The sequence below is a fragment of the Lathyrus oleraceus genome, chromosome 6 (genome assembly GCF_024323335.1).
Source record: "Lathyrus oleraceus cultivar Zhongwan6 chromosome 6, CAAS_Psat_ZW6_1.0, whole genome shotgun sequence".
NCBI lineage: Eukaryota > Viridiplantae > Streptophyta > Magnoliopsida > Fabales > Fabaceae > Lathyrus > Lathyrus oleraceus.
This window is the reverse complement of record NC_066584.1, coordinates 520425539-520569717: the sequence shown is the minus strand read 5'-3', so window position 1 is coordinate 520569717 and position 144179 is coordinate 520425539.

Sequence of the window (144179 nt, the reverse complement as noted above, 5' to 3'; positions counted from 1 at the left end):
TGAATACAATCAAACAATAAGCAAAGATTTCAGTTTTACATTTTTCTGCACATACGTTGACAAGTTTGATGCATAGTTAGAATGCCATACGACCATAAACATCCAAAGAGAGATATCATATATATATATATGAACAACATCATTATGAGGTATAACTATTTTAATCATGAGACTTTGCAGAGAGAGAAAGAGAGGAACAGTATCACCTCAATGCCGGAGTGACTTAGTGAACGGTAGACTTGTGCTTACAACAACATAGATTTGTTAGAAGTACAAGATTAAAGTCTTATATGGAATAAGGTAAAACAGCAGATTATAGTGTCCGTTCCGAAATATCGAGAATGCCAAGTTCTCGGCGGATATGAAAGAAAGGTTAAGTGGCTAGCGGCTTTGTGAAAATGTCCGCTAGTTGATTTTCAGTATTGACATGTTCAAACACAATGTCACCTTTCTCTACATGATCCCGAAGAAAGTGGTGTCGAATTTCGATATGTTTGGTGCGGGAATGTAGCACAGGATTCTTGGTTAGGTTAATGGCACTTGTATTGTCACAAAAAATGGGAATCCATTCAAGTTTGAGGTTAAAATCCAATAGTTGTTGCTTAATCCATAGGATTTGGGCACAACAACTACCGGCGGCAACGTATTCCGCTTCGGCGGTTGATAACGCAACAGAAACCTGTTTCTTGCTATGCCAACTGACCAAAGAGTTTGAAAATAAGTGACAAGTGCCACTGATGCTCTTCCTATCCGATTTGCAACCGGCAAAGTCGGAATCGGAAAAACCTACCAATGAACAATCATTACCTTTGGAATACCATAGTCCATACTTCGGAGTACCGGATAGGTATCGAAGTATTCGTTTGACGGCTTTTAAATGGGATTCCTTGGGACATGATTGATATCTTGCGCACATGCATACGCTAAACATAATATCGGGACGAGAAGCAGTAAGATAAAGGAGTGAACCAATCATACCTCTATACCGTTTTACATCTACTTCCTTACCGTCTTCATCTTTGTTCAAGTTTGTACACGTAGGAATGGGGGTGTCTATGGCCTTAGCTTTTGCCATGTCAAATCTCTTGATAAGGTCCAAGCAGTACTTTGTCTGGCTCACGAAAGTTCCTTCTTTGAGCTGTTTGATTTGCAGACCGAGAAAGTATGTGAGCTCCCCCATCATACTCATCTCGAATTCACCCTGCATAAGGTCAGAAAACTCTCTCACAAGATTCATGTTAGTAGATCCAAATATGATATCATCTACATAAATTTGCACTAATATCAAGTGCTTTCCTTGACGTTTAATGAAGAGGGTTGTGTCAACCTTTCCTCTTGAGTAACCTTGATCGAGTAGAAATTTGCTTAGTCGCTCATACCAAGCTCTAGAAGCTTGTTTGAGGCCATACAAAGCCCTTTTTAGTTTATAAACATGATCAGGATACTCATGAGATTCGAAACCCGGAGGTTGTGCGACATAAACCTCTTCATTTATGTGACCGTTAAGGAACGCACTCTTGACATCCATTTGGAATAGCTTAAAATCTTTCGCACAAGCGAAAGCAAGGAGAAGGCGTATAGCCTCGAGTCGGGCAACCGGCGCATAAGTTTCCTCATAGTCGATGCCTTCCTCTTGGTTATACCCTTGCGCGATTAAACGCGCCTTATTACGGGTTATTACCCCGTTTTCGTCCAGCTTGTTCCTAAACACCCATCGGGTGCCGATTACTCGATGATCTCGCGGAGGAGGGACAAGGTCCCAAACCTCATTTCTGGTGAACTGATTAAGTTCCTCCTGCATTGATAAAAACCAGTGTTCATCGAGTAGGGCTTCTTTAGGGTTTTTAGGTTCCATCTGCGAAACGAAAGCGAAGTGATAACAGAAATTACTTAGCTTAGATCGAGTTGTTACACCCTTTGAGATATCTCCGAGAATGTTGTCGATTGGATGGTCTTTGGAAGACTTCCAAGCTTGACGGAGATCATCGTTTGAATGCGGATGAACTACCTCGGTTTCCTCATGTTGTACATCTTTGTCCTCCTCAATTTTGACTAAGTCGGGTTGATCAATCCCCGGCTCACAACCTTTGAGTATGTCTTCAGTAGATGTACCTGCACCATGAAAAACACTACCCTTTCCGACGTTTCTCGGATTGGATTCATCAAAAGTAACATGTACAGACTCTTCTACAGTAAGTAATCGTTTGTTGTATATTCTATATGCTTTGCTAGATTGAGAGTATCCGAGGAAGATACCTTCGTCGGCCTTGGAATCGAATTTCCCTAAGTTTTCCTTTCCATTGTTCAATACAAAACATTTGCAACCAAAGACATGTAAGTGAGAAACATTTGGCTTTCGCCCTTTTAAAAGTTCATACGGTGTTTTGTTTAGAATGGGGCGAATGAGCACCCTATTCAGAATGTAACAAGCCGTACTAATGGCGTCAGCCCAAAAATATTTCGGTAAGCCACTTTCATTGATCATTGTTCTTCCCAATTCTTCCAAAATTCGATTTTTACGCTCCACAACCCCATTTTGTTGAGGAGTACGTGGAGCGGAGTAGTTATGATCAATACCATGGTTACCGCAATATTCTTCAAATAAGTGATTTTCAAACTCACCTCCATGACCGCTTCTAATTGCAACAATGTTTGTATTTAGTTTATTTTGGGAAAGCTTAGCAAATCGTTCAAAGGCGGCGAATGTGTCACTCTTACTTACTAAGAAAATAGTCCAACAAAATCGAGAAAAGTCGTCCACTATTACCAAACCGTAATAGTTTCCTCCTAGACTTTTAATCCTAGATGGCCCAAATAAATCCATATGGAGAAGCTCGAGAGGTCTCGTTGTTGAAACGATATTTTTGGATTTAAATGAGATCCTCGTTTGCTTCCCCTTTTGACAAGCATCACAAAGGTGATCCTTGGTGAACTTAATTTTGGGGAGACCTAGGACTAGATCTTTTGAGACTACTTTGTTGAGTAAGTCAAAGTTAACATGTGCTAAACTCCTATGCCATAACCATGAATCTTCACTCATTGTTACGAGGCATTTGTCACTTGTTAACGATACTTCATTTAAGTCAAGCATATAGACATTGTTCACACGAAGACCATTAAACATACTCTTCTTATCATCATTATGTACAATTTTGCAACAATCTTTTGAAAACGATACATTGTATCGTTTGTCACATAATTGACTGATGCTAAGTAGATTGTGTTTAAGACCTTCGACAAGCAACACATCAGAAATAGTAGTAGAGGAGGGATTACCTACACTACCTTTACCAAGTATTGCTCCACGGTTGTTATCACCATAAGTTACATATCCCTTCTTCTTAGCCACAAAGTCAATGAAGAGAGATATGTCACCTGACATGTGCCTTGAGCATCCACTGTCGAGAAACCATCTTCTCTCGGTAGTCTCGAGGCATTGTACCTGTGACAAGATAATTAACAAGAGAAGGTACCCAATTGCTTATTGGGTCCTGAGTGGTGAGGAACAAAATGGTTGCATTTGGGCATCCATTGATAAATGCCTTTAGGAACTAAAAACCTCTTAAATCTACATTAGGCAATGGAATGACCTTTCTTGCAACAATAGAGACAAGAGAAAGTTGCATTTGGATTGCTTTTGCTATCTTCATCTTTTATAACATATTTATATTTTTGATATGGATTAACCATACTTTTTCGAAAATTTGATTTGTCGATAGCAAAAGTAATCTTGGGCTCAAGAGCCTTGTCGAGTTTGGCTTTTAGGTTTCTTACTTCACTTTGCCAAATGTAACAAGTATCACACCCAACGTTCATCATTCTACTTTTAAGGTCCTCATAACTTGTTTTTGTGCTTTCCACTATAGAAGCCTTAAGTGCCTCAAGTTTCCTTTCGGATTCTTGAATTTTTTGTTCTAAATGAGAAAAAAGTTTCTTATTTGAGGCAAGCCTTTTAAAGGCCTCTTTCGCTTCACAGTGTAAAGTTTCAAAAACAGTTTGCAATTCATGATGAGACATACTAGAGGATTTTTCATATTTAGCATGTCGTACCTGTTTCTTTTTGTTCTTTTGATGAGCAGAGAGACATAGATTTGCATTTTCATCTTCATCACTAGAGCTTTCATCATCGGAGGAGTCGCTATCGCTTTCCCAAGCTATGTATGCTCTCCTTGGCTTTGATGGTTTCTTGTGTGATTTGTATGAATCTTTTTCTTTTGTCTTTTTGTTCATCGGACAGTCCGGTTTATAGTGACCGGGCTTTCCACACTTATAGCACGACCCTCTAGTTGTTTTTCCTTTTGAGTCATCATTTTTAGAGAACCTAGATTGCTTCCGGAAGTTTACCAAGTTCTTCTCGGAATGTTGGATGCCGTTCTTTCTCACGTAACGGTTGTAGCGTTTGACGAACAGCCCCATATCTTCACTCTTGTCCTCTTCTTCTTCGTCACTCGATGAATAATCACTTTGCTCTTTCGCTTGAGACTTTGAGGAGGAAGTCTTTAGAGCTATTGATTTCTTTTCACTCACCTTTGCTTTGTCTTTCTTGTCTTTCTTTTCGTGTTGTTCCAGGCTTAAGAGAACTTGTTCGTGCTCTTGTAGTTTACCGAACAATGTTGTCAAGTCCAATGTGGTAAGATCATTTGCCTCTTTTATGGCGGTCACTTTCGGCTGCCATTCCCTGTTAAGACATCTTAAGATCTTATTAGTAGCAGTATCATTGGAAACAGGCCTACCAAGTGAATGTAATCGATTGATGAGATGAGTGAATCTCTTTTGCATGTCGGTAATGGTTTCCCCTTGCTCCATGAAAAAGAGATCAAACTCTTGTGTTAGTGTATTGATTCTAGCCAATTTAACATCATTTGTCCCCTCATGGGCAATTTGTAGTGAATCCCACATGGCCTTAGCAGTAGGACAATGGGATACACGATAGTATTCATCTACACCTAATGAGGAGATAAGGATGTTTTTGGCTTTCCAATCATAATTGTATTTCTTTTCATCATCATCGGTCCATTGTGCTTCGGGCTTAGGCACAACTTCGTTGTTCTCATTGGTCATGGTTATTTGAATTGGACCATTGAGAATAACATTCCATATTTTTCTATCTATGGAATTTATGTGCACCCGCATACAGTCTTTCCAATAACTATAATTTTCACCATTGAAAACAGGAGCTTTATTGTAAGCCCCTTTAGGTTCGTTAGCCATTTTCTATCAACGTTGTATTTTGAAGCACGGAGTGAACCGGAGCTCCTGATACCACTTGTTAGACTATGGCACGGATCTAGAAAGGGGGGGGGGGTTGAATAGATCCCAATTAAAAACTTGAGTCGGCGCTACCAATTTGAAGGAAATTGGTTTTGAAAATTTGTTTTAAATGCGGAAGCGGCCGAGGAAAAATTTTAGTCTAAAACGAACCGTTATTGGAAAACCGGATATGCGTTAAGCTAATGGATTTGAGATAAAATGAAATACTAATTACTACACAATTTGCACACTCAATTGATATATTTCACTAACTAGCAAGCCTAGTTCCAATGATCCAAAATACCAGATAAAACTGAATGTAAACTTAAGACAACTTTGGCTTATGCAAATTTACAAACACTTGGTGTGCATACACTCCAAGAGATATTTGAGTTGAGTAAGTAATTCAAATTTATCTAGTACAATACACTATTGTACTTTGTATTCAAACAACAGTTTTAATCTCTTACTCAACTTATATCAACGTTTGGTAAAATTGCTTAAACTAAAATCACTTAATTTTTAAGCTGAAAAACAGATTATGCAGAAAATTAAAGAAGACGCAGATTTGATGAGGCAGTTCCCCCGCCGTCCTCGCTTCGGGGTACGTCTGCCCTCAATTCTAAAAATAGAATTGAGATGATTAATTAGATATCACCTGTGAAATTTAATCGTTTATACAAGGATTGCAAAGCATGTAAACAACAGAACTTCCAATGTGTTGAATGATGCTTCCTATCCTTGCTCCTTGATTCAAGATGAATCAAGACCTTCGATCGTTAATGCTAGACCTTCGATTCCAGCCCCTTTGTTGAAGAATCTTCCGTTCTTCAAACCCTCGGCCCGGCTGATCTCAAACACAACGAGTCGAACCCGAATCCTTCACTTCAATGTCACCGAATCCGCTACTAGACTGATGAAGACTTCCTCTTCTCAATCACCTTCGCTCGGCTGAATATTGAAGAACGATTCGTCCAAAAACCCCCAAACACAAACCCGTATTGGAGGACAAAACCCTAACGGTTTTATTCAAGAAAGAACCTGCCACAAGCTTCAACCCGAACTGGATTCTTCGATCACAGCTTCGAACCTTATCACCTTTAATCGATCACGAACCACATCAAAAATGATTGTGTGTAGTTGATGTGTTGTGAAACGTTGAAGATGAAAATGATGAATCTTGGACACCTTTTTCACTCTTTCTTGTTTCCTTGAACACTTGAACTCAAATTAGCAAATGTTAGTTGATACAAGTGTTTTGACTTGTATATATAGTAACTGACAAAACCAATCAAACATAACAGAATTTCAAACAGTGGAAATAACTCAGAAAACTGAGTTTACGCGCGAGCGGTCGACCATAGGTCGGCGTGTGCTGAGCCGTGAGCTTTGAGCTGACCCTTATGGTCGACTCAAAGCTTCCATGAGCTGACCTGTGGTTGACTCAAAGCATCATGCGCTGACCCGTGAGCTTTGAGCTGACCCTTATGGTCGACTCAAAGGTTCCATGAGCTGACCTGTGGTTGACTCAAAGCATCATGCGCTGACCCGAGGCTTATGCGCTGACCCTTGCGGTCGACTCAAAGCCTGCAAACCTGCAAAAATTCGTATTTTGTGATTTTCATGCATTTTGTCATGATCACACTTTGTCCACATATGTTTTTAAGAATTATAACAGATTTAGATAAGCATAGGAAAGGATATGATAGGTGATGTGTTGCATTTGTTTGTAGACATGCATGGTGGTCATTTGTCATCATCGAAACTTGCGATCGTATGTTGTCTGACACTTTGCCCTTACACTAACCAGAGACAAGGGAGATAACAAGCTACTAGGGAGACTACGACTCGAGCCTAGAAGTTGTCATGCATACGATCCCTATGTTGAGGTCTCTATACTAACTTGCACAGGAAGCAAGCTAGCCTAAACAACACAATAAAGCAAACACAAGCACAAGAGAGCAAGCACACACACTATATGCAAACAATTGGCTCATACAAGGCTAGGCTGTAGAAACAAGCCAACTGGAATGGGGTGTTTTTAGCTCTTAACCCTAACATTGAGAGTTAGGGTGAAGCAGATGAAATGGGAAGTGAGGGTAAGACCTCACAGCTCTTATCCCTGGCCTGGGAGAGCTTCAATCAAATATAAAGTGTGGGAGTTCAGAATGAAGGAACTCTTCTCCATAAGTGACTGACACAACAAGATCTTGGGTTCTTATTCACAATGCATCAACACATGGTGTGTGAGCAAAGTGAATGACACAACTGAATAGCAGGGGATGGATTGCACATCCCTTTTATCTGCCAATTGCCTCTTAAGAGGTCTTTACCTGCTTGGCACAAAATTAAACAAACACAAGCATTGCCTCTTAAGGAGGGCTTCAGACAAGTGCCTGCCAACATAACATGACAGGTCTTCCAGACTACATGAAGATCAAGAGATTATACCTCAGTGGTATGCAAACCACAAGCAAGCAAAGCAAAGTTCAAATGAACTTAAAGCAACTTAGGTACCTGTGGAAACATCTAAACCAATCAGTACAAAATCCAGACAAACAATTAACAGTCAATATCAAACATACAGACAAATCATCATCAGACACCCATGGTGCAAGACATAAGGAAAACACAAGTGAATTGTCCTCAAAGCCTACAAAACAAGAAAATGTTAGCCAACAACAACAAATGATCAGGCTCAAATGAAGGAGCAACATCAATCAGGGAGAAGCATACTTGAACCTGAAATTCACAACTAAAATGTGAGTAACAAACCACTAGGTCAAAGCCTAGGGTCAAAAGTGGATCCAAAATCCAAAATCATCATGCAAGTTCATGTAATAAGCAAGAGAAGTCAATGACCAATTCAAGGCACACATTTGAACATTAAGAATGAAAATCCTCAATCAAAACAGAAATGATTCAAATAATTCTGGAAACATTCATGAGCAATCAACATATCCAAAACATCCATCACACAAAAAATCAGAAGCATTAGAGGTTATTTGGCATGGAAATCAAATTGCACAATCAAGACAATCAAATGTGTGACACAAATTATCACACCATGCAAGCACAAGCATAAAACAGAATTGGTACATGATAAAAATACCAAACCAAGCCTAAAACATCCATCAATATATCTAGAATCATCATGTAATATTTCAAGTCCATTAGGTTAAAAACAAGCATTTCATGATAGAAAGAGCAAGGCAATGTCACAAATGCACCTATGAGCAATCAACCTAGAGCAAATAAAATTCCAGCCAGGCACAACTTTCAAATTCATGATCATTAAAAACTAGACATTCTAAGGAACATTTTGCAAAAAATTGGAGATAAATTGATGCATTTTTCAATTTGATATGGATTTTACAATTTGGAGAAAAAATAAAAAGACAAATGGAGCATGGCATGGCAATTAGGAGGGAACTAGGCTAAAATAATGAAACATTTGAAATAGTGGCCTCACTGGGATTCGAACCCTGGCCAAATTCAAATGAAACGCGCGCGCCAAGCCAAATGACCGCGTTTCACTAAAACCCTAAGCCTGCGCAAATTTGGACGGTTCAAACCGACGCTATTTGCAAAGAACCGACGCGATTTTTTCAGAAATTATCGTTATGCATGCATCTTCATCTTCTTCATGATGAAGATGATGAATGTTCATCCTCAAATTTCCAGAAAATCCAAAAACGTCCAGAAATCCACAAAAAGCATATCATTCAAATCCTTATTCCATGTACATCATAGATTCACTAACAATTCATTCTAAAACATCATAACAAGTGAGAATCGATCATGAACATTTTTGGATACAAAACTTCAAATGCACATAACTCAGTCAATAATGCTCCATTTCACTTGATTTTTCTTCCAGAATTCTCAGTAAACAAAGATCTACACGATTATGTTCATGGATTGAAGAATTATGAAGGTCGAAAATCACACCTCTTGAAGAGCAGAATCTTGTTTTGCACGTTCCAAGGCTCCAAACGTTCTAGATCAACTCCATAATACTTGTGGAGATGTTTGATGAAGAATTGGAAGCTTAAACACGTGTGAATCCAACTGAATTTGAAAACTCCATTGATGCATTCAAGCTTGAGCATGCACGAAATTGAGCAGAAATCCACAAGATGCACGTTCAATCTTACTTAAAAACACTCCATGATCATGAATTAACCAAGAGAAATGAGGTTTATGTGAAGAATTTGGAAAATCTTTTTGAGAGAAAATTTTGAAAAATTTCAAGATCTAGATCTGAAAATGTGTGTTATCAATGAAACAGTTGTGATTAAGCTTATATATGTCCTCTTAATCATTCTGAAATTAAGCTTAAACCAAAACTAAATGAGATTAAGGGATTACAAGGTGCATGCACAAATTTGCATTTTCACCTCATGCATGAGATGCACACGTGAACAGTGCCCTTCCCTTGATTATTTTCACTCAAAATCACATTTCAAACACAATGGCAATGGTAGAAAGTCCATACAATGCACCATTTTTAAATTTCCACTTTTCCCTCCAAAATTGACTTGGATATGCAAATGCTCATGTGTTGGAAATTCATGCAATATGATGGTTGATTTGGAAACCTCATGACATGAGAAGAACAATGCAAAAAGAACCTCCAAATTTGGAGTTTTGGTTCAAAAGATATGGCCATTTGAAGTTTCAAGCATACTTTGCAATGATTTGATCATAACTCCTTAACCATTCATTAGAAATTCATGATCTTGGACTTTTTGGAAATGGGAGAGAAAGATATTCAACTTTCATGTTGGACAAAATTTTATTTGAAGCTTTTTTGAGGTGGGAAAGTCAAGTTGAAGTTGGCCCAAAAACTTGCCATTTTTGGACACTTGAAATTACAGGTCACTTTCCATTTTGGGAAACTTTTGATCTGGCTTCAAAATCTTCAATGTAGACACTTGACATGATAAATTAACCTTTTTGGGACATGAATGAGGTGTTGAAAATCATCTCTCCACCTCCTAGCCCTCAGTTGACTTGCAGTTGACTGGTTTGGGCCTCGGATGACTTGTACATGCACTGATGAGTTTTGAGCTTCAAACCTTTGGTCAAGTTGCTTCAAAATAAACCTTGGATCATGTAAGCTCATTGGAACCACCATATGGCCTTGATCTCATGGGAATGCCCTTGCTCTCTTGCACAGATAGATTCTCTTGATCAGTCTTGACTGATGAAATGCAACATGCTATGCAATGCTAATGACCTAAAAATGAAATGGTTGTACAAATGGGAGGTGTAAATTTGAGGTGCTACAGGAGGGATGAGAGAAAGAATGTACAAATTTTATTATTTTTGTGTTTGGATGGATAACCATTGCCTACGTACCTTTATAGGATCAAAACCTCGTAGTTCGGCTAAAAGATTTCCAAAACATGGGTGAATTGATTTTAAAACAAAAGCCCTAAGGTCTTTCGTTATCCACGGGAGAAAACTCAACCTATACAACCACAAGTCCACCATGTGAGAAAAGCTTCAACTTGCTAGTGAGGGACCATGCCCTATAATAAGCAAGGAAGTCTTACAATTTAATCACTAAGGACAAAAGGTGAGATTCACATCAACCACTAAGATAACTAAGATCTATGGCTAATGTGTGAAAACTTGATTAAAGAATGGACAAAGCCACAAAACAATTGAATGAGTGGAATTAGTCAATTAGGATTATTCACAAAAAGAAGTCAAAGTATGATTAGAATTCAATTCATAAGAAATGTTATGAAAGTGAAGTTTTAAAAATCAAAGGCTTAATGAAGGTGAGAAAAACTAGAAAGGGGGGGTTTGAATTGTTTTGGAAAATAAACGCTTTTTCAAATAAAAACCACACAAGGATTTTATACTGGTTCGCTTATAACACAAAGCTACTCCAGTCCACCCGGCCAAGGTGATTTCGCCTTCAACAAGGACTTAATCCACTAATCTTGAAAGATAGTTTACAACCAACGTCTAAGAGAAAGATCTCTTAGTCCTCTCAAGTATACAGACTGCGCAGAGTCACTTGAGGAAATAAAACAATAAATAAAAAGACAATGTAATCTAGAGTGCTTCTGGGATAAGCAAGTATTACAACAGTAAGATCACGAATGTTTCACGTACTAAGCAAAAGCTTCGTGAAAGATTGAGAGAGTGTAAAATGTTTATGTGCGTTGGTGTTTGTCTCAATGTTGTATGTTGTCCTTTATATAGGGGTGAACGGAAGGTTGAAATTGATGGCAGATGATTTGTCTTGAATAGGAATTAATGCCATAACTTCTGTTGTTTCTTGCCAAAACAACTTTGTCTTCCCTGAATAACTTCTTTCCATTAATAATTTCTTTCCATTTGAGATAGAAGTTGTCGTTACTTTTTTTATAAGGAATTCCAATGTCAGAGTCTGCGTGGCTCTGGGAATCTTGGAATCTTCAGATGACGCTGAGAGCTTCTGGAATGATATACCGTTGTTCAGAGTCAGAACTTCTAGAGTGCATTTCTTCTTTTGATAATTCTGATATTCTGCTGTTTTGCTCAGAGTTAGAACTTCTTGAGCGTGTTTCTACTTCAGATGCTTCTGATCTTCTGGAATTTGTATCTGATATGATTCTGTATCTGATGACGCAATCAGATTTGTTTTCTTTTTGTTTAGAGTCCTGCACACTTAGAAACTTTTCGTTAGAGTGCCATTTTTGGTTTCATCCTTTGTTATCATCAAAATCTTGGAATCTGTTGTAGAACAATTTTTGTTCTTACAATCTCCCCCTTTTTGATGATGACAAAACAAACTCAATTAGCAGATGAAACATAAGAAAAATTAGATCAGATAGAAGTGAGCTCCCCCTGAGATAGGCTAGGGAGTTCAGAAGTTCTTACCAGAGCTTCCAAGAAATGAATTTTCTCGATTCCTTCTGCAATTTCTTAAGTCCAAAGTTAGATGAATTTATTTTAAAAAGTATGTTGCAGAGTGCTTAAGGATTTAGGCAATTTTTCATCAGAGCTATATTTGATTTCTCCCCCTTTTTGTCAGAATCAAAAAGACTTAAAAAAAATAATCAAGAAAAATCATTATCTTCAGATAAAAAGGCAACAGAGACAATGGCAAGAAAAACAAACAAACAAACAAAACAGAAACAAGGAAAACAAGGCAACAAGCAAAAGATCCTAGGTGCCTAAGGGTTGGGAGGAGGAGGCATCCTCTGAAGCAGTTGAGCCAGCATGTTCTGAATGTTGTCGTTGACGGTGTCCTGTTTGTCCATTCTGGCTCTGAGTTCCTTCTGGTCTTTCTGAAGTTCTTCAAGAGTCTTGAGAACCATAGGAATGACAGAAGAGGACTCCCCCTGAGTCAGAGCATTCTGTGCTTCAGCAGCGGCCTTCGCTTCAGCTTCAGCAGCAGCTTGTGCTTCAGCTTCAGCAGCAGCAGCAACATCGGCCAGAGCTTTGGCTTCAGCTTCCCTTGCCCTTTGGATTTCTGCTTGTCTGGCTCTCTCTTCTTCTTGTCTTCTTGCTTCTTCTTCAGCTTCTCTGGCAAGTCTCTCCTGTAGTCTTGCCTCAGCATCTCTGATGAAGTCGTTTCTGACTTGCTCAGAGATGTGCTTCAGTTTGAAAGCCTCAGAGGTCATCCAGCCAATGACTCTGTTCCAGTGTGTCCTTACAAAGTCAGGATCATCACTGATGCCAGAGTTAATGGTCAGAGACTTGACCTTTTGTACTGAAGCCCCTGCGAACAGCATTATGGCTTCCTCTAGGGTAGGCAGGGAATTATCAGGTTCAGAGGTTTGAGGTGGAGAGGTTGGAGGGCTTAGGTTTAACGTTAGAGGTTCAGGTTCAGCGGAAGTGTTTTGAGGGGTGATGGCAGAGGGTTGAGCTTCAGAAGGGTTGTTGGTTGTTTGTTCTGGAGGTGGTGAAGTAACTTCAGGTTCAGGTGGGGGTTGTTGTGGTTGTTGTGAGTTTTGGTTTAGAGAATAAAGGTGGGCAAGAGTGGGAGAAGCGGGGTCAGAGGGTTCTGGGTCAGAGGAGAGGATTAGGTAAGGGGGTGATTCTGGGGCTGAGGAAGAGGAAGTGGTTTGATTCATTTCTTCAGCTTCAGATATAGGTAGGGATGTATGGGCGAGATTAAATTTGGGTAGAGGTTGTGAGGTTCTGGTTGTAGCAGGTGGGGTTTCAGAGGAGGTGTATATAGGTGTTGGGAGAGGAGTAGAGGAAGCCACGGGAGGTTCAGAGGGAATAGAGGGAGCAGACTTACCAGAAGTTACTTGCAGAGGCGCTGGAGATCTTGTTTCAGAAGTTTCTCCTAGCCTTGCTTTCTTTGCTTTTGAAGACTTCTTTTCAGAGGGACCTCTTTTGAACTTGACGAAGTCTGATTCTGAATCTAGCATATCATCTAGTCTGAAGTCAGAGATGTCTACTCCTTCATCCTTCAGACGCTGGAGATAATGAAGGATTGCTTCTCTGGGTTCATTCTTGTAGAACCTTGCGAGACCATGTGACAGCTTCCTCTGATCTTTCAAGGCGTCCCAAGAGGTATCCAGCGTGGGTTTGACTTGAATCTTCTTCAGAATTCCCATGCTCTTCAGATTTCTGGAGTTCAGAGGCCTTCCAGTATCTATCGCCAGATCTTCCATAAGTTTGTTCTTCTCCAGATGATCTACAAGCCCATTTTCGATCAGAACATCAAACAAAAGTCTTCCCAGAGGGATGTAGGTTCTCGGTTTCATGTTGTTTCTGGTCTCCCGTACAGAGTCTCTGAGATACTTGAAGAGTAGTGCTGGGAGGCAGAGCTTCAAACCCTTGTGAATGCAATACAGAATACACTTCTGATCTGTATTGATGTAGTCAGAGGAGTTTGATGCTGGGCGGTGATGAATGGTTCCCAGAATGATCTTGAGCCATACCCTGAGGTTCTGATGAAGTTCTTTGTTCTTTGATGGATTGCCTTTAGTGTTGAGTTTGAAGATGGTGGGATTGATTTCCTGAGCAATGCACCTTGACCTAGGGTTGATGTCGTAGATCCTTCTTCCTCCAGCTTTCTCCATGTTCAGTAAAGAAGCAATTGACTTTTTAGTAATCACTATCTTGACCCCCAACACATACGAGACGATGAAATGGTCATCAGCGTCAGCAAATCTCCAGAATTCCTTGATGAGATTTGGGTAAACAGGGCCATAGAGCCGTTGGAAGTAGTTTTCCCAACCTTGTTGACGGAGTTCTTCAGTTAGATCTACTCCTTTTCTCTTCATGTTGTTGAAGTCTACCAGTGATTCACATAAAACATCTAGTCCCTCAAAGGGAGTTTCCAGGTTGATATGAGGCTCACGATCAAGAACATGGGGTTCCTTGTACACTGGAGTAATGGTTACGCCTGTAACTGTTGGAGTGGGAATGCTTGTGCTTTGGGTTGTGGTGCTGGATTCCATTTGTTGAGAATAGTTGAAAACTGATTGTTGTTGAGCATCCATTGTTGATGAAGATGAGTTGAAGATGAATTGCTTGCGGAAATGCTTCAGAGAATAGGTTTGAGAGTGAGTGAGAGTGAAAAGTGTGTGAAGTGTGAGAGGAGTGTTTAAATACCCTAAACAAAAACACATGCAAAACGACACACAAAACAACGTTAGCACAAAAACCAAGTTAGCACGCTTAGGGGAGAAATGATTAAGGCTCATTAATGAATGTCTAATCCCAACAATATGCACACTGCTCGAGGAGATCTCAAATGTCTGCCCTTTGAATTTCTTCTGGACAGCTGTCTAGAAGTTCCAAGGTTAGACGCAATTCACTCCACGTGTTTGCTTTATCTGATCTTCAGGAATACCAAACGAATGGTTCCTGGAGATTTCTAACTCAGATATCTTCTTAACTTGGTAGAAGTATCAGAGTCAGAGGCAGAAGCTCATTTGTTTATGTCAGAGTCTCATTTTACATCTTCAGAGGCACAATTCATTCAGGGCAATTTTGAATGTTCAGATTTTCTAAGATAAAAAAAATATATCTTCAGCTAAAGGCTTAGTAAAGATATCTGCCCATTGATGATCTGTATCAATGAACTTCAATGTGACTATCCCTTTCTGAACATAGTCTCTGATAAAATGATGTTTTATTTCAATGTGCTTAGCTCTGGAGTGTAAAATGGGATTCTTACTTAGACAAATGGAAGCAGTATTATCACAGAAGATAGGAATGTTACTCTCGAAGATTTGCAGATCTTCTAACTGATTCTTCATCCAGAACATCTGAGTTGTGCACAGTGATGCTGAGATGTATTCTGCTTCTGCAGTTGATAGAGCAATACTTGACTGTCTTTTGCTGGCTCAGGATATCAGATTATTTCCTAGGAGCTGACAATTTCCAGATGTGCTTTTTCGTTCCAATCTATCTCCTGCATAATCTGCATCACAGTAACCCGAAAGTCTATACTCTGATGTTTTCTCATACATCAGGCCCAGGTTAGGAGTTCCTTTCAGATATTTGAGAATTCTCTTAACTGCTGTTAAGTGAGTTTCTCTAGGATCTGATTGGAATCTAGCACAAAGACAGACACTAAAGAGAATATCAGGTCGAGTAGCAGTCAGATAGAGAAGAGAGCCTATCATACCCCGATAGAACTTCTGACAAACCTTTTTACTGACTTCTTCCTTTTCAAGAATGCATGTTGGATGCATGGGAGTCTTTGCAGAGTTGCATTCAGCCATGTCAAATTTTTTCAGAACGTCTTTTATATATTTGCTTTGATGGACGTACGTGACTTCTGAAGTTTGGTTAATTTGAATTCCCAGAAAGAACTTTAGTTCTTGCATTAAGCTCATTTCAAATTCTGCCTACATTAACTCAGAAAATTCTTGACAAACAGAGGCGTTAGCAGAACCAAAAATAATATCATCAACGTATATCTGGCATATCATGAGATCATTGTTCAGGTTCTTACAGAAGAGTGTGGAGTCAACTTTCCCTCTGATAAAATTGTGTTCCAGAAGAAAGTTACTTAAGCGTTCATACCAAGCTCTGGGAGCTTGTTTGAGTCCATATAAAGATTTTTTAAGTTTAAAAACGTGTTCTGGGAAATTTGGATTTTCAAAACCTGGAGGTTGGTTGACATACACTTCTTCTGATATATAACCATTAAGGAATGCGCTCTTGACATCCATTTGATATAACTTAATAGAATGGTTAATAGCAAAAGATACAAGAAGACGAATAGATTCTAACCTTGCGACTGGAGCAAAGGTTTCATTATAGTCAATACCTTCTTGTTGACTGTAACCTTGAGCTACCAGTCGAGCTTTGTTTCTGACGACTTCTCCTTTCTCATTCAGCTTGTTTCTGAATACCCATCTTGTTCCAATGACGTGAGTGCCTCTGGGCTTAGGAACAAGATCCCAGACATCATTCTTTGTGAATTGATCTAGTTCTTCTTGCATGGCTGACACCCAGTCGTTATCTTGAAGTGCTTCATCACAGGACGTAGGTTCGATCAGAGACACTAGTCCTAGAGGAGTTTCTTCAGAGGTCCTGAAGGTTGATCTGGTTCTGACTGGTTCGTCCTTGTTGCCCAGAATCAATTCTTCAGATATGTTGATACGACTTTTAGCTTTCTTTGGGATTACTGGGGAGTTAGTTTCTGAGTGGCAGTTGCTTCTGGAGCTTTATCAGATCCTGCAAGAGTGATTTCTAAATCTGCAAAATTTTCAACTAGCTTTGACTTTTCAGAGTCAAGCTTATCATCAAATCTGACATGAATTGATTCTTCCACAATTTTGGTTTCTGTGTTGTATACTCTGTAGCCTTTAGAGCGTTCTGAGTATCCTAACATAATACCTTTCTGTGCTTTGGAATCAAACTTGTTCAGATGTTCTTTAGTGTTTAAAATAAAGCAAGAACATCCAAATGGATGGAAATATGAAATGTTTGGTTTCCTTCCTTTACACAGTTCATAGGGAGTCTTATCCAGAATAGGTCTTATGGAGATTCTATTCTGAATGTAACACGCTGTATTTACAGCTTCGGCCCAAAAGTGCTTTGCCACATTTGTTTCGTTGATCATAGTTCTGGCCATCTCTTGGAGTGTCCTATTCTTCCTCTCTACAACTCCATTTTGTTGTGGAGTTCTAGGGCAGGAGAAATCATGGGATATTCCATTAGAGTCGAATAATTCCTCAAAGGATTTATTTTCGAATTCCCCACCATGATCACTTCTGACTCTGATAATCTTAGAGTCAAATTCTTTTTGCACTTTGGAGCAGAAACTAGTGAATACAGAGTGAGACTCACTCTTGTGTTTTAGGAATTTCACCCATGTCCAGCGACTGTAATCATCAACAATGACTATTCCATACTTCTTTTCATTGACTGATGCTGTTTTCACAGGACCAAATAAGTCAATGTGGAGAAGTTCTAGAGGCTTAGAGGTAGAAACAACATTTTTCTTTTTAAAAGATGTTTTTGAAAATTTTCCTTTCTGACATGCTTCACACAGAGCATCTGAAGAAAACTTCAGTTTAGGTAGGCCTCTGACTAACTCGAGTTTATTTAGCTGAGAAAGTTTCCTCATGCTAATGTGGCCCAAGCGTCTATGCCATACCCATTGCTCTTCGTGAACCGACATCAGACATTTAACATTTTGTTCTTTTAAATCAGAAAGATTAATTTTATAAATGTTGTTTTTCCTCTTGCCTGTGAATAGGACAGAACCATTGTTTTGATTTATGGCTTTACATGTTTTTTGATTAAAGATTACATCATAACCGTTGTCACTTAATTGACTTATGGATAACAAATTATGCATTAATCCTTCTACATAAAGGACATCAGATATAGAGGGAAGAGTACCATTACCAATAGTTCCGGAGCCTCTGATCCTTCCTTTCTCATCTCCTCCGAAGCCTACGAATCCAGCGTCTTTAAGTTCCAGGCTTTGGAACATAGACTTTCTTCCCGTCATGTGTCGCGAGCAACCAGAGTCCAGGTACCATGATTCGTGTTTGAACTTTGCCGCATAGGATATCTGCAACATAAACAATCTTATCTTTTGGTACCCAGAGTCTCTTGGGTCCTTTCTGATTAGTTTTCCCAGAGTTTCTTATAACTTTGGGTTTTCTAGCATTTTCAAATTTTTGTTCTTGTGTGTGTGTATAGTGATATGAAAATGGAGATTTAAGTTGGTCACTAGTAGAAGTTTTATCTTCCTTAGGATCATACCCAATTCCCTTTTTATTGTTCTGACTGACTCCATAAATCATGGATGCCATAACACTCCTTTCTATCCCATTTTTCAGAAATTCTTGAAAGGCTTCTTCGTATTTATAAATTATTGTATTTGAAGTTTGTGGCGCTTGAGACAACGCTTCTTCCAATTCTAAACGTTTTTTATTTGCTCCATCTCTTTGTAATGTTAAAGATCTGATTTCATCTTCTAGTTTTAGAATTGTCATCTCAAGTTTGCCACATTCTTCAAATGTTTCTTCGAGACAGCCTTTTATATTTTTAAACTTTCGTTTTAATTTCTGATACGAGCTAAGAGTTTCTGACAAGCATGATTCTAGATCAGATCGAGAGAGTTCAGAAAATACCTCTTCAGATTCTTCATCTGAACTGTTCCTGGATGTGGTAGCCATGAATGCCACATTGGCCTGTTCATCAGAGTCAGATTCTGATGAGTCAGATTCGCTGTCATCCCAGGTAGCCATTAATCCTTTCTTTGTTCTGAAGGTATTTTTCTTGAAGCTTTCTTTTCTGGGATTGTCTTTCTTTAGCTTGGGGCATTCATTCCTGTAGTGACCTGTTTCTTTACATTCATAACAAGTAATATCTTTGTTAGCTTTACCATTTGAGGTTGATTCTGATCGATCCCCTCTGGGTCTTGGTCTTCTGAAGTTGTTGTTCCTCTTTTTCCATAGTTGTTTAACTCTTCTAATCAGGAGGGACAATTCTTCTTCATCATCAGAATCTTCCGGTTCAGAGTCATCAGCATCTTCTGTTTCGGCCTGGAATGCTTTGGTTCTGTCAGATTTGCGTCTTTCAGATTTGGACTTTAATGCTACAGACTTGTTCTTCTTCTGAGGTTCATCTTCCTCTAGTTCTATCTCATGGCTTCTGAGGGAACTGACCAGCTCTTCAAGGTTGATGTTGTTCAGATCTTTAGACAGCTTCAGAGCAGTGACCATAGGTCTCCACTTCTTTGGCAAGCTTCTGACTATCTTTTTGACGTGGTCTGCAGTTGTGTACCCTTTGTCTAGCACTTTGAGACCTGCAACAAGAGTTTGGAATCTAGAGAACATTACCTCTATGGCTTCGTCATCTTCCATTTTGAAAGCTTCATATTTCTGGATAAGCGCCAAAGCCTTTGTCTCTTTCACTTGAGAGTTTCCTTCATGAGTCATCCTTAGAGAGTCAAGTATTTCTTTGGCTGTTTCTCTGTTGGTGATCTTTTCATACTCGTTGTAAGATATAGCATTAAGGAGTATGGTTCTGGCCTTGTGATGATTTTTGAAAACACGCTTCTGATCATCAGACATCTTGCTTCTGGGAATTTCAACTCCATCCTCTGTGACAGGAGGTTTGTATCCATCTGTGACAATGTCCCAGAGATCAGCATCATAGCCTAGAAAGAAGCTTTCGATCCTATCTTTCCAGTAGTCAAATTTTTCTCCATCAAAGACAGGAGGCTTAGCATTGTAACTATCTCTTTCATTTGTGTGGGCCATGGTTTTTTCTCGTTCTGGATCTCTCTACACTGTTAAGTGTTTGATTAGAAAATCAATAACAGAGCCGAAGCTCTGATACCAATTGAAGGTGAGAAAAACAAGAAAGGGGGGTTTGAATTATTTTGGAAAATAAACGAAGATCCACCTCTGTCGGGGATAAGGTCTGATTGGTTTCGAACACATGAATGCATATGTTTGAATTTTTCTATGGCGTAATGCTCCATATCGAATGGAAATGCTACGCATTTGGAGGATGCAATGATCACTATATGCAGAATGCAAATGATAAAAAACTCTAGCTGGGGAGCCAACTGAACATATACTCCAACTCTGTGGGGAGACTCTGCTTGAAGAATACTCTGCGGAGAAAGCACCGACTTCTCACTCATGCTGGAGAAATAGAACCGCTGCTGGGGAAAGGATAGACTCCGCTGGGGACATCCTTCACAGGACCCAATCCACTCGGGGACTCCGCTTGGGGAAACAAACAGTACAACTCCGCTGGGGGAAATCAACAGGCAACTCGCCGGGGAGAGTTATCAATCCACAGGTAGGATAAACCTTGTTGGAGATAAATTTCACTGACCCGCTCCACTCGGGGAACTCGCTGAGGAAAATTATCAACACACATCTCTGCTCGGGAGATCTGCTAGGGAAAAACTTCACAATCCTGACGGGAACAGGCACGCCAAACCCTACTGAGGGAAGGCCCACACCACTCTGCTGAGGAGAACATAACTCCAGTGGGGAAAACAACTCTGTTGGGGAAAATAACATACCAGACCGTGCTGGAGATAGACATCCACAACCCTGTTGAGGATAACGTTCATGACCACGCTGGGGATAATAGTACTTCAAACCAGACTGTTGGGGAATACACCCCACTGACACCTTGGCTGGGGGACGCGGCAACCTTCAAGCTTACTGAGGAGACACCGATCTCGAATCAGCTAGGGAAATAATACTTTCAGACCCACTGGGGATATACGGCTTCTTGGACACGGCACACCTGTCGATTCGTCGAACATTGGCGTTCATCATCCATCCACAGTGTCGACTTTCCACTTTTGAGACTTCCCAGACTCGTCTGGACTTTTCTGATTCATCACCTTGTACTCCCGACTCCTCCGTACTCCACGAATATCGAACTCCTGGGATTCATACAAACTTTCCAATCATCAGACTTTGAAGAGTCTTCTTGATTAACTTTCCAGGATCGCCGTCGTAATCCTTCACCGTCCTTCCACTATTCTTCTATCCTTTGCCCCTGGTCGGGCTCTGCAGGGATCTCTTTTTTCAAAAGGTTTCATACAAACTGCCAGTGAATGAAGATATCTAACAGCACCTGCACAAGAGATCGTTAGATAAAAGCGTGCCCCAGGCGTGCCCCATATTTCAACACCTAGGTCACTCAAACTTCCGAATAAGATTTCCAGATTTCAATCTTATAAGCATGCATCGGAAGGGACCTCTATGTTTCAAAAATGCACATATTCTTATCAAAATAAACGGATGTTTTCGTAATCAAAGCGGTAATGAAGACAAAAACAATTTTTTTTTTGAATGAACACGCATTTATTGACTGAAAAAAACTGGCTCAGAACCGAGCAACATATAGGAAGCAAACCCTGGAAAGAGGTGATTGCACACAAAAGGAAAAAAGTCTATCCTAATGGCAATGTGAAACCATGATCTCATCGGGTTCCAACTCGATTACACCTCATATGTCCTCAAGACTTTCCTCACTTTCGGCCTTCTGAACAAGACGCTTCCGATCGGTCTCTGTCGGAGATTATCCAAGTCATCCAAAGCACTAACAATCATGCTGGACGTAGTTGTTCGTTTCATTCCCTCTTTTGCCTGGACCGCCCTTTCGGGTTTCAATCCACCGGGATACCCTTTTTTGCCCAAGTCGCCCTCGAGGGGTCTTCGACTTGCCGGGTGTACAGTTTTTTCTTCTTTATCCCTAACTTTTGCCCGAACCTTTTCTCCTTTTTTCTTGGTTCGCCGGGATGCCCTTTTTTGCCTGGACTATTTTATTCTTTCCGTCCAGCGTGTCTCTTTTTCACGAAGTATCTTTTAACTGCGTCCGCATTCACAGGGAATGGAAAATCCTCGTCATCCGTGATCGTCAACAACAAGGCTCTGTCAGAGGAAACCTTCTTGACCACGAATGGACATTCATAACTGTTTTTCCCATTTGCCCCACGATCGTCTTGAGGAGGAAGGATCCTTTTCAACACCGCATCTCTCACGTGGTATGCACGAGGTCGCACTCTTCGGTCAACGACCCGCTCCGTTCACTGGGTACAACTGCCCCATGACAAGTAACTGCCAGCCTCTTTTCCTCAGTCAGGCCTAGACCTCAGTAGGTAATATCATTTCCAGCCCATACTGAATGAGAAAGGCGTTTCCCCAGTCGATGCACGCATCGCGGTTCGGTGCCCGGGATACCAACTTTGCACTCAGCCACCATCATTGGTGCATTCAAAGGTTATCCGGGAAACACTAACTCATTCACCTTAACCTCCCCATCAGACATCAGAATCCGTTCGGATTCAAGGTCAGGCCCCTCCTCCGGGATCGGTTACTCTCAATCTTTTGATTTGAGCACCTCGAGATGTCCTCATCAGGGAACTCAAACTCCCTTGGTACGGGTTGCTGGGCGAGATAATCAGACATTACACTTCCTCTTACTGCTTTTCGGGAGGTACTTTGAATATCGTGTTCCATCAACATCATTTTGCCCTCTCGCAACCCGTCCGGTCAATGCTAGCTTCTCAAGCACATACTTGATCGGATCCATCTCGGACGTCCACAAAGTGGTATGAACCAGCATGCTGTCTCAGTCGGCGAGCAGCCTATGCCAAAGTACATCAAGTTTTCTCGAGCAATGAGTGTATTGTTTCACAGTCGATAAACTTTTTGCTAAGGTAAATTGCATGCTCTTTTCGACAAGACTTGTCATACTGCCCCAGTACACACCTCATAGACCCCTTGAGAGCTGTCAAGTACCAGATTAACAGTTGTCCGATCCACAAGAGGCATCAGAATCAGAGGTTCCTGCAACTTATTCTTTTTTTTTTCAAATGCCCCTTGGCAATCATTATTCTACCTGACCGTTTGATCTCTTTCTTTTTTTTTGTTTGTTTTCGGTTCAGGCGTTTCTTGTATTGTTTTTTCTTTTTCTTTTTTTCCTTTTCTTCCTTTTTTTTTACCAGGATCGACCTCGATTCCTCTTATCCGTTCACAATAAGCCTCGGCAGCTTACCGGACCGCACCCCACAAGTGCACTGCTTTGGACTCAACCTCGGTTTGAGTTGTCTCAACTGGTCAAACAACTTGACCACGTCCACCGGATGCCCCTCTCCTATTTGGGACTTTGCCATCATGTCATCAACATGGCCTTTTGATTCCACGGTGAATCATATCATGAAACAAAGTCACTCTTGACCTGTGGTACGTGGCACCGGCCTTTTTGAGACTGAATGGCAACACCTTATAACAATAAGGTGCCCTCTGGTGTGATGGTCATTCTTTACTTCATATCATCTGGCAACAATTTAATTTGACTTTGGCCAAGAAAGCCATCCATGAAGGTAAACACCGAGAACTGAGCAACCAATACATCAATGTGAAGTACCGGGAATTCATCTTTCGAACTAGCTCTATTCACGTCTCGATGGTCCACACACATCCTCATTTTATCATCCTTTCTCGGCGCCAGCCGCTTCTCTGGAGGATAGTCCTCTCTTAATGGTAGCTTGTGCCCCACAACATTGGCATTCCACCCTGGTGTATCTTGATACAGACAGGCGAAGATAGCAACACTTTTCCAACAGGGCTACCATTCTGCTATCGACTCACCTCAGACCTCGGCGGTGCCTGGAATAACAATCTTGACTCGCTCCTCGTGCGGTTGAATCACCTTCTCCTCTTGTTTCAACAACCTGGCTAATCCCAACAGATCACAATCTTCTTCGCCTTCTTCTTAAGCACGATAGATCGGATTGTCGAAGTCATACGGAGGTGTAACCGAATTGTTATCAATAAGATCAAGAGGGTGATCACTTTTAGGGTCGGAACCAAATGAATCAAAAGGAAAGAGAATGAAAAAACATTGCCATTTTTATTTTTAAACTGCAAAAAAGTGGAAAACAGGGAACACCGCTTTTAATTACAAAAACATCCATTTATTACTGATGCAAAATGTTGCAAAATGAAACACATGAGGTGGCCCTTACAATGGACCAGTACGTTTCGGGCAAAACGTATGGCTTTCATGCAAACATCATTGAAACACAGAAATACTACACTTCGGGATGAGTGACAGCGATGCTTTTGGAGGCTTTCCAGTTGCCTGGTGTAGCACCTCAAATTTGAACCTATCATTGTACATACATTCTCATATTAGGTCATAGCATAACATGGTCCACTGCATAGCATTGCATTGTCCTTTTTGCCTCGAGTGCAAGATCATCAGGAGAATTAGGTCAAATTGATCAGGAGATCAGTCAATCAAGCAAGCAAGCACAATTTCTAAGGAGCCAAGGCCCTAGGGTTGGTCCAACATGTTCACATGACTTGGGGATCCATTTGAAGTGTTTTGGTCAAGGATTGGATGCTCAGAAGTCATCAGTCAATGCACAGTCAGTCAGAAACCCTAAAAAGTTAAACTTGGTCAACTGTGATTGATTTTATGGTTTTGATGTTGGGATTTGGTTTGAGAGAGCTTATTCATGTCCAAATAGGCCTCATATATCATGACAAACATCATCATTGAAGAATTTGAAGCCAAACCAGAAATTTCCAAAAATAGAAACTGGACCTGTAATTTTAACTACCAAAAATGGAAACTTCTTGATCCCAAACTTACATCATGATACAAGCTTCAAATGAATTTTTTCCCAACATGAAAGTTGAAGATCTTGTTCTCCCATTTCCAAAAAGTCCAAGAACTCTCAATTCCCATGTATGGTTGGCAAGATATGATCAATTCATTTTCAAAAATTCTTGAACTTCAAAAGGCCATATCTCTCAAACCATTTGGCCAAATTTGGTGAGGTTTTTTCCAACAAGTCACATTTGACCTCCTCTTTCCAAAAATGTAACCCTCATGCACCAAAACCTCATGGATCAAAATGGCATTTTTTAACTTGCTTGATTTATTTTCAAGTGAGGTGAAAAAGTGAAGTTTCAAATTAATCATTTCCAGCCACTTTGGCCTTGCAAATATGTTCTGAAATGTTGGTTAAGACTTGTTGCAAGCCCAATTTTCGTGCTATAACCATTACACCTCACCATGTGAACCAAAGTGGTCATTTAGCAAAACTTACAATTAAGTTAATTGGTGTTTAGCTCTCACTTATGCAATTTAAAACAGAAGATATAAACTCATTTTTCTGTCATTTGGAAACCCTAGCAGCCTCCTAACATCACAGAAAACCTCACTCTCTCAAATTCTCATCTCCTTCCATTTTCAAAAAAATCTGTCAACAAACTTCAAGAACTCAACTTTGCCTTGCTTGATACAACATTTGCTCACCATCTTGAGCTCATTTCAACCATCACACATCAACTGGAAAGCTTGTTTCCACGACTGTTTCTTCAAAGCTCCATCAATGGCAGTTTGAGATTGGTGCCATTCCAAGCTTCTTTGAGCCAAACCCTTTGCATCATTCATCATTTGGAGGTCCATAGAGTGACTGTTTCAGCAAGACCAAGCCAAATCCTCACTGTTTCACTCATTTCTTCAAAATCAAGTAAGATTTCGAATAGCACCATTTGACAAATCTTAATATGTTTTAGAGAGGCCTTTGCATGCTGATTTCATTGGTAGTCTTGTTTTTAAAAATGGTTGAGTATGCTTGAAGATTTGTTGATTTGAAAGTTGATGTTCATTGATGTTTTCACACGATGCTTCCTTAATAGTTTGATTTAGTGAAAATGGATGGTGGATTTGTAATGCTGAATGTTTGCTGATCATTTTGGTATACCCAATTGCAATTTCTGGAAAAATTTCGTTTGAATCGATTTTGGGATGAAGATGTTGTTCACTGTACACGATAAACCCTAGGATGTTCATGCCTTGCCCAGATTTTTGTCCTATTCACGTTGCATGGCCCTGTAGTCCCATAACAGCCAATCAAAACATTTCCTCTCAGCGCCCAAAACGCAGCGTATAGATTAGTGGCATGGGTAATTACAAGTTTGCCATCCAGCGTGCCCCATGACATATTAAATAATGTTGTTTTTCATTTTAATTTCATTTTTGATCATCATCTTGTAAAAATCATAACTCCATCATGTTTAATCCAATTTGAATGGGATTTTTTGTATTTGATTCATCATGATCTCTATTATTTTGTCATATTTTTTCCAGATTTTTTGGATGGTTGGTTTTTATTTGGCATTAGGGTTTGTGACATGTATGAATATTTTGTACCTTTTACCAAAACCTTTGTGAAATAGTGACACTTTATCTTATGGCCTTGAAAATTTTTGTGCACAAACTAGACACACCCATGGTGATTTTAGTATAAAGTTTATGAATTTCTCATTTCTGGTCATTGAGTTATTTTTTTTTTTGAAGCAGGGTGTGACAATTTGTGTCACACCATTGATGTGCAACTTGTTGATTTTCATAGCCATGCCTATTGACCTCAAAATGGATTGATTTTTTGCATGATTGAGCTTGAGTATGTCTAGTTTACATATGATATTTTGTGGATTTGTTTATGGCATTTTCCAATTGATTGAGATTTTTGTCCCCTGTTTGGTCCTATGTTGACTTTTTGTGACACTTGCTCCCATTTGTTTTGTGAAATGCTCATACTTTATTAGATGGACATGAAATTTGGTATGTGATTACTAGACATCTTAATCTTTGACATGGTTTTAGTCCCATTCATTTATCATATGCCATCCCTGATTTATGATTTTTTCAAGTTGATGCATGTTTGGTTGACTTCTTTGAGCATGTTCAAAATTGCCTTGCCTTTCTGATTTTTATTGGCTGCCTTCCACTTGTCCAAATGAGATGAAATTTGACATGCTTACCATGCTTCAGGTTGTGATTGATCATGATTTATTTGGTGATTTTGGAAATGTTTGAGATTGCTTTTGATTCAAGTCTTGCTGTTGACTTCTATGAGCTTCTGTTTGCTATACTTTGACCTAAATTGTTCATGAAATGGTGATGATGATTGATATGAATGTGAACCCAATTGGTATTGTGTCTTGATTGTTTGAACATGATTTTGGATACTTGACCTTTGCTGTTTTGATCTTTTCATCCCATTTTGACCCTAGGCTTGCCCTAGTGGTCCTGTTACTCACCTTTGAGCTCATGTTTTCAGGTTGACCAACAAATGACCAATGAGACCAATTCTTTTTGATTGAACTTGCTTGAATATCATTGATTAACTTGTTTGTTTTGTAGGTGGCTTGGCTCACATGCCTTAAGCCTTGTGCCTTGCACATTCACTTGCTTATGATTAACTGTTGATGTTTGTTTCCTTTTGCTTTGTTTTGAAGTTGCATACTAATATCTGCTTGACTATTTCAGGTGCTTTTAGTTGCTCAGTTCCTTGTGAACTTTTGCTTTTCTTTGCTTATTAAGCAATTTGCATTGAGGTATACTTCTGATCTTCATGTAGTCTGGAAGACCTGACCTGTTACTTGGCCAGGCAACTGTCTGAAGTCCTCCTTAAGAGGCAATGTTTGTGTATGTTTACAATTTGTCCCTGTACATATTCAAAGACCTCCTAAGTGAAGAGGCAATTGGCAGAACCCAAGGGATAAGAAATCTATCCCCTGCTAGTCTGTGTGTCACTCACATTGCTCACACTACCTGTGTTGATGCATAGTGAGTAAAAACCCAAGATCTATAGAGTCTAACTTGTGGAGAGAGTTCCCCCATTCTGAACTCCCACACCTTCTGATATTCAAATGCTCTCCCTGACCAGGGATAAGAGCAATGAGGCACACCCCTCATCTCCTTTCATATGCTTCACCTTAGTCTCTCAATGGCAAGGTTAAGAGCAACATTTACCCAGTTCCAGAGGTTTGTTTGTTGAGGTTGATATGACCCCTCGACTAAAACCTAGCCTTGTTTGAGCCCCTTGCTTGTGTATAGTGTGTGCTACCTGTGATTGTATGTTTGTTTGACTTGCTTCCTGTGCAAGTTAGGGTTAGTTTAGACTTGCTTCCTGTGCAAGTTAGGTTTTGCTTGGCTTGCTTCCTGTGCAAGTTAAGTGTGTGTGTGGCTTGCTTCCTGTGCAAGTCATGTTTAGGATAGGCTGGCTCCATGTGCCAGTTAGCTAGAAACCTTAACTTAGGGTTGATTTTGCATGACAACATCTAGGCTCGAGTCGTAGTCTCCCTAGTGTTGTGTCTCCCTCTGTTATCTGGTTAGGCTAGTCCTTTTTCCCTGCGTAGGGGAACTACATCGCTCTGATCTTCATACCAGATGAAGTATGTAGGCAGGAGATTGAGCTGATCTCTCCGGACGCCTTTTTTCTTTTTCAACCCTTTGTGTCTTAACCACCCTTGTGTGTGTTCTGGTTGGAGTCCGACATAAGCCCAGCGATTGGCAGTTGGTTTCCTGTGTGTGTTTTCTGGTTCGGATGCTGATGTAAGTCCAGTGATTGGCATTCGGGCTCCACGTTTGCCTTTGCCTGTGTTTGTTTGTGTGCGTGTCAGCCGAGCTACGAATGCTCTGATTCTCCTTCGTCCAAGGAGATACGTATGCATAGGATGCGATATCCTAGCGAGCATGTGTCGTCTCCCCAGTCCGAACTACTTCGACTCTGATGTCTATGCCTGATAGACTAAGTAGGCCCAGGATGCGATACCCTGCCGAGTCAGTTTCTTGTCTGTTTTCTTGTGTCTCTTTCAGCCAGTGTGTGTGTGTTTGAGCAGCGTTTTAGCAACCATTTTTTCCTTTCTATTGTGCGTGGATCCCGTCGAGTACGACGGATGCGTAGGGGTGCTAATACCTTCCCTTCGCATAACCGACTCCCGATCCCATTCTCTTTGGTCGTGAGACCATGTTCTTTCCTAGGTTTACTCTGAGCGTTTCCTTTCCCTCTTTTGGGATAAATAACGCACGGTGGCGGCTCTGTTGTTCTTCGTTTCCCGCCGGTTTTTCGCGTAATGCGACAGCTGGCGACTCTGCTGGGGATTAAGAGAAGTTGACCTGTGCTGGTCCATCTTCCCTGAGCGAGTCTCTCCTAGCGCTCTCTAGGTTAGGGTTTTGGTTGCTTTGTGCTGTGTTTATCTGTTGCATTCATTATTTACTGTTGCATTCATTGTCTATTGTTTGCATTTATGTTTGTAATTATGTTTGCATTCATTCATTATTCATCTGCCTGGCTGGTTGTCTGTTTTCCTTTGTGGGGGTGGGAGTCAGTTGAGGTAAAAGGTCCAATACCCAGACCATGAGTGAAATCTAGGATGATTAGGAATAGAGTGATTCATGGGAAGCGGGTGGTATTGCGCCACTTAGCGGATCATTGATATCACGAGCAGTTCAGACCCTGGTGGGGTATCGTCGTTACATACTTCGGGTGTGTATATGATGGTATTCTGCGAAAGGTTATTTATGTTGCGTTTCTCTCGACCTTACCCTGGCCTAGACTACACCCGTGAGTGGGGAAGGGTTGATCATTACAGGTACCTGTTGGTGACTTATGGTTCTGTTGGTGACTCTCAGTTCCGACAACAGTATGTTCAGTTGACCTTAAGTTGGATTTGGGTTCTGATTCTGACTGAAGCTTCGACCTAGTGATCAGGATTGCACAACCAGCCAGTCCAGTCTGCATCATTTGCATCATAGCATATTTATTTTTCAAAAGATACGCAATCAAAAAAAAAAAAAAAAAAAAAAAAAAAAAAAAAAACTAATCTCTGCATGCATATCATTTCTCAGGTACATTCCAGAGCTTGGTTCACTGATAGAGATGGCAACAGTCCCAGAGCCGAAGCGGAAGACCTGTTCCTACAGCTTTCATCGTGAGCCATTGACTGCACTGATTGAGTTGGGTAGCCTTGTGACTGATGATCGTCTGAAGAGTTTTGCTGGGCAGTATGGGGATCTCCTGACAGTATTGAAGACAGTAGTTGATCCGGTGCCTCTGCAGACACTTCTTCAGTTCTACGATCCGGAGCTTAGATGTTTCACATTTCAAGATTACCAGTTGGCACCTACTCTCGAGGAGTATTCTATTCTGACGAGCATCCTGATTCAGCGTCAGATTCCTTTTTTGGACGTCCCAAAAGAGGTGGACTTCAGAATTATTGCCAGAGCTCTCTGGTTGAGTGTCAAGGAAGTTTGTGATAATTGGAAGCCCAGTGGGGAAGTTGTGGGTCTACCATTGAAGTTTCTGTTGAGGGTTGCTAGAGATGAAGCAGAGAAGGGGAATTGGGAAGTTTTTCACGCACAGCTAGCTGCCATGATCTATGGGGTCGTCCTATTCCCAAGCATGCCTAATTTCATCGACCATGCTGCCATCACTATATTCATTGGAGGGAATCCGGTCCCCACCCTGTTAGCTGACACTTACTATGCTATTCACAGTAGGCATGGTAAGGGTGGAGCCATTAGGTGCTGTCTACCTCTCCTGTTCAGATGGTTTATGTCACTTCTGCCCGTCAGTGGACCCTTTGTGGATACCCAGAGCACTCTTAAGTGGACTCAAAGGGTCATGTCGCTCACCTCCTACGACATCAGATGGCAGTCATATCGGATGGACGTACGGAATGTTATCATGAGTTGTGGAGAGTTCCGGAACGTGCCACTCGTGGGGACCAAGGGCTGTATAAACTATAATCCAGTTCTTTCTCTTCGTCAGTTAGGGTTTGTTATGAGTAGAAGACCACTCGAAGCTGAGATAGCTGAGAGTGTGTGTTTTGAGAAGAAAGATGACCCAACTAGATTGGAGCAGATAGGGAGAGCCTGGAAGTCTGTGGGAGTAAGAGATGGATCCGTCTTAGGGAATAAGTTTGCCATTGCAATGCCCGATTACATCGATTGGGTAAAGAAGAGAGTGGAAACTTTGTTGCTACCCTACGATAGGATGGAGCCGTTGCAAGAGCAACCACCTTTGGTTCTTGCTGATAGTGTGCCTGCTGAGCACTATAAGCAAGCTCTGATGGAAAGTCGCCGTTTGAGGGAGAAGGAGCAGGACACCCAGATGGAGTTGTATAAAGCTAAAGCTGATAGGTTGCACTTGGCCCATCAACTCAGGGAAATGCAAGGAGAAGATGCTAGCAGAGCAAGGGGTAAGAAGAGATCATATGAGGAGATGGAATCCATGTTGGATGCAGAGCATAGGGAGTGTTTGAGACTACAGAGAGCAGAAACCAACTATCAAAAGAAGATCAGAGACCTAGAGAAGCAACTTAAAGACAAAGACATTCAGTTGAAGAAAGAGGTTGATTTGAGACAGACATCAGAGGATTATCTTGGAGGAGAAGTCTTGGAGCTTAGAAGACAGTTGAAGGAGAAGATCACCCCTCTACCAGAATGTTCAGAATGCACACTATTGATAGACCAGTGCCATTACCTGAAGACCCTATTTCCGGAAGATCGTTTATCTTAGCTTGTGTCTTTGATGTATTTGTTGAGAATCACCTCCAGACTTGTTGGATGGGATTCATTTGCTTGTACTCCGTCTTGTGGATCTTTTGTTGAGAATCACCTCCAGGCTTGTTGGATGGGATTCATTTCTTTGTACTTTGTTTATTCGAATATTCTGTTGACTTGGTTGTATGATCTTTACACCCTTATTTATAGATAAGGTTGTCAGTATTTCCCTGTTGCACTCATTTTCCCTGTATCCTTTTGTTCTCTTGTTGCTGCAGGTTACCATCTTTTGAGGATGGATCAGGCTCTTTGAATGCCTGAGAAATGAGCATATCATGTGCATCATACACATCATTAACATCATACTCATATCATTTGCATAACAGGTGTTCTTGTGCCGACTTCTCACTTTGGTTCCTGTGTCCAGGCAGGATAGCTGATCAGAGATCGCACCGCTACTCAACGCGACTCAACCATCAACGCAATATGGATCAAGTACAAGCTGAGTTAGCTGAGATGAGGGCTAACATGGCCCAGTTCATTCACATGATGCAAGGGGTTGCGCAAGGACAAGAAGAACTCCGAGCTCTAGTTCAGAGGCAAGAAGCTGTAATTCCACCGCCCAACCAGCCTCTGCAAGAAGGAAACCCAGTTCCTGACACTCCTGCTGCTGCTATTCCCGTCAACAACTATGCTGAAGGTGAAGAGTTGAGGGGTATTCGAGTTAACGGTCAACCAATTGCTCCAGATGCTGCTAATGCCAGAGTCATCCATGCTCCGGCCCGTAACAGAATTCCGATTGTTGACAGACAAGAGGATATGTTTACCTTACTCAGTGAAGACGAAGATATTTTGGGCAGAAATGATGCGAGAGATCGTAAAGTTGAGGCCCTTGCTGAGAAGATCCGGGCTATGGAATGTCAAAACTCCCTCGGTTTTGATGTTACAAACATGGGATTAGTTGAAGGACTGAGAATCCTGCACAAATTCAAGGCGCCGACATTCGACAAATACAATGGTACCTCCTGCCCTCGCACCCATGTGCAGGCATACTACAGAAAGATATCCGCATACACTGATGATGAGAAGATGTGGATGTACTTTTTCCAAGACAGCCTATCTGGGGCGTCTTTGGATTGGTATATGGAGTTGAAGCGGGATTCAATCAGATGCTGGAGGGATTTGGGTGAAGCGTTCCTCAGACAGTACAAGCATAATATGGACATGGCTCCGACCCGGACACAGCTGCAGAGTCTGTGTCAGAAAAACAATGAGAGCTTTAAAGAGTACGCCCAGAGATGGCGCGAGCTTGCTGCGAGAGTTCAACCCCCTATGCTGGAAAGGGAGTTGACCGACATGTTTATCAGCACTCTTCAAGGTGTGTATATGGACCGGATGGGAAGCTGCCCATTCGGAAGTTTTTCTGATGTCGTCATCTGTGGCGAGAGAACCGAAAGTCTGATCAAGGCCGGTAGGATTCATGATACGGGTTCTTCTTCGTCATCGAAGAAACCCTTCTCTGGGGCACCTCGCCGTAGAGAAGGAGAGACCAATGCTGTAAAACACAGAGGGGATGTGTACAGAGGGAATGTAAACAGAAATCAGTATCGTCCGGTAGCTGCAGTGACTATTCCTGCACCTCAGCCTCGTCAACAACAACAACCGAGGGTTCAACAACAACAACAACAACAACAACAGCAATGTCCTTATCAGCCAAGACAAAGGTTGTAGGCTGATAGAAGGTTTGACCCGCTGCCAATGACATACGCCGAATTATTACCCGAACTACTCCGGTTAGGGTTTGTTGAATTGCGTACCATGGCTACTCCAACAGTATTGCCTCCTGGTTATGATGCGAACGTCCGATGTGACTTTCATTCTGGGGCACCAGGCCACCATACTGAGAGATGCCGGGCTCTCCAGCACAAGGTACAAGATTTGATCGATGCCAAGGCGATCAACTTTGCTCCTGTACCCAACGTAGTAAACAATCCTATGCCTCAACATGGTGGGCATAGGGTAAACAATATTGAAGGAGGAGAAGCTGAAGATCTAGTTGTTGATGTCAAGGATGTTCAGACTTCTTTATCAGTTGTAAAGGACCGTCTGTTGAAGGGGGGTGTTTACCCGGGTTGTGACGAAGGATGTTTGGGCTGTGCTGAAGCTGCTAATGGTTGTGACCAGTTGAAGACTGGTGTTCAAAAGCTGATTGATGAAGGCTGTCTCCAGTTCAGTAGGGCTGTCAAAGACAATGGGTTGGTATCTACTGTCACCATATACTTCAAGCCGTCTGAAGGACGAGGACGAGGGGTTGTTGGTACATCAGCAGCAAGCAGTGCTCCAGTTACCATCCCTGCTCCGGTAACCATCAGTGCTCCGACTACTATCGTGGCGTCTGGCAGAAGACCAGTTGAGAATAGTAGGGTTGTTCCTTGGAGGTATGACAATGCCTATCGAAGCAATCGGAGGGCTGACAATCAGATAAGGCCAGAAGTTCAAGCGCCTGTGACTATTAGTGCACCGGTTAGAACTCCTGTGGTTACAAGTCCTGTGGTGGACAATGTCGGTGGACCAGGAGGTTTTACCCGAAGTGGACGATTGTTTGCTCCTCAGCCGTTGAGAGATGCTAATGCTGAGGCATCTGCTAGGGCTAAGGGTAAACAAGCTGTGGTTGACGAGGAACCGACTTAGAAGGAGGCTGAGGGTTCTTTTGAAAAGGACGTCGAGGAATCTATGAAGATAATCAAAAAGAGTGACTACAAGATAGTAGATCAGCTCAATCAAACTCCGTCTAAAATTTCAATACTCTCTTTGCTGTTGTGCTCTGAAGCACATCGTGATGCCTTGCTGAAGATGTTAAACATGGCATACGTACCGCAAGAGATCTCAGTCAACCAGCTGGAGGGTGTGCTAGCCAACGTGAGCACCAGGCATGGTGTAGGTTTCACCGACCTAGACTTGACGCCTGAGGGTCGTAATCATAACAAAGCCTTGCACATCACTTTGGAGTGCAAAGGTGTTGTTCTGTCTCACGTGCTGGTAGACACCGGGTCGTCCCTGAATGTCCTGCCGAAGCAGATCTTAAAGAAGATTGATGTTGAGGGAGTTGTGCTCACTCCCAATGACCTCATTGTGCGCGCATTTGACGGATCCAAACGGTCTGTGTTTGGTGAAGTTACCTTGCCGGTGAAGATAGGTCCGGAAGTTTTTGATGTAATCTTCTATGTTATGGACATTCAGCCCGCCTATAGCTGTTTGTTGGGGCGTCCATGGATACACGCCTCTGGGGAAGTCTCGTCGACTCTCCACCAAAAGCTCAAATATGTCTGGAACGGTCAGATTGTGACCGTGTGTGGCGAAGAAGAGATTCTGGTGAGTCACCTATCCTCATTCAAGTATGTCGAGGTAGATGGCGAGATCCATGAAACACTGTGCCAGGCATTTGAGACCGTGGCTTTGGAGAAAGTGGCCTATGCTGAGCAGAGGAAGCCAGGCGCTTCGATTGCATCCTATAAGCAGGCCAAGGAGGTGGTTGACTCCGGCAAAGCTGAGGGCTGGGGCAAGATGGTTGACTTGCCGATCAAGGAAGACAAATTCGGTATCGGTTATGAGCCTCTCCAAGCAGAGCAGAGTATGGGTCCGAGCACCTTTACCAGCGTTGGGCTGATGAACCATGGAGATGTCTTTGCTACTGATGGTGAAGACTGTGACAATGACTGCAATGTAGATGTCTGGGTCCGCCCGTGTGCACCAGGGGAGTCTATCAATAATTGGACAGCTGAAGAAGTGGTCCAAGTTACTCTCCTGACAGAGTAATTTTCCTTTGTTTTTTCATTTTTGCATGAAAACCCTACGTTCTGCCCAAGACGTAGTGGTTCATTGTAGGGCCTCATCATGTTTAAATGATTATCATAAATAAAGGACGTTTTGCAATCAAATTTTGAGATCTTTGTCTTTCTATTTTTGGTTTTTCACTTTTTCAAAACAATAAAAATGGCAATGTTTTTGTTTTTTGTGACTTTATTGAAATCTTTTTCTAAAAGCAAAACATTAAACATGCAGAAGTGATATTTCGGCATCCACTGTGAACGACTCTGTTATGGCTCCATATGATTTTGATAATCCCATCTACCAAGCTGAAGAGGAGAGTGAGGAAGACTGTGAACTCCCCGCAGAATTGGTCAGACTGCTGAAGCAAGAGGAAAGGGTCATCCAACCTCATCAGGAGGAGTTGGAGATCGTTAATCTGGGTACTGAGGACGCCAGAAAAGAAATCAAGATTGGGGCTGCTTTAGAAGACTCTGTCAAGAGGAGGCTAATAGAGATGCTAAGAGAATACGTGGAAATATTCGCCTGGACATATCAAGACATGCCTGGGCTGGATACAGACATTGTGGTGCATCGGTTACCTCTTAGAGAAGAGTGTCCATCGGTCAAGCAGAAGCTTCGCAGAACAAGTCCTGATATGGCTGTCAAGATCAAGGAAGAGGTTCAGAAGCAGTGGGATGCAGGTTTTCTGGCTGTTACCAGTTATCCACCGTGGGTGGCCAACATTGTTCCTGTGCCGAAGAAGGATGGCAAAGTCAGAATGTGTGTCGACTACCGGGATTTGAACAGAGCAAGTCCGAAAGATGATTTCCCATTACCTCACATCGATGTATTGGTGGATAATACGGCTCAATCCTCGGTATTCTCTTTTATGGATGGTTTCTCAGGCTATAATCAGATCAAGATGGCGCCAGAGGACATGGAAAAGACGACATTCATTACACCTTGGGGCATGTTCTGCTACAAAGTGATGCCATTTGGGCTGAAGAATGCCGGTGCTACCTATCAGAGGGCAATGACGACTCTCTTTCATGACATGATGCACAAAGAAATCGAAGTGTACGTGGATGATATGATTGCAAAGTCGCAGACAGAAGAGGAGCACTTGGTAAATCTGCAGAAGTTGTTTGACAGGTTGGTCAAGTTCAAACTGAGGTTGAATCCGAACAAGTGTACGTTTGGGGTGAGATCAGGGAAGCTGTTAGGCTTTATTGTCGGTGAGAAAGGGATTGAGGTTGATCCAGCAAAAGTCAGAGCTATTCAAGAGATGCCTGAACCGAAAACGGAAAAGCAAGTCCGTGGGTTTTTAGGGAGGTTGAACTACATTGCAAGGTTCATATCTCATCTAACTGCCACATGTGAACCAATTTTCAAGCTACTCAGAAAAAATCAGGCGATCAAATGGAATGATGATTGTCAGAAAGCTTTTGACAAGATCAAAGAGTATTTACAGAACCCTCCAATCCTGATTCCTCCAGTTCCAGGGAGACCACTGATAATGTACCTATCAGTTACCGAGACTTCAATGGGGTGTGTATTGGGACAGCATGACGAGTCTGGTCGAAAAGAGCATGCCATATACTACCTAAGCAAAAAGTTTACCGACTGTGAAACAAGATATTCACTGCTCGAGAAAACTTGCTGTGCTTTGGCCTGGGCTGCTCGCCGACTAAGACAGTATATGTTGAACCATACTACTCTGTTGATTTCTAAGATGAATCCAGTAAAGTACATCTTTGAGAAGCCAGCTCTCACCGGACGTGTTGCCCGATGGCAGATGATCTTAACAGAATATGACATTCAGTACACGTCACAGAAGGCCATCAAGGGTAGTATTCTGTCAGACTATCTCGCTGAGCAACCGATCGATGACTATCAGCCTATGATGTTTGAATTCCCTGATGAAGACATCATGTATCTGAAGATGAAAGATTGTGAAGAGCCACCTGTCGAGGAAGGACCGGATCCTGATGACAAGTGGACACTGATGTTTGATGGGGCTGTGAATATGAATGGTAACGGTGTTGGTGCACTGTTGATCAATCCCAAAGGTGCTCACATACCTTTCTCTGCCAGATTGACTTTTGACGTCACCAACAATGAAGTTGAGCATGAGGCTTGTATCATGGGGATAGAAGAAGCCATTGATCTGAGGATCAAAACACTTGACATTTTTGGAGATTCTGCTCTAGTGATCAATCAGGTCAATGGAGATTGGAATACAAACCAGCCGCATTTGATTCCGTATAGAGATTACATCAGAAGAATACTGACGTTCTTCAAGAAGGTGAAGTTGTATCATGTCCCCCGGGATGAGAATCAAATGGCTGATGCTTTGGCTACTCTATCCTCTATGATAAAGGTTCATTGGTGGAATCATGTGCCACATGTTGCTGTGAATCGACTCGAGAGGCCTGCGTACGTGTTTGCAGCCGAGTCTGTTGTCGCGATTGATGAAAAACCGTGGTACTATGATATCAAGAACTTCCTCAAGACTCAAGAGTATCCTGAGGGTGCGTCAAAGAATGATAAGAAGACCCTGAGAAGGCTAGCTGGAAGCTTTTACTTGAATCAGGATGATGTGCTATACAAGAGAAACTTTGACATGGTCTTGCTCAGATGCGTGGATAGACACGAAGCAGACATGTTAATGCAAGAAGTGCACGAGGGTTCGTTTGGTACCCACGCTGGTGGTCATGCAATGTCGAAGAAATTGCTGAGAGCCGGATATTACTGGATGACTATGGAATCCGATTGCTTCAAATATGCTCGGAAGTGCCATAAATGTCAGATCTATGCTGATAAGGTGCATGTACCACCAAGCCCGTTGAATGTCATGAACTCACCTTGGCCGTTTGCCATGTGGGGCATCGACATGATTGGGAAGATAGAGCCTACTGCTTCAAATGGACATCGCTTCATCTTGGTTGCGATTGATTACTTCACCAAATGGGTAGAAGCAGCTTCCTTTGCCAACGTTACCAAACAAGTGGTTGCCCGGTTCATCAAGAAAGAAATCATCTGTCGTTATGGAGTCCTTGAGAGAATCATCACCGACAATGGTTCAAATCTCAACAACAAGATGATGAAAGAACTATGCAGAGATTCAAGATTGAACATCACAATTCTTCTCCTTACAGACCGAAGATGAATGGTGCTGTAGAGGGAGCAAACAAGAATATCAAGAAGATTGTGCAGAAGATGGTCGTTACGTACAAGGATTGGCATGAGATGTTGCCTTTTGCTTTGCATGGGTACCGTACCTCTGTACGTACGTCGACCGGGGCAACCCCCTACTCCCTTGTGTATGGTATGGAAGCGGTCCTACCAGTTGAAGTGGAGATCCCTTCTCTGAGAGTATTATTGGATGTCAAATTGGACGAAGCCGAGTGGATTCGTACAAGGTTTAATGAGTTAAGCCTTATCGAAGAGAGACGTTTGGCAGCTGTTTGCCATGGGCAGTTATATCAGAGAAGGATGAAGTGAGCCTTTGATCAGAAAGTGCGTCCTCGGACATTTCAAATTGGTGACCTAGTTTTGAAGAGGATCCTTCCTCCCGGAACAGATAACAGGGGCAAGTGGACCCCTAATTACGAAGGTCCATATGTTGTGAAGAAGGTCTTCTCCGGTGGAGCCTTGGTGCTTACAACAATGGATGGTGAAGATTTTCCTTCCCCTGTTAACTCAGATGTAGTCAAAAAATACTTCGCATAAATTGACCCGCTGGACAAAAAGAATAAAAGAGTCCAGGCAAAAATGGGCATCCCGGCGAACCAAAAAACAGAAAGAAAAGGTTCGGGCAAAAATTAGGGATAAAATGAAAAAATTGTACACCCGGTAAGTCGAAAACCCGCAAGGGCGGCTTAGGCAAAAATGGGTATCCCGGTGGATTGAAAACCCGAAAGGGCGATCCAGCCAAAAAGAGGGATTAAAGCGAAGACTACAGTCTGAGTTATCTGTACTTCATCATGCTTTGTCAGTTGCCATCTCGAAAGATGTGATCGGTTCAGTCAGTTTTCTCAGAAAGCAAGGAGTTGGGAGGAAACTGATGATCTATGAGTTATAACAGAGTTGGGAAACAGTGGATGCCGTGTTCACATTGCCATTAGGATAGTTTATTTTCCTTTTATGCGCAATTACCTCTTCCTAGGAATTGCTTCCCAATGTATTTGCCTTTTCAGGCACATTTTCAATCAATAAAAGTCGTTATTCAGATAAATTGCTCTCCCGTTTTTACTTTTACTGTTTTGTTTGCAAAAACGTCCGAATTTTTGATAAACATTGCATCTAAAAACATGAAGGCTAAACAATAACGTGCAGAAAGATTAAAACATTTGAAAATCATTTTGAATGTTGAGGACACTTGAGCGTATCTTGTCCACGTATCCCCTGGGGGGCATCTGTTATTCCGTTTTACAGGTCATCACCTGTGAGCATTCTCCAGCAGTCATTTCCCAGAACGAAGCCATTCTCCTAGCTATGGATTGGTTAAGTCTTCCCCAGCGAAGCAATCATTTCTCCAGCAGAGTTCATCCCACCAGTGGATTGGACGAGTTTCCATAACAGGTCGATACCTGCATCCCCAGCTGAGTTGTTTCTACTTGTGGATTATGTGGGTCGTCCCCGGCGGAATAACGGTTATTCCCCAAAGCAGAGTTTATCGTATCTGAGGTCTGTATGAGACTTATCCCCAGAGATTTGCCTGGTTTATCTTCCCCAGCGGAGCAGTTATTTCCCCAAGCGGAGTTCTTGTGAATTGATTGGGATATCCCCAGCAATTTATTCTTGTCTTTAGCAAGTTGTTTGCTTACTCCCCAGCGAGTTGCCTTGTCTTCCCCTAGCGGATTTGTTTCGTTACTCCCCGGAAGTTGCCTGGATTTCCCCCAGCGGAATTGTTTTGAAGATTTCTCAGCACAGTCGTCCTGTGTACTCCCCGGCGGAGTTCTCATCATTTTGCATTACATATAGTGATCATTGCATCCTCAAACTGCGTAGCATTTCCATTCCGTATGGAGCACTGCGCCATAGAAAAATTCAAACATATGCATTCATGTGTTCGAAACCCCCCATCAGGCAGTTTTCCCGGCAGAGGCGGATCATCTTTATTCAACATAAGCACAGCACGTCTGCTACAGATGCTTCGACAGCATTCAGAATTGATATCCCCACAGAAGTTTATTTCCTCACCCGATGGTGACAGAAAGTTTGTTTCTCCCCCAGTGAGACCCCCAGCAAGTGATCAGCCTTGCTTTGACATATCTCAGATGTCCGTTCTTGTAATACCAGTAAGTATCATGTTAACACCCGCGTGTGTTCCATCTTTTTGGTGTCGGTAAACACCATTGTTTCGGTGTCGGTAAACATCGAGTCTCACCCAGTCATCGGTAAATGTCTGGTCATTTTTTGGTGTCGGTAAACACCATTGTTTCGGTGTCGGTAAACATCGAGTCTCACCCAGTCATCGGTAAATGTCTGGTCATTTTTTGATGTCGGTAAACATCATCTTTCGATGTCGGTAAACATCGAGTCTTTCCCTCAGTCATCGGTAAATGCCTGATAATTCCCCAGCTAGAAATCCCCAGTAGAGTCATCTGTAAATGTCCTATCTGGTTTCCGATTGCGAATATTTGTTTTTCTCTTCCCAGTAAATTTCTCCCCAGTCATCGGTAAATGTCTGGTCATTTTTTGGACGTCGGTAAACATCATCTTTCGATGTCGGTAAACATCGAGTCTCATCCCAGTCATCAGTAAATGTCTGGTCATGCTTTGTTTTCTTGTTAATAAAATCAAGACCCCCAGAAGTCGTCGGTAAACGTCTTGTCTGATTCTACCACAAAGATTTTTGTTCCTCTCCAAGCAAAGATGCCATCGGTAAATGGCCCAGTTTTCTTCGATATCGGTAAATATCGAATTCCCAGTTGCAGCAGCCATCGGTAAATGGCCTTGATATCGGTAAATATCAAGTTTGCTTTGAAGCCACCATCGGTAAATGGTCTTGCTTCCTTTCTACATCAAATTATTTCCCAGCAACCATCGGTAAATGGTCTTGCTGAAGTTGATATCGGTAAATATCAAGTTCCCAGTTTTTAATCATCGGTAAATGGTTTCGCTTTTCAGAAGTTTGTTTTCCCAGCAGCCATCGGTAAATGGTCTCGCTGAAGTTGATATCGGTAAATATCAAGTTTCCAGTTTCCAACCATCGGTAAATGGTTTTGCTTTTCTGAAGTTGTCATGCAGTTGTCATCGGTAAATGACGTGGTTCTTTTTGTATCATATCCAGTTGGTGCAAATTTCTACGGTTCTTTGGTATTCAATCCCTGTTTACCCTGAAAGTCTGACAGCCATTGCTATCATCCGTTCGGGTTCCCAGCTGATTGAATAGGGGCAGCTGTAGCACCTCAAATTTGCACCTATCATTGTACATACATTCTAATATTAGGTCATAGCATAACATGGTCCACTGCATAGCATTGCATTGTCCTTTTTGCCTCGAGTGCAAGATCATCAAGAGAATTAGGTCAAACTGATCAGGAGATCAGTCAATCAAGCAAGCAAGCACAATTTCTAAGGAGCCAAGGCCCTAGGGTTGGTCCAACATGTTCACATGACTTGGGGATCCATTTGAAGTGTTTTGGTCAAGGATTGGATGCTCAGAAGTCATCAGTCAATGCACAGTTAGTCAGAAACCCTAAAAAGTCAAACTTGGTCAACTGTGATTGATTTTATGGTTTTGATGTTGGGATTTGGTTTGAGAGAGCTTATTCATGTCCAAATAGGCCTCATATATCATGACAAACATCATCATTGAAGAATTTGAAGCCAAACCAGAAATTTCCAAAAATAGAAACTGGACCTGTAATTTTAACTGCCAAAAATGGAAACTTCTTGATCCCAAACTTACATCATGATAAAAGCTTCAAATGAATTTTTGCCCAACATGAAAGTTGAAGATCTTGTTCTCCCATTTCCAAAAGGTCCAAGAACTCTCAATTCCCATGTATGGTTGGCAAGATATGATCAATTCATTTTCAAAATTTCTTGAACTTCAAAAGGCCATATCTCTCAAACCATTTGGCCAAATTTGGTGAGGTTTTTTCCAACAAGTCACATTTGAACTCCTCTTTCCAAAAATGTAACCCTCATGCACCAAAACCTCATGGATCAAAATGGCATTTTTTAACTTGCTTGATTTATTTTCAAGTGAGGTGAAAAAGTGAAGTTTCAAATTAATCATTTCCAACCACTTTGGCCTTGCAAATATGTTCTGAAATGTTGGTTAAGACTTGTTGCAAGCCCAATTTTCGTGCTATAACCATTACACCTCACCATGTGAACCAAAGTGGTCATTTAGCAAAACTTACAATTAAGTTAATTGGTGTTTAGCTCTCACTTATGCAATTTAAAACAGAAGATATAAACTCATTTTTCTGTCATTTGGAAACCCTAGCAGCCTCCTAACATCACAGAAAACCTCACTCTCTCAAATTCTCATCTCCTTCCATTTTCAAAAAAATCTGTCAACAAACTTCAAGAACTCAACTTTGCCTTGCTTGATACAACATTTGCTCACCATCTTGAGCTCATTTCAACCATCACACATCAACTGGAAAGCTTGTTTCCGCGACTGTTTCTTCAAAGCTCCATCAATGGCAGTTTGAGATTGGTGCCATTCCAAGCTTCTTTGAGCCAAACCCTTTGCATCATTCATCATTTGGAGGTCCATAGAGTGACTGTTTCAGCAAGACCAAGCCAAATCCTCACTGTTTCACTCATTTCTTCAAAATCAAGTAAGATTTCGAATAGCACCATTTGACAAATCTTAATATGTTTTAGAGAGGCCTTTGCATGCTGATTTCATTGGAAGTCTTGTTTTTAAAAATGGTTGAGTATGCTTGAAGATTTGTTGATTTGAAAGTTGATGTTCATTGATGTTTTCACACGATGCTTCCTTAATAGTTTGATTTAGTGAAAATGGATGGTGGATTTGTAATGCTGAATGTTTGCTGATCATTTTGGTATACCCAATTGCAATTTCTGGAAAAATTTCGTTTGAATCGATTTTGGGATGAAGATGTTGTTCACTGTACACGATAAACCCTAGGATGTTCATGCCTTGCCCAGATTTTTGTCCTATTCACGTTGCATGGCCCTGTAGTCCCATAACAGCCAATCAAAACATTTCCTCTCAGCGCCCAAAACGCAGCGTATAGATTAGTGGCATGGGTAATTACAAGTTTGCCATTCAGCGTGCCCCATGACATATTAAATAATGTTGTTTTTCATTTTAATTTCATTTTTGATCATCATCTTGTAAAAATCATAACTCCATCATGTTTAATCCAATTTGAATGGGATTTTTTGCATTTGATTCATCATGATCTCTATTATTTTGTCATATTTTTTCCAGATTTTTTGGATGGTTGGTTTTTATTTGGCATTAGGGTTTGTGACATGTATGAATATTTTGTACCTTTTACCAAAACCTTTGTGAAATAGTGACACTTTATCCTATGGCCTTGAAAATTTTTGTGCACAAACTAGACACATCCATGGTGATTTTGGTATAAAGTTTATGAATTTCTCATTTCTGGTCATTGAGTTATTTTTTTTTTTGAAGCAGGGTGTGACAATTTGTGTCACACCATTGATGTGCAACTTGTTGATTTTCATAGCCATGCCTATTAACCTCAAAATGGATTGATTTTTTGCATGATTGAGCTTGAGTATGTCTAGTTTACATATGATTTTTTGTGGATTTGTTTATGGCATTTTCCAATTGATTGAGATTTTTGTCCCCTGTTTGGTCCTATGTTGACTTTTTGTGACACTTGCTCCCATTTGTTTTGTGAAATGCTCATACTTTATTAGATGGACATGAAATTTGGTATGTGATTACTAGACATCTTAATCTTTGACATGGTTTTAGTCCCATTCATTTATCATATGCCATCCCTGATTTATGATTTTTTCAAGTTGATGCATGTTTGGTTGACTTCTTTGAGCATGTTCAAAATTGCCTTGCCTTTCTGATTTTTATTGGCTGCCTTCCACTTGTCCAAATGAGATGAAATTTGACATGCTTACCATGCTTCAGGTTGTGATTGATCATGATTTATTTGGTGATTTTTGGAAATGTTTGAGATTGCTTTTGATTCAAGTCTTGCTGTTGACTTCTATGAGCTTCTGTTTGCTATACTTTGACCTAAATTGTTCATGAAATGGTGATGATGATTGATATGAATGTGAACCCAATTGGTATTGTGTCTTGATTGTTTGAACATGATTTTGGATACTTGACCTTTGCTGTTTTGATCTTTTCATCCCATTTTGACCCTAGGCTTGCCCTAGTGGTCCTGTTACTCACCTTTGAGCTCATGTTTTCAGGTTGACCAACAAATGACCAATGAGACCAATTCTTTTTGATTGAACTTGCTTGAATATCATTGATTAACTTGTTTGTTTTGTAGGTGGCTTGGCTCACATGCCTTAAGCCTTGTGCCTTGCACATTCACTTGCTTATGATTAACTGTTGATGTATGTTTCCTTTTGCTTTGTTTTGAAGTTGCATACTAATATCTGCTTGACTATTTCAGGTGCTTTTAGTTGCTCAGTTCCTTGTGAACTTTTGCTTTGCTTTGCTTATTAAGCAATTTGCATTGAGGTATACTTCTGATCTTCATGTAGTCTGGAAGACCTGGCCTGTTACTTGGCCAGGCAACTGTCTGAAGTCCTCCTTAAGAGGCAATGTTTGTGTATGTTTACAATTTGTCCCTGTACATATTCAAAGACCTCCTAAGTGAAGAGGCAATTGGCAGAACCCAAGGGATAAGCAATCTATCCCCTGCTAGTCTGTGTGTCACTCACATTGCTCACACTACCTGTGTTGATGCATAGTGAGTAAAAACCCAAGATCTATAGAGTCTAACTTGTGGAGAGAGTTCCCCCATTCTGAACTCCCACACCTTCTGATATTCAAATGCTCTCCCTGACCAGGGATAAGAGCAATGAGGCACACCCCTCATCTCCTTTCATCTGCTTCACCTTAGTCTCTCAATGGCAAGGTTAAGAGCAACATTTACCCAGTTCCAGAGGTTTGTTTGTTGAGGTTGATATGACCCCTCGACTAAAACCTAGCCTTGTTTGAGCCCCTTGCTTGTGTATAGTGTGTGCTACCTGTGATTGTATGTTTGTTTGACTTGCTTCCTGTGTAAGTTAGGGTTAGTTTAGACTTGCTTCCTGTGCAAGTTAGGTTTTGCTTGGCTTGCTTCCTATGCAAGTTAAGTGTGTGTGTGGCTTGCTTCCTGTGCAAGTCATGTTTAGGATAGGCTGGCTCCATGTGCCAGTTAGCTAGAAACCTTAACTTAGGGTTGATTTTGCATGACAACATCTAGGCTCGAGTCGTAGTCTCCCTAGTGTTGTGTCTCCCTCTGTTATCTGGTTAGGCTAGTCCTTTTTCCCTGCGTAGGGGAACTACATCGCCCTGATCTTCATACCAGATGAAGTATGTAGGCAGGAGATTGAGCTGATCTCTCTGGGCGCCTTTTTTCTTTTTCAACCCTTTGTGTCTTAACCACCCTTGTGTGTGTTCTGGTTGGAGTCCGACATAAGCCCAGCGATTGGCAGTTGGTTTCCTGTGTGTGTTTTCTGGTTCGGATGTTGATGTAAGTCCAGTGATTGGCATTTGGGCTCCACGTTTGCCTTTGCCTGTGTTTGTTTGTGTGCGTGTCAGCCGAGCTACGAATGCTCTGATTCTCCTTCGTCCAAGGAGATACGTATGCATAGGATGCGATATCCTAGCGAGCATGTGTCGTCTCCCCAGTCCGAACTACTTCGACTCTGATGTCTATGCCTGATAGACTAAGTAGGCCCAGGATGCGATACCCTGCCGAGTCAGTTTCTTGTCTGTTTTCTTGTGTCTCTTTCTGCCAGTGTGTGTGTGTTTGAGCAGCGTTTTAGCAACCATTTTTTCCTTTCTATTGTGCGTGGATCCCGTCGAGTACGACGGATGCGTAGGGGTGCTAATACCTTCCCTTCGCATAACCGACTCCCGATCCCATTCTCTTTGGTCGCGAGACCATGTTCTTTCCTAGGTTTACTCTGAGCGTTTCCTTTCCCTCTTTTGGGATAAATAACGCACGGTGGCGGCTCTGTTGTTCTTCGTTTCCCGCCGGTTTTTCGCGTAATGCGACACCTGGTACGCACGACTTTATCCACAACTCGAGCTCGCGGTCACAGTCGATCTCTTCACTCACTGAACAAGCATGATCAGGATCCAACATTCCTGCACTGACAAAGGTGTACGGTGGACGACGTCCTCTGTTTGGCCTAGATGACTCTTGATCCGGCTGATACCCGACCCCAAACATGTCTGCCTTTATCACTATGTCAATGATCCTGCCCCAGCCTTGGGCCTCTTGGTTCTTCACCACCTCTAGGGCTTGTTTATAAGAAGAAATGGACAGCTTCTTCTCTTTCTCAACAACAATGGCATTCTCTACCTTGACGGTTTCAACTGCTCGGCTTAGTGTTTCAAGTTTTTCACTGTCCATTTCCACTTCCTTCATCCTCTGGGTCGTATCCCCCTTCAATACACACCCCTCTGTGGCGACGGCCGCGCAACAATTATCAACACTAGGGAAAGCTCCATTCTTCATCAGAGGTTTTGGGACCACAGACATTGGAACCTTTAACTGATCCTCCTCAGTCACCCCCATTCCTCTCTTGTCCTTTTTCACCATCTTCACTTTCATAGGACCCTTCCTGGGTACGGGGTTGACCTCGCCATCCATTATCTGTGCCAAGCTGATGGTCTTGGAATCCACCATATCTTGGACAACATGCTTGAAAGCTTTACAACCCTCAATACTGTGTCCGGGTGCCCCAGAATGGAAATCGCATTTAGCATTCTCATCATAGTTTGGAGGCCTCCACTGTCGTTCCACGGGAATCAATATCCTTGGCCGGACTAACCCCAGATCCCTCAACCTTCTGAACAGAAGAGTATAAGTCACAGGTGGCTCCTCAAACTGACGATCCTCCTTCTTCTTCTTCACCTGGCCCTTAGCTTTCGGTGCTTTTTGTTGAGGTGACGGTTGTTGCTGTTGAGCAGGTGGATTACCAACAGGAGTGCTTACAGCGGTAGCATAAGGGTGATAACGATCCTTACCGCGTTCTTTCTTTGTCTCCACACCTCCTGATTCAACTTCCTTTTTAAACGGACCGCTGCCAGAGGGTTTCTTTGTTACTGTGCTAGAGGGATTTGCTACTTCGGATGACGGATCCTTTCCCTAAACTTTCTCCTTGATCATCCAGCCTTCAATCCTTTCCAATATCTCAGCCATGGCTTTCTGTCCCAAGGCAAGCCCTTGCACAACACTGAACAACTCCCTCATCATCTCTTTCAATTCACGAACGTCGGTGTTGGGAGGATCCATCAGCTTGGATTAGTTGAGTCTGACTGGATGCCTGAACGGAAGAGCTATGCGCACTGGTTGGATACTGAAACCTACAAAACAGCAAATGGGTTAGTATGACTCACGCATGCAATGTCTATCCGTACCAGGAATATTCTGTCCTTTGATTCTAGCGTCACAGGGACAGATAATTTTTCATCAATAACATTCTGACATCTGGATGTCTCTCAACCAGAATCTCAATCAAAAATGGACCCTGAGTACGGATAGACATGGGTTTAATGCAGATGGATGCAAAATGGGATGATGCCAATGCATGAATGCAGGTCACTGTGCCACCAAGTCATCTGAAGACCAATTAACTCTCTTAACCAGTCACAGTCATCTGAGGGACCAAGTCACCATAAATCCGACTTGGGAGGTTCCGAAATAAACGGAACCGGAGATTACATCACTATCATCGCAGGAACATCCACTGAACCGACGACAACAGATCCTCTAAACGAGTACTCTCAAATTCAACCCGGGGATCCGAAATAAACGGAACCTGCTGACAGATATCACAGACAGAATTCCGGCGTGACAGAAGTAAGTACCCACAAGTTCATCTGAACCAAAGTCACCATCAGTACTCAGAGTCACCAACAAGTCACCAACAAGTCAGCAACAGTACCTGTAATAATGATCATTCCCTCCCCACTCACGGGTGTCATCTAGGCCAGGGTAAGGTCGAGAGAAACGCAGGATAAACAACCCTTTCAAGAATATCATCCTGTGCACACCCGATGTATGCACCGATAATACCCCATCAGAGTCTGAACTGCTCGTGATGTCAATGTTCCGCTAAGTGGCGCATACCACCCGCTTCCCATGAATCACTTTATTCCTAGGTTTCCTAGATTTCACTCATAGCCTGGGTATTGGGCCTTTTACCTCGAGCAACTCCCATCCCCAACAGAGACAAACACAACACAGCCAACAGATGAACATGAATGAATGCAAACATAAGTGCAAACAATAAATGCAAACAATAAACACATGAATGCAATAAATAAAAGCAGCAAACAGCAACCAAAACCCTAACCTAGAGCACGCTACGAGAGACTCGCTTAGGGAAGATGGACCAGCAAGAGGTCAACTTCTCTAGACAATCCCCAGCAGAGTCGCCAGCTGTCGCATTACGCGAAAAACCGGCGGGAAAACAAAACAACAGAGCCGCCACCGTGCGTTATTTATCCCAAAAGAGGGAAAGGAAACGCTCGAAGTAAACCTGGAAAAGACATGGTCTCGCGACCAAAGAGAATGGGATCGGGAGTCGGTTATGCGAAGGGAAGGTATTAGCACCCCTACGCATCCGTCGTACTCGACGGGATCCACGCACAAAAGGAAGGAAAATGGTTGCAAAAACTGCTCACAAACACACACATTGGCTGAAAGAGACACAGGAAAACAAAAGAAACTAACTCGGCAGGAGATCGCGTCCTGGGCCTACGTAGTCTATCAGGCATATACATCAGAGTCGACGTAGTTCGGACAGGGGAAAACGTGCTCGCTAGGATGTCGCGTCCTATGCATATGTATCTTCTCGGACTAAAGAAGAATCAGAGCACTCGTAGCTCGGCTAACGCACGCCAAACAAAACAACACAGGAAACCGACTGCCAATCGCTGGACTTACGTCAGACTCCACACAAAACAGGCAAACATGGAAACCGAATGCCAATCGATGGACTTACATCAAACTCCGAACCAAACACACACACACTAGAAACTAAATGCCAATCGCTGGACTAACATCGGACTCCAAGCACACAACAATAGGATACGGAATGCCAATCGCTGGTCTTACATCCATCTCCTAACACACACAAGAGACAAAAGCAAAAAGGGCGCCCGGAGAGATCAGCTCATCTCCTGCCTACGTACCTCATCTGGTATGAGGATCAGGGCGACGTAGTTCCCCTACGCAGGGAAAAAGGACTAGCCTAACCAGATAACAAAGGGAGACACAACTAGGGAGACTACGACTCGAGCCTAGATGTTATCATGCATATCATCCCTAAGTTAAGGTTTCTAGCTAACTTGCACAGGGAGCAAGCTATCCTAATCAGCACAGGCAAAGCAAACAATCACAAATAGCACACACTATATACACACAAAGTGGGCTCACACAAGGGTTAGGCTGCAAAAGCAAGCCAATTGTATCAGGGTGATGTTAGCTCTTAACCCTAACATTGAGAGTTAGGGTGAAGCAGATGAAATGGGAAGTGAAGATAAGACTTCATAGCTCTTATCCCTGGCCTGGGAGAGCTTAAGACAAAAGGAAGTGTGGGTTCAGAAAGTGGGAACCCTTCTACACTTATGACATTGACTCAACATAGATCTTGGGTTAATATCCACAATGCATCAACACAAGGTGTGTGAGCAAAGGGATGACTCAACTAAATAGCAGGAGATGGATTGCACATCTCTTGTATCTGCCAATTGCCTTATCGAAGGTCTTTTCCTGCTTGGGGACAAAGATAAACAAACACAAGCATTGCCTCTTAAGGAGGACTTCAGACAGGTGCCTGACCAAATAACAGGCCAGGTCTTCCAGACTACATGAAGTTAGAGACATTATACCTCGATGCTCAAGCTAGCAAGCAAAGTAAAAGCAAGTTCACAATGAACTATGGCAACTAAGGTACCTGAAAACAATCCAACATAATCAGTACACAACTTAAACAAAAGTCAAACAGACAATTACAAGTCCACATTCAACTGTACATAAACAGACAGACAAGCATCAATGCACCAAGGTGCAAGTCACAAGGCCTAGGCTTAAATCTCAAAACCTACAAAATAAACTCAAGATTAGTCATCAACAAGCAATGGATCAACTCCAAATGAGTGAACCTCATCAAGCATGGCAATTGTGCTTTTTAACCTGAAACAAAACTCAAATGTGAGAGGCTAACCACTAGGACAAAGCCTAGGGTCAAAGAGGGAGCAATAAACCAAAACAGAACATGAAAATTGGCATGAATCAAGCTTAATCAAACAAGAACAACATCCAAGTAGTCTCATATTCATATCATCAACCAATTTCATTTCACAAAGCATTTAGTGCAAAGCATGCAATTTGAAGCTCATAGAACCAAACAGAATGAATCAATCCACATTCACTCAAACACATTTCAATAAATCTCAAGAAAACTCATGGCTAAACAGCATTCATAACATGATCATCATACCAAAATTCAAGTCATTTGGATAAGTGGAAGCATGTCAAATAAATTCCCTAAGGCAAGGAAAGTCAAAACAAGCTCAATGAGGGCACAAAACCATACATCAACTTCACACAAGCACAAAACAGAATCTACACATGATAAATGCATCCAATCAAAGCCATGGCAAACTTTAAAGTGTCTAAGACACATGTGCAAAATTTCAGGTTCATCCAATAAACATCAAGAATTTCACAAATCATATAAGATCATGACTCACAAAAAGTCCACAATTGGTCAAACAGAGAAGAAATTCTCAAACAAATTGGAAATACACTCAAAAATTCTGTAAAAATTCACAAGCAATCCTAACACACTGTAATAACATCATGCAAAAAATCAGATCATTCGTCATTCAATAGGCATGGTAAAGGAATTCCACAAGTCAAGCAAGCAGTGGTGTGACACAAATTGTCACACCTATATTCAACAGAGCATATCTCATCAACCAGAAATGATAAAATCACAAACTCAATGCCAAAATGTCGATTAGGATCTCTAGTTTACACATGTAAATTTTCAGCTTCATTGGATTAAGCATCACCATTTCACAACCAAACTAGCAAGCAAGGTGCAAGAAAACACATGTAAACATAAACCCTAGGCAATTTTAAAATCCAACCGAGCACAAATCTTGGAAAAATACTCAAAAAATAGTAGATATCTTGATGAACACAATGGAAAAAATCTCATCTCATTTGGACAAATATTTTTGGAGTTATGAATTTTTTAATGTGGAGAAAAAATAAAAAATGATGTGAAATGGCATGGTGAACATGGAAGCATAAGGTGAAAAAAAATGCAAAGCCAATTTGAAAATGCTTGGAGCCGGAATCGAACCACTGCGCAATTTAAATTGAGCGCTCACTTAATGAAACACGCCGTTTCATTAAGTGATGTGGCGTGCTGTGATTGGTACATGGGAGACAAACAACAAAATACATGCAAACACGGCTCATGAAAGATCAAACGCGATCTGGAGAACTAAAACCCTAGTGTTCATCGCGTGTTCATCCTGTTCTTCATCATCATGATCCAAACCTCACAGAAATTCATCATACATATACCATTTGATTCATCTTTCATCACTCATCAACAATACAACATTAATTTGACCTAACTCTAACTGTATCAAACGAATCAAGCACAACAAGTTTCACTCATCAGAATTCAAATCAACATAACTCTCTCAAAACTCAATGAAAATCCACGATCTAAAGTTCAGAATGATCAGTAATGAAAGATCTACAAGATGCACATAATTATTCCAAGAATTAGAGCATTCGAATTTTTACCTCAATGATGATGCAGAGCTGGAATCGTGCTTCTCAAGTCCTCAAATGCGAAAACAGATGTTCTATGTTGCTTGGAGAGGTGAATGGATGCAATAAAGTAGCTCAGCAATGCTTGATTCTTCTTGAAACCTCAACTGCCATGCAAGTGCACAAGCTCCAACAGTCACGATTCTTGCAGAATTCTCAATGATCTTGCTTCCACAATCTTCAACAGTGCATGGAGATGATGAACAATTCAAGAAACCAACAAAAGAGATGAAGAATTCGATGGAAAAGTTGAGAGAAAATTTGAGAGCAAAAGTTTAGATCTGAAATTCTGGAGTTGTTGTTAATGAATTCTGTTAGGATTATCATTATATACCCTATGCTAATGATGCTGATTAAACATGTTTAGCCAAAAATCCAAGGATTAGTGAAATGAGCATGTTTATCCAAATTGCCAAAATCACCCTTATGCTCATATGCCAATGGAACAGTGCGAATTTGGCTTGGAAATGCATTGCAAAATCTGTTTTGATGCATATGAAATTGGTTTGAAGTGAAAATAATGCATATTTTTCAAATGGATATTTTCCCTCCAAAAATTCAAATTAATTCAAGTGAAAAATGAAATATTTTTGTGATGAGATTTGATGAAAGGTGATGCATGATTATGATAGTGCACATCAAGAGAAAATTGCTCCAAAAAGAACCACTCCAATTGGCCTTTTGGTTCAAAAGTTATGCCTTGTTGAAGTTCAAATTTCTTTGACAATGATTTGATCATAATTTGACAACCACACATGAGAAATGGATGTTCTTGGACTTTTTGGAAAGGTGAGAACAAGATATTCAACTCTCATGTTGGACAAAATTTCATTTGAAGCTTTCTTGGACATGTAATCTTGAGGAGAAAACCTTTCCATTTTTGGCAGTTTGAAATTACAGGTCACTTACTATTTTTGGAAACTTTTCATCTGACCTCAAATTCTTCAATATTGATCTTTGAAATGTCAAATGAAACTTGTATGGACATGAATGAGGCCTCTCTAACCATCTCCCACCTTCAAATCCATGGTTTCATGCACAGTTGACCACAGTTGACTTTCTAGGGTTTCAGATGCATTGTGCAATGACTGTTGAGCTTTGATCATCCAATCTTTGGCCAAACCACTTCAAAATGATCCCTAGGTCATATGAACTTGATGAACCAATCATAGGTCTTTGCTTCAATAGGAATTGCACTTGCTTGCTTGCACCACTGGATCTCCTGACCAGTTGACTGATGACTTGCACTTGGGCAAATGGACAATGCAATGCTATGCAGTGGACAATGTGATGTTAATGAACTAAGCATGAAAATGTATGTACAAAATAGGAGGTGCAAATTTGAGGTGCTACAACTGTGTTTGTTTACTTTTGTGCCATGTACTTCAAGTCCTCCTAAGTGAAGAGGCAATTGGCAGATAGAAGGGGCTAGTAGCCAGTCCCTTGCTACTCAGTTGAGTCTTTCATCTTGCTCGCACCACGTGTTGATGCATTTTGAATAAACATCCAAGATATTGTATATAGAGTCGGTCAAATGGAGTAGAGTCCCACATTCTGGACTCCCACGTTTTCATTGATTGAAGCTCACCCAGGTCGGGTTAAGAGCTATGAAGTCTTACCCTCATTACCTTTTCATCTGCTCACCCTGACGGTCAATATCAGTGGTTAAGAGCCCTCAGATACCCCTTCCAGTTGGCTTGTTTGTCGAGGTTGATATGACCCCTTGACTAAAGCCCAACCTTGTATGAGCCACTTGTTTGCATATAGCGTGTGATACTTGTTTTCCTGTGATTGCTTATTTGCCGTTTAGGCTAGCTTGCTTCCTGTGCGAGTTAGGTGTTGATTAGAGACCTCAACATAGGGATCGTTTGCATGACAACTTCTAGGCTCGAGTCGTAGTCTCCCTAGTAGTCTGTTATCTCCCTAGTCTCTGGTTAGGATAGAAGTTTTTTCCCTGTTAAGGGGAACTACGTCGCCCTGATCCTCATACCAGATGAGGTACGTAGGCAGGAGATGAGCTGATCTCTCTGGGCGCCCTTTTTCTTTTTCAACCCTCTTGTGTGTGTTTGTTTGTTTGGAGTCTGACATAAGTCCAGCGATTGGCAGTCGGTTTCCTGTGTGTGTTTGTTCGTTTGGAGTCTGACGTAAGTCCAGCGATTGGCAGTCGGTTTCCTGTTTGTTTGTTTGTCTGGAGTTGGATGTAAGACCAGCGATTGGTAGTCCGTTTCCTGTCGTGTGTTTGCTTTGACGTCTCAGCGTCTTCGTTTAGCATTTTGTTTGGCGTGCGTTAGCCGAGCTACGAGTGCTCTGATTCTTTCTCTGGTTAGAGAAGATACGTATGCATAGGATGCGATATCCTAGCGAGCACGTTTCCCCTTTCCCCGAACTACGTCGACTCTGATGTTTGTGTCTGACAAACTACGTAGGCCCAGGATGCGACATCCTGCCGAGTCCCTTTCTTCCGTCTTTCATCCGTGTTTTATTCCAGTGTGTGTCCAGTGTTTGAGCAGTTATTTAGCAACCTTTCTTCTATTCTTTCTGAGCGTGGATCCCGTCGAGTACGACGGATGCGTAGGGGTGCTAATACCTTCCCTTCGCATAACCGAATCCCGATCCTATCAATCTCTGGTCGTAAGACCATTTCCTTTCCAGGTTTATTTTGAGCGTTTCCTTTCCCTCCTTTGGGATAAATAACACACGGTGGCGGCTCTGTGTCTTTTCCCGCCGGTTTTTCGCGTAATGCGACAGGTCACCTTTGGTCAATTTTGACTAAAAAGGGGGAGAAGTGTTGATGTGGAAGCAGTTAAAGTTGTGGAGCTGTGAGGAGATGTACGTAGCTGGACAGATGGACAACTATTATTGAAGGAGATGTGTTTGTTGTAAAACAGAATGATGTTCTGTTTACAGATGTCAAAGGGGATGTCTGATGTGGTGCACAGGTGTTGATGTTGAAGCAGATGTCAGAATGTTGTTCTGACTGTTACAGGTGTTGTGGTTACAGGTGTTGTTATTTTCATGGAAGATGTTTGTTGTGTGCACAGATTTAGGGGGAGAAGGAGTACCCTAGTGCATTTATGTGTCTTACTAGTTGCATCCATAACTAGTAATTCTGTTTGTGTTGCACAAATTTAGGGGGAGGAGAAGTACCCTTGTGCATGTGTTGCTTTTGCTGCTATTTAAACTGTTGTTTAACTGCTGATAGTTTTCTTGTGAACAAAAAGGACAAATATATGTTTTAGCCAAAATTTTCCAAAGGGGGAGTTTGTTGGTTCTAAGTGTTGGCAACAATTTTTGTAAAACAAAGAGTGTTCACAAGATGTTATGTTTGATGTCTTAACATAAGATATCCTTTGTACCTGCTGGAGTTCAAGAACATGATCATGCATGATTGTTTCAGAATGTCATACACAATGTCATGGCTACTGATAATGTGTACTTGCTGGAGTTGAAATGGAAAACATAATTATGCAGGATTGTATAAGGATGTCATACACGATGTCATGACATCTGATGTGTTGTACCTGCTGAAAACTATAAAAGGAATTATGGAATTATGCAGGATTGTTCCAGGATGTCAGACCCGATGTCATGACATCCTGTACACAGAACATTCAGTATGAATGTCTGGTGTTATGTGATTGCGCAATTAATGGCAATCTATGTATGATTGAAGATCTGATTTGCAGGCGCATTCAATCATGGATTATAACCTGATTTACTTATTTTCCAAGGAGATCTAACCAGCTGTTATGAAAAGATTTAATTGGAAAATAGATTTAGGGTTTTCAAGATGTCCAAGCCCAACTGAAAGCTTCTATAAAAAGGGACTTAGAAAACCTGTTTTACAACACAACCAATACTGAGCGAAATATAGAGAGAGAGCTAGGGTTTGTGTCTTGTTTAGTCGTGAGACTTGTAAGCCATTCAAGTCATCTTTTGATGATTGAATTGGTCTGATTTGTGGTTGTAATTTGTCACTCTAAAGCTGTTAAGCAAGAGTGTGTGTCTACTTGATCAAAGCTATGAAGCAAGATCAAGTGTGTGTCTACTTGATCAAAGTTGTGAAGCAAGATCAAGTGTGTGTCTTCTGGATTATAATTGTGAAGTAAAATCAAGAGTGTGTTATTGAAAAGTGTTTTCTTTTCTCAAGGGATTGTTGTTTAAGATCACAGGTGTGATTGTAGGGAAGTGAGTGGGTTCTCATATCTAAGAGTGCTTAGGTATAAATTGCACGGGTAGAGATTAGGTGAGAAAGACTGTAACTTGTTGAAGTGTACGGAGAGTCTTTGAACTGATTCTATTTTAGTGAATTTCCTTCCTGGCTTGGTAGCCCCCAGACGTAGGTGAGTTGCACCGAACTGGGTTAACAATTGCTTGTGTCATTTGCTTTACCATTTTGTATCTTTATCCTGTTTGTGTTACTCAGATATTAGTGTCGTGACATTACCTTCGACATCTCATATCTGATACCAGAATTTTAATTCTAATAGAGGTCAACATTGGTTTGCTTCTAGTAACAAAAGTATCCTTCAAGTGTTGAGCTTGGTTACTGGCGTAATTGTCTCTTGATAATGTACACCATAAGACTGAGTGTAACCTTCTAGTCGGGATTGTAAGACCCCAATTTTGTCCCTAAGATCCCTCATGTTATCTCATCATCTGCATTGGCTTTGAGATCACACTTTGGTATCCTCCTCACCCCTCATTTATTGGGTTTGAATTGGGATAAATCACCAAGCAATTTTGATTGTATCATACTTTATTTTTCATTGTTTACTAACCAAAATACCAAAAATATATCTATGTGTACCTTTGTAGGTGTGTGTCCATATGTGCCCCCACCAAGTTCACAACTAGGGTTTGAGACCATCAATGTAAGAGATCAATAAAGGAAAGGTTCAAATGGATATAATAATCATATATGGATCTACATGTTCTTCATTTGCCAATTTGATCAATAATTCCTCAAAAGTTTGAAGCTTGTTTACCTTGGAAACCCTAATTCATCTAGGTATCTTGTGTGACTTCCTCAACAAGTTTTTTACATCAATTGATCAAAGATATTATAGGATACATCATTATACATCATCTCAAGAATATATGATTCTCCATGAGCCCCAAAGAGCAAATTAACTTCAAGTTTGCAAGTTGGTTCAAAGAGGTTGACCAGAGAAAGTCAACTAGTCAAAATTGGGGTTCTCTAGACCCTATCTCCTACCATTTTTATCATATGAAAATAATTCCAAGAGAAAATTTACTCTTTATGAAATTCCAAACAACTTTCATGTTTTCATAAAGATCTAATTTGTCTTGGAAAGTCATTTTTTATGGTGAACGATTATAGATCATTTTATTTATGCCCTAGTTATAAGGTCAACTTCCATGAATCATAACTAGCTCAATTTTTGTGATATGAAGGTCATCCAATTTTTGGTGCCTTCTCAACCATTTGATCTTGGTCAAATGTTTTAATCTTGGCCTTCGCTTCTGATTACCAAGCGTGTACACGCGTTGACTGTGGTGCATGATGGAGCGCGTGCTTGTGGCCTTCAGATATGTCACCTCAATTAATGAGGGAGGTCTGATGACCCTTGTTTTTTCTAATTTCTTTTTATTTTCTAATTTTTCTTTTAATCCAATTATTTTAATTAATTGATATTAAATTCGTTCTTAATCCAAAAATATGGGACTTTCACCAAAAATCTTTAAATATTTTCCTCTTCCACATTTTGAATTAAAATCATTTTTTGGATTAATTTTGATATTTTTGTGAATTAATTGATTTTTGACTTATTTTAAAATATTTTAAAATAATTCTGACTTTCCAAAAATTGTGAAATTTTTTGTCTAAGGTCCTTTGACCTTTTTTTACCTAGGATAAATCCCTTACCCGTTTATTTGGTATTTTGAAGGGATTTGAGGTTTTGTCCATTTAAAAATGCATTTTAATTCATTTTAAAATTGATTTTTAACTGTTTAATTGTTTAAAAATATTGTTGAGACATTGAATTTATCTTGTGATGTTTGACTTTCTATTTGGCCTTGGTCATGGTTGATTTGACTTTTGTTTGACCAATACTATTGGATTTAGGGGGTTGATGAAATGTAAATTTCATCCCCCAAAATGAATGGATAGTATTGATCACATTAAATTCCTCCTATGATCAATTTGGGTTTCTATCTCCCTTTCCCTCTTCATCTTCATCCCTATTCTTCCCAACTCATCCATTGACCAATGAAATATCAAATATCAATAGTTAGTTGATTCATCAATGACCTTGTGTCAGATGAATCAACATGAGTCTGATTGAGATAGGTCCCTCCCACTTTATTTTTGTGTGTGGTATGTTTTAGGAGTATGGTTCTTTATACCATCTCTCTAACATTCATTAACACTTATATTTTTATTGCCCGACCTCAGATAGTTGTGACTTCTACATAAGTCCAATTACGATTGCTTAACATAGAGCTAAAGTTGTCCCAAAAGGCATATCATTCTTGAAGGTGAGATTATAAGTCTCCCATTCTTAAAGGCATTGTGTGAAAACTTGACCTTTTTTCCATTCATCAGAGCTAGTGGCATACTTATTGATTTAACCAAGTTGGAGCTTGATCGGTCACCATTTTCACTATATTTTCGTTGCTTATCAGACAAGAAACCAAGGATTTTAAGACATCGTGTACGCATTATGGTACCTTTAAAGTTAATTTTCATTCTCGTAAGTTATTTAAGCAATTTTATCAATTGTTAGTTTTATTTTATATTCTCGTGATTTTATGCGTAGGATGTCTGCCTTTTTGTCCAACAGGTCCAGGTGGAAGAACCGAGGAACTTGGAGCGAGACAGTGGGGAATTCTGGCAAGCAAAGGAATGGAAAAACCCCGGTACAAGAGGCCTGACACGGCCACCCGTGACAACTGATACGGCCCATGTCAGGCCTTATCCTCAACCGTGTTAAGCCCCCATGGGCATGTCAAGTGGAGCAGTGAGCTGATGCGGCCACCCGTGTCAACTGACACGGCCCGTGTCAGCCCAAGCCCAAAACTTTTCATCGGGCTTTTGATCATCGGTCTTGCATAGAGATTTTTGGACATGTCAACCTGTTGCTTGGAATTTTCACTATATAAGAGAACCTTCTACCAAAGAAAAGATCATCTTGGAACAAGGTGAACACAGTATTGTCAAACAAGCAAGGATTATAGAGATTAAGGAATTCGGAGTTCGGAAGGTTTTCATGAGCGAAAGCGATTGAAGATCCACATCATCCAATTACTTGCAATGGGTATTTTTTATCTTGAATTGGTTTTAAATAATATGAGTAGCTAAACCCGCTATTGCTATGGGGTATCCCTGATTTAGAATTGTAATGACTATGAGTTTACGATTGCATTTATAATGTTATTCTTACGGTAACCTTTTGATGTATTTAATGTTTTCTCTTTCGGACCAATCGAGATTATTTTATGGTTATCAATTAGGCCGGACCGCCTTTGGTAAGGTTTTCATAAAGGTTACTCTGCAGTAGATATCACCTAGGACTAGGGATATCCTGTATGAATCAGAGCATTTTTTATATAATAAAGCTTAACTTCACCCTAATTGCCTATGGACATAGAAATTAGGGTAGATTGATTAAAGGTTTTCTCACCAAGGACTTGGGAGAAAATACCCATGAGAACTGGTAGTAATTGATATTTGTTGATGTAGTAGTGACTCAGAATTGTTACAGGGATAAATCATACACCTTCTCTGGCATTGTTCCTCATACCTTGCAAACCCTTAATTTTTATTATTATTTTCATTTTCCTTTATTTTTATAATATTTAACTTAAAAAACCCCAATTATAATTTTTGTTTAATTGAATGATGAATTGAACTCAATATTAACTTGCAGTCCTTGAGACCGACATTCGGGGAATTTCCCCTTTATTACTATAATAGGCAAAATAGTACACTTTCTATTTTTCCGATCAAGTTTTTGGCGCCGTTTCCAGGGACATCCAAAATATAGAGTTTAATTTTTAGTTCAATTAAAATTTTGTTGCTCTGTAATAAAATTATTTTTCTTTCATTTATATAATTTAATTCACTAATTTGTGTATGCGAGGAGAGCCCTCGGCAGAATTTCTTTTTGACACAGAAATTGAGAGAACCATCCACCGGAGACGTAGAAACGCTAGATTGGATTCCAAAGAAGAAGTTCCCTCTAATCACTCAAATTCAAAAAAAGAAACTATGGCTGAAATTCCTCCAGTTCCACCGCTTCCACCTCTAGAAAGACTCCTAGGTGACTATGGAGGTGCAAATGCGTCGGGTGGTAGATTGACCCTTGTCAATCAACCGGTGAATGTGACGAACTTTCAACTGCATCCTAGCATAGTCAATCAACTTGAAAGAAAATCCTTCACCGGAAAGGTTAATGAAGATGCCAACAAGCACCTGCAGAGATTCCTGACCATGAGTACGACTTTGAAAATTGATGGTCATACTGATGAAGCAAAGAAGTTAAGAATGTTCCTGTTCACTTTATCTGAAGAGGCATAATAGTGGTTCTACTCTCTTCCAGCTGGAATTATTACATCATGGGAAGAGATGGAAACAACTTTCTTAAATGAGTATTTTCCCGCATCAATATTTCTGAGAAAAAGGTATGAAATCTTGAACTTCAAACAGAAAGATGGTGAGTCTTTGGAAGATACCTACAAAAGATTTAAAAGGGTCCTGGTAGCATGCCTAACTGATAATATGGATCAGACTGAACAAATGCAGATGTTTGTGAATGGACTGAAAATAAAGAAAAAACAGTTAATTGATACAGCAGCCGGTGGCTCAACAAATTTCTCAACAGCCACCAGTATTAAAAGGATCATTGAAGCGATAGCCGTAAATGAGCATCTGGAATTATATGATAGGTGTACAAGAAAACCTGAAGGAGTCATTGACCTGAAAGTAAAAGAAAATAAAATCCTTTTGGAAGATACAATCGTTGCTGAAGTGGAGAAGAAATTGAAAGCGATGAATATAGGTACTCAACAGGCAGCTCAAATTCAACCTGCTTAGACCATCACTTGTGAAATCTCTAATGGACCTCACCATATTGTGTATTGATTTGCAACTCCTCAACAAATTGAAGAGATAAAATTCTTAAAGTAGAATAATCCATACTCTAACACTTACAATGCAGGTTGGAAGAATCATCCAAACTTCTCCTGGAAAGATCAGCAAGGGAATGTTCCACAACAGAGTCAAGGTCAATATCAGACTCAATATCAATAGCAGCCAGCTCCAAGGAAAGCAGACTGGGAGATTGTCATTAAAAACATGGCAGCTCAAAATAGGCAATTTGAAGAAGAGACGAGAAACAATCAGAAAAACACCACTGCCTCTCTAAAGAATATTGAAGTTCCTCTAGGGCAGATAGCACAACAACTAGCAAGTTCTCGAACACCAGGTTCCTTACCAAGTGAAAAAGTTAAAAATTCGAGAGGTCAAGAGAATATTAGTATTTTCATGAAGAAAAAGAAAAAGGCTGCTAAAAAGAAAAAAATTATATCATCGGGCGAGCCGACTGAAGAGGAAATTACAAAGGAGGCTAAATCGGTGATTAAGTTGCCCTACCCTCAGAGAGTGGAAAAGAAGGAACCAAGTGAGTCAGACTTGGAGAAATTCATGACAATATTTAAAAAGGTTGAGGGTCATATGTCTTTTTTTGAAGCACTCGAAAGAATGCCCATGTACAAGAAATTCATGGAAGAGGTAATGGCTGAAAAGATACCAACAGCAGAAGAACAGGTAGCCTGGAAGGAAAAGTATAGCGCAAACTCACTGGGGCGGAAAGTTCCTAACAAACAAAAGGATCCGAGAACGGTAACAGTACCATGCACAATTAAAGAAAGAACCTTCAAAAAGGTACTAATAGGTTCTGGAGCTAGTGTGAGTCTGATGCCATTATCAATCTATCACAGGTTGGGTATTAAAAATATCAGTGATACAAAGATCAATCTGAAGTTTGTGGATCACTCAAGAAAGGATGCATATGGTATAACAGAAGACGTACTGGTAACAATAGAGGACTTGATTTTTTCAGTTGATTTTGTAATCCTAGACATACCTGAAGATGATGAGGCACCCATCATTCTGGGTCGACCTTTCATGCAGACAAGTAGATGCAATCTCAACATGGACCAGGGCACGTTCACATTGAAAGCTCACGACAAAGAGATAACATTAAATGCTATTGAAGACAGGAGCTAGAGGAAGATACAGAATCTCACTATCAAGTAGGCTTAATCAGGATAGAGGCGAGAAGGCAAGGTAACATGCCAACATCAGAAAAGATGCAGGAAGGCCCTTTGGACTCTCATCACTTCCATTAGCCACCCTGAATGGAAAGAATCCCATCTCCATTCCAAAAACCAAGAGAAAGAAAAAAAAGTGAAAACATGTAAGGAGATGAAGGTTAAAAACGACTTTTGGCACAAAGGAATCAATACGGATGAAAGAGACAACTTCCTAGTTTTGGACAAGAGGTGCAACAAGGTTTGGAGACTGAAGTACCCCCCGTAACAAGGGGAATGAACCGCCGAGCCACGTGATGTTAAACGAAGCGCTTCGTGGGAGGCAACTCACGCGTTACTAGTTCTAATTATTGTTTGTGTTTGTTTGTTATTTTAGATTTGCATAGTGCCTTCCATAAAAGGGAGAAGGTACTCACATGGAAAGGTTGAAAAATATGGATTTCGTCTGGGCATGCTGCACTTTCCACCCCATCCCTCTCAGTGGGGCACTGTGTGTCACCCTCCTTCTATACTACTCTAAAACATTAAGGTCAATGTTTAGCTCAAGTGTGAGGGAGGTTTTCCTATGCTTTTTACATTTATTTTTGTTTTGTTTTATGTTTTATTTGATTAGTTACCAATTTTTACCGTTCACATTTGGTTTATTTTTACTACCGGGTATCATCTATTGCATGTATTTCAGGTTCTTGGTATTATAGTGGGATGAGGTAATGCTCAATAGAGGTAGTGGATGAAATGATCACTCCACTTACTCTTGCTTGTTGTGAAGGATCTTCCTAGAAACTCGATACTTCTGAAGAAAAGATCGGACGCAATTTCTAAAGCTCAACTAACGTAGGTTCCTTGTGCATTCTGAGTTGAGTAAGAAGTCGCACCATACTCGAAGTACTCTGAATGTTGTCAAGCTTTACCTACCATGGTGAGTGCATAAAAGGCCAAACACATTTGTCATAATGAACGATATTTAGGTATGTCTTTATCACTCTAACTTTGTGTAGGTTCTCTGGGAGTTTCATTTCATGTATACACACACTGAGACACGTTTTTTGATTATAGCCCGAGCCTTTCTAGCCATCCCGTTAATGTTATCCTTTGTTAACCCCATTTGAGCCTGTATCCATTGTTTGTTTAACCCCGTAATTGTACCCCACGGCCAAAACAGTTCCTTACCATGTTCGGAGTCAAGTTGATATTATTAAAGTTGTGTTGCAATTTTAAGTTTGGGGTAAAACCCATAAGTTTCAAAAGCCAGGGTGAGTGCGGAAAAAAAAAGAGAATCATCGAGAAAATAAACTCGAGGGTTCAAAAGAAGTACTGGCCAAAGAAGGGCACTCGATTGAAAAATAAGAATAACAAAGAAAAACTCGAGCTATAAAAAAAATAATAGAGTAAAAGAAAGAAAATGAACAAACACAGTGAAAATAATAGTAACATTGACTCTGAACCAAAAACCACTTGTTTCCCGTTTTGTTTGGAATATCCACACCATAACCCAAGCCCCGTTACAACCCGAAATACCTCAAAAAGTGTGTGTTATGTGTAGTTGATATGAAAGGAGAAACTATTCAAACTTATGAGTTGATATTGCATATTCTGAATTGGGAGTGAAAACACTTTTACCCCGAGAGACTTGGTGAGAATGTGATGTAAGCTGACAGGTGAAGCGGTAACTCGATGAGGAAGTGCGACAGAAAACTCATTAGGAAAAGCAGGAACTATACAAGGGGGAATGAAGGCGTTGGCGAAAGATCTCAGCAGTATCATGGTAAGAATAAAAATTTTGGGAAGTGACACTTTGTCGTATAGGACATTACTTGAGGACAAGCAATGAGCTAAGTTTGGGGTTGTGATCGGTCACCATTTTCACTATATTTTCGTTGCTTATCCGACAAGAAACCAAGGATTTTGAGACACTATGTACGCATTATGGTACCTTTAAATTTAATTCTCATTCCCGTAAGTTATTTAAGCAATTTTATTAATTGCCAGTTTTGTTTTATATTTTCGTGATTTTACGCGTAGGATGTCTGTGTTTTTGTCCAACAGGTCCAGGTGGAAAAAACGAGGAACTCAGAGAGAGACAGTGCGAAATTCCAGCAAGCAAAAGAATGGAAAAACCCCAATACAGGAGGCCTACCACGGCCACCCGTGTCACCTGACACGGGCCATGTCAGGCAGAAGGAGAATGCAAGCCAAAACAGTAGCCTGACACGGCCTGTCGTGGCAGCTGATATGGCCTGTGCTAGGCCTTATCCTCAACCGTATCAAGCTCCCATGGGCGTGTCAAGTAAAGCAGTGAGTTGACACTGCCACCCGTGTCAGCCTAAGCCCTAAACTTTCCCTTTTCATCGGGCTTTTGATCATCGGGCTTGTAGAGAGATTTTTTGACATGTCCATCTGTTGCTTGGAATTTTCACTATATAAGAGAACCTTCTACCAAATAAAAGATCATCTTGGAACGAGGCGAACACAATATTGTTAAACAAGCAAGGATTACAGAGATCAAGGAATTCAGAGAGCGGAATTTTTTCATGAGCGGAAGCGATTGAAGATCCACGTCATCCAATTACTTATAATGGGTATTTTTTTTATCTTGAATTGGTTTTGAACAATATGAGTATCTAAACCCTTCAATGCTAGAGGGGTGTCCCTGATTTAGAATTGTAATGACTATGAGTTTACGATTCCGTTTATAATACTATTCTTACGATAACCTTTTGATGTGTTTAATGCTTTCTCTTTTGGACCAATCGAGATTGTTTTGTGGTTATCAATTAGGCTGGATCGTCATTGGTAAGGTTTTCATAAAGGTTACTCTGTAGTAAATATCACCTAGGACTAGGGATACCCTGTATGAATCAGAGCATTCTTGATATAATAAAGCTTAACTTCACCCTAATTGCCTATGGACATAGAAATTAGGGTAGATTGATTAAAGGTTTTATCACCATGGACTTGGAAGAAAATACCCTTGATAACTAGTAGTAATTGATATTTGTTGATGTAGTAGTGACTTAGAGTTGTTACATGGATAAATCATACACCTTCCCTGACATTGTTCCTCGTACCTTGCAAACCCTTATTTTTTATTATTATTTTAATTTGCCTTTATTTTTATAATTTTGAATTTAAAAAACCCCAATTATAAATTTTGTTTAATTGAATGTTGAATTGAACTCAATATTAACTTGTAATCCTTGAGATCGACATTCGGGGAATTTCCCCTTTATTACTATAACAAGGAAAATAGTACACTTGCTATTTTTCCGATCAGAGCCCTTCTCATGGATGATGTCTTGGTTCATGTATTCATAGTTGTGAATGAATAGTTGTTGTGTTCTCCAAAGAACGTCTTAAACAATTAAAACTATTCATTAACAATTGACTAACTTTTTATTAGCATTGCTTTACTTTCAAGTTATTTACTTAATGCAATTTAAATTTAAGTACCTTTATCATTCATTTCCATTTACATTTCATGCAAGATGTTTATGTTTCACTCATTTTCACCTTGCTCACTTGAGCCATATCATTTGTGTTTGTACATATTATGTACTTGTGATTGTGTCCTGTTTGTGGTCTTAGGACCTCAAAATACCTAGTAACAACAAAAATCCTAAAAGATATCATGGTGGACTGTTGGACTTTATGAACTCCTGGACTTAGAAGTAGGAAACTTCCCTATGCTAAAGGACTTGGCCAATTTCACTATTCTGAGACTGAGACATCTTTGATAGTGCCTTTCATCTGATGCAAGCCTTGAGTTCCCCTTGGTTCACTTGTCACTTTGTCTCTGTGCTTAATTGTTATATTGTTATTTTGATTGTGTTTGAAGATTGTTTCTATAAGTGTATCAAGGGGATATTTCATTTGATACATTGGAAGACATTAAAGAATGTTAGCTATTGGAGTGCTTTCTTGGATATTATGGCCATCTTTATTTGATGTCTTGGTCTTCATATGGTTTTCTTGGATATTTCTTATGCTTGTTTCTTGCTAAAGTCCAAAGGAAAATGGGTTTCTATCTGACATTCTTGTCTTGTGGATTGCATCCCATTGGTCAGGTCTTTTCAACTCTTAACTTTTAAATTTTTGTCTATGATAGCCTCTTCACCTCCTCCCACTTCTTAAATTTAAAATCTCTCCCTCTTTTCAAAGCCTTCTCTATTTGTGTTTTTCAAATTAGACATGTTTTAATGATTAGAAACTTTGGCCTTATGCCATCTAATTTTAAACCTTTTTCTTAAATCAAGCTTGTGAATGAACTTAACCATATTGACTTTAATTTCAAAAGGACTAAAAAGAACTAACAACCCTATTCAAATATTTGGCCATTTTTGTGCCTCTTTCTACTAAACTTTTGTTAAAATTAATTCACTAATTTCTTTGAAATTTTTACCACGAACTACAGGGTTTTGATCCCTCATTTTTATGTTGGTACGTAGGCATAAGACCGAAGGTCTTGTCAAACAAAAAAATATAATCAATGAATTCTTTTCTCATCCCTCTCATTCCATTTTTATCAAACATCATTTTCAACCAAAACACTTGCATACAAAAAAGGGCTCCCTAGGAGTACCTATGACACTTTGGGTGCTAATACCTTCCCTCTGTGTAACCAACCCCCTTACCTTAAATCTCTGACATTTTATTAGTTTTGATTTGAAAACTTCTTATCTTTGGATTTTGTTTGTACTTTTTTTCCTTTTCCTTTGGAAAAAATAAAAGCGCGTTGCCGACTCTAGTTTTATTGACGTTAAGTTTATCCATAACTTGATGGTCATGAATTTACCGCTATAGTGATTTATACCTGTCAATTGTTCCATCAGCTTTGTGTTTAATTTTAAAAATCCATATGCACCCCACCGTTTTCTTCCCTCTTGGTTAAGTTACAAGATCCCAAGTTTTATTTTTCCTAAAGCTGTCATCTCCTCAACTATTGCTTTGGTCCATTTAGGATATGTCATACCCTAATTTTGTAATGATTTTCTTAATTTGCAAAATTAGCTGTTTCCGGTGGCGCATTACGCAAAACTGTGTTCGTGTATATAAGTTCAAATTCTTTGAAACCCATAGTTGAGTTAAAACTAGATATTCATGCATGTTATTTGCATTCCTTTGAAACTTGTAGTTGAGTTAAAACTGTATATTCTATGATGTTATTTGCATTCCTTTTAAACTTATAATTGAGTTAAAACTAGACATTCTTGCATGTTTTTTGCATTCCTTAAGTTCATGACCATCTATTCACCCATTTTGCTATTGTTACATCAATTTTTTTCTTTTAGATTCGAATATGTGAATTGATATGATTTTTGTTTCACAGGTTTAAGTTTAATAGTTAGGCAAATTGTTGTGTTTGTAACTTGATAATAAATATATTAACTTACTAGAGTGATACTGCTACTATGCTTTACATGTATATTTGTGCTTTACATGTATTTATTAATATTAAGAGTCTCACAATACAAGTATTTATAAGTGGGGACAATCATCACCTTACAATCCAGTTTTATAGGGATGAGTTAGTCTTAACCACAAATTCTTAAGATGGTATAGATTCTGGTTTAAGATCATTTGGGTCACCCACCATTTAGTTCCAGGATTCACTCGTAAATCTTGGGCCTGAGAGGGGGTGTTAAGAGTTCCACATCGGACAATCTATGGCCTGAACATCAACTCATAGTCCTGGTTTGAGCAATAGTGACTAAAGTAGAGCATGAGATGTAAAGAGAGCTATATTTACTAAAATGTATGTTGTGTATTAATGTCATTAAGGTTACTAGGAGCGAAGTGATCTCTAATTAATAATGGGTAGTAGTAAGCGTGTATAACTTCCTCTCCCCACTTGAAAGATGCGGTATTTATAGGAATTCTTGGAAAAGGTCATCAACCACACAGTCAAAAGGTGGAAAGTTGAATTCCTATTCCCAAGGGATACATGGGCCAGTAACTTTCTTGACTTTCCCATTATCCAACACATGTCTTATCCAATGTTTCTTCTTCCTAGGAGCAAGGAAGACGTAAGGGCAAGGTGATACCTCCCTTTAGGAGACCTTTCATTGTCCCCCATTTCCTAGGGCAATTTTAAATTATTTCCCTAGGAAAGGTTATTTGCAAATATAACACTACATAGTCCCTCAGACACGAGTCCTTCGATAGAGGGATGACTATTTTTTACCATCGGTTAATGGAAGTATTCCGAGGACTAAATTTCTTCTACAACCTCTCAATGTAGAAAAGCATTTTTCACATAAAATTGTAATAGAGGCCAATCTTGGTTTGCTTATAGTGAAAAAAGTATCCTCCCGATGTTGAGCTTGCTACTGGCGTAATTGTCTCTTGATAATCTACACCATAAGACTGAGTGTAACCTTTAGCCACTAGTCGTGATTTATACATGTCAATTGTTCCATCAGCTTTGTGTTTAATTGTAGAAACACATATGCATCCCACCGTTTTCTTCCCTCTTGGTAAAGTTACAAGATCCCAAGTTTTGTTTTTCCTAAAGTTGTCATCTCCTCAACCATTTCTTTGGTCCATTTAGGATTTGTCATACCCCAATATTGTCCATACCATTTTTTAAACTTTCATGCATCCTACTTTATTTTCAGTTTGCATCACCAGCATAGCATAACATGCATTTCATCATGAATATTACCCAAAATGTTGACCAGAATAAATTTTCAAACATACGGACAGATTGGTTGAATCATTTCTCAAATACATGTAAAATCAGTGGGTAAAAATGTTCCAAAATCGAGCTTGCAGACGTCAATATTATTAATCTACGGTTTGTGTAGTTTAATCTGGTGTGCTTGTTTTATTTTCTACAATTTTTTCAGTCGCATTTTGACCAGTCTGAGCCTTTTTACCGGTCAAAATGTATTTCAAAATATGATCAAAACTTGTATGTTTCCAAGAGGTTTATTTCACGCTGATCATTTTGGTTCATTTAGTTTAATTTTTCGAGCATATTTGCGCCCATCTTTTATTCATTTTTAGTCGTTTAATTTTTATTCTTTTGTCAAATTAATCAGAAAAATAGAATCGAATTTTTCATGCTTGCATTTTAATTTTATCATGTGTATTTAGAAAAATACGGATTTTATTTAATTTAATTGACTCAAATTGTTTTAAATCAATTAAATCATCTATAAGGGGATTATAGACATTTTAAATTATTTTGTGTTTCTTTAATTCAATCTTAATCGTTGATTCAAATTAATCAATGGTCCTCGTTAGCTATCCTTGCCTATTTCTATCATCCAATCATAAAATAAAAAATAATAATTAAAAAACATAAAATTAAAGGATAAGAATAAGAAATAAGGAATCTAAGGCAAATCCTCAACTACAATGCTGACGCACCCCTTTCCCAACAGTTATGATCCGTTTGTTCAATTTTGCTGAAATGTGACCATCCAATAATCTATGCCAAGTGGCCCATTAAAGGGAGCCTTCCCCAACATCCCTCTGCTCTCACGTGAAACTTATTGAATCCTCTCTTTTTGGGATGGAGGGAGAAAAGAATAAAGGGGATAACAAGAAAAATGAGAGGGGACTCCACTTATTATTTTCCTTCTGATTTTTTTTCCGTTGAGAATAAGGATATTCATTCCATCTTCCTCTCAACACCCTCTCCATCTCCTTGATAAAAATTCTTTGCAAAAATATGTTGTTTCAATAGAGTTTATGATGATGTGCTTTTTTTGTGATCAATCTGTGTCGTCGGTTCCTTCGCGACTTGTCAAGAGGAAGTTCGAACCGGTCTGGTTTTGAAGATCTTAGAACTTGATTACAGTACAATTTTTGTGCTCTATTTCATCCCCTCACTTTATTAAGGTCTTATTTGTCGCATATTAATATTGAATCACATCCTATAAATTAAGTTAAATAATCTTGCAAAAAAATTTATCAGACTTCCTTTTGTTTCATATATGTTTTTCAACTGACATTATTTCTCTTTAATATATAGTTCCTAGCTCAATTTATACTTGTTGGATCCTTGTGTCTAGTTTTAGTACTGCATGATTTATCATATTCACTCATTTATAATAGAAAGTTGCATGCATTACTTTACTATCAGTGTTGAATCACATTCTTGACTTGAAATTTGCTAACCGTTGATTTTTTCACCGTTGATTTTTTCAGATTCATTCATCTATGTCTTCCATTATGCTGATTTTTTAACATGAATTTTGTGTGGTTGTGTTCTGCTATTTTTCTCCTTGGGTTTTGTTTACACTAATGTGATATTTGGGCTTAAGCTAATTTGTTTATTTTTTCCAAGCCCATTAACTCTTTCTTAACTTAATGATATTTTTGTTTGTTTGTATTTTAGTTATCGAGGACTCTTATGTGCTATTGTTTATAGAGTGGTTTTTCTATTCATCATTTATAATGTAACCCGTATATAATTTACTATGTTAACTTTGGTCATGGTTGTGTAAGATAAACTCAATGTTAATTGGATAGGGAATTCACGAGTAAATTCCAACATCATATAAGCAATTGAACTTAAATTTCTTCCATTAAATTACAAGGTTGTAACTAATAGGTATTACATTATAGCATTTTATTTTATTTAGTATTGAAAATAGATGTTGTATTAAGAATTTTTTTAAGACCGTTTTTGTTTGAATGCTTGTTTTCTTTTTCAAAATCTCGAAACACTTTATCCAATGTCAAGCATTTTACCTCCGTCACATCCAAACTCTTTTCATAATCAAATGATAAGTCAAACACATTTTCATAATAAACTTGGACAAAAAAGGAGGTGGTCTGGAGCCTTCCATTCCCTTCCCCGAGTACTTGGATACGAGTAGCCTTACTCGGTCATTCGAGTATTTGTCGTCCATTCAAAATACATTAAGTTTATCTAAATGCTTTTGCAACTAAGGATGAAAAAGGATATGGTCTAGAGCCTTCTATTCCTCTTCTCGAGTATTTCGATACAAGTTTCCTTATTCGAACATTCGAGTATTTGTCATCCATTTAAAAAATCTTAACAATATCAAACTCCTTTTGCAAATAAGGATGAAAAAGGAGATGGTGTGGGGCCTTTGATTCCTCTCCTCAGTTATTTGAATACGAGTTGTCTTCCTTGACTATCCGAGTAATCGTCATTCAAACGAAATATTCAACATATTAACTCAACTTTGTTAGAACAAGATTTTGGTTTTGCAATATATCTCTTAAGTTTTGATGATAACAAGAATGAAACATTTTGGTACCCTAATAAATTCTCTAAGTGTGCAGGACTCTAAGGTAAATTGAATCTAATGGAACACTATCTGATGTAAACCAAGTCCAGAATAGATGATTCAAAAATTCATAAATCATATCTGACGCTGACCACAAGCATGTCCAAAAGAATCACACACGAAATCTGTCAATGAAGTTCATCTGAAGACTCTACAATCTAAAGACATCTGAAGACTCTGGATATTTTTACATAAGAAGTCACTCAATCTGAAGATTATTCAAGCTGACTCTGAAGACAATTATACAAACAAACTATCTGAAGAATACAAGCGCTACCCAAAGACTCTGAACTCCGCTCACCCTGATTCACGCTCAACAGATCATCTGATCAATCAAAATTGGAAACTTAACGAAGAAGTTTTCCAAGTATGGTATGGATCTATATATGGATAGTATTGACTACACTCCAAGACTTCTATGGAAAGGACAAGAAAATTAATGACATTAAGTCCCATTATTTGCAAGATATCACAATCAACATTCTCTCCAACGGTATCATCTCTAAGCACTATAAAAAGGTCTCACTATCATCATACCAAAACACAAAGCTATCAAACAAGAATTCCACTATATACCTTGAATCATATATTAAATTCTTGTCATTGTACAATTCAGTCATCTGTTTGAAATCGTGTTCATCTTGCTTATATAGGAGCACCAAACACATTATTGTATTTCTTGATAGTTGTTGTAATTCCTCAAGTGACTTGTGAAGTCTCTAGACTTGAGAGGGCTAAGAGACTATTAAACTCTTAGACGTTTGTTGTAATCTTTCTAGATTATTGGATTAAGTCCTTATTGAAGGCAAAATCACCTTGGCCGGGTGGACTGGAGTAGCTTTGTTTTTCAACCGAACCAGGATAAACTTTTATGTTGTTAGTTATTATCTTTGTGTGAGTAGTGTTGCTAAAAGTTTTATTTTGTCAATGAAAACAATTCAAACCCCCCTTTCTTGTTTTTCTCTACCTTTAATTGGTATCAAAGCTTAGGCTCTATTATTGATTTTTGAATCAAACACTTAACAGTGTAGAGAGATCCAGTGTGAGAAAAACATCATGGCTAACACAAATGAAAGAGATAGCTACAACGCTAAACCTCTAATGTTTGATGGAGAGAAATTTGATTATTGGATGGACAAAATTGAAATCTTCTTCCTAGGCTATGACACTGACCTATGGGACATCGTTACAAATGGTTATGAACCACCCGTATCTAATCTGGTATTGTCATTACAAGAAGAAAAATGAGTGATGATCAGAAGCATGATTTCAAGAATCACCACAAAGCCATAACTATTCTCTTGAATGCTACATCCTACAATGAGTATGAAAAGATCACCAACAGGGAAACAATGAAAGAAGTCCTTGATTCCTTAAAAATGACCCACGAAGGAAATAATTAAGTCAAAGAGACTAAGGTTATGCACTTAATCCAAAAATTTGAAGCCTTAAGATTGGAAGATGATGAAGCAGTTGATGTAATGTTCTCTAGATTCCAAACTTTAGTTGCAGGCCTCAAGGTTTTGGAAAAAGGATACACAACTGCAGATCATGTCAAAAAGATAATCAGAAGTCTTCAAAAGAAGTGGAGACGTATGGTTACTGCTTTAAAACTATCCAAGGATCTGAACAACATAAGCCTTGAAGAACTCATTATCTCCCTCGGGAGTCATTAGATAGAGCTATAGGAATATGAACCTCAAAATAAAAGAAAATCAGTGGCTCTAAAGTCTAGATTAGAAAGAAGAAATCCAGAAAGGAACAAAATCTTTCAAGCTGAAGAAGAAGATGATGATGACTCTGAAAATGAAGATTCCGATGATCAATAAGAATTATCTCTTTTATCCAGAAGAGTCAAACAACTCTGGAGAAAAAGTAATAACAACTTCAGAAGATCCAGACAGAAGGGAGATTGTTCAGAGTCAACTTCCAGAGGCAGACCAAACAAAGAGGTAACCTGTTATGAATGTAAAGAACTTAGACACTACATAAATGAATGTCCAAAGCTCAAGAAAGACAAATCCAAAAAAGAAGGATTCAAGAAAAAATCCTTCAAAACAAAGAAGGATCTCATGGAAACCTAGGATGGCTCTAAATCTTATGCTTCAGAATCTGACTCTGAAGAGGAACACGCAAATGTTGTCTTCATGGCTACCACATCTCGAAGCTCATCAGAAAAGGAATCTGACTCTGAAGAGGTATTCTCTGAATTTTTTTGTTCTCATCTGGAAGCTTGTTTATCAGAATCTCTAAGCTCTTATCAGAAGCTTCGATAGAAATTCAAAGACCTTAAAAACGGTTCATGAAGAGACTATTGAAGAGTGTGAGAAGCTCAAGAAAGAAGTTTCTGAACTTAAAGAAAATAACTTTATTCTTGAAAAGGAAAATGAATTCTCAAACAAAAAAAGTTTAAAACTTGAAGAAACTATTTCTAAGGCTCCACCTATTTCTGACACCATCATATATAAATATTAAAAATCGTTTCAGAAATTTCTGAACAACGGTCTTGAAAGAAGCAAAATGGCTTCTATGATTTAGGGTGTTAGTCACAATAACAAAAGAGGAATCAGATATGACTTTGATGAAGATGATTTAAAATCTTCTGTAGAAAATAAATCTAAATCCCCTTTTTCTATCATTACACACATGCACAAACACAAAAATTCAATCATGCTAGAAAATCCAAAGTTGTCAGAAACTCTTGGAGAACTAATCATAAAGGACCCAAAAGATTCTAGGTACCAAAGTGTTGGTGTAAGCCCTAGAGGCCAATACTTTTGGTACTTGTATCGAATTATTTATTAATAATAAAAGGCTTTTTCTTTATTATGTTTGTTTAATAAAGTCCCTAGAATAGCTAGTCCGTTTAATGTATCAAGTGTGACTTAATCATGAGATCACATTAAACATAAGGACACTATTCTTAAAGTATCCGTAGTCGAGCTTTATTGTGAAATGGGATAACATTAAAGCATTAAGACTATTATGTATATAGACTGATGATCACATCTCATGGATCATGGATAAGGAGTTATCAAGTCTTAAATAGGTATGAATATTAAGAGTAATATTTATACTGGATTGACCCGCTATGAGAATACTATATAGAATGTTATGCAAAGTGTCATAAGTTATTCTCATGGTGATAATGGTGTATACCACCCTTCAACCTAAAACCACTATGGACCCTAGATGTAGAGTCGAGTGCCTTGTTGTTGATCAAACATTGTCCGTAACTGGATGACCATAAAGACCGTTGATAGGTACTCCACGAAGCATGCTAAGGGACATGACTGACCTAGATGGAATTTGCCCATCCTGCATAACAGGATAAATATCTATGGGTCCAATATTGAACTGGACAAGGATGACACGGTTTATGCCTTGTCTTCAATATAGACATAAGGGCAAAAGGGTAATCATACACATAAGTATTATCACAAAGGATTTGTCAGATCACATGAAATTTTCGTGTCTTGGGTAGCAGTGATGTGTTGCTAGATATCTAATATAATTGCCAATGCCGCGAAAACCTACAGGGTCACACACAAAAGGAAGGATTGATGAGAGATAGAGTAACTAAGGAACACCGTAAGGTACGGTGCACTTAAGTGAAATGTATAACATCGTAAGGTACGGTGTACTTAAGTAGAATACGAAATATGGTAAGGTACCACACGCTTAAGTGATTTTTGGCATATTATAAAATATGGGTCACATACACTTAAGTGGGCTTTTTAGCTTGCAACCCACACAAGTGGTTCTATAAATAGAACCCTTGTGCAGAAGCATTTTGTGTAGTTGTAATTTTGGTTCTCTCTCTCTCTCTCTCTCTCTCTCTCTCTCTCTCTCTCTCTCTCTCAAAGCCTTCATTCGTAGCAGCTAGCACTGAGATTGAAGGAATCCGTTCGTGTGGACTGAGTAGAGGCGTTGTCATCGTTCAACGTTCGTGATCGCTCCGTATATCTGCATCAAAGGCTTCTCGTCACAAGAGATAACGATTCTATCACTGATAATGCCCATTCGTAAGGATCACTAAAGGAGAAAATTTTAAATTCCGCTGCGTCATGGATCGTTATTCTCCTTCAGTGGTATCAGAGCAACTTATGAAACCATGCATCTGATAGCTGTTTATTTTTTGTATTAATATGATTAAAAGACAGAATGAATCAAAGAATAAACGAGTAATTAAATTTGGCATCATGTATGTATGATTTGGATGATTGATGTTGACTATGCTTCGAAACCGACATTAGTTTGGTGAAGCAGCGATACATCGATCGTCCATAGGTTACGCAATTGAGATCGATCAAGTTATATATATGATATAAGTAATCCTAATGCAAAATACGGTATATATGATATACTGTTTCTGTTTCGTTCATTCAAACACTTAATGGTTGTTTTCCTTTGAGCGATCAATGGTCGTTTGCTTCTTGATCCGACATTAGTATGGTGAAGCAATGACCTGTTGATAAATCATACTGAATCAACAATCGAGGTGTGTTTGACGGTCTAAAATTGGTGCATTAGGGTTAGTGACGGCACAAGGGTTGTGCTGTCAAAGAGTTGTGAATTGAGGGCTTGTTGGATCATGTCTGTTGACTGTTTCAAAGCGCTGATTTTGGCCGCGTGACATTCGTCATGGGCCGGTGACGGTCGTAACAAGCTGGACATGACGGTCGTAACATGCTTTGTGACGGTCGTCACATTAATAGAGTATGTATTCTTTGTTTTTCTGTTTTGTGACCGGACAGCGGACCTTGGCTAACTCTGCGTAGTATGATCGGTCGCCGAAATTTAATTTGGTTTTAATTAATTAAAGGAATAAAGTTAATAATAATAATGTGTTTATTATTATTGTCTTGTGGTGATCAGTTATGGCCTTAGTTTTCCTTTATTTTGCTTTGGGATTTTAAAATATGACCTGCATGTCGTGCCTCTCTTTTAAACTCTTAATGTAACTTCTTTTCTCATCTCACTCCCTCGTATGCAAAACGAGTTTCTTTTATGTAATGTAATGTTATGAAGAAAGAGAAGAATTCAATATCAAAGGAGGACAACCTTGAAGATCTTGCTTGGAGAAGCTTAGATCGTTATTAGGTTAGCTTAGGTTCTCTCATTGACTTGGGAGAACAATTGCACTAGGGGCCATAACTGTTTCATTATGTATGTATGTTGATGCATGTGAATACATGTTGATGCATGTGAATGAATGTTGATGCATGTGAGAGACGATTTATATGATAAATAAGCCAGTGAGATCAGAATAATTGCAAATTCCCTTAAATTAAATATTAAGTTTATGCTTTCCAAGTTTTAGCACTCATCAAGACTAATATCGAATAATGTAGGTTTCGCCTATGCGAGGTGCATGTTCTATATTAGTAAGGTGCGATGGGATGATTATAATATCCAATTGCTAAAACAATGGGTCAAACTTAACTAAACAAATTATAATAAGATTATATGTGTTTAGAAGCAAGAGTTGGAAATGATTCATGTGATGGATTGGAATAAGGAGTTATTCACCCAACTAAAATATTCGAGAGTTGTATTAGATACAATTGGAAGGAGTTCCTACCTAAATAACCTAGTTTTGTGCAATCCGCCTACGCGGACTTAAAACAAAGTGAAATGTGGATCTCGAACCACTAGAAATTCTTCCAACGGGATTTTCCGAATCAAATGATGAGGGTCATTTGTTTTGAGTAAAATAGTGGGAGCATATTTAATTAAAGGCCTAATTAAATATGTTATTGATACTTATATTTTCATTAATTTCATGTAGATTACCATGACAACAAACACCTCTAACAACATTTTGCGATCAATCCTTGACAAGGAAAAATTGTCTGGGGCAAATTTTCTGGATTGGCACCGAAATCTGAGGATTATCCTCAAACATGATAGAAAGTTGTATGTCTTGGAGAAACCTGTTCCTGAAGAGGAACCTCCTAGTTCTGCACCTAGGGCAGAAAGATATGCTTATAAGAAGCATGTCGATGATGTCAATGAAACTGTCTGTCTCATGCTAGCTACCATGAACTCAGAGTTGCAAAAGCAACATGAGAACATGGCAGCGTTCGATATGATCGAACACCTGAAGATGCTCTATCAAGAGCAAGAAAGGCATGAAAGGTTTGAAGTTTCAAAAGCCCTTTTTCAAGGCAAGTTAGCTGAGGGAGCCCCTGTAGGTCCCCATGTGCTCAAGATGATTGGGTATGTGGAAAACCTTGAAAGGTTGGGTTTTCCCCTCGGAAGGGAACTTGCGACTGATTTGATCTTGCAATCGTTGTCAGATAGATTCAGTCAATTTGTCCTAAATTTCAATATGAATGATATGGACAAATCTCTTCCTGAACTGCTAGCCATGTTAAGAACTGCTGAGCAGAATCTGAAGTCAAAAGGGAAGTCCATCTGATGATCAGAAATGGAAAGAGACAGAACAAAAGACCCACCAAGTAGGGTGATAAAGGGAAAGGCAAGGAAGTTGCCAAACCCAGACCCACTGTTGCTGCTTTGAAGCCTAGTGGAGGCATAACAAAGGCAGGCACCTGCTTCCATTGCGGTAAGATCGGACACTGGAAGAGAAACTGCCCAAAGTACCTAGAAGATATGAAGAATGGAGTAGAGACATCAACTTCAGGTATTTTTGTTATTGAAATTAACTTATCTACTTCTGCATCATGGGTATTAGATACTGGATGCGGTTCTCACATTTGTACAAATGTGCAGGGGCTAAAAAGGAGTAGAGATTTGGCAAAAGGTGAAGTTGACCTATGAGTCTGCAATGGAGCAAAGATTGCTGCTTTAGCCGTAGAAACTTATGTATTGACTTTACCTAGTGGTTTAATAATTCAGTTAGAGAACTGTTATTATGTGCCTGCAATTAGCAGGAATATTATTTCCGTTTCTTGTTTGGACAAGTTTGGTTTTTCATTTATAATGAAGAACAATTGTTGCTCAATTTATTTGAATGATATATTCTATGCTACTGTACAAATCAACAATGGACTATATGTCCTTGATCTTGAAATGCCTATTTATAACATTAATACTAAAAGAATGAAACCTAATGAGTTAAATCGAACTTACCTTTGGCATTGTCGATTAGGCCACATAAATGAGAAACGCATTTCCAAACTCCATAAAGATGGACTCTTGGACTCTTTTGATTATGAATCATATGAGACATGTAGATCTTGTTTAATTGGAAAGATGACAAATTCTCCATTCATAGGAAAAGGCGAAAGAGCTAATGATCTTTTGGCCCTCATGCATACTGATGTATGTGGACCACTGAACATACCAGCCAGAGGAGGTTTTCAGTACTTCATCACATTTACTGATGATTTCAGTAGATATGGTTATGTGTATTTAATGAAACACAAATGAGAGTCCTTTGAAAAGTTCAAGGAATTCAAGAATGAAGTACAAAACCAACTAGGTAAGAATATTAAAACTCTTCGATCAGATCGAGGTGGTGAGTGTTTAAGCCTAGAGTTTGATGACCATTTGAAAGAGTGTGGGATCCTATCCCAACTTACTCCTCCTGGAACACCCCAATGGAATGGTGTATCTGAGAGAAGAAATCGAACCCTGTTAGACATGGTCCGATCCATGATGAGTCACGCCGATCTTCCAAACTCCTTTCGGGGACATGCACTATTGGCAGCAGCTTACACACTTAACCGTGTTCCATCCAAAAAGGTTGAGAAGACACCATATGAGATATGGAGTGGTAAGAAACCACATATGTCTTACATAAAGATTTGGGGTTGCGAAGTTTATATGAAACGACAAATTTCAACTAAGCTTGAGCCCAAATCTGATAAATGCTTATTTGTGGGGTATCCTAAAGAAACAAGAGGGTATTACTTCTACAATCCTTCTGAGGGCAAAGTGTTTGTCGGTCGAACTGAAGTTTTCCTAGAAAAGGATTTTATTTCCAAAGGAATCAGTCGGAGGAAAGTAGAGCTTGAAGAAATTCAAGAATCACAAAGAATTGATACACCTATGGAGGAATTAGAGCAGGAAACACAAGTAGTTGTGGAAGAGAAACCTGCTCAAGTAGAACAAGACTAGTGTAGGTTAGGCAGGATACGTCACCTACCTGAGATATATGGATATCTCATAAATGATCAAGGTGATGTATTACTCATGGATCAAGATGAGCCTGTGACCTACCAAGAGGCCATAACTGGTCCCGAGTCTAAGAAGTGGCTAGAAGCCATGAACTCTGAAATGGATTCCATGTACATAAACCGGGTTTGGACCTTGGTAGAGCCTCCTGTACGAGTTAACCCTATAGGATGCAAGTGGGTCTTCAAAAGAAGACTGACATGGATGGTAAGGTACATACTTATAAGGCAAAACTGGTTGCAAAAGGATATAAACAAATTCATGGAGTTGACTATGATGAAACCTTTTCACCAGTTGCAATGCTTAAATCCGGTGTAAGCCCTAGAGGCCAATACTTTTGGTACTTGTATCGAATTATTTATTAATAATAAATTTCTTTTTCTTTATTATGTTTGTTTAATAAAGTCCCTAGAATAGCTAGTCCGTTTAATGTATCAAGTGTGACTTAATCATGAGATCACATTAAACATAAGGACACTATTCTTAAAGTATCCGTAGTCGAGCTTTATTGTGAAGTGGGATAACATTAAAGCATTAAGACTATTATGAATATAGACTGATGATCACATCTCATGGATCATGGATAAAGAGTTATCAAGTCTTAAACATAGGTATGAATATTAAGAGTAATACTTATACTAGATTGACCCGCTATGAGAATACTATATAGAATGTTATGCAGAGTGTCATAAGTTATTCTCATGGTGATAATGGTGTATACCACCCTTAGACCTGAAACCACTATGGACCCTAGATGTAGAGTCGAGTGCCTTGTTGCTGATCAAACATTGTCCGTAAATGGATGACCATAAAGATAGTTGATGGCTACTCCACGAAGCATGCTAAGGGACATGACTGACCTAGATGGAATTTTCCCATCCTGCGTAACAGGATAAATGTCTATGGGCCCAATATTCAATTGGACAAGGATGACACGGTCTATGCCTTGTGTTCAATATAGACATAAGGGTAAAAGGGTAATTATACACATAAGTATGATCACAAAAGGATTTGTCAGATCACATGGCATTTTAGTGTCTTGAGTAGTAGTGATGTGTTGCTAGATACCGCTCACTGTTTATTATGTTAAATGTGTGATTTAATATAATTGCCAATGCCGCGAAAACCTACAGGGTCACACACAAAAGGATGGATTGATGAGAGAAAGAGTAACTAAGGAATACCATAAGGTATGGTGCACTTAAGTGAATTGTAGAGCATCGTAAGGTACGGTGTACTTAAGTAGAATACGAAATATGGTAAGGTTCCACGCGCTTAAGTGATTTTTGGCATATTATAAAATATGGGCCACATACACTTAAGTGGGCTTTTTAGCTTGCAGCCCACACAAGTGGTTCTATAAATAGAACCCTTGTGCAGAAGCATTTTGTGCAGTTGCAATTTCGTTTCTCTCTCTCTCTCACTCAAAGCCTTCATTCGTATCAGCTAGCACTGAAATAGAAGGAATCCGTTCGTGTGGACTGAGTAGAGGCATTGTCGTTGTTCAACGTTCGTGATCGCTCTGTAGATCTGCATCAAAGGTTTCAATCGTCACAAGAGGTAACAATTCTATCACTAATCATGCCCATTCGTAAGGATCACTAAAGGAGAAAATTTTAAATTCCGTTGCGTCATGGATCGCTATTCTCCTTCACAAAGGATAAAATAGTATATGTTGCAGATATCTTATGCACCAGAGTTACAAAACTAATCACGGTACCTGGACTCTGGATGCTCGCGACACATGACAGGAAGAAAGTATATGTTCCAAAGCTAGGAACTTAAGGATGCTGGCTTCGTAGGGTTTGAAGGAAATCAAAAAGAAAGAATCAGAGGATCTAGAACAATTGGTAATGGAACTCTTCCCTCTATTTTTGATTTCCTTTATGTTGAAGGATTAATGCGTAACTTGTTATCCATAAGTCAATTAAGTGATAACAGTTATGCTATAATCGTTAATCAAAAAACGTGCAAAGCTGTAAATCAGAAAAATGGCACAGTCCTTTTCACTGATAAGAGGAAGAACAACATTTACAAAATTAGGCTTTCAGATTTAAAAGATTAAAATGTAAAATGTTTAATGTCTGTAAATGAAGAGCAATGGATGTTGCATAGACGCTTGGGTCACATTAGCTTGAGGATGATTTCTCAGCTAAGTAAACTTGAGTTAGTCAGAGGCCTACCTAAGCTGAAGTTTTCTTCAGATGCTCTTTGTGAAGCATGTCAGAAAGGAAAATTATCTAAAACAACTTTCAAAAATAAAAATGTTGTCTCTACCTCTAAACCTATGGAACTTCTCCTTGTTGACTCGTTTGGACCTGTTAAGACAACGCCAGTCAATGGTAAGAAGTATGGACTTATCATTATTGATGATTATAGTCGTTGGACATGGGTTAAATTCCTAAGACACAAGAATGAGTCACATTCTGTGTTCACTAGTTTCTGCTCAAAAGTGCAAAATGAATTTGACTTTAAAATCATCAGAGTCAGAAGTGATCATGGTGGGTAATTTGAAAACAAACATTTTGAAGAGCTTTTTGACTCTAATGGAATATCCCATGATTCCTCATGTCCTAGAACTCCACAACAAAATGGAGTTGTAGAAAGGAAGAATATGACTCTCAGAGAAATGGCCAAAACCATGACCAATGAAACAAATGTAGCTAAGCACTTCTGGAATGAAGCTGTGAATACAACGGTTTATATTCAAAATAGAATCTCTATTAGACCTATTTTGGAGAAGACTCCTTATGAACCGTGCAAGGGAAGAAAACCTAACATTTCCTATTTTCATCCTTTTGGATGTTCTTGTTTCATCCTAAATACTAAATAAAATCTAAACAAGTTTGACTCTAAAGTACAAAAGTGTATTATGTTGGGATACTCAAAACACTCTAAAGGTTGCAGACTATACAATGCAGAAACACAAATTATGGAAGAATCAATACATGTCAGATTTGAAGATAAGTTTGACTCTGAAAAGTCAAAGATAGTTGAGAATTTTGTAGGTTTGGAGAAAACACTTGTAGGTTCTAACGAAAAGACTAAAGAATCTAAAGAAACAGAAAAGGAAACGTCAGAAGCATTTGAAGTTACAATCAATCAGAAAAGATCAAGAAATAAACAAAATGTTTCTAAAGATTTGTGTAGGTGTTTAATTGGCTGCATTGTATGGTAAAACACTAGCTGGATTCTAATGTCTTGACTGATGTCATGACATGGTGTGAAGGTGTTTGTGTGACTGCATTGTAGGTTAGAATATCTAATTGTACTCTGATGTCTTGACTGATGTCATGACACACTTGAGTAGTTTAATGCAGGATTAGTTAATACAGGATTTGTTGAATGTCAAATTGGATGTGGTGACATTCATCCCTGTCAGCAAATACTGAGGAATAGAACAGTTGGTGTTCTGTTAGAACTCAGTGTTTATTTCCAGTCTGGTTATCAAGGAAATACCAGACCTGGCATAAGGCCTACTGTCTGAATGTCAAACTGGATGTTATGACATTCATCATTGACAGCATATACTGAACAATAGACAGAGTGGAGTTCTGCTACACTTTAGTATGTTTCTTAGTCTGTTCTTCAAGAGGAAAACAGAACTGACTTAAGGCTAAATGTGTAAATGTTAAATTGGATTCTTTGACATTTATTAATGTAAGTTGCTACTGTAGAATGGACAGTTTAGTCCTGTACAGTTCAGCAAATTTTGTACAGTCTATTTTCAGGAAAAATAGACTTAGCATATGGTCCTTGATGTCAAGCTGAATGTTGTGACATTCATTCCTGACAGCATATGCTATATTGTAGGTTGTTTAGTTTTTTGTTTCAGCTTTTTCTCAGGCTATTCTTCAGGGATTCAACAGCTGAGAGAAAATCCAGGAAATCAACAACCAAGCTACATTTAATGAACCTAACAAATAGCCTATTTGTTAGTAACCTAGATGTGGAATTTAGGGGAACTCGCGTGACCTTAAATTCAGGAGAATACAAGTGCAAAGGCCCAAGTACTGCAATATAAAAGGAAGTCGTTCCTTCATTCAGAACTGGGGATTTTGAGGCGTGAAGATTTAGTGTGTCCATCATACTTCACTGTTGTATTTTTGTGAGTCTTGTATTAGACATATCTTGTAAGCCAAGCCATTGTCAAGTAGATGATCGCATTGGCATAGGGTGTTCATTGAGTTGTAAGTGTTAAGTCGCTCAAAGCGTTTAAGCGTGAGTGCTGTGTATCTTGATTAAAGCTGTTAAGCACAATCAAGAGTTGTTTGAAGTGTGACTTCAAAATTGTCTTTAATATTGATTAAAGGTAGTAATCACTGAGGTGATTGAGGGGGAGTGAGTAGGAACTCTGATCTTAGAGTAAGATTGAAATTGCATTGGGTAGGGATTAAGTGAAGAGTTGTAAACAGGTGAGTTTAGCTTTGAATTAATACTACTGATAGTGGATTTCCTCCCTGGCTTGGTAGCCCCCAGATGTAGGTCATGTTGGACTGAACTAGGTAAACAATTACTTGTGTTATTTACTGCACTTACTTTTAAGTTCTGCATTATTCTTGTCTGTGCAGAATTGGATGTCATAACAACCCGTGTGACATCGAAAGTCTGATAACTAGAATTTCAATTGGCATCAGAGCAGGCACCCTGCCTGTTAATTTCTGGGTGAGATCTAGGGAAGTTACTTTCTAGTACCATGGACAAGGATATAGGACACTCAAATAGACCACCCATGTTGGATGGTTCTAACTATGATGACTGGAAACCTCGTATGATAGCCTTCTTAAGGTCTCTAGATAGCAAAGTCTGGAGAGCTGTCAACAAAGGATGGGAACATCCAACGAAGACAGGTGAAGATGGAGTCAGTGTGCAAATTCCTGAAGAAGAGTGGGACAAGGAGCAAGAGGCATTAGCCCTTGGAAATTCTAAGGCCTTGAATGCATTATTCAATGGAATCAGTAAGAACATCTTCAGCCTGGTACACCACTATTAGCTAGCTAAGGAAGTTTGGGATACCCTCAAGGTAACTCATGAAGGTACTTCCAAGGTAAAGTTGTCCAAACTTCAGATGCTGACCACCAAGTTTGAAAATCTGAGGATGAAAGAGGATGAGACTATTCATGACTTTCACATGAATATTCTTGAAATTGCAAACACCTCTGGTGGATTAGGTGAGAAAATGGATGAAGAGAAACTTGTACGAAAGATTCTCAGGTCCTTGCCTAAGAGATTTGCTATGAAGGTCACAGCCATAGAGGAGGCTCAGGACATCTGCAATATGAAGGTGGATGAGCTCATTGGTTCTCTCCAAACCTTTGAAATGGGCTTGTGTGAGAATGCTGAAAAGAAGAACAAAAGCGTAGCTTTTGTATCTAATGCTGAAGAGGAGTCAGAAGCAGGATATACTGGAGGTGATGAAAGCATATCAGAAGCCTTAGCCATACTTGGGAGACAGTTCAACAAGTTCGTGAAGAAGATTGATCAAAGAGGTAGACCTAATGTCAAGAACATCTCGTCTGACATCAAGAAAAAATCAACTTCTGAAGAGAAGTTCAACCACGGCAAGGGAATCCAGTGTCATGGTTGTGAAGGGTATGGACACGTCAGAGCTGAATGCCCTACTTACCTCAAAATGCAAAATAAGGGGCTAGCTATCACATGGTCTGAAGGAGATTCTGAAAGTGAATCTGAAGGAGAATCTGCTAAACATGTCACTGCACTAACCAGTGTTTGTGCCACTGATGATGACTCAAGTGCAGATGAACTGACCTTTGATGAACTTGCTGCAGCTTATAAGAAGTTTGTGTGTCACCAGTGCAGAAGTGCGTGTACAAGGAGAAAAGTAGAAGAAACTCATCAAGGAGCTGGAAGATGAGAGACAGAAGCATCTGACGGCCATAAAGGGTCTAAATGGTGAGATAACCCTGCTGACCTCCAAGCTGAATCAGATGACTAAATCCGTCAGAATGATGAATAAAGGAACTGACACCTTGGAAGAGATCCTAAAGGCGGGACAGAAGTCTGGAACCACATCTGGTTTAGGCTTTGGGAAAAGATCCTCAGCTGAACGCAAACGCCCAAAGGCTAAAGTTCAGAAATTCAAGCGTAAGTCACATCCAATGTCTCAACATCGGGGAACCAGGATGAATAGTCATCAGAAGAGGAAATTCCAGAAATGGAGATGTCACCACTGTGGTAGGCTTGGGCATATAAAAGCCTTCTGCTACAGGCTTCATGGTTACCCGAACCAAGTCCCTCAGGTCAGGCCTAAGCATAAGACATATAGGCACCATGTCTCCAACAAGAAGCGACAATGGTACGCTAGGTTAGCCCACACAGCTCTAAGGGCTTCTACCAAAGAAGACTGGTACTTTGATAGTGGATGCTCAAGACATATGACTGGTATGGAAAATCTATTGGTAGATATTCAACCGCACACGACCAGCTATGTGACCTTTGGTGATGGTGCTAAAAGAAAAATAAAAGGTGTGGGTAAGTTGGACTGCTCTGGAGTTCCAAAACTGAGTAATGTGTTGTTAGTAAGAGGACTAACTGCAAACCTCATCAACATAAGCCAGATGTGTGATCAAGGGTTCTATGTTCAGTTTACTAAGGAGCTATGTATTGTGACGAATGGTGACAATCAGGAAGTTATGAGAGGATCCAGGTCCAAAGATAACTGCTATCTGTGGGAACCTAAAGTCTCAAACTTCTCCACAATCTGCTCTTCAGTCAAGGAAGAACAGGAGGTGAAGCTGTGGCATAGACGCCTTGGACATCTCCACTTATGGGGAATGAAGAAGATCATATCTAAGGAAGCAGTCAGAGGAATTCCAAAGCTGATTATTGATGAAGGAAGAGTCTGTGGAGAATGCCAGGTGGGAAAGTAAACCAAGATGTCACATCCGAAGCTGGGACATCCTACTATTTCCAGAGTTCTGGAACTGCTGCACATGGACTTAATGGGACCTATGCAGGTTGAAAGTCTGGGTGGAAAGAGATATGCATACGGGGTGGTTGATGACCATTCCAGATACACGTGGATAAGCTTTATCAGAGAGAAGTCAAATACATTTGATGTCTTCAAAGACCTGTGCATCAGACTCCCAAGGGAAAAGGACAGTTGTGTTGTCCGAATTAGGAGTGATCATGGTACGGAATTCAAAAATTCCAAGTTTGATGAGTTTTGCTCGTCTGAAGGAATAAGTCATGAGTTCTCTTCCCCTATAACTCCCCAGCAGAATGGGATAGTTAAAAGGAAAAATAGAACTATCCAAGAATCTGCCAGAGCTATGATTCATGCAAAGAAGCTCCCTATGCACTTTTGGGATGAAGCTATGAATACCGCGTGCTATGTTCACAACAGAGTCACCTTGAGAAAAGGAACCTCCTCCACTCTGTATGAGATATGGAAAGGCAAAAAACCCACTGTGAAGTACTTTCATATCTTTGGAAGTAAATGCTACATTCTCACAGATCGTGAACAGAGAAGGAAACTGGATCCCAAAAGTGATGAAGGTATATTTCTAGGATACTCCACTAACAGCAGAGCGTACAGAGTGTTCAACTACAGGACCAATGTCCTGATGGAATCCATAAATGTTATTGTGGATGATAAAGAGGAAGGAATCGATGTCATAGAGGATGTTGAAACATTCCCTGACAGTTCAACAGACATTCAAGTCAAGTCTGAAGAAGTACAGGAACCTCCTCCTGAATGTGAAGTAGATGCAACCACCAAAATGCCATCTATTAGAATTCAGAAAGACCACCCTAAGGATCTTATCATAGGGGATCCCAATAGTGGTGTGACTACCAGGTCAAGGGGAATAAGCTCAAAATCCTGTTTTGTATCCAAGGTTGAACCAAAGAATGTGAAAGAAGCCCTGACTGACGAATATTGGATCAATGCCATGCAAGAGGAACTTGAGCAGTTCAAAAGGAATGAAGTATGGGAGCTAGTTCCAAGACCTGAAGGGACCAACATCATTGGTACCAAGTGGATCTACAAAAACAAGTCTGATGAGAAAGGAGTAATTACTAGGAATAAAGCAAGACTAGTAGCTCAAGGATACACTCAAGTTGAAGGGGTTGATTTTGATGAGACGTTTGCTCCTGTTGCTAGGCTTGAGTCCATCAGATTGCTATTAGGTGTAGCATGCATTCTGAAGTTTAAACTGTTCCAAATGGATGTGAAGAGTGCATTCTTGAATGGCTACTTTAATGAAGAAGTCTATGTGGAACAACCTAAAGGGTTCTGTGATCCTAACCAACCTAAGCATGTGTACAAGTTGAAGATGAAGGTGAGAAAAACAAGAAAGGGGGGGTTTGAATTGTTTGGAAAATAAGCGCTTTTTCAAAATAAAAATCACACAAGGAATTTATACTGGTTCGCTTATAACACAAAGCTACTCCAGTCCACCCGGCCAAGGTGATTTCGCCTTCAACAAGGACTTAATCTACTAATCTTGAAAGATTGATTACAAACAACGTCTAAGAGAAAGATCTCTTAGTCCTCTCAAGTATACAGACTGCGCAGAGTCACTTGAGGAAATACAACAAAGATAAAGACTTATGTAATCTAGAGTGCTTCTAAGATAAGCAAATATTACAACAGTAAGAACAAAGTGTTTCACGTTCTAAGCAAAAGCTTTGTGAAGATTTGAGAGAATAAAACGTTTTTATGTGTGTTGATGTTTCAGTATATGCTCGTTCTCTCAATGTTGATTTGCAGTCTTTTATATAGGAGTGAAGTAGTCGTTGAAGTTGATGGCAAATAATTTGAATTAATGCCATAACTTATATAGCTTCTTGCCAATACTACTTTTTCTCCTCGAATGACTACTTTCCAAATATAGTTCCTTTTCATTTGAATTTGGAGTTAACGTCTCTTTCTGTATTAGGAAATCCATTTCCAAGCCTTTATTTGAAGTTAACGTTACTCTTTCTTTATAAGGAAATCCATGATCAGAGTCTTCATGTTTCTTGGAATCTTGCTATCTAACTTCTGATGTTGATCTCTTTTGAGTTCTGATGGTTTCTTCAGATAGCGCTGAGAGCTTCTGGAGTTTGACATACCGTTGTTCAGAGTCAGAACTTCTAGAGCGTACTTCTTGTTCAGATGCTTCTGATATTTTGCTGTTTTGCTCAGAGTTAGACTTTCTTGAACGTGTTTCTACTTCAGATGCTTCTGGTCTTCTGATAATTTATATCTGATATGATTCTGTATCTGATGACGTCATCAGATTTCTTCCTTCTTTCCTTAGAACCCTGCACACTTAGAAACTTTTCGTTAGGGTGCCATTTTTGGTTTCATCCTTTGTTATCATCAAAATCATGGAATCTGTTGTAGAACAATTTTTGTTCTTACAGAAGAAAGCCTTGTATGGGTTGAAGCAAGCTCCTAGAGCATGGTATGAAAGGTTGACTGAATTTCTGACCTCAAATGGATACAGAAAAGGTGGGATAGATAAAACCTTGTTTGTGAAGGATGAAGAAGGGAAAATCATGATTGCTCAAATCTATGTGGATGATATAGTCTTTGGTGGAATGTCAGAACAAATGGTAAAACATTTTGTTCACCAAATGCAATCTGAGTTTGAAATGAGTCTGGTTGGGGAACTGACTTATTTTCTTGGAATGCAAGTCAACCAAATGGAGGACTCTATGTTTCTCTCTCAAAGCAAGTATGCCAAAAATATAGTTAAGAAGTTTGGTATGGATAATGCTAGGCACAAGAGAACTCCTGCTCCTACTCATCTAAAGTTAACCAAAGATGATGGAGGGCCTAGTGTTGATCAATGTCTGTATAGAAGCATGATAGGCAGTCTATTATACCTAACTGCAAGTAGACCTGACATTTCTTATGCAGTTGGAGTGTATGCTAGATACCAAGCAGAGCCTAAAGTGAGCCACTTGAATCAAGTCAAAAGGATTCTCAAGTACATCAATGGGACTTGTGACTATGGGATGATGTACTCACATGGGTCTGAGCCTGTCCTATCTGGGTACTGTGATGCTGACTGGGCTGGGAGTGCTGACGACAGAAAAAGCACATCAGGAGGTTGCTTCTTCTTGGGAGACAATCTCATATCTTGGTTCAGCAAGAAGCAGAATTGTGTATCCTTGTCCACTGCTGAGGCTGAATACATAGCTGCTGGAAGCAGTTGTTCCCAACTGGTTTGGATGAAACAGATACTCACTGAGTACAATGTCACCAAAATGTCATGACATTGTTCTGTGATAATCTCAGTGCCATCAATATTTCCAAGAATCCCATCCAACACAGCAGGACCAAACATATTGACATTAGACATCATTTCATCAGAGATCTGGTGGAAGACAAGGTGATTTCCTGGGAACATGTAGCCACTGAACTTCAATTGGCTGACATATTTACAAAGGCTCTGGATGCTACTCAGTTTGAAAACTTAAGGGGCAAACTGGGAATATGTCTCTCTGAGAACTTATAACAACCAATGATGTTTGGAATGTATTGTTTAATATCTCTGCCTATTAAACAATTGGAACTATGCTCTGATTGGTCAACAGATCATAGCTATGCCACTTACAACAAGTATGGCAACAAGAGGATACGGAGATATCCTAACATGAGGCGGCCTATGCACCTGCAGGAATTCAAGGACGTTGTTCATGCAGGAGTGGTTCTGGATGTCAGAAACAAAATCATGGCATCTGATATGGCTGTACCTACTATAAAGCAAAAGTGGGGGATTACCTGATCAAAGTTGTGAAGCAAGATCAAGTGGGTGCTAACTTGGTTGAAACTGTGAGGCAAAACCAAGTCTATAATTCTGTGTTTTTCTGTGGTCTGAAATTTAAAGTGCTGCTTTGGTAACATTTTTGACAAAAAGGGGGAGTAACAGGTGATACCCCAGGACAGCAGGTTATTGTGTTAAAACAGGTATTCATGAAAGATTTAACATTCCCTCCCCTGCAGCTGATGTGTGATGAAGTTTTTATTTAACTTCTGTATGAGTGTTGCAATTAGAAGTTTTTATTTAACATCTGTATGTGTGCTATTATGTGAAGCTGTTATGTGAAGTTTTTACTTAACTTCCATGCGTGTAAGTATGCTGCCACTCTGAGTGTATTAGCTAGGTCTATTTCCTGCTAGTTGTGTGATTTCTGCTGCTATGAACTTTGTTGTGGGGATCAAAGTGTTTTAGCCAAAAATTTGCCAAAAGGGGAGTTTGTAGGTGTTTAATTGGTTGCATTGTATGGTAAAACACTAGCTGGATTCTAATGTCTTGACTGATGTCATGACATAGTGTGAAGGTGTTTGTGTGACATTCATCATTGACAGCATATACTGAACAATAGACAGAGTGGAGTTCTGCTACACTTCAGTATGTTTCTTAGTCTGTTCTTCAAGAGGAAAACAGAACTGACTTAAGGCTAAATGTGTAAATGTCAAATTGGATTCTTTGACATTTATTAACGTAAGTTGCTACTGTAGAATGGACAGTTTGGTCCTGTACAGTTCAGCAAATTTTGTACAGTCTGTTTTCAGGAAAAACAGACTTAGCATATGGTCCTTGATGTCAAGCTGAATGTTGTGACATTCATTCCTGACAGCATATGCTATATTGTAGGTTGTTTAGTTTTCTATTTCAGCTTTTTCTCAGGCTATTCTTCAGGGATTCAACAGCTGAGAGAAAATCCAGGAAATCAACAACCAAGCTACATTTAATGAACCTAACAAATAGCCTATTTGTTAGTAACCTAGATGTGGAATTTAGGGGAACTCGCGTGACCTTAAATTCAGGAGAATACAAGTGCAAAAGCCCAAGTACTGCAATATAAAAGGAAGTCGTTCCTTCATTCAGAACTGGGGATTTTGAGGCGTGAAGATTTAGTGTGTCCATCATACTTTCACTGCTGTATTTTTGTGAGTCTTGGATTAGACATAACTTGTAAGCCAAGCCATTATCAAGTAGATGATCGCATTGGCATAGGGTGTTCATTGAGTTGTAAGTGTTGTGTCGCTCAAAGCTTTTAAGCGTGAGTGCTGTGTATCTTGATTAAAGCTGTTAAGCACAATCAAGATTTGTTTGAAGTGTGACTTCAAAATTGTCTTTAATATTGATTAAAGGTAGTAATCACTGAGGTGATTGAGGGGGAGTGAGTAGGAACTCTGATCTTAGAGTAAGATTGAAATTGCATTGGGTAGGGATTAAGTGAAGAGTTGTAAACGGGTGAGTTTAGCTTTGAATTAATACTACTGATAGTGGATTTCCTCCCTGGCTTGGTAGCCCCCAGATGTAGGTCATGTTGGACTGAACTGGGTAAATAATTACTTGTGTTATTTACTGCACTTACTTTTAAGTTCTGCATTATTCTTGTCTGTGCAGAATTGGATGTCATAACAACCCGTGTGACATCGAAAGTCTGATAACTAGAATTTCAAATTGATTATGGGAAACAAAAACGAACCTATTAGAACAAGATCAACATTCAAAGTCTCTGAAGAAACACTTCTGGGACTAGTATCTCTGATAGAGCCAACATCTTGTGAAGAAGCTCTTGAAGAGAAAGAATGGATTCTGGCAATGAAAGAAGAACTTGATCAGTTTGCAAAGAACGATGTTTGGGATCTTGTACCAAGACCCAAGCGAACCCATGTGATTGGAACAAAATGGGTTTATAGAAACAAACTCAATGAAAAGGGTGAAATGGTCAGAAACAAAGCACGACTGGTGGCACAAGGTTACAGTCAACAAGAAGGTATTGACTACAATGAAACCTTTTCTCCAGTCGCCAGGTTAGAATTTATTCACATACTTGTATCTTTTTCTGTAAATTACTCCATCAAACTATATCAGATGGATATCAAAAGTGCGTTTCTGAATGGATATATTTCTGAAGAGGTGTATGTTTATCAGCCTACTGGTTTTGAAAATTCAAAATGTCCAGAACATGTTTTTAAACCGAAAAAATCTCTTTATGGTCTGAAACAAACTCTCAGAGCTTGGTATAAAAGACTAAGTTCTTTTCTTCTAGAAAATGATTTTATCAGAGACAAAGTTGATTCCACTCTCTTCTGTAAAAACATCAGAAACAACCTCATGAACTGTCAGATATACATTGATGACATAATTTTTGGTTTTACTAACCCCTCTGTCTGTCAAGAATTTTCTGAGCTAATGCAGGCTGAATTCGAATGAGTCTGATGCAAGAACTAAAGTTCTTTATGGGGATTCAAATCAACCAAACATCGGATGCTACCTATGCATATCAAAGCAAATACATAAAAGACATTCTGAAGAAGGTTGACATGTCAGAAAGCAAACCAGCAAAGACTTCCATGCACCCCACTTGCATTCTGGAGAAAGAAAAGGTAAGTTAAAAGGTTTGTAAGAAAATCTATCGTGGTATGATAGGTTTTGCTCTCTATCTAACTGTTACCCGTCCAGATATATTATTCAGCGTGTGTCTTTGTGCCATATTTCGGTCAGATCCAAGGGAATCTTGTAAGACCCCAATTTTGACCCTAAGATCCCTCATGATATCTCATCATATGCATTAGCCTTGGGATCACACCTTGGCATCCTCCTTACCCCTCATTAATTGGGTTTGCATTAAGAGAGATCACCAAGAACTTTTGATTGAATCATGCTTTGTTTTTCATTATTTACTAACCTAAATACCAAAAATATGTCAATGTATAGTTTGTTACTTTTGCAGGTAGTGTGTATGTTCACCCATGCTATATAAAGCTTACATCTTGGGTTTAAGACCTTCAATTTAAGGAGTTCAATCAAGAAATGGCTCATACTGGCTCTAGGAATCATATATGGATCCCCATGATCTTCACATGTCATTTTGATCAAGAAATCATCAAGAGTATGAAGCTTGTTTGCCTTGGAAACCCTAATTCATCTGGGTATCTTGTGTGACTTCCTTAACTATTTCAAGGGGTACTTCATATTACACATATATGATCCTCCGTGAGTCCAAAAAGTCAAGAGAATATCAAGCTAGCTAGATGAATCATGGTGGTTGACCAGAGAAAGTCAACTAGTCAAATCTAGGGTTCCCTAGACCCTATCTCCTATAGGTTTTCTCATATGAAAATTATTCCAAGAAAAAAGTTATTCAAAATGACATTCCAAACAACTTTAATGTTGAATTGAAGATCTAGTTTTGCTTGGAAAGTCATTTTTAATGGTGAAAGATTATAGGCCATTTTGTTTGAACCCTGGTTTGGAGGTCAACTTCACAAGACCATAACTTGCTCCATTATTATGATATGAAAGCCATTCAAATTCCATGATAAAATTCAAGATGTATACTTCAACTTTTATGTTTGGATGAAGTTCAAATTCAACTTACAAATGCATGTGCTAAGAGGAAACATTATAGGTCACTTTGGACCATTACCATTGAACAAGTGATTTTCCTCAACTTCTAAATTGCAAAACTCCTTCATACTAAATCTAAATGAGGTATAATTTGTGACCAAATTGAAGAGGTTTGAAATATATACAACTTTTATGAAGGAATTGTTTTCATTTGAAGTCCATAGAAAAAGTTATTCAAGGTGGAAGAAGTGAACATTTGACTTGGGACTTCGAAAATTTTCAAATATGTTTGATTTCGAAAACTTCCACCTCAAAATTAATCATCATCCAAGCTTCAAATGAAAACGTTTTCAACATCAAAGTTGTTCCCCTTGATCTCACCTTTCCAAAAAGTCCAAGATCATCTCATTTGGTCAAAGAATGAAGGCCTTGCGCATGGGTACAATATGAGGTATCATTTGGAAGAATTTCATGATCCAATTCAATTCAACAATGCATGGCTTAGTGCAACACTTTCAGCATGACCTAGGCATGATTTTGGACCTTTGCAAATGATTGTTTGGGCTTTGTGCATGCCCATGCTAGCTCATGAAGAAGCTTGCTATTTTTGAACTTTGGATTATAAGTGTGTAAACAGCACATGCATTGGCTATAAATAGAGAAGCAATGTGATTAGAACTTCATCAACACCTTGCCCAAGCTTTTCTCGACCAATCCATACCCTCAATTGCATAGAATTTATGAAGATTTCTTTTGAAATCGAGCTTGAACTTCATCTTCTATTTGGAAGTTCAAACTCCTGAAATTCACTTCCCTTTTCATCTCAATTGGTTTCTGCAACCAAGAGGAAGAGAAAGCAAGAAATCCAGATCAAGATCAAGTGAATTTGAATCAACTCGAAGGTGATTTTTCAGAAACTTCATCTCTTCGATTCTCTCTCAATTCTTCACTATTCTTTGTCATTTATGGTTGGCTGAAGTCCTACCAATGTAGGCAAGAAGATTGAGTTTCTTTGAGGTCAAATCGAAGCAACTCAGTTCATGATCCTCAAAATTCAAATCCCTGTATCTTTTTATATACTTGGACTTGGAGAATATTGAGGCCAGATTCGTGCTCCTGAGCATTTTTCTTTCAAAGTAGTGTATTCACTTTTCATTTTTCATGAAGTTGAGCCTGAACCAGACCGGTGGTGATCACCGGATAAGATGATCGGAGCTAGGGCTCCAGTGGTGCGTTGGCAAAGTCCAAGCCATATGAGCTGATTCAAATGCTTTAATCTCAAGCGTTCATTGTGATTACCACGCGTACAACACATTGACCAAGGCGTATGGTGGAACGCGCGCGTGTTGCCATCAGATCTGCCACCTCAATTAATGAGGGAGATCTGATGACCCTTGTTTTTTTGTATTTTCTGATTTTTCATTTAATCTACTTATTTTGATTAATTCATATAAATTTCATTTTTAATCCAAAAAATATGGGACTTTCACCAAAAATCTTTAAATATTTTCCTCTTTCATTTTTTGAATTAAAAGTATTTTTTGGATTAATTTTGATATTTTTCATGAATTAATTGTTTTTTTTTGCATATTTTTTATTGTTTAAAAATACTTCTGACTTTTCAAAAATCATGAAACTCTTTGTCTAAGGTCCTTTGACGTTGTTTGACCTAGGATAAATCTCTTAACCATTTATTTGGTTTTTGAAGAGGTTTTAGGTTTTAACCAAACTAAATTTAATTTAAATGCATTTTTAATTTGATTTTTAATTGATTAATTGTATAGAAATTATGTTGAGCCATTTTTATTGACTTGTGATGTTTGACTATGTGTTTGGGCCTTATTCAATGTTGATTTGACTTTTGTTAAGTTAAAATCATTGGATTTAGGCGATTGATGAAATGTACATTTCATCTCCCAAAATGAATGAATGATTTTAATTTGATAAAGTTTCTCCCATGACCAATTTGTGTTTCTCTCATCTCCCATCCCTCTTCATCTTCAATCCCATTATTTCCCATCCCTTCATTGACCAATGAAATCTCAACATCCTAAGGCTAATTGGTTCATCAATAACCTTGTGTTAGATGAACCAATACAAGTATGGATGAGATAGGTCCATCCTTTTGATCTTTTCTTTTAGTGTGTGGTATGTTTTAGGAGTTTGGACCATTATACTAAATCTATAACATGCACTAGCACCTAAATTATTGCCCGGCCTCAGATAGTTGTGAATTCTATATAAGTCCAATTACGATTGCTTAACATAGAGCTAAATTTGACCCTGAAAGCATAACATTCTAGTAAGTGAGATTGTAAGTTTCCCATCTTTCATGGTATTGTATGGAAACTTGGCCTTTTTTACGTACTTTGGAAGATTTCTTGGTTCAAGGATCCATGCTTGTGAATAGATGGTTGAGTGTTCTCCAAAGAATGACTTAATCAATTGAAAAGCAAAACATCACTAACATTTGATTAACTTGTATTAATATTGCTTTTATTTTCAAGTCATTTACTTAATGAAATTTAAATTCAAGTCATTTACCACTCATTTGTCATTTATATGGCATTTAATTTGTTTATGTTTATGTCATTTTCACTTTGCTCATTTGAGCCATATATTGTGATTGTATATATTTGTTTGTGTATTTTGTTTGTGTTTGTGGTCTTAGGACCTTAAAATACTTAATAAACAACAAAAACCCTAAAAAATGTTTGTGTGGACTGTGGGTTTGATCTGACCTTTGGACTTAGAATTATGCAACATTCCATATGCAAAAGGGACTTGGTCAATGCCAATATTTATGAGACCAAGTTATTATGATTTGGGATTTCATCTGATCCAAGTATTGGGATCCACTTGAATTCATCTACTATGTGGTCTTGATGCAACTGTTGTTTTGGTCTCATGTTACCCCTTATTCTGAGCAAAAATCAAGAAGTATTTTATCTAATACATGAGAAGACAAAGAAGACTGTTAGCTATGGATTTACTTGCTTGGATGTGACGATCTTTATTTGATGCCTTGCTCTTCATATTGCTAATTGCTTGCTGATTATTGCTTAATTCAAAGTCCAAAGGGAAAGTGGGTTTTCTATATGACATTCTTGTTTGTTGGATTGCATCTCATTGGTCAGATCTTTTCAACCCTTAACCTTTAATTTTATGCTTAGGATTAGTCTCTTCATCTCCTCCCACTTCTTAAATTTCAAAATCTCTTCCCCTTTTCAAAAAAAATCTTTGTTTGTGATTTCAAAACTTAGACTCTTATTGCAAATTAGAAACTTTGGCCTTATGCCATTGAATTTTTAAACTCTTTTCTTAAATCAAACTTGTAAATGAATCTAATCATATTGACTTAAAATTTCAAAAGACAAAAAGAACTAACACTCATTCAAACTTTTGGGACTTTTGTGCCTCTTTTAAACTTAACTTTTGATTAAAAGTAATCCACTAATTTTGAAATTGATACCACGAACTACGAGGTTTTGATCACTCATTTTTATGTTGGTACGTAGGCACAAGTCCGAAAGTCTTGTCAAACACAAAAATATAATCAATGAATTCTTTTCTCATCCCCACACTCTATTTGTTTCAAACATCTTTTATACCAAAAACACATACACACATAAAAAAGGGCTCCCTATGAGTACCTAGGACACTTTGGGTGCTAACATCTTCCTTCTGTGTAACCAACCCCCTTACCTGTAATCTCTGGTATTTATTAGTTTTGATTTGAAAACTTCTTATCTTTGGGTTTTGTTCGTACTTTTCCTTTTTCCTTTGGAAACAATAAAAGCACGGTGGCGACTCTGGTTTTATTGACGTTAAGTTTATCCATAGCTTGATAGTTATGAATTTACCATACAGAAATTAAGTGGCACTCTGCTGGGGAGTAGTCCTCAGTGGGTTTAGCCTACTTTTTTATGTGTATATATTTGTATATTTGATGTTTCTATACTTGTTTTGTATGATAAAATCTGCTTGTTAGGCTTGGTGATCTCTGAGTGGTGAGGTAGTTCTAACCCGAACTTGAGTGCAATTAAGATAGGAGGATGGTATAGTCATGTTCGACTTGTGTGGAGTAGTCCTTAACAAGTTGGCTTGAGACCCATCTACTCAGTGGAGACCCTTTTGGAGCTATTGATGTCACACAAGTTATTTGTGGTTAGGCATTACTTTCTTTGAGTTGGGGTCCGAGAAGTTAAGGATCGTAGAACATTTAACCCAATCTGGCCTATTTAGGACGTAATGTGGAGACTGTTCAAGTGTAGACTTGATAACAGTTGTTACGCGATACTACACTCAGACGAGTTTCTCTTGAGAATATTATGGGTTGATGAGTCAGTCATCCTAACCTATATTATTTGATAGATGGAATTAAGACTCTGGGAACTTTTTAGAACATGATCTACGGGTTTTTATCCTTAGTACACTCCTTTAGAATGGTTCTTAACCTGACTCCATGCTCGTGACTCGCAACAAACCCATTGATTCTTGGTTGATCCAATCAAGTCTTGTCAATATCAATGGAACTTGGGTGTTGATAAGGTGAAAACCATAATCCACCAAAATAGATGATTGATCTTGACAATGACTTGATTCATCCCTTGAACTCTGTTTATGTTTGCCTTTGTATGATCCCTTCTTTATAATTGTTGCACTCATGCATTCATGCGCATCATGAAATTGATAACTCAAAAGTAACTTCAAGGAACTAAGGTCTTATTTGCAAATATTTTTAGACCATGGATTATGGACGAAGGAACACTAAGAAGTACAGTTTCAGATATCCTGATTTGGAAGAGCTAAAGAAGCTATCATCTTTTGTATTAGATCCCTTGGACTTTAAGCAACGTCATGGGAAGCTTCTATCTGTGTTATCTATTCATGTGGTTAAAGGACTCTTGAGTGTGTTGGTTCAGTTTTATGACCCTCTCTACCGTTACTTCACTTTTCCCGATTATCAGCTTATGCCTATGTTAGAGGAGTATGCCCATCTCTTGGGAATACCTGACAAGGTTCCTTTTAATGGATTGGAGGAGATTCCCAGATCTCATTGAAGGTTGAGAAAAACAAGAAAGGGGGTTTGAATTGTTTTGGAAATAATTTTTTTTCCAGAAATCAGACACACACAGAATAAAAAGGAAATGACACAAAATTTTATACTGGTTCGCTTGAAATTCAAAGCTACTCCAGTCCACCCGGCCAAGGTGATTTCGCCTTCAAAAAGAACTTAATACACTAATCTTGAAAGATTACACAACCAAATGTCTAAGAGAATAATCTCTAAGCCCTCTCAAGTATTCAGACTGCGCAAAGTCACTTGAGGAAGTAGTTCAAGCAAGAGTATAAATTTTAATGTAAAGTGCTTCTAACAAAAATCAAATATTACAGAATTATAAGAAAAATAGCTTTTCTCGTAAGAGCAGCAGCTCGTGAAGAATGAGAGAGGATGAATGAGATTTCTAGTGTGTCTCAGGTGTATTCTCTTGTGAAGTATTATGTCCTTTATATAGTCGTTGTGAAGGACCGTTGGAGTGATGACAGGATCTTGGTCATTGTAGAATGTTTAATGTCATTACTCTCCTTGTTTCTTTCTAAAACAGTTTTGAGAGTCTCATTATTTCCTTCTTGAAATAGTTTCTTTCCAAATACAGATTTCTTTTCGGTTACACATTCTGAGCTGGTGAGTCTATGTTAGAGTCTTGATAGATCAGAGTTTGCCTTCAGAGGATAAGTATGTCTAATTGTATCAGAGTTTCTTAATGCTCTAGACTTCTTCAGATTCAGAGTCTGGATTCAGTATTCTTTTATCAGAGTCTGATTTCTTTATGTTGCGCTGGGTATCTGCATTGATCAGAATTAGAGTCTTCTGGACAATCTTTCTGAGTAGCATCTGATAATCGAATATTTTCTATCTGATGTAATTTTCTATCTGATGTTTGATCAGAGTTCTGCATACTAAGAAAAAATCTCGTTAGAGTACCATTTTGTTTCATCCTTTATTATCATCAAAATCTTAGAGATATATTGTAGAACCAACTTTGTTCTTACAATCTCCCCCTTTTTGATGATGACAAAATAGTACAGAGTAAAGGTGAAACATAAAAGAAAATCTTAGATCAGATAGGAAAGTGGGCCCCCCTGAGTTAGATCCTTGGATAACTCAGATGTTCTTACCAGACATTCCTTGGTTTAGTGCTTTAGCTACTTTCCTGCATATCTTTAGTCATGATTTATAAAAAAAAAATTATTGAAAATGTTTGCAGTGCTTGAGAGGATTTAGTTATGTTTTCATCAGAGTTGTTTTAGTTCTCCTCCTTTTTGTCAGAATCAAAAAGAGATAGCAACAAAAAAGGTTGATATTGATAAAGAAGCATTTATAGATAAGCACATATGTCACAAGGCAGAAAGCAAAGAGAAAATAACAAAACAGAGAAAGCAACACGCAGATAGCCTAGGTGCCTAAGGGTTTGGAGGCGGAGGCATCCTCTGGAGTAGCTGGGACAACATGTTCTGAATGTTGACATTGACTGAGTCATGTTGATCCAGCCTAGCCCAAACTACCTGTTGTTCTTTCTGCATTTCCTCTAGAGTCTTCAAGACCAGAGGGACGAACCCAGAGTTGGAGTGCTCCCCCTGAGTCAGTTCATCAGCATTGGCTTTGGCAGCAACTTCTTTAGCAATGCGAGTTGCTGCTTCAGCGTCGGCTTTAGCTTTTGCCTCAGCCTCAGCAGCAACAGCAGCACCAGCAATAGCCTTTGCTTCAGCTTCTCTGATTCTGTGAAGTTCTTCTTGGCGCGCTTTCTCTACAACTTCCTTCCTTGCTCATTCCTCAGCTTCTCTGGCTAGGCGCTCTTGAAGTCTAATCCCATCGTCTCTGATGAAGTCGTTGCAGACTTATTCAGAGAAGCCTTTCAGCTTGAAGGCTTCAGAGGTCATCCAACATATCTCTCTGTTCTAGTGGATCCTTATAGTAGAGGGATCATCACTGATACCAGAGTTGATGGTCAGAGACTTGACCTTCTCAACTGAAGACTCTGCAAAAACCTGGATTTCTTCTTCAAGGGTGGGAAGCATAGTTTATGGTTCAGTGGCAGAGGTTGGGGAGGGTGAGGAGGGTGAGATAGGGGCACTTAGATCAATTGTGGGAGTTGTTGGGTCAGCATGGGTTGGTTGTGGTTCAGATGGTGTTTGAGGTGGTTCAGATGTGGTTGGATTTAGATGTTCTGGAGGTGGGGAAGTGACTTCTGGTTCTGGTTCAGGTTCAGGTTCAGGATGTGATGGCTGTTGAGAGGCCAGAGCACGGGCTTGGAGCTGAGCCAGAGTGTGGGATTGAGGGCCAGATGGTTCAGTATCAGAGGAGAGTTCGTAGTAAGGTGGGGATTTAGGAGATGGTGATGATGACGGTGATGTGGTTTCATTTAGCATTTCTGCTTCTGAAATTGGTAATGTTGTGGTGGCGAGGTTGAATTTCAGAGAAGGTGGGTTAGAAGATCTGGTGGTTGAGGGAGTGTAGCGAGGTTTTCATTACCTTTAGGTTTATTGACTAAACCAAAAGTAAACATACAATTCGAGTCGCCACCGCACTTTTATTTATCCACAGGAAAGGCTAAAAAGCGAACAAAAGCCAAATAAGAAGTTTTTCAAATAAAAAACTAATAAAAATGTCAGAGATCTAGGTAAGGGGGTTGATTATGAAATGGGAAGGTTTTACGCATCCAAAAGATCCTTAGTACTCTAAGGGAACCTCTTTTTTAAATTATGTATTGTAGGTTGGTATTTGTGAAAAGATTTGTGCAAACAAGATTGGGGGATGAGAAGAGAATAAATTATATTTACAAATTTGTTGTTTGAATGGATTAACCCATTGCCTACGTACCATCACAAAGGTAGGATCAAAACCTCAAAGTTCGGGGTAAAAATCTCAAAGATTAGTGAATTGATTGATCAAAAGCCTTAAGGTCTTTTGTTATCAAAGGGAGAAAACTCAACCTAAACCAATAATCCACCATGTGAAGAGAGCTTCAACATACTAGTGAGGGGTTAACCCTATAATAAGTATGGAAGACTTATAGTCCAATCACTAAGGATAAGGTGAGTTTTACATCAACCACTATGATAACTCAAACCTATGGCTAATGTTTATGAAAAAGGTTTTGACAAAGGTGGCCATTGGAACCACAAAAGTCACTTGAAGTGAGTTGTATTTACAAGTTAGAGGTATTTACAAAATGAGGTAAAAGTTGAATTAAGGTTCATTCACAATAAGTGTTGATGAAAAGATTTTGAAAAAAAAGTCAAAGGCATAAGGCCTAGGTTTCTAATTTGAAACAATGTCAAAGTTCGCACCAGATGAGTTTGGCTTGGGTTAGAGTGAGGAGAAGAAGAGAAGGGCTAGTCCTAAAGGATATAAAAATAAGAGAAGAGATAAAACCCTTGAAGTTCCTTTTCTTGATATCATAGAGATGATTCAAGATGCTCCTTTCCTTTGGACTTAGCAAACAACAAGCAATCACACAATTATAAGTTCAAGCTCCTAGGATATCCATTTGGCTTGTCTCTCTTAACTTGGCTACTCATGACAATGATCCTTCTTACTATCTCAAGATGGAATCCCTATCACACAAGAGCAAACATCAAAAAGTTCACAACACAATAAGAGAAATAGACAAAGAATGAGTTTAGATTAGGAAGTCCTTTGAAGTCAACTTTAAGATTTAGCATTCTAAAGGCATGAGGCCTAGTTGCTCTTCAACAAAATTTAGCATTTTAATGGCATGAGGCCTAGTTGCTCTTGAACTCTTTTAAGCATAGGTAAGTCCTAATTCTAAGTCCTTTCTCCTTTTTGCATTGGGTCACACAAACAAAGACAAAAGCAAACACAAGACAACAATATATTTATATACAAGAATGAGCTCAAATGAGCAAAAGGAAAATGGCATAAACATAAAAGGTATGCTCAAGTGAGCAAAGGGAAAAGCAATATGAATAAATGAGCAAGAAAGTAAATTGCATTAAAGTAAATTGCGAAGAATTATATGCTCAAATTAAAGTTAGTAATTAGTGGTTATGTTAGTGTGTCATAAGACAATTTAGCACTATGTTAAGCAATTGTAAGTGGACTAATGTAGTAGTCACACCTATATGAGGCCGGTCAATAAAACTATAGGCAAATAAACACAAGCTAGAAATCATGACCAGTAAGCCAAGCTCCTACAACTTGCCATGCCAAAAGAAAAGAGAAAGGCCTTGTATGGACTTTAAGTTTTTTTACTTGACCAAGAAGCAACCTATCTTGGACATAAAGCAACTCACTTGATCTTGGATCAAATTGAGTTTGATTTGGACCAAAGAAGGTTAAACCTCTCATATGTCAAGACCAAATCATAAGTCATTAACTGATTGGCCAAAAAAAAATGAGATGAAGATGGAATGGACAAGAAGAGAATTCAAATGTCAAATACAATTGGTCAAAAGTGAATCAAATTATCATCAACCAATGTAAAACAGAAGAGAAATGAAGATTATAAGTCAACAAGTCAAACATATTTTTTTGGTATTTTTGGAATTAAAAAAAATGCAAAATAAAATGAATAAAATATGGTCAAACCTCAAATTCAATTCAAATCAACATCAACAAGTCCAATTAAATTCTCATAGGTCTAACATGGTCAAACAAACATTGACAAATTTTTCAACAATTTTTGAAATCAGAAATTATTTTAAAACAATTAAAAACAAAAAAAAATAACACAAATGAAATAAAATCTCAAATAAATATCAAATCAATTAAGAAATTGATGAGACCATTTTTCATTGACTTATCATGATCCATATGTGTTAAGAAAATATTTTTGGATTTTTCAGATATCAAAAAGTATCAAAAATGAATTAAAAACTTTTAAAAACCAAATAATTCACAAAAGATATTAAATGAAGTCACAAAAATAATTAAAAATCAAAATATGAAACTAGATTTTTCAAGAAAAATTTTAGTGTATGTCTCATATTTTTGTGACTTCAAATAAAATATTTATGAATTTTTGAAAATAAAAGGAATTAATGAAATTAAAACAAAAACAGAAAATAGCAAAAATCAGCGTCCATTGGATCCTTTTCATTAATTGACGTGGCACCATCACACGGCTCAGAGGCGCGGTCATATGGTGTACGTGAGTCAAGCGCATCACACAATGTATTAAAAAAGGTCAACAAAAGCAAAGGCCACGATTATAACATTTTGTCAAGATCCAAAGGACCAGAAACATCTACGTGGGGATGGTGGTGGAAACCACCATCTTCTCCATCCAGAGAACCAACTCCGGCCACCACGCGCAGGTTTTTAAAACTTAATGAAAATGAAAAAATAGGTTACCAAAATGAAGTCGGGGTGATGTACATCACCCCTGTAACCTTGGATCTTCCTCAATGTTTCTATTTAATGAGAAACCAGACCTTGAAGATCAAGGTACACAAACTGAAATGGCACGATTCATGAAATTAAGACCACCACTGGCCTGCCTCTTGCTCGAGGACTTCAGAAAACAGTTCAGACTTAAGCAATTCACATTGTATTTCAAGATCCAGATCAAAAAAGTTTAGTGATATACCTTTGAAATGTAGCCTTGAACAACACGATTTTCTCAAGTTCTTAATCCAATTTTGATCTGGAGGTGTGATGATGATGCAAGGCTAAGGAATTAAGACTTGAAGATCAACTAAGGATGTTGGAATTCAAACTTGAAATTGAGAAATGAAAACTAAAATTCCTTTGAGTGAGGGTGGGTTTCCAATTCAGCAGAGTTTCAGATCATCTTTAGGTTCCATTTGGAGTGAGGAGGAGCTTCTATTTATAGTTGAGCTTGATGCAATGAGGTGATTTGCTCGTGTGCATGAATTTTGGATCCTCCATGCATGGGCCTGTACAGGCGCATGTGAGGCCCAAAAGTGAATGGAAATGCAAGCTGAGATCAAATGCAAGTGGTTTGGACGTGTAATTGGAGCTGTATTGGCTTGTGCATGAAGTTATGATGCGAATTGCATAATTGAACCTAAACATTGAACTCTTTGAAACTCACACATGGAAAATCCAAAAATGGTCATGTGAGTAATGGTTGGAAAGCTCTTTGAATAAGGAACAAACGTTATGTTGGGCAAAAATCCATTTGGAGTTTGGAAACTTATGAAAATTGGCTTTGAAGTTTGGGGTATAAAACATGTCTAGGTTCCCTTTGAAATTTTTTGCCAAAAGTGAGCAACTTCAAGCCCTTATGTTTCAATGATGCAAGCCTCAAATGGAAAAACCTACAACATATAAGTTGTATATCATTTCAAGATGATCAATTTAGACTCAAATTTTGCATCATTTGGAGTTTTTATGAGAACGTTATGGGCATTTGAAGTTGGTCATTTTTCAAATTCAATGGCTTTGGTCCAAAGTGACCTATAATGTTTTGTATTATCACATGTGTTTATTTTAGGATTATGAAATTTTGTCCAACATAAAAATTGAATTAGGCATCCTAAGCACTCCAATTCAATTGGTCTAACCTCAAAATCCTAAAAAATAAGGAAGTTAGGTCTTTGGGAAGTTGACCCAAAATTAGGGTTTCAATCAAAATGACCTATAATGCTTTGAAATGAATGATGACCTTCCAAGTTTCAAATGGATTTTTTATGAACATGAAAGTTGTTCATATGGTTATTAAGAACATATTTGATCTTGGAGTCAACTTCATTTGACAAACACATCACAAGTTGTATCTTAGTGATTCTCAGTTTAGTCAGATGACTTGACTGGTCAACTTCTCAAGGCCAAACTTCAAATCTTGATGAATGAATGATTGAGGATACTAACATAGGCTCATATATGCATAAAATAGTGAATGAAAGAACTTACCTTTATTGAATTTGATCCCATTTTGAGGTTGCTTCATGAGCAAGGCACAATCAATGCACAATTGAATTAGGGTTTCCTTGGGAAACAATCCTCAAGCCCTTTGGGTTATTTTGATCAAATTGACAAATTGAGATACTAGGGAGGCATATATGATGATTAAGAGCTTTGTGGACCATTTTCATTCTTGCTTTCATCTTCCTCTAGCCACTTCGTTGAGCTTAAGAGCCTCATAGGAGCATTGGAGCACATGATCACTTGAGCTTCAAAACAAAAAGAGTTAGTGACATATTTTTATGATTTTGGTTAGTAATCAAATAAGAAAAAGCAATAATATAGAATTCAAGCATGCTTGGTGGTCTCAAACCACTCACACAAGTCCCAACTCTAGGGTAAAGGAGCCACACATGCTATGATCTTTGAGGCAATGCAATGAGAAATGATATGATGCCATGAGGGATCTTAGGGTCAAAATTAGGGTCTTACAGATGCCCCTATTTAAGTTCATTCTAGTCGGAGATATGAAGGTTAAAATCTTCGTCTCGACGAGGTAGAATGGGCTTAAATAATAAAAAAGAGACGAATTTTGGTCCCTAAGAGACCTCATGATGCAAATGTATGCATGCAAAAATAAAATCTTCATGGTGAATAATTGCCACAAAGCAAAAGAAATCGGGAGAGACTGAAAAATCCATAGGAGTAATACACTCACTAGGGAGACAGAGACTCTGGGGGAAAATAGGGTAAAAATGCGTGAGCAGGTCACGACTCGAAAACTTGCTGGGAGACACGAAGGGATTCCATGAAAATAAATCAATGGAAAGACTCGAGCTGACGCAAAGATGCGTGTATTGGGGAATATACCAATACTGCAAAACTATCCGTAAAGGATACTTCGGATAAAAATCCGGACTCAGACGGGGATGTCCATAAAGGACTTAGCTGAGGAGGAAAATAACGAGATATTACCGGTTATTGGGTGTAAGACCCCAATTTTGTCCCTAAGATCCCTCAGGGCATCATATCATATCATATCATTGCCTCAAGGATCATTGTGCACCTTTGCTTCCTTCCTTGTGGGTGGGTTATCTTGTGAGTGTGGTTCTTGATCACCAAGCATGCTTTGCATTTGTATATCTTTGCTTTTCATTTGTTTACTAACCAAAAGTACAAAAAGTATGTCATTTAACCTTGTTACTTGCAGATGAAGCAACCACTAGGTCAAGACAGTCAAAGTCAACCATTGAGCAATAGATGGTGGCCATTCTTGAGAATTTGGGCACCATAATCATTCATCAAGAGTTCATATGAGTTGTGATATCATTTGGAATCAAGATCTCAAGTGGTAGAGGCTTGAAATTCATCAAGGCATTGTTCAGTCAACCAAAACCCTAGCAAAGTCAACTATGGTCAACTGTGCATAAAATCAGGGATTTGATGGTGGGAGATGGTTAGAAAGGTCTCATTCATGTCCATACAAGTCTCATTTGGCATTTCAAAGATCATCATTGAAAGATTTGAGATCAGATGAAAAGTTTCCAAAAATAGTAAGTGACCTGTAATTTCAAACTGCCAAAAATGGAAAGGTCTTCTCCTCAAATTTACATCATTAAGGAAGCTTCAAATGAAATTTTTCCCAACATGAAAGTTGAATATCTTTCTCTCACCTTTCCAAAAAGTCCAAGAACATCAATTTCTCATTTGTGGTTGGCAAGTTATGATCAAATCATTGGCAAGGAATTTTGAACTTCAAGCTAGCATAACTTTTGCACCAAAAGGCCAAATCATGTGGTTCTTTTTGGAGCATTTCACTCTTGATCCCTAATATCATAATCATGCATCATATTTCACAAATTCTCATCACAAAAATTGGCATTTTCCACTTGAATTAATTTGAATTTTTGGAGGGAAAAGGTGAATTTGAAAATTATGCATTTCATTCAATTCCAACCAATGTCATTTGCATCCAAACAGGTTTTGCAGCTGATTCCAAGTGAAAAACGAGCACTGTAGCATGCCATGCACATGTGAGGGTATTTTGGCCAAGTTGCATAACACTCCCATTTCACTTAATCCATTGCATTTTTGCTAATCATGATTAAGAAGCTTCATTAGCAGGTGATATAAAACCTTAATGCTAACAGAATTCAACAACAACAACTTCAGAAAACTCAGATATAAACTTTTCATCTCAAATTCTCTCAAATTCTCTCAACTTTTTCCATCGAATTTCTTCATTTCTTTTGCTTGCTTCTTGTTCTAATCATCATCTGCAGGCATTGTTGAAGTGAATTGAAGCAAGATCTTGCATAATCCAGGCCAAATCGTGACTGTTGAAGCTTGAACACTTGTATGGCAGTTGGAGATTCCATCGTGTTTAAGCATTGTTGAGTTGTTGTACTTCACTCATTCATTTTCCTCATCATCATTGAGCATCTGTTTCGCACTTCCAGGCCTTGAAACAAGCAATTCTAGTTCTGCATCATCAGCAAGGTAAGAATTCGATTGCTCCAATTCTTGCAATTATCATGTGGATCTTGTAGATCTTAGAACGTAGATCACACTGCACTTTAGATCTCTTGATTTCATTGAATATTGAATGAGTTATGTTGATTTGAATGTTGGATGTTGAAACTTACTTGGATCGATTCTTTTGATATGAGTAGAATTAGAACAAATCAATGATGTATTGTTGATGTACGATGAAGGCTGAATCAATTGGTGTAATTTTCATGAATTTCTGTGAAGTTTGGATCATAATGATTATGAACATGATGAATGTATGATGAACATTAGGTTTTCACGTTTCCAGAAGCGTTTGATCTTTCATGAGCCGTGTTTGCATGTTTTTGCTGTTTGTGTGCCATGCCACCATTCACAGCGCGCCACCTTACTTAATGAAACGGTGCGTTTCATTAAGTGAGCGCAGGATTTGAATTGCTCGCCGGTTCGAGCCTGATCCATGACACTCTCATATTTTGCTTTTTGCATTTTCTCCAATTTTGCTTATCATGTTCATATGCTTCCTTTCACATTTTTTTTTAATTTTTCTTTCCATTAAGAAATTCATAACACTCAAAATAATAATCCAATTCACATGATATTTGTTGTGCCATGATCCTTGGAGTGTCTACTATTTTTTGGATATTTTTCCAGAATTTGTGCTCGGATGGATTTGATATTTGCCTAGGGTTTGTTTTCACATGTCATTTCTTGCACATTGCTTTCCATTTCTTTTATGAAATCATGATACTTGATCAAATGGAGTTGAAATTTTACATGCATAATCTAGACATCTTGACTGATCTTTTGGTATAGAGTTTGTGATTTTTGCATTTCTAGATGTTGAGCTATGATGTGATTATTAGAGGTGTGACAATGTGTGTCACACCATTTCTTGTCCAACTTGCTGATTTTATTTACCATACCATTTGATTGCCAATTGTTCTGAATTTTTGCAGGTTGATTCTTATGGCTGTTACACTTGCTCATGAATTTTTGTAGAATTTTTGGATCCATTTTCAATTTGTTTGAGAATTTCTTTTCTGATTGACCAATTGTGGACCTTTTGTGAGTCATGATCTTATATGATTTGTGAAATTCTTGATGTTTATTGGATGGACTTGAAACTCTACATATGTGTTCTAGACATCTTGAAGTTTGTCATGGCTTTAGTTTGATGCATTTATCTTGTACCATTTCTGTTTTATGCTTGCTTGAAGTTGATGCATGATTTTGTGCCTTGTTTGAGCTTGTTCTTGCATACCATGACTTAGTGATTTTCTTTGACATGCTTCTACTTATCCAAATGCCATGATTTGTGGTGCGTTGCTTATTTGATGTGTTCTGTTTAGACATGATTTTTCTTGGAATTTAGCCATGTTTGATTTGGTTTGAATTGGTTCATTCTGTTTACCTTATTGAGCTTCCAACTTGCCTAGTTTGACATGATTTGCTTATGAAATGGATTTGGTGCATATTTTTGACATGAGACCAATTGGACTTTGTTCTTATTTGATTAATCTTGATTTTGGTCAATTTTCATGTTCTGTTTTGGATTATTTCTCCTTCTTTGACCCTAGGCCTTGTCCTAGTGGTTTGCTTCTCATGTTTGAGTTTGTTTTCAGGTTAAGGAACATATGGCTTTAAGGAGATTAATTCACAAGGCTTAATTTGGTTATTTGATTGTTATGGACTAACCTTGGTTTGTTTTGTAGGTTGCTCTTAGCTCATTTGATTTGAGCTTGTGCTTTGCACAATGTAGTTTGACTTGTGTAATTGTGTATTTGTCTGTTGACTGTTGAATCCTCTGTTTAACTTTTTGTGACTTGTATACTGATTGAGTTGGATTGATTTCAGGTACATTAGTTGCTTAAGTTCATTTTGGACTTGCTTTTGCTTGGTTGCTTAACCAATTAGGTATACTTTCTCTTCTTCATGTAGTCTGGAAGACCTGGCTTGTTACTTGGCCAGGCACCTGTCTGAAGTCCTCCTTAAGAGGCAATGTTTGTGATTGTTTATCTTTGTCCCCAAGCAGGAAAAGTCCTTTGATAAGGCAATTGGTAGATAAAAGAGATGTGTAGTCCATCTCCTACTATTCTGTGTGTCATCCCTTTGCTCACATTACATGTTGTAGCATTGTGGATATTAACCCAAGATCTATAGAGTCATTAACTTGTGGAGAGAGTTCCAACTTTCTGAACTCTCACACCTTCTATCATTTGAAGCTCTCCCTGACCAGGGATAAGAGCATGAGGCACACTCCTCATATCCTTTCATCTGCTTCACCTTAACTATAAATGTTAAGGTTAAGAGCACCATTCACCCTATTCCAGTTGACTTTAAAGTCTAACCCTTTGCTTGAGCCTAATTGCTTGTATATAGTGTGTGCTGTTTGTTTGATTGATTGATTCATTTGTACATGTTTGCTTGTTTGCCTTTGTGCATTTATCATCATTAATTGCTCATTATTGCTTGATCATCATTTCATATCTTTGTGACATCTTTGATGGTCCATTGAGGAATCAATTGTAAGTCCATGTTGATTGGCCATTGTTCCTATGATGTGGAAGGGATTGGGTGTAAGACCATATTGTTGGCAACTCATGTCCTCTTTGCTTATTGCTTCTGTTTGTTTGTAGTATGTGAGGACTCAATTGTAAGTCCATGTTGTTGGCATTTGTATTCCTATGATCATCTTGTAGAGATTGGAATAAGTCCAGATAGATTGGCATCTGATATCCATGTTTTGTTTTGCTTTGGGAGATGGGAGTAAATCCATTTATTGGTATCCGGTATCCACCTTTGTTTTAGGAGATTGGTGTAAATCCATTTATTGGTATCCAGTATCCACTTTTGTTTGTGAGATTGGTGTAAGTCCATTGATTGGCATCCGGTATCATTTGTTTGGCTTATTGGTTATTGCTCTTTGCCTATTCCTAAGGACACACTTGGATCATCTTCTATATGATCTCAAGAGGTGAACCTCTGAGAAGTTTTACACTCCTTCATCCACTACCTTTTTTGTTCTAAACCCCTTTTCACTTGTTGACTTTTAAAACTTGGAAGTATTATTGTGCAAAAATCTTCATGCCTTTTCAAATTAGAAACCTGGACCTCAAGTCCTTGATTTTTCAAACTTCATTTTCATAACACTTCTTTCTGAATTGAATTCTAATCATACTTTGACCATATTTTGTGAATACTCATAATCAATTAACTTCACCCATTCAATTGTTTTGTGGCTTTGTCCATTGTTAATATGTTTTCATACATTAGCCATAGGTTTCAATTATCATAGTGGTTGATGTAAATCTTACCTTATCCTTAGTGAGTTGATTGTAAGCCTTCCATACTTATTATAGGGTTAACCCCTCACTAGTATGTTGAAGCCGTCCTCGCATGGTGGATTGTTGGTCTTGGTTGAGTTTTCTCCCGTTGATAATGAAAAGCCTTAGTGCTCTTGTTTTAAAATTGAATCCACTCATGTTTTGGAAATCTTTTAGCCGAACTACGGCGTTTTGATCCTTTACCTTTTGTGGAGAGGTACGTAGGCAACGGGTTCATCCGTTCAAACACAAAAATAAAATTTGTACATTCTTTTCTTATCATCCCAATCATGTTTGCACAATAATATTTTCATAACAAATAATATTTTCATTCAACAAGTGTGAAAAGGGCTCCCTAGGAGTACCTAGGACGTTTTGGGTGCCTAACACCTTCCCATTGCGTAATTTACCCCTTACCCAGACTCTCTGATCTTTTCATTAGTTTTCTATGTGTAAAACTTCTTAGGCTTTTGTTCGCTTTTTAGCCATTCCTTAGGATAAATAAAAGTGCGGTGGCGACTCGATTTCTTTGTATGCTTTGCTTATGGTTTAATCAATAAATCATATAGTGACGAATACACCGCTTTTGTTTTGTTTGCTTTAGGAGATTGGAGTAAGACCATTTATTGGCATCTGATATCTGTGTTTGTTTTGGGAGATTGGTGTAAATCCATTTATTGGTATCCGGTATCCACATTTGTTTTAGGAGATTGGTGTAAATCCATTTATTGGTATCCTTGGTGGTATTGCCTACTTTTCACCCTTGTTGTGTGATATATTGTTATTTGTTATTTGATATATTTTTGTACAATTTGGGATAACTGTATTGATTGTAATGTTTGAATTGCTTGATATACAAATGTTGTTTGCTTTGGTGATCTCTGTGAGATGAGTTCTATACCCGAACTCGAGTGCACCTTAGGATAGGAGAATGACATAGTCTTGTTGACTAGTGTGGAGTATTCCTTAGCCAGTTGACTTGCGAGTCCATTCACTTGGTGGAGGTCATGTTGGATTAATAATGTCACACAAGTTATTTGTGGTTAGGCATTATTCTTTCAATCATGTGCCGTAGAAGCCAAGGACCTTAGTTTACCAAGCCCATCTTGGCCTATTTTTAGGACGTAGTGCGGAGGTCGTTCAGATGTCAGGTCTGATGCGATTGTTACGCGATACTACACTCATAAGAGTCTCTCTTGAGAATATTCTTGGAATACAAGTATTCGTTCCTCCGATAATATCCGAAAGATGGGACGATGATTATGGGAACCTCTGGTAGAACATGTCTGGCAGGTTTAAACCCTAGTACACTCCCTTTGGGTGGTTCTTAACCGAGACTCTATGCTCGTGACTCTCAGCAAACCCGTGATTCATGGTTGAGTCGTTCAGGCAACCTTAATATCAATGGAACCTGGGTGTTGATCAGGTGTAAAACCTAAATCCACCAAAACGGATGGTTGATATTAAGGATGTCTGAGCCGGTTCATGTACCGTTAATATCAACGGAACTTGGGTGTTGATAAGGTGAAAACCTAAATCCACCAAAATGGATGATTGATATTAGGGATACAATGAGCTTTCCCATGACCTTTGTCTGGTGTGACTTGCTTGATCCTTGAGTGTGATTGTTGCATTCATGCATTCATGCATTCATCTGCATTTCATGTCATCAGAAAAATGAGAAAATTTTCAAGGAACTTAAAGGGTTTATTTGCAAAATTTTCAGACATGGAAAGACCGAAAAGGCATACAAAGAAGTACAACTTTAGACAGCCTGATGTGAAAGAGTTAAGGAATCTGACATCTTATGTATTAGATCCCTTGGGTTTCAAAGCTCGCTATGGGAAGCTTCTGCCTCTGTTGACTACTCAGGTTGATGAGGGTTTGATGAGTACTCTGGCGCAGTTTTATGATCCTCTGTATCATTGCTTCTCTTTCCCGGACTTCTAGTTGTTGCCTACTTTGGAGGAGTATTCTCATCTTATTGGGATTCCGATTCTGGATCAGGTGCCGTTCAGTGGCTTAGAGAGTATTCCGACTGCTCGAGAGATTGCAAGCTTGTTGCACATAGATGAAGATTTGATTAAAGCTAATCTGACTACCAAAGGCGGAATTCAGGGTTTTCCTTCCGAGTTCCTCATTGCTCAAGCTATCTTCTATGGGAAGTCCAGGAGTGAGGATGCCTTTGAGGCTTTATTTGTGTTGCTCATCTATGGTTTGGTGTTATTTCCCAACTTTGACAAATTTGTGGATATGAACGCCATTAGGATCTTCTCAGTTCTTAATCCCGTTCCGACTTTGTTGGGTGACGCCTATGTCTCTTTGCATTTGAGGAATGCAAAGGGTGGAGGAGTTATTGTCTGCTGTCTACCCCTGCTATATAAGTGGTTTATTTCGCACTTACCGCAGACAGTTGCTTTCAAGGAGAACAAGGGATGTCTACGGTGGTCTCAGAGACTCATGTCTCTCACTAATGATGATATCTCTTGGTATGATCGCGTGTATGATACTGTGCAGATTATTGACTATTGTGGTGAATTCCCTAATGTGACTCTTCTTGGTACATGTGGGGGGATCAACTACAACCCCATCTTAGCACGTCGTCAGCTTGGGTTCCCCCTAAAGGATAAACCTCATAACATTCTGTTAGAGGGTGTGTTCTTTCAGGAGGGTAAAGATCCCCAAGGCTTGAAAGCCAGATTTGTCCGTGCTTGGCGCAATATTCACAAGAAGGGTAGGAATGAGCTAGGTCCGAAGAACTGCATTGCTTTGGAGCCTTACACTTCCTGGGTCAGACAGAGAGCTGCCGTGTACCTGATGCCATATGATCATCCGAGACCTACACCTTTGGATGTGGCTGGGCCTTCAACCCTCCCCACCCAAGATGTAGAGGAGTTGAGAGAGGAAAACCTTTCACGTGCTTGGATCCGTGAAAGAGAGGAATTGCTGCAGCAGCTTAAGGAAAAGCACGCTCTGATTGAGTTTCTCGCGCATCAGGTGATCGATGATCCAAATGATACTTGGACTTCTCTGCTTCCTCAGTCTTCCAAGTTCTGGAAGAGGAAGCATGATCAGCTTGCTAAGCGGATATGGAAGCAGCCTATGAGAGAGAGATCAAGAAGTTGTGTGTATCTCGTCTTCCTGCATCCCGAGCTTCTAGGGATCCATAGGATGTTGTTTTCCTTTTCTCTTTGTAATGATCAAAAATGCTGTACTTCTTTGTTCAAAATATATTGAATGAGATATTTTCCATATGAGATCAAAATGCTTTAAATGATCAAAATTTGCAAATAAATACCCTAAAAGTTCCTTGAAAATAAACAAAGCATATGCACAAGCATTTCATGCATCATTTCGCATAAGCAGGTACCTTGTTTCAGGTCTTCCTGTCTGTGGCCTAACTCTGTGTTCTTCATTTATTTTGAAGACAAGCTGACTCACCGGTACTATACAAGGGCCAATTCTGCAAGAGTTATGGATCAGCTAGAACAAGAGAACCGTGAGCTGAAGGAAGAGGTCGCTCGTCTGAGTGCTTTGATGGAGAAGTTTCTGTCTGCTCAGAACCAACCTTCTCCACCTCCTGCAACTCCTCCCCAGAGGACGGTTATTTCAGAGGTCGTTGCTTCGACTGTGCCAGGCAGTGCTCATTTTGTGCCCAATGCTATGCCAGCCGGGTTTCCGTGGGGTATGCCTCCAGGTTTCATGCCTGATATTCCTGCTCCAACCTTTGCTCATATGTCGGCATCTAGCCCGGTCCCTGTTGCTGCTCCTCCTGTCGTGCATACCATTCCCAGGGTGGACAACACCATCTATCATTCTGAGCCGTCTGAGGGCCCAGATGTTAATGAGAAGATGGAGGCTATGAATGACCAATTCCTTGAGCTGAGAAAGGAATTGAAGACTCTCAGAGGGAAAGATTTGTTTGGCAAGTCTGCTGCTGAGCTTTGCCTAGTTCCCGGTGTTAAAATTCCAATCAAATTCAAAGTGCCTGACTTTGAAAAATATAAAGGGAACACTTGTCCTCTTGCTCATCTGGTTATGTACGCCAGAAAGATGTCTACTCAAACATATAATGATCAGTTGCTGATTCATTATTTTCAGGATAGTTTGTCTGGTGCGGCTCTTCGTTGGTATATGAGCCTTGATAGCGCAAACATCCGGTCCTTCAACGATCTTGGCGAAGCCTTCGTCAAGCAATATAAGTATAATGTTAATATGGCGCCTGACCGTGACCAACTCAGGGCCATGTCCCAGAAGGATAAAGAGACATTCAAGGAGTACGCCCAGAGGTGGCGAGAGCTGGCAGCTCAAATTACTCCCCCGCTGGAAGAGAAAGAAATGACTAAGATCTTTTTGAAGACCCTTAGTTCTTTTTATTACGAGCGGATGGTAGCAAGCGCTCCCTCTGATTTCACCGAGATGGTGAACATGGGGATGCGTCTCGAGGAAGGAGTCCGTGAAGGATGTTTAGCAAAGGATGAGAGCTATTCTTCTAAACGATATGGGGCGTTTAAGAAGAAGGATGGGGAGGCACATGCTGTGCAATCCCATGTCAAGCCTAGAAGACCCTCTGTTCAGAGGAAGCCAGCACGACATAACAATAATCAGCACCAGGTGGCTCACATAGCGCCTGTTTTCAGAGATAATCAGCAATATCAGCAACCTCATCAGCATCAGCAATAGCAACCGCAGTATCAGCAGCAACACTGTCCACAGCAACAGGCTTACCAGCCTCGTGGCAGTACAACCAACCAAGCTAACTTGAATTATGATAGGAAGAAGATCAACTTCGATCCAATTCCTATGTCATACACAGAGCTATATCCTTCCTTGTTGGAAAGGAAGTTGGTTACTCCCAGGGATCCTCCTGCCGTGCCTGCGAATCCTCAATGGTGGTATAAACCAGACCAAGACTATGTTTATCATTCCGGTGCTCCGGGTCACAACATCGAGAACTGCTATCCGTTGAAGACCAAGGTCCAGGATCTGATGAGGTGTGGCATTCTGAGCTTCGAGGACTCAGGCCCCAATGTTACGAAGAACCCATTGCCCGCGCATGGGAAATCTGTGAATATGGTCCAGGGGTGTCCTGGGAAATATAAAGTCAAATATGTCAGTCATATTAGATAGTCATTGGTCGAATTACATCGGTTGCTGTGTCAATACAGCCACATGGAGCATGACCATGACAAATGTCGCATCTGCTCTGTGAATCATTTGGGGTGTCGCCAAGTGCGCAGAGAACTTCAAGAGCTGCTAGATGAGGGGACCATTGAGATTCTGCAGAATCGCAATGTTGATGAAGACGAACCAGAGGTTAATGTCATCTCTCCTGTGTTCAAGTTACCTGAGCCTGTTGTTATTCGCTATGATAGCAGCAAGCCGAAGGTCTCTCCTTCATTGGTCATTAAGCCTGCAGGCCCTGTGCCTTATTCTTCTGACCGAGCTGTTCCGTTCAGGTATAATCCCGTTGCTGTGGAAGATGGGGTAGAAATGCCTTTGCCTTCAACTTCTGTAACCAATATTGCTGATGTGAGTGGGTTGACCCGCAGTGGTCGTGTGTTTTCTTCACCCCCTAAGGCTCCTGTTGTTTCTGACTCTGTTGAGCGTCCGGTTGGGACGACTGTGAATGTTCAGAACCCGGCACTTGCTGTTGCCAAACCCTCCTCTGTACAAAAGACTTCTGCTTCTTCAGTTGGCCCTAGTGGCGTTGTGAATGAAGAATGTGATGAGATGCTGAAGCTCATCAAGAAGAGTGAGTACAACGTTGTAGACCAGCTTCTACAAACGCCATCCAAGATTTCCGTTCTATCTCTGCTGTTGAATTCAGAACCCCATAGGGAGGCTCTGCAGAAGGTTTTGGATCTGGCTTATGTTGATCATGACGTCACTGTTGAACAGTTTGATAGTATTGTTGTAAACATCACTGCTTGCAACACTTTGAGTTTTTGTGACGCTGATCTCCCTGAGGAGGGAAGAGACCACAACATGGCTTTACACATCTCTATGAATTGCAAATCTGATGCCATGTCCAACGTGTTGGTGGACACTGGATCATCCTTAAATGTATTGCCAAAGACCACGCTCTCCAGATTGTCATATCAGGGGCCTCCCATGAGGCAGAGTGGTGTTGTTGTGAAGGCTTTCGATGGGCCGCGTAAGACTGTGATTGGGGAAGTTGATCTCCCAATCAAGATTGGACCAAGTGATTTCCAGGTTACCTTCCAGGTAATGGATATCCACCCATCTTACAGCTGTCTCTTAGGCAGACCATGGGTTCACGAGGCTGGCGCCGTGACATCCACCCTACACCAGAAGCTGAAATTCGTGAAGAACAAGAAACTGGTTGTGGTAGGGGGAGAAAAGGCTCTCCTAGTTAGCCATTTGTCTTCTTTCTCATATATTGACACTGAGGATGAAGTTGGAACTCCTTTCCAAGCTTTGTCTATTGATGAACTAATTGAGAAGAAGTCTCCATCATTTGCTTCCTACCGTGATGCAAAATTGGCCATTGAATGTGGTGCAGTTGCTGGATTAGGGAAGGTGATTGAGCTTGAAGACAATAGATCCCGGGCTGGCATTGGCTACTATTCTGGGGCATCTAATGAGCACGGTTTGTTCAAAAGTGGAGGTTTCATCCATGCTGATCAACCTGAGGAAGTTGCTGCAATCTTGGAAGATGATGCAGAGGACGTGAACAACTTCGTCATTCCTGGTGGTGTCTGCCACAATTGGGTCGCTGTAGATGTTCCTACAGTCATCCATAGATCAGAGTAATTGTTCACTTTGTTTAAAACCCTTCTCCCATGCCAAAAGGAGAAGTGATGACATTGTTGGCAAAGCATATATACAATGATGTTTTCATTCAATTAATGCATTGTTAAACATTTGGTTTTCCATTTGTTTTCACTTTTTGCTTTTGCATGAAATCAGTGATCATAAAAAAACCCGTAAAAACAAGAATAAAAGCAATCCTTTTCATCTGCATAATGGTTTGTTTATTTATATTCTAAAGTTTTTTATTAACCAAAATCATTATGCAGGTTGATTCTAAAACCCATTGAACATAATGATCTAACGCCATCTCCCAATTTTGAATTCCCTGTATTCGAGGCAGAGGAAGATGATGTTGAAGAGATTCCTGATGAGATTACCCGTCTCCTTGAGCACGAGAAGAAGATCATTCAGCCGCATCTTGAAGATCTGGAAACAGTCAACTTGGGGTCTGAGGATTGTGTTCGTATGGTGAAGATCGGGGCACTTCTTGAAGAGTCTGTCAAGAAAGATTTGATCAGTTTGCTACGAGAATATTCAGATATCTTCGCTTGGTCATATGAAGACATGCCGGGTCTAGATACAGATATTGTGCAACATTTCCTGCCTTTGAAGCTTGAGTGTGTGCCTATGAAGCAGAAGCTCAGAAGAACTCATCCAGATATGGCAGTGAAAATCAAAGAGGAAGTTCAGAAGCAAATTGATGCGGGGTTTCTGGTGACTTCTACATATCCTCAATGGGTGGCCAATATTGTTCCTGTTCCTAAGAAGGACGGAAAAGTCCGTATGTGTGTTGATTACAGAGATTTGAATAAGGCTAGTCCGAAAGATGATTTTCCTCTACCACACATCGATATGTTGGTAGACAATATAACTAAATTCAAAGTCTTTTCGTTTATGGACGGATTTTCCGGATATAATCAAATCAAGATGGCACCCGAAGATATGGAGAAGACAACATTCATCACACCTTGGGGAACATTCTGTTATCGAGTGATACCCTTCGGTCTAAAGAACGCCGGAGCCACGTATCAACGAGCCATGACTACCTTGTTTCATGATATGATGCACAAGGAGATATAGGTCTATGTTGATGATATGATTGCTAAGTCCCGAACGGAAGTTGAGCATATTGAGCATTTGTTGAAGCTTTTTCAGCATCTAAGGAAGTTTAGACTTCGTCTGAATCCGAACAAATGTACATTTGGAGTCCGTTCCGGCAAGTTGTTGGGTTTTGTTGTCAGCGAAAGAGGTATTGAGGTTGATCCTGCCAAGGTCAAAGCAATACAAGAGATGCCTGCACCCAAAACGGAGAAGCAAGTCCGAGGTTTTCTTGGCCGCTTGAACTACATTTCCAGATTTATATCCCACATGACTGCCACATGTGCGCCGATATTCAAGCTCCTTCGGAAAGATCAGTCTCATGATTGGACCGAAGATTGCCAGAAAGCTTTCGATAGTATCAAAGGGTATCTGTCTGAACCTCCGATCTTGTCTCCGCCTGTGGAAGGAAGACCTCTGATTATGTATTTAACTGTTCTTGAAGACTCGATGGGTTGTGTACTCGGTCAGCAAGATGAATTAGGGAAGAAAGAATATGCTATATACTACCTCAGTAAGAAGTTTACTGATTGTGAGTCTCAGTACTCGATGCTTGAGAAGACGTGTTGTGCTTTGGCTTGGGCTGCTAAGCGTTTGCGCCAGTACATGATAAATCATACAACTTGGTTGATATCCAGAATGGATCCAATCAAGTATATTTTCGAGAAGCCTGCTTTAACCGGGAGGATTGCCCGTTGGCAGATGTTGTTGTCTGAGTATGATATCGAGTATCGAGCTCAGAAAGCTATCAAAGGTAGTATCTTGGCTGACCATCTAGCGCACCAGCCGATTGAAGATCATCAGTCTGTTCAGTATGACTTCCCTGATGAGGAAATTCTGTATTTGAAGATGAAAGATTGTGATGAGCCTACACTTGATGAAGGTCCGGAACCTGGTTCCAGATGGACGATGGTGTTTGATGGCGCTGTGAATCAGTATGGAAATGGAATTGGGGCAGTGATTATTACTCCTCATGGTACTCATATTCCGTTTACAGCAAGGCTAACTTTCAAATGCACGAATAATATGGCAGAGTACGAAGCCTGTATTATGGGACTCGAAGAGTGTATTGATTTGAGAATCAAACATCTTGATATGTATGGTGATTCGGCCCTTGTTGTTAATCAGATCAAGGGTGAATGGGAGACGAATCAGCCAGGTCTCATTCCGTACAGAGATTATGCAAGAAGGATTTCAACTTTCTTTACAGAAGTTGATTTTCATCATATTCCTCGAGAGGATAATCGGATGGCAGATGCTCTTGCTACGCTTGCTTCAATGATTGTGGTCAAGTATTGGAACGAAGTACCCAACATTGTCGTGATGCGCTTGGATAGACCAGCTCACGTTTTTGCAGTAGAAGAAGTGAATGATGACAAGCCTTGGTATTTTGATATCAAGAATTTCCTCCAGAACCAGGTCTACCCGCCTGGGGCATCTGTGAAAGATAGGAAAACTTTGAGAAGGTTGTCAGGCAGTTTCTACCTCAGTAGTGAAGTGCTGTATAAGAGAAATTTTGACATGGTTTTGCTCAGATGCGTGGATAGACACGAAGCAAACCTGTTGATGACTGAGGTCCATGAGGGTTTATTTGGTACTCATTCCAATGGACATGCCATGGCTAGAAAGATGCTGAGAGAAGGCTACTGTTGGCTGACAATGGAGTCTGACTGCTGCAAATATGTGAAGAAATGCCACAAGTGTCAGATTTATGCGGATAAGATTCATATTCCTCCGACACTTCTGAATGTGATTTCATCACCATGGCCTTTCTCTATGTGGGGAATTGACATGATCGGCATGATTGAGCCGAAAGTGTCCAATGGACACAGGTTTATTCTCGTAGCAATTGATTACTTCACCAAATGGGTTGAGGCCGCTTCGTATGCGAATGTGACCAGACAGGTGGTTGTGAAGTTTATCAAGAATCATCTTATTTGCCGTTATGGTGTGCCAGATAAGATCATCACTGATAATGGATCTAATCTGAACAATAAGATGATGGATGAGTTGTGCGCTGAGTTCAAGATTGCACACCATAATTCCTTTCCCTACAGACCTAAGATGAATGGGGCTGTTGAAGCTGTTAATAAGAATATCAAGAAGATTATCCAGAAGATGACAGTGACATACAAAGATTGGCATGAGATGTTGCCATTTGCTTTGCATGGATATCGTACATCTGTACGCACTTCAACAGGGGCAACCCCTTTCTCTCTTGTTTATGGCATGGAGGCCGTTCTCCCAGTAGAGGTGGAGATCCCATCAATGAGAGTCTTGATGGAAGCCAAGTTGACTGATGCTGAATGGATTCAGAGTCGTTACGACCAGTTGAATTTGATTAAAGAGAAGAGATTAACTGCCATGTGTCATGGTCAGTTATATCAGCAGAGAATAAAGAAAACATTCGATAAGAAGGTCAAGCCTCGTGTGTTCCGAGAAGGAGACCTCGTGCTCAAGAAAGTCTTGTCTTTCGTGCCCGATTCCAGGGGCAAATGGACTCCAAACTACGAGGGTCCATATGTTGTTAAGAGAGCCTTTTCAGGCGGTGCTTTGATGCTTACAACAATGGATGGGGAGGATTTCACTCGTCCTATGAATTCAGATGCAGTTAAGAAATACTTTGCCTAGAAAAAAAAGTATATGCAAATGAAAAACAGAATAGCTCGCTAAGTTGAAAACCCGAAAGGGCGGCTTAGGCAAAAATGAGCGTCTCGGTGGAGAACTCGCAAGGGTGATCCAGGCAAAAGTTAGAGACTTGAAAAAAAAAAGATATTTGCATCCCGCTAGATTGAGTACCTCACCCTGGGGCAATATAGGCGAAAATTAGGGATTTGGCAAGTAACTGCATCCTGATAAGACTTTCTGTTCACAATTGTCTTTTCGTCAGAAGATCTTCGATTCGTCGTCAACTAAAGCTTTGAATACATCGAGGTTCAAATTGGTAGAGAAAGGATCATTATGTTCAATGTAGCCCTCTTCCAATATATATCACTGATTTCAAATTTGTACAGATCTATGGAGTCTTGCCATTTGCAGGCTACCATTCCATCAAATAAATTTGAGCTTTTTATCCAATTATTTGCACTCTTATTTGTTTCAATTCGACAAATGTTTTGCATGTTTTAATTGATAAAATATCATTATTTTAAACAAAGATTTTTTTAAATTGTTGTTTTAAACAAAGTGAATATTCACAATGTTGAAAGGGTACTTAAGAATGTCTCAGTGCTCTCCCGAGGGTGGTATGATTCCCAACAGGTAAGACATTTGTTCACATTCCTGGTTTGGTTGTATCCTCTTTCCTCTAGATCTTTGTTGGGGTTGTTCCTCAAGCAGAGTTGTTGGTGGGGTTGTTCCCCAAGCAGAGTGTTGTTGAAGACCCAGTTTTTCTCCAGCAGCAGTCTCTTCCCAGCATGGATGTTGTCTTTGGAAGATTCAGTTAGTGGGTTGACATCCCCGTACTTTATCTGTTTCCTCAGCATGGTTGCTTTCCATTTTTCCCCAGCCTAGTCTGCAGAATGGTTGTTGTGGCAGTTTCTGCCTATTGAACTCTCTCGATCCCCAGTAGGGTCGGTTGGTGGCTCTAGCATCCAAAGATTGGATCGATTTCCTGATTGCTTTTGATCCTCAGTAGAGTGGCTTATATTGCGGAATCTGCTGGTGTGATCCGTCGGACGTGTGTTCTCCCCGAGTAGAGTGGCTTATTGCAGAATCTACTCATGTGGTACATTCTCCTTCAGTGGGTTGTTCCCCGATGGAGTTGTGTAGAGTACTTTTGCTGCAGTTCTTGCTGGTATAGCGCACTTTTGTTTCTCAATTGATACTGGGGTCCCCTGCAGATATCTCGAGATTTCTCTTGTTCCCCGACAGATTTGTCTTGGTGGCAGTTTTGCCCGTTGGGACTTTCTGTGCCCTGGTTGGGTTGTTTGTTTGATCCATCACTAGGAGATTTGGTGTTTCCTGATATCTTTGATCGTTTGCCTCTCCACAGATCTTTGCTTTTTAGCGTGTGGATCTCCGCAGATTGGCTTTCCAGTTGGTTTTTCCCTGGAAGTATAGTACCGGGCGTGTGATTCCTGGGCCTGTTGTGTTAGATATGTCTGTTTTGTCAGCATTCATCAAACATAAATCACGCATATTCACGCATATTCATAAACATTCAGATATTCATGTTGCATTATTTGCCACATATCTTTTGTTTGTTGTTCCCTGCTATCGGTGATATAGATCTCTTTGTAGATCTTCCCGAGCAGATGTCGGGTGTTTAAATCTCTCCATATAGAGTCAGCCCCATAAGCAGAAAGTGTCTGTATTTCCTTCTGCAGTTCCCCACTGAGATATGTCCTCGTGGATGACGGTTGTTTCCGTTTCCTCCCCAACATGTATGTTGGGATGGATGTTCCTATTGAGTTATATCCTCATGGGACGTGTTTTGTTTCAGTCTGTCTTTTTGGATTAATCCCGAATTGGCGTTTTGTCAACTATTCTTGTACTTCCCTGTGGAATAAATGAATAAATTGCCAAGTAACCGGCAATAATTCTTTTTATTCCCCAGCGGAGGAGTTTTGTGGGCCTCTACCCAGTAACCGGTAGTTGTAAGTCCTTTGTTCCTTGCCCGTTTTGACGGAATTGGTGGTTATATACCTTTTATTCCTCGGCAAGAGTTTTGGTTGTCTACCTAGTAGTCGGTAGTCGTAAATCCTATTTTCTTACTCTCCAGCAGTTGGTGGTTTGTTATAAACCCTATTTTTGTTTCCCGTGCGGATTTGTGATTCCTTCCATTCCCCACGTGGAGTTGTCGGTTTTCTGCCCAGTATTCGGTAGATGTAAACCCTAATTCGTGTTTATCCCCATCAGAGTATGGCTACTACCCCGTATTCGGTAGTTGTAAGTCCTATCTCTATTCCCCTATCAGAGGTAACCTTTGGTTGATGGTGGATTTTCTGTTGTTGAGATTTTATCCCCAACAGGGTTGGTGTCCTCTTGTGGAATAAGTTGAATAATTGCTCGATATTTGGCATTCATTCACCATATCCCCAGTTGAGTTTGTGGTCTTCTACCCCGTATTCGGTAGTTGTAAATTCCATGTTGTGGTTTTTCTCCCCAGCGGAGTTTGTGCTTTGTGGTACAGGTGGATAATTGCCGGATGCTTGCAATTTTATCCCAGCTGAGTCTTTGGTTTTCTACCCAGTAGTCGGTAGTGTTAACTTCTTGTTTCCTCAACGAGTTTTTGGTATTTTACCCCGTTTTCGGTAGATGTAAACCCTAATTTCTCCCTTTGCAGAGTTAACCTTGTTGTTCATTCTAACCGATGATGGTTACTCTTTGTGGTTATCTTCATTTGTTGTTCGATGTTGATATTCCTCCTTGCTTTTGGGTAATTGCCGTATGCTCGCAATTGTATCCCCAACAAGTCTTCTGGATCATTGTCGTATGCTTGGAGTGTTATCCCCTTTGAAGTCGCCAGTGGGTCTTTTCACCGTTTTCTAGTGATTTATTCCCCGGATCATTGATTATTTATCAATGCATCCCCAGCTAGTCCTTGTGGATAATGGCCAGATACTTGCAATTCATCCCCAGCAGGTCTTCTTTCATTTACCCGTTTGCTTGGTAATGATTGTTGCTCCCTTTGATTGGTCATCTTTATATACCTAGTTATGGTATCCCGATGCCTTTCTTTTCGGTTGATTTATCCTTTGTTAACCCAGTAACCGGTTATGGATAATCTTCCATGCAAGTATGTTATCCACGTTCTGACGGTAATGGATAATATACCTCATGCACTCTTCAGTCGAAGCCTTTTGTGTTTCCCTAGTCGAGTAAGATTCGTTTTTCCTTTGTGGAATCGAATATTTCTTTGTTTCGGATAATTGTCGGATGCTTGCAATTTATCCCTTTGAGTTGTCTTTCGTTTACCCGTATGCTTGGTATCGATTGTCTCTTTTTTGGTTAGTCACCTATTATATGCCCTAACCGGTATCTCTGGTGTCTTTTCCTTTCGAGTATATTATTCACGGTCTGTCGGTAATGAATAATATGTCTCATGCGCTCGTTGGTTGGAGTCCTTTGTTGATCTTCCCCAGTAGAGTAAGATTCGTATTCTTTGTAGAATCGAATATCCATCCTTTAACCAGTTCGTGTTTTGGATGATGAGTGTTTTGACATATAAACCAATCCACGTTTTCGGTAGATCACCTATTATATATCCAGTAACCGGTATCCTTGGTGTTTCTTACCATGCGAGTATATTATCTACGTTCTGACGGTAATAGATAATATATCTCATGCGAGTATTCTATCCACATTCTGACGGTAATGGATATTATATCTCATGCACTCTTTGGGTTTGTGTCCCCAGTTGAGTAAGATTCGTTTTCCCGTTGCGGATTCGAATGTCCATCCTGTAAATCGATTTGCTTTTTCAATCCCTCCTTTCGGATGATGAGTGTTTTGGCAGTAAAAACCAATTCACGTTTGCGGTCGGTCACCTATTATATACCTCGGTATCCCTGGTGTTCCTTCCTGTCTGCTCCCTATTATGACCTTGGTCCCCTGTGGAGTCAGATTTTCCTGAGCTTGTTGCCCTTATACTGGTAACACCTCATCTTGTTGCCTTCCCCCAGGAAAGTCTCTTTGTTAGACATTTTCCTTGTGGATTTCTTGTTATGATTTTACCCTTTGCTATATTGGCGTTTTCCCCAATATATGCATTTTTCCCGGCAGGGAGGTTCTTTGTGGATCTTTTCCTGGTCCGAGTCCGGATTTTTATCCGAAGTATCCTTTGTGGATAGTTTGAGTCAGCTTGTGTCTTTCCAATGGATGTTTTGTCCTTTGGGATTTTCTATTCCCCAGTGTGAGTCTTTCACCCTTTCCAGTGAGGTCTCTATGCTAGTCGCGTCTTGTTCACGCTGTGTCAGTGTTGTTTTCCACAACCCAGAGTCGTGTCCTGCTCACACATTCTTTTTCTTATTTATTATCCCCTATAAGAGTTCCCAACAAGAGTCTTGTTAGAGTCTCTGTTCCTGGTGAGTGTATTACTCCGATGGATCGTCTTTTCTTCTGTGTGAACCATATCCCCATAGAGTTTGTGTCTTTTGCATGCATACATTTGCATCATGAGGTCTCTTAGGGACCAAAATTTGTCTCATTACTGTTATTTAAGCCCATTCTACCGCGTCGAGATGAAGATTTCTAAACTTCATTTCTCCGGCTAGAATGACCTTAAATAGGGGCATCTGTAAGACCCCAATTTTGTCCCTAAGATCCCTCAGGGCATCATATCATATCATATCATTGCCTCAAGGATCATTGTGCACCTTTGCTTCCTTCCTTGTGGGTGGGTTATCTTGTGAGTGTGGTTCTTGATCACCAAGCATGCTTTGCATTTGTATATCTTTGCTTTTCATTTGTTTACTAACCAAAAGTACAAAAAATATGTCATCTAACCTTGTTACTTGCAGATGAAGCAACCACTAGGTCAAGACAGTCAAAGTCAGCCATTGAGCAATAGATGGTGGCCATTCTTGAGAATTTGGGCACCATAATCATTCATCAAGAGTTTATATGAGTTGTGATATCATTTGGAATCAAGATCTCAAGTGGTAGAGGCTTGAAATTCATCAAGGCATTGTTCAGTCAACCAAAACCCTAGCAAAGTCAACTGTGGTCAACTGTGCATAAAATCAGGGATTTGATGGTGGGAGATGGTTAGAAAGGTCTCATTCATGTCCATACAAGTCTCATTTGGCATTTCAGAGATCATCATTGAAAGATTTGAGGTCAGATGAAAAGTTTCCAAAAATAGTAAGTGACCTGTAATTTCAAACTGCCAAAAATGGAAAGGTCTTCTCCTCAAATTTACATCATCAAGGAAGCTTCAAATGAACTTTTGCCCAACATGAAAGTTGAAGATCTTGACCGCACATTTCCAAAAAGTCCAAGAACATCAATTTCTCATGTGTGGTTGGCAAGTTATGATCAAATCATTGGCAAGGAATTTTGAACTTCAAGCTAGCATAACTTTTGCACCAAAAGGCCAAATCATGTGGTTCTTTTTGGAGCATTTCACTCTTGATCCCTAATATCATAATCATGCATCATATTTCACAAATTCTCATCACAAAAAATTGGCATTTTCCACTTGAATTAATTTGAATTTTTGGAGGGAAAAGGTGAATTTGAAAATTATGCATTTCATTCAATTCCAACCAATGTCATTTGCATCCAAACAGGTTTTGCAGCTGATTCCAAGTGAAAAACAAGCACTGTAGCCTGCCATGCACATGTGAGGGTATTTTGGCCAAGTTGCATAACACTCCCATTTCACTTAATCCATTGCATTTTTGCTAATCATGATTAAGAAGCTTCATTAGCAGGTGATATAAAACCTTAATGCTAACAGAATTCAACAACAACAACTTCAGAAAACTCAGTCTAAACTTTTCATCTCAAATTCTCTCAAATTCTCTCAACTTTTTCCATCGAATTTCTTCATTTCTTTTGCTTGCTTCTTGTTCTAATCATCATCTGCAGGCATTATTGAAGTGAATTGAAGCAAGATCTTGCATAATCCAAGCCAAATCGTGACTCTTGAAGCTTGAACACTTGTATGGTAGTTAGAGATTCCATCGTGTTTAAGCATTGTTGAGCTGTTGTACTTCACTCATTCATTTTCCTCATCATCATTGAGCATTTGTTTCGCACTTCCAGGCCTTGAAACAAGCAATTCCAGCTCTGCATCATCAGCAAGGTAAGAATTCGATTGCTCCAATTCTTGCAATTATCATGTGGATCTTGTAGATCTTAGAACGTAGATCACACTGCACTTTAGATCTCTTGATTTCATTGAATATTGAATGAGTTATGTTGATTTGAATGTTGGATGTTTAAACTTACTTGGATCGATTCTTTTGATATGAGTAGAATTAGAATAAATCAATGCTGTATTGTTGATGTACGATGAAGGCTGAATCGATTGGTGTAATTTTCATGAGTTTCTGTGAAGTTTGGATCATAATGATTATGAACATGATGAATGTATGATGAACATTAGGTTTTCGCGTTTCCAGAAGCGTTTGATCTTTCATGAGCCGTGTTTGCATGTTTTTGCTGTTTGTGTGCCATGCCACCATTCACAGCGCGCCACCTTACTTAATGAAACGGTGCGTTTCATTAAGTGAGCGTTGGATTTGAATTGCTCGCCGGTTTGAGCCTGATCCATGACACTCTCATATTTTGCTTTTTGCATTTTCTCCAATTTTGCTTATCATGTTCATATGCTTCCTTTCACATTTTTTTTAATTTTTCTTTCCATTAAAAACTTCATAACTCTCAAAATAATAATCCAATTGACATGAGATTTTTTGTTCCATGATCCCTGTAATGTCTACTATTTTTTGGATATTTTTCCAGAATTTGTGCTCGGATGGATTTGATATTTGCCTAGGGTTTGTTTTCACATGTCATTTCTTGCACATTGCTTGCCATTTCTTTTATGAAATCATGATACTTGATCCAATGGAGTTGAAATTTTACATGCATAATCTAGACATCTTGACTGATCTTTTGGTATAGAGTTTGTGATTTTTGCATTTTTAGATGTTGAGATATGATGTGATTATTAGAGGTGTGACAATGTGTGTCACACCATTTCTTGTCCAACTTGCTGATTTTATTTACCATACCATTTAATTTCCAATTATTCTGAACTTTTGCATGTTGAATCTTATGGCTGTTAAGTTTGCTCATGATTTTTTGTAGAATTTTTGGATCCATTTTCAATTTGTTTGAGAATTTCTTTTCTGATTGACCAATTGTGGACCTTTTGTGAGTCATGATCTTATATGATTTGTGAAATTCTTGATGTTTATTGGATGGACTTGAAATTCTACATATGTATTCTAGACATCTTGAGGTTTGTCATGGCTTTGGTTTGATGCATTTATCTTGTACCATTTCTGTTTTATGCTTGCTTGAAGTTGATGCATGATTTTGTGCCTTGTTTGAGCTTGTTCTTGCATACCATGACTTAGTGATTTTCTTTAACATGCTTCTACTTACCCAAATGCCATGATTTTTGGTGTGTTGCTTATTTGATGTGTTCTGTTTAGACATGATTTTTCTTGGAATTTATTGAGCAATGTTTGATTTGGTTTGAATTGGTTCATTCTGTTTACCTTATTGAGCTTCCAACTTGCCTAGTTTGACATGATTTGCTAATGAAATGGATTTGGTGCATAGTTTTGACATGAGACCAATTGGACTTTGTTCTTATTTGATTAATATTGATTTTGGTCAATTTTCATGTTCTGTTTTGGATTATTTCTCCTTCTTTGACCCTAGGCCTTGTCCTAGTGGTTTGCTTCTCATGTTTGAGTTTGTTTTCAGGTTAAGGAACATATGGCTTTAAGGAGATTAATTCACATGGCTTGATTTGGTTATTTGATTGTTATGGACTAACCTTGGTTTGTTTTGTAGGTTGCTCTTAGCTCATTTGATTTGAGCTTGTGCTTTGCACAATGTAGTTTGACTTGTGTAATTGTGTATTTGTCTGTTGACTGTTGAATCATCTGTTTAACTTTTTGTGACTTGTATACTGATTGAGTTGGATTGATTTCAGGTACATTAGTTGCTTAAGTTCATTTTGAACTTGATTTTGCTTGGTTGCTTAATCAATTAGGTATACTTTCTCTTCTTCATGTAGTCTGGAAGACCTGGCTTGTTACTTGGCCATGCACCTGTCTGAAGTCTTCCTTAAGAGGCAATGTTTGTGATTGTTTATCTTTGTCCCCAAGCAGGAAAAGTCCTTTGATAAGGCAATTGGTAGATAAAAGAGATGTGTAGTCCATCTCTTACTATTCTGTGTGTCATCCCTTTGCTCACATTACATGTTGTAGCATTGTGGATATTAACCCAAGATCTATAGAGTCGTTAGCTTGTGGAGAGAGTTCCAACTTTCTGAACTCCCACACCTTCTATCATTTGAAGCTCTCCCTGACCAGGGATAAGAGCATGAGGCACACTCCTCATATCCTTTCATCTGCTTCACCTTAACTCTCAATGTTAAGGTTAAGAGCACCATTCACCCTATTCCAGTTGACTTTAAAGTCTAACCCTTTGCTTGAGCCTAAATGCTTGTATATAGTGTGTGCTGTTTATTTGATTGATTGATTCATTTGTACATGTTTGCTTGTTTGCCTTTGTGCATTTATCATCATTAATTGCTCATTATTGCATGATCATCATTTCATATCTTTGTGACATCTTTGATGGTCCATTGAGGAATCAATTGTAAGTCCATGTTGATTGGCCATTGTTCCTATGATGTGGAAGGGATTGGGTGTAAGACCATGTTGTTGGCAACTCATGTCCTCTTTGCTTATTGCTTCTATTTGTTTGTAGTATGTGAGGATTCAATTGTAAGTCCATGTTGTTGGCATTTGTATTCCTATGATCATCTTGTGGAGATTGGAATAAGTCCAGATAGATTGGCATCTGATATCCATGTTTTGTTTTGCTTTGGGAGATGGGAGTAAATCCATTTATTGGTATCCGGTATCCACCTTTGTTTTAGGAGATTGGTGTAAATCCATTTATTGGTATCCGGTATCCACTTTTGTTTGTGAGATTGGTGTAAGTCCATTGATTGGCATCCGGTATCATTTGTTTGGCTTATTGGTTATTGCTCTTTGCCTATTCCTAAGGACATACTTGGATCATCTTCTATATGATCTCAAGAGGTGAACCTCTGAGAAGTTTTACACTCCTTCATCCACTACCTTTTTTGTTCTAAACCCCTTTTCACTTGTTGACTTTTTAAACTTGGAAGTATTATTGTGCAAAAATCTTCATGCCTTTTCAAATTAGAAACCTGGACCTCAAGTCCTTGATTTTTCAAACTTCATTTTCATAACACTTCTTTCTGAATTGAATTCTAATCATACTTTGACCATATTTTGTGAATACTCATAATCAATTAACTTCACCCATTCAATTGTTTTGTGGCTTTGTCCATTGTTAATATGTTTTCATACATTAGCCATAGGTTTCAATTATCATAGTGGTTGATGTAAATCTTACCTTATCCTTAGTGAGTTGATTGTAAGCCTTCCATACTTATTATAGGGTTAACCCCTCACTAGTATGTTGAAGCCGTCCTCGCATGGTGGATTGTTGGTCTTGGTTGAGTTTTCTCCCGTTGATAATGAAAAGCCTTAGTGCTCTTGTTTTAAAATTGAATCCACTCATGTTTTGGAAATCTTTTAGCCGAACTACGGCGTTTTGATCCTTTACCTTTTGTGGAGAGGTACGTAGGCAACGGGTTCATCCGTTCAAACACAAAAATAAAATTTGTACATTCTTTTCTCATCATCCCAATCATGTTTGCACAATAATATTTTCATAACAAATAATATTTTCATTCAACAAGTGTGAAAAGGGCTCCCTAGGAGTACCTAGGACGTTTTGGGTGCCTAACACCTTCCCATTGCGTAATTTACCCCTTACCCAGACTCTCTGATCTTTTCATTAGTTTTCTATGTGTAAAACTTCTTAGGCTTTTGTTCGCTTTTTAGCCATTCCTTAGGATAAATAAAAGTGCGGTGGCGACTCGATTTCTTTGTATGCTTTGCTTATGGTTTAATCAATAAATCATATAGTGACGAATACACCGCTACATTGGGTAATAAACTCAAAGGGAGACATGTTATCGAAACACCAGTTACTGGGTCAGAAAATGACATGCTCAGGGAGAAAGAATATCTAAGACTGGTATAAGGGTGAGAGATATCAATCATCCGAAACATCTAAGGAGGACCCAAAAGGCACATCTCAACTCAGGAAAATCTGACTCCACTGGGGATAAAAAGTCATAATAGGGATCAGAAGGAAGGAACACCAGGGATACCGGTTACTGGACATATAATAGGTGACCAACCAGGTGTGAATTGGGGATATATCCAAGACACTCATCATCTGAAAGAAGGGCTGAAAAAAGCAAACTCGTCTTACAGGATGGATATTCGATTTCACAAGGAAATACGAATCTTACTCAACTAGGGAAGAAAAAGACTTCGACTGAAGAGCGCATGAGATATATTATCTATTACCGTCATAACGTAGATAACATACTCGCATGGAAGATTATCCACAACCGGTTACTGGGTTAATAAAGGATAAATCGACCGAAAAGAAAGGACATCGGGATACCGGTTACTGGGTATAAAATGATGACCAATCAGAAGGAGAAACAATCATTACCAAACAAGGGCAAATGAAAGATGACTCGCGGGGGATAAATTGCTTGACAAAAGCAATCATCCAAGAGATATATCACCGGGTACTGGGTGGTATACTAAAAAACGAAGGAATATCAATACCGAATATTGGATAATGATAACCAACAAAGAGGGGATTACATCTACCAGTTACTGGGTAGAAAATCATAGAAATAGGACTTACAACTACCAGTTACTGGGTAGGAGGCCACAAAGTTCAACTGGGGAGAAGATGGACAATTGATGGTTACTGAACAATTGAACAACTAAACCACAGGGAACCGCAGGGGAATAACAAGAAAGGAGTCAATCTAGGAACAAACTAGAGAGACACATTTAAACAGGACTCAACCCTGTTGATTCCTTAGGATTGGCATTAACTTTAGAAAACAAATAATGTAATCATCTCTGTTGTTTTAATATGTTGGGTTGAAGAAATTCAACATCTGGACCAACATGTCATGTACGATGTCACGACATCGAGTCTGTGACATCGCACATGTGTAGAAAACTGAATTAATTAATTCAGTATATATTCTGGGATCAGCAAGGATATCTGGTGAATATCCTAACTCCCATGTGGAGGTCTTGAAGACTCAATCAGAAGATATATAGGCTCAAAATATGGAGATATATATGGAGAGATTCTAGGATTGAAGTCCTTGTTTGTAGCAGAATTTTTCTGCTGAAGTTGTAACAGCAAAGAACAAGTCTGCTGCGATTTCTGAAGGCCCAAATCCAGTTGGGTGATTAGGTTATAAATAGCTGATTGTAACCTAGTTTTTGTAAGCCTCTTAGAATGAAAATTTAGGGGTGTGTGTAAGGTAAACCTCCCAATCTGTGGGAAGGTTACCATGTGTATCTCAGTGGTAATCCTGAGAGTTTTTGTAACTCAAAGCCTGTAGGCAAGAGTGATTTTGTTCTTGAATGAAGCTGTGAAGCAAGTTCAAGGTGTGTGAACATTACATTGTATTTGTAGTGATAGGAATGGAAACTGGAGGTTTCTATCTAGGAGTTCCTAGGTATAGATTGCATTGGGTAGGGATTAAGTGAAGAGTTGTAAATGGGTGAGTTTAACTCTGAATTAATACTGCTAATAGTGGATCTTCTTCCTGGCTTGGTAGCCCCCAGATGTAGGTCATGTTGGACTGAACTGGGTTAACAATTTCCTGTGTTTGTTTTCCTTCTGCATGTGTTTATTACTGTCATAACTCAGCTGGTATTCCAGTCAGCTTATCAAGATGATAACTGACCTGGCATATAGCCTTCTGCTTGAATGTCAATCAGAAAGTTGTAACATTCATCAGGGACAGTGCATACTGAATGATAAGTAGGTTAACCTTAGTTCAGTATTTATTTAAGTCTGTTCTTTTCAAGGATAACAGACCTGGCTGAAGGATCATAGTGAAACTGTCATACTGGATGTTTTGACAGTTGATACTGAAGGCTGATACTGAAGTAGAGACTAGTTGGTCTTTTACAGTATTGCAAACTTAGCACAGCACGTTTCCAGGAACATAACAGGCTCAGCATATGTTCTGGATGTCAAACTGAATGTTGTGACATTCATTCCCAACAGCAAGTGCTAAAGTGTAGGATGAGTGGTTTGTCTGGTTCTGTATTTTTCTCAGGCTGTTCTTCAGGGATTCAATAGCTTAGAGAAAAACCAGGAAACCAACTACTAACCTACAATTAATGAACCTACCAAATGGCCTAGTTGTTGGCAATCTAATAAGTGGAAATTAGATTAACGTGTTCAACCTTTAATTCAGGAAATACAAGTAAAAGATATACACACTGGAACAATGTACCAGATGATTTCCACAAACAACAGTAAGACATCATGCTGATAACTGTGGAAGAAAACAACAGAAGTGAGTGCTAGGTTTGATTTCTGTTGAGTCTTTCTTCCTGATGCACAGAACCAGGTGTTCATACATTCTAGGGTGACATAGAATGAGATATCGTGACATCTGTGAACCTGTGCATATTTGTACAGTGGTTAATAACTATCTTGCTGTATTAGTTACAATGTTAGATCAGATGTCATGACGTGGAGTATAACATCTGAATTCTGACTACACCAGAATTTCAATTGGTATCAGAGCAGGCATCCTGTTCTGTCTCTGGATGAGATCCATGGGTGATACTTTCTGGTATCTTGCAAGGAGTTATGGTAGTACTAATGTTGGAACCTGTGGAAGGTTCTGGAATTTCCCTGAATGGTCCCTTGAAGTAGGTGGATGGACTATTAGTGACAGGAAGGATGTGTACTTGTATCTGGAGGTTGGCAATTGGCCTTTGGATGGAACATCTGTACCAGTATTGAATCACATCAAACTTGGTATAGACTTGGAGGCTGATCTGGTGAAATGTGTGTTCATAGGTTGAGTTGTATTATGATTTCCGCTGCATAATACCTGGCAAAACTCAAACTCTGATGTAGTTTCCCCTCATGTGGATGAAAGGCTGCTGTATTCAAGATTTCATCATAACCTCTGAAGATGCCAAAGCTACTTGAGTCCCCTCAAGTCCACTCATCATGATGTTCTCACGTCAGGATGGTAAGAATCACCTGATCACTGATTCTTTTACACTCTTGGGGAGTGTATATGAAGACCTTGAAGACTTTCAAGGAGGGTTTGTTCCAAGGAGGTGGAACTAATGTTCTATGCGATGTTAGAACATGTTTTTCAACAAGTATGCAGCTACTAGTTGAAGAGCAGATGTTTCTACGTGTCAAACAAAGGGATACTTGTTTGGAACCTACTCCTGACCTGGAAGAGGAGACATCTGTGTGTGCTAAGTTGACAAGGGTAGGGTCAACTGTGTGTATGCTCAAGAAGGTCACATGTAGAGGTCTGGTCTCTAGAAGTGGAGCTGGGTGAGATGTGACATTGAGCAATTTCCTGCTGCTTTTCCTACTCCTGTAGATTGATCAGGGATAGATGGTTGTTCTTTGGAGTACTATGGAGTGTTGGAAGACAAGTCCTCTGGATGCTAGCAGTCAACAATGGGGTAACCTGACTGCTACTTCACTTCAGAGGATTAGGACCATGAATCTTGATATTCAAGCACCACGATCAGAAGTGGCAGTTCGTTCAAGGAGTGAGAATATGAAGATTCATAGGTTGGTTGATGTAGTATGCTCTGGCAATGCATATCTGCTATTGACTGGTGTTCCTCTAGTACTTATGGTCAGCTAAAGTCTTATTGGTGTGGTAGGAGTTTGCGTAGGTATAACTCATAGAGTTAGTTACCACTGGTAGGGATGGAGTATGTCATGTTGAGACATAGTTGTACAATACATGGATGTTGGTGTGAAGTTTCCATGATTGTTAATTTGAGGGGGAGTTTTGGTTAACCTCCTCACATTTGGTCAGCCTAGGGTCTGGTTGGCTGTTGAACTGTGTCACATGGGCTCTGGTGGTTGGGTGACACATTTGCAAGGAAGAATTCATCTCTCTCATTCCTAAGGGTGAATTTAATCTGGGAAGACTTTCAAAATTGTCTAGGTGCTTGCAAGCAGAAGATGTTGACACAAGAAGAATACTTTCAAAGTATTCCTATGGTGGAAGCATCTGAAAGGAAAATTGGGAAAGGATTTAAGATCAATGTCCACTTGTGCCAAGTACAAGGGCTTAATTGATTATCCTTGGAGCTCAAGATAACGGATGTTCTTAAAGATGTTGGAACATCACTTCTTCAAGACCCTGTGCAGAATCACAGGAAGGATAGTACATTGGCTTATGATCTATCTCTTTGGTGGCAGCAAAAGCATATGATCTCTGAAAAGGTTTCCTGGCAAGAAACATGATTCAGCCTTGGTATGTACAAGAAGAAGAAGACATCATAGTCTTGATGGTGGTTACTTGGATCAGTTTATTTCTGATCTAGGTAAGGAAGTGCATTAGCTTATGCACACTGTGGAGTCAAGAACAAGTGGCAGCAGTCTTGACATCATGGAAACAGCCTTGCCTTAGGATGTGGAATCCTTGGTAGAGCTGAAGGGTTAGTTTCTAACTGGTCCTTCTGAAGACTCATACATCAGAGTGTCTCATGTCTTTGGAGAAGAAGCAGGGATTCATCAAGGTGTGAGCTTGGATGACTTAACTGCAAACCTGCAGGATGGAGGTTATTAACTCAAACTTGGTTCCACAATCAAGTCTATGAGAACATTGAACTCTTGTTCTGTGAAGGGAGGAAGTTCTTTCAAGTGGCAGAAGAAGGAGCTGAATTCAACAGCTAGATGTCAAAACACAATGTTGTGACATTTGGTTCAACATCAGACTCTTAGTTGGTGAAGTGGCACATCAACTTGAGATAGAAAGGTCTACAATGTTGTAGATTGGACACTTCAAAAAGCTTGAAGTTCTAGTCTCACTTGAAAGGTCAGAATATCTTTGGGAGAAATCTGATAAACTTGGGGAGGCCAAAAAGCAGCATTTGACCTTTTCATATGAGGATTCATGAAGGAGGTAATCAACCAGTGGCAATTGGTTTACCTCAGAAGTGAGTTCGAAGAATCAAGATAATCAACATATGGCAGCTGATTATTCTTGAGGAAAGTCTGAGACAAATTACTCTTGAGTAGAAAAGTAGTAAGTTGAAGACTAAAGGAGGTGCTTTCTATTCATCCCTTGGAGCTTGTGGTAGGAGTTCTGAGCTATCTATGGAAGATTATCTCTTATAATGGGATGAAAATGTATATGTCCCAATGAATGTCTGGGTTCTTCTTGATTAACCCGATGACTCAATGATATCTGAAGACTATCAGATGGTGTGCCTTGTCCTGTTGTGAAGGATGTCCCAGCTGATGTTAGAACATCCAGTGAAGTGATCTCCTGTTCTGGTTAGAAGAGAGATTGACACAGAGTGTGAATGTGTTCAGCTAAGAGGGTTGAACAGAGGGTGTGCTCTTGAAGACATGAAGATGCGTCTTATGTTTTCCATTCATCAAGTGGTCTGGATTCTCTATGAATCAGGAAGTATGCGAAGGTCCAACTTTGGGATGTTGGATATGCCCATGTGTGATCTCCAATCTTCAAGAGGAGAGTGGGGTGTTCATGACAGGGGGAGTTCTGGCCTTGAAGCTGCAAGTAATCATCAAGCTTGTGGTCTATGTGCACTCAGATAACCAGGTATGGCACCTTGTCAGTTATCAGGATGCTGTGTCAAGGCTGAGTGAGCTGAAGAATGTATGACTGAATGTCATGACATTGCCCTGGACAATGCTGCTAATCCCTTATAAAACTTAAAGTCAGTAGGAATTATGAAGGTGATGTGTCAAATTCTGGTAAATCAGAATAAGCCAGATGGCTACAACTGTGTGGTATAGGGGGAGTAACCATCTGCTGAAGTGTGGGAATTTGACTGTATCAGTGCCAGGTGTCAAGTCTCTACTGGAGGTATGACAGGAACCTTGGAAAATGTTGAATACTAGCAGAATGCAGAAAAAAAAAAGCCGCGTGAAATGTTAAGACATCGCGTGCAACGTGTCTGACTGCATATATGGAATAGTCTCCATGCACTGGAACGGCTGTTTTGGAAAAGAAACAGTCAAGAGCTATAAAAGGTATTCAAAGATAATTTGAGATTTTGTTGGTGATTCTCTGACTGTTTCTCAGCAAAAATAATTGCATCTTGACCAAGCATTTATTTCTACCAGAAATTCCTAGGCACGGGCTGGACTATTTAAAGGATGCAATAGCCCTCTTCCTCTCACAAGAAAAACACTCCATTCTCAGAATCATGGGGTATGTTAAGGTTTGGGCAAGCTGCGCCTGGATCTGGTTTTGTGAAGGGTGCCTTTACAAATGTTTAGCTAAAAAGGGGGAGAGAAATATAGTCCTGGGGTTGAGAATGTACCAGAAGCAAGCCAACTGTGGATGTGGCAGCAAACAGAAGTTGGCATCAGGCACAAAATCCACCAACTGGGCTTACCACTTGTGTCTTATGATCTGAGTTAAGAAGAAAGTTGTGCCTTGTGATCTGAGTTACATTGTCTATGTACTCAGCATTACATATTCTTCAGGAAGCTCTCCGGTTAAGGGGAAGGGTTCTGGTACAACTGAGTCTTGTCCCTCTTCTTCCCCATGTACACCAACTTTGGTGTTTGTGGTGGTGGAGCCAATGACGGAGATGAAGAGCATTCCCAATTTGGGATGTTTTGTCCAGTGTATTGTTTATTTGTTTTAGCTAAAATTTGCCAAAGGGGGAGATTGTTGATTCCTTAGGATTGGCATTAATTTTAGAAAACAAAAAATGTAATCATCTCTGTTGTTTTAATATGTTGGGTTGAAGAAATTCAACATCTGGACCAACATGTCATGTACGATGTCACGACATCGAGTCTGTGACATCGCACATGTGTAGAAAACTGAATTAATTAATTCAGTATATATTCTGGGATCAGCAAGGATATCTGGTGAATATCCTAACTCCCATGTGGAGGTCTTGAAGACTCAATCAGAAGATATATAGGCTCAAAATATGGAGATATATATGGAGAGATTCTAGGATTGAAGACCTTGTTTGTAGCAGAATTTTTCTGCTGAAGTTGTAACAGCAAAGAACAAGTCTGCTGCGATTTCTGAAGGCCCAAATCCAGTTGGGTGATTAGGTTATAAATAGCTGATTGTAACCTAGTTTTTGTAAGCCTCTTAGAATGAAAATTTAGGGGTGTGTGTAAGGTAAACCTCCCAATCTGTGGGAAGGTTACCATGTGTATCTCAGTGGTAAATCCTGAGAGTTTTTGTAACTCAAAGCCTGTAGGCAAGAGTGATTTTGTTCTTGAATGAAGCTATGAAGCAAGTTCAAGGTGTGTGAACATTACATTGTATTTGTAGTGATAGGAATGGAAACTGGAGGTTTCTATCTAGGAGTTCCTAGGTATAGATTGCATTGGGTAGGGATTAAGTGAAGAGTTGTAAACGGGTGAGTTTAACTCTGAATTAATACTGCTAATAGTGGATCTTCTTCCTGGCTTGGTAGCCCCCAGATGTAGGTCATGTTGGACTGAACTGGGTTAACAATTTCCTGTGTTTGTTTTCCTTCTGCATGTGTTTATTACTGTCATAACTCAGCTGGTATTCCAGTCAGCTTATCAAGATGATAACTGACCTGGCATATAGCCTTCTGCTTGAATATCAATCAGAAAGTTGTAACATTCATCAGGGACAGTGCATACTGAATGATAAGTAGGTTAACCTTAGTTCAGTATTTATTTAAGTTTGTTCTTTTCAAGGATAACAGACCTGGCTGAAGGATCATAGTGAAACTGTCATACTGGATGTTTTGACAGTTGATACTGAAGGCTGATACTGAAGTAGAGACTAGTTGGTCTTTTACAGTATTGCAAACTTAACACAGCACGTTTCCAGGAACATAACAGACTCAGCATATGTTCTGGATGTCGAACTGAATGTTGTGACATTCATTCCCAACAGCAGGTGCTAAAGTGTAGGATGAGTGGTTTGTCTGGTTCAGTATTTTTCTCAGGCTGTTCTTCAGGGATTCAATAGCTTAGAGAAAAACCAGGAAACCAACTACTAACCTACAATTAATGAACCTACCAAATGGCCTAGTTGTTGGCAATCTAATAAGTGGAAATTAGATTAACGTGTTCAACCTTTAATTCAGGAAATACAAGTAAAAGATATACACACTGGAACAATGTACCAGATGATGTCCACAAACAACAGTAAGACATCATGCTGATAACTGTGGAAGAAAACAACAGAAGTGAGTGCTAGGTTTGATTTCTGTTGAGTCTTTCTTCCTGATGCACAGAACCAGGTGTTCATACATTCTAGGGTGACATAGAATGAGATGTCGTGACATCTGTGAACCTGTGCATATTAGTACAGTGGTTAATAACTATCTTGCTGTATTAGTTACAATGTTAGATCAGATGTCATGACGTGGAGTATAACATCTGAATTCTGACTACACCAGAATTTCAAACCCGATGAGGATATAACTCAGGGGAGTAATTCCATCCCGATGCACAATTGGGGAGGAAACTGAAACAATAATCATCCACGAGGACATAACTAGTGGGTAATATAGAGGGAAAGATAGACATTTTATGCCTATGGGGGCTGACTCTAGATGGAGAGATCAGACACAAACATCTGCTTGGGGAAGAACATTTCACCAATAGAAGGATATAACAAGCAAAGATATATGGCAAAGAATGCAACATGAATATCTGAATGCTATGATTATGCATGTATATACATGGTTTATGTATGATTAATGCTGACAGACAGGCATATCTAACACAAACAGGTCCGAGAATCAATGGACAGACATCTGGTATAACATCTCAAAAGAGAAAGGCCAGGCCCATAGAAGAAATCAATTCTGGTGGGAATGCATCAAATATCAGAAGACATGGACCACCGCTAGGGATAGGCGAAGTCTCAGCTAGGGAACATGCAGAGATATCAATAAGATCTGTCATAGAATAACTCTACTAGGGATCTCAGTGAGGGGTAATGTGAGACTCCGTGGGGAACAACCACCAAACAAGTACACATCAATCAAACACTCCCTTCTAACTACCGGAGAAACCAAATCTGCTAAGGGAAGAAAGAACCATTGCTCCGCTGGGGAAGGAAATAACATATCTTCCTCATCGTCGTCCAATACGAAATCTTCAACCACGGAGGGGATACAAACATCAAACTAGAATGAGGCAACTCCATTGGGGATGGACTGTAGGCGAACCAACTGGGGATAGTCTGTTGTAAGCAACTCTACTAGGAATGAGCTGTAAGCCGACCTGCTGGGGATAACTACAAGTACCTCCGGAGGAACCGTCCTGGCTGAGGGAATCGGGAACGAATCCTACGTTAATACGTGCTATGATAGGGATGAAAAGGGGAACAAACCCTTCACCAACTGCTCTAGGCAACTACTGTTGAGGAGTCATCTGAAAGATAGCTTTATAGGGAACACATGCTTACTCTGCTGAGGACTTCTACTCATGCTGGGAATTTTTGCTCACTGGGGAAAGACAAACTTCCTCATGAATAGATATCATATCAACTTTTATCAATCTATAAGGGATTTTAGGTCAGTCCACACAAGGGATGACAACCATATAATTGATAAAATACGGGTGCTAGTGCTTGATATAGAGGTATACACATCTCAAAAAGATCGAGGCCAAAACTCCAGACTCTCTGGGGAGTTGATAATGTTTTATTCTTTCTGCGCTCGTAGAGGAGACAACTTGAAGGCTGATGAAGAGGATATAAACATGCCAGAAGTATGAACAAATGTCTTACCCTTTAGAGATCGTATTATCCTTGGGAGAGCCCTGAAGACATTCCAACTATCCTCTTAGTCACTGTGAATGTTCACTTTGTTTAAAAACAGTTTATAACAACTTTATTTGTTTAAAACAATGACATTTATCAGTTAAAACATTCAAACATTTGTTAAGAAGAAAAATAAGAGTGTAAAGAATTGGATAAAGGCTCAAATTTATTTGATAGAATGGTAGTCTGCAAATGGAAAGACTCCATGGATCCTTACAAAATTTGAAATTGGTGATATATATTGGAAAAAGGATACATTGAACATAATGAACATTTCTTCACCAACCCCGAATCCAATGTATTTGAAGCTTAAGTTGACGATGACTGTGCGAGAATCTTTGACAGATGACAGCTATAGAACGAAGTCTTGTCAGGATACAGTTACTTGCCAAATCCCTATTTTTTTCCTAGATTTCCCCAGGGTGAGGTACTCAATCTAGCAGGATATATATATTCTTTTTTTCATGTCTCTAACTTTTACCTGGACCGCCCTTTCGAGTTTTCAATCCACTGAGACGCTCATTTTTGCCTAAGCCGCCCTTTTGGGTTTTCAACTTAGCGAGCTATTCTGTTTTTATTTTAGCCGAAGTATTTCTTGACTGCATCTGAATTCACAGGACGAGTGAAATCCTCCCCATCCATAGTTGTAAGTATCAAAGCATCGCCTGAAAAGGTTCTCTTAACATCATATGGACCTTCATAGTTTGGAGTCCACTTGCCCCTGGAATCAGGCGCGAAAGACAAGACTTTCTTGAGCACGAGGTCACCTTCTCGAAACACACGAGGCTTGACCTTCTTATAAAAGGCTTTCTTCATCCTTTGTTGATATAACTGACCATGGCACATGGCAGTTAATCTCTTCTCTTCAATCAAATTCAGTTGATCATAACGACTCTGAACCCATTCAGCCTCAGTCTACTTGGCTTCCATCAAGACTCTCATTGATGGGATCTCAACCTCCACGGGGAGCACAACCTCCATGCCATATACAAGAGAGAAAGGGGTTGCCCCTGTTGAAGTGCGGACAGATGTACGATAGCCATGCAAAGCAAATGGCAGCATCTCATGCCAATCTTTGTACGTAACAACCATCTTCTGAATAATCTTCTTGATGTTCTTGTTAGCAACTTCAACAACCCCATTCATCTTAGGTCTATAGGGATAATAATTATGATGTTCAATCTTGAACTCGCTACACAGCTCTTTCATCATCTTGTTGTTCAAGTTAGATCCATTATCAGTAATGATCTTGTCTGGCACACCATATCGGCATATGAGTTGATTCTTGATAAACTTCACAACCACCTTCCTGGTCACATTTTCATACGATGCCGCTTCAACCCATTTGGTGAAGTAATCAATTGCTACGAGAATAAAACGGTGACCGTTAGACGCCTTTGGCTCTATCATGCCAATCATGTCAATTCCCCAAATGGAGAAAGGCCATGGTGAGGAAATAAAATTCATAAGTGTTAGGGGAATATGAATCTTATCCGTATAAATCTCACACTTGTGGCATTTCTTCATATATTTGCAACAGACAGGCTCCATTGTCAGCCAATAG